This window comes from Bombus pascuorum, chromosome 14 (genome assembly GCF_905332965.1).
Source record: "Bombus pascuorum chromosome 14, iyBomPasc1.1, whole genome shotgun sequence".
NCBI lineage: Eukaryota > Metazoa > Arthropoda > Insecta > Hymenoptera > Apidae > Bombus > Bombus pascuorum.
Genome location: NC_083501.1, coordinates 42919 through 187097, shown reverse-complemented (window position 1 = coordinate 187097; position 144179 = coordinate 42919). Strand labels below are relative to the sequence as shown.

Here is a 144179-nt window from a genome sequence, read left to right as displayed (position 1 = left end):
GGAATCGTGAAAACGAGTCAGCTTAGCGACGCAATCTCGATCGCCGAACGATCGTTAATCCGTAAGTGTGGCGCGGCGATTTCGTCATTTTGGCTAACGTAGCTCGAAACAACCGACAACCGTTTAAACGCGGCTCGATCTTTGGCGAAGCCAATGGATAAATCAAACGGTAGAGCATGTGACCCTTCAACCATGTGCGACAAACAAATGCCTGTCTCGTGACAAATACTTCGAGAGAGAAGTTGGTAGCGTTTCCGGCGATCGTTTACCCGTTCGTTATGCGTGTCGAGATTCGCTGATTCCAATCCCTTCGAATTTCATCGTACAGCGTTTCGATGTATGTAGCTGTTCGTCAACGCGAAACAAATTCGTAAACTGTTGTCGCTAAGCAAAGATAGTTCGAAGACCGCGGACGAAAATTACGATAAGCTTGTTTCGCTTAATTTGTTAATTTTAAATAATTGGTAAACGAGAAATAATGTTTCATCCCTGGAATGCTATATATATATATATATGTATACTGGAATATTTCATCGACCCACCGATCTTGTTTACTCTATCGTTACGATACTTTGGTGCCGCAAAATTATCGCAGATGCAAAATTATCGAACCATCTTTCTCGAACGTTTGAATTTTATGACCAGTTTCTGTGCATTTTCGCGGCACAAGATTTCCCACAAATCCATAAAACTTCGCCGTCTATTTATACTTTTAAGCTACGTACTTGAAAGAGTTTTGATGAATTTTTGCAGAATTTTTTACATCTTTAAAATACGCGCAAGTCGTGCGAAATGTAAACGGTATACTAAACGGTACTTTTTTTTTTTATAGCAGGTTTAGCGTTAGTAAGGCGTATGTGAAAACAAGAAGATTTCCTTCGGTCTAAAGATGTAATATCGTAACGACTAAAATTTACTTACTTCCGACGGCTTCCGACGTTAAATATCGAAAACCCGATAATTAAACAGTCAGCTTTGCGCGATATAACATTCGTTTACCGTAAGTATCGCAGTGATATAGTCGTCTCGGAGAGTAAGTTAACGCTCGCGCTAAAAGCTTAAACGTAAAACAAAGAGTCGACTCACTTCCCGAGAACTTAACGGCACACTGAATTAACGAACTCGATCGATCAATTAGCTGCCCTATCGCGTAAGAAAAACCAAAACGATGTGATTTTGTCGTGTTTTTTCCCTTGTGATCTTCGTACCAGAGTGAAATCAACGTATATTCTTTCTTCGACGTTGTATATTATCGACATATCGCTATTTGGACACTATTGGCCGTAAATGATATTAGGACATCCTAAGATGTTTCTTTTATTTTCTAGTCTAGTAACATTGCTACGATCCTACCTATTACGATTAATCTAATGTAAAATATTCGATAAAATAGAATTTGTTAGAGCTGTTGGACGAACGTAGCGAATAGATGCCCCGATATCTATAGCCAGCAGTGTACGTAATTTGCTATTTAAAAGATGATTAAACCGGCTGTGCTACGTTCCACGATACATAATCTGTGATATTTATTTGAAGAATTTAATCCCTTGTTTTCTATGTAATATCGGTATATGTACATATATCACGAGGCACGTTCGGTTCGTACGCACGAATCATGCTTTCGATTTAATAAAGGCAGACTATATTTGTAGATTGGTAGACTGAATTTTCGATTCACTTTTCATCTTTCCTGGATCTTCTGGATTCTTCGAGGATCGTTAAGTACAAATCACCCATAGTATTGTAATATTTTACATCCGGCAACCTGTTACAGTAGGGAATAGACGATGCTCGTTCGAGCGGCCGTTGGTAAAATCGTAACGTAAAACTCCGATTGCACCGTAATTCGTGAGAGAGCACCATCGAAATTGACCGAATCTTCGAACAAAGAGTTGTTACTACGTTGTACGGTATAAAGATAGCAGAAGAGATAATACGAGCGGCAATACCAAAGGTTAGAACGTAACATTAGGTCGCACTAATAACTGAATTATAGGCTGAATTATAGACCGAATTATAGGCTGACGTACAAAAATCTCCATATCCGTTTCTCGTATCGTTGCGCGTATGGAATATTTTCCGCGATCGATACTAGCAACGTCAATTTCTAACATCGCCCTATTCGTTCGCCTATTTCGCCTATCGCTACGTTTAAGAAAATCAAAATTCGACGATCTTGTATTTGTCGAAAAGCAAGGACGATATCGATAAACGACAAGGTTACGAAATACCGCGATTATAACCACATGCAGCGATTTTAACGTCTTTCTCTCGCTAATTTTCAACTCGTTGCTGTTATCGCATAATAAATTACGCCGTTTTCCGTCGTAACCTTGTCTCATTCGGTTTAAAAGCGACGCGAAAAATTCTGTTCGTTCGTACACCACGTTGTTTAGCTTCAACCTGTTATTCGTGTCGGTGATTAGCTAATGTTCCTAATATCGACCCTGTCCTGTATCGCTTTTCTCAGCGCGACGTACGAAAGCTCGATTTTTCTTCTCTATGAAAAATATCTTTCATCTTTTACCTTTCGCTGCGAATACGAACTTGGTCAAACTATGCAAAATAGCAAGCAGCACCAGAATTTTATGGAACCAAAATCGACCAACGTAGAACGATTCGAAAAAAGGAAAAAACGAAAGAAATAAAAGTATCGATTCAACCATTTGCCTTGAAAGAAATTTATTATGCAACAGCATAACGTTTATACGAAAAAAATTCGTTTTAAAGCGTATCCTCTATTTCGTATTTTTATCGGCAAACAGCCACGTGGTTGAAGGGTCAGAACATCGTCAATTCGTTTTACGGTATCGCGTTATCTACCGATCGATCGAGATGTAACACGATCGCGACTTAACGCGGAAACGGTGCAACGTGTAAGGCAAGAAAAAAGAAGACGAAGAAAAACAGAAACGTCAAGTATCGATATTACCAGAAAATTCCTCGCAGAAATCGACGAATCGTCGCTTAAACGTTAATCAAACGAAACCAAGACTCGATGCTTCGTCGTTGTTTTTATCGTCGTTCGGTAAATAACGGTCGGAAACGAAGGAAAAAAGGAAAACAGAAAAGAAAGAAAGAAAAAGAACAGGATGTTCAAGTACGCAAACGACAATAGCGGCCAAGAAGAATTATTTTATTAGTTGGATTCGATTAATTAGATAATTGTTAATCGTAATTGGTAATCGTGCGTGTCAAGGTGAGACGCGGTGAATGACGGTGAACGACGGTGGTGACGATGAAAGTACGAAAGAGCGTGTGACGTTGTTTCATCCTGTTTTCTTATAGCGGCGGATAATGTTATATACGCGTGTGCGTGCGTGTATGCGTATGTGTGTATGTGTGTATGCGTGCGTGAGCGTGAGTGTGTGTATTCGCGCGCGTGTGTATATACACGTATATATAGGAGAAAAATATGTATACAAATATATGTACGTATAAATATATCAGATGGTCGTTTGAAACAGAATGCGCCGAGCTACGAGCGTAGGGCATCGATAATAAAAGATTTTAAGAAAAGTTATCCGTGGGTTTGTTTATTCGTCCATACGCGAATAATAAGAAGAAAACAACGAGCGTTAACGATCTTAATACAGAAACGTTCGAAGCATGTTATAAACGGAAATTAAGACGGTAAAACTTGGAAATCGTAGTTTCCAAGTTCGAAAGCAAAATTTCCACGTCGAACGTACAACGCTTGGGTGGGTATAATTGTGGTTACTCGCGAATGATCTCGATCGAAGTAATACATATTTATGAGGAAGGTAAACAGGTATTGACAGGCTGTTTCCTTTATCCTGAATTGGCGGTGTAAAAAGTTACATGAGGATAAACTAAAAAAAGAAAAAGAAAAAAAAAAGGAAGAAGAAAAAGAAAAATCGGTTAAAAGATCGATGATAGGGGAAACCGAGTATCGTACTCGCTCTTTCTTTACTTCCATTATCTTTCATCGGTATAACGGTATCCAACTGGAAAGAAAATTAAAATATCGTAAAATCAAATCTTCTTTTTTCTACTTGCGCGTGTTATTTTTACGAGCGTACAATTTTAATTAAGGCGTAAACTTCGTATCACGAACGTTGCAATTCGATTCACCGAGCTTGTTCCTTCACGCTGATCCGCTCTTCGACTATTCGAACTTTATTTTCTCGATAAAACCGTTTCACGACGTTCGTCGTCGAGACTCGTTACCGATATAATCGGTGGTAATCGATCGATTTTGCAATTGCAAGTACGCGTTTGAAGAAGATTCGATCGACGCAAACTTTTCGCTTCGTACTTTCTTTTCTCTCTTCTTTTTGCTTCTTTCGATGAGAATCAATTATATTTGGTCAAATTTGATTAAACGGTCGAAAGAGTTATCACGTTCGAAATTTAAGTGTAATTCTTAACGAAGCTTTTATTCGTTAGTTTCAATTTCAAATTTATAAGGCTGCGTAGTTTTCGTTGGTGATAACGTATGAATTTCGACTCGAAAAGTCCGAGTTTCACAAAGTTGCATATGGCCACCGCGATTTCTCAATTTCTACCGAACGTTCTACTTCTCGATACCAAACTATCGCTGCTCGTTTCGTCCGCATCATCTTGGCAAGCTACGAGTTGCGCGCATGTGTTCTATGCGAATAGCTAACGAGACAAATCGATCGTAATTTCAAATTGGAAACTTACTATCAAGCGACACTCAACACGCGTTTAATTATAATTTCAAATAGTTATTGGCATTCATGGCTGCGATTCATGGCTGCTACATACGCGTCCATCGCGTCCTAAATCCTAATCTCTTTTACCCAATTTTCCATTCGTTCGAAAGTATGGATATCATTTACCTGGATACGATCTATCGTAGTACGTAGCTTGCTTACTTTGCTTTCGGTAGTTGGCATCTTTCAAACTTTGTCTCGCTGTCTCCGCTGCTATCTTCAAACTCTCGACTAGAACGGCGCAGGGCGTTCCGGGTTTATCAATTTCCTCGAATTCTGCGACGTGGCCGATCAAGATTTTCAACCGTTTGCTCGAGATCCCTAAGCGCTGCTTCTAGAATACACGGAAACCGTTATTACCCGTTTCAAGCGGTTCAAACTGTCTCGCGTGCAATTCTCGTGGATTCCACCTCGATTCCACGGGAATTTGGGTCGCGTTTCGCCCAAATGTCACGCAGCACCACGCTAGGAACACCTTGTTCGGTCAAGCCAGATATCGACTCGTAGCCTAATAACCAACAGAGCGTGTTCTCGATCGGTTTGTACGCGTCCGCTTGACACATGGCGCTAGTGACAGAAAGCGGCGGAATTTCGCGTCTAGTCAAATTGTCTCCGGAGGCGACCCTCCTTTTGCACGCAAACAACGCATCTGGCATTGTTGCGCGTTGCAACACGTCGCGCCGCTAGTCCATTCTAACGCTGTATGTTAACTCGCTTTACCGTTAGTTCGAATTCCAGGTTACGCAACGATCGAGACGAACGGGCGGACAGACAGACAGAAAGGATGCTCTCGGTTTTAATCGCCTTGAAATGTCTACGCTACTAGCTGATCTACAGCACGACGAAAGTGTATTTAGAAAAAAATTTGGTTTTGCCCAATTTACGTAGCGATGTCAGAAACGACACAAACAGAGAGAGAGAGAGAGAGAGAGGGAGCCTGTACATCTCTGGCGGACATAATATCTCCACTTGGCAAACTCTGATCGCTCGATAAACGTTTAGAACGAAGTAGGCGAAATAGATGCGCGTGTTACACACGATCGACGAAAAAGCGAGCAGTCTCTGGCCGAAAGGTGGAAAAAATTCGTAGGAGAGAAACACGTGGTTGGAAATTCGGGTCGAAAGCTGTTACGAATCGATCTCGAAAGAACTCACGCAGCTCTCCGCGCGGGTTAACCGAATCTCTGTCTCAACGACTAGGTTAACGAGCTCGTAACCCACATACCGCATCCGATGCTGCAGTAAATTAAACCGATTATCGCGATATCGCGTTGAACTATGTTTTAACAAGTCGAACAGTCTGCTATCACCCTGTGGTCGATCGAGACATTGTTTGGACAATTTGTCTTCTTTCCGCTTCGTCCGCAAAGTTCTTTCCACTGAAAGACGATCACCGTCTTCGGCCACGTTACCGCTGACAAATATCTCATCGGCCATGCGAAACAACGATACAGTGTATTTGAAAAATAAGAATAAAGAATAGACGCGAGTTTCGCGAAGAAGCTTCGTTACACAAGCCATATAGGTCAGCGAGGTCACGACCCAAATTGCATTTTCACGTTAGCAAGGAAAATTCGCGCGATTAATTCGCGCAAACGGCCACCACGAGGTCGTGCAATTTCTGTTTAACGAATTACCGAAAATTTCACGATGCAACGAAAAGAATCGCAGCCGCGATACTCACTCGCCCGAAAACCTTTCGAACCGACAACCGACAACCGACAAACGTCAACGATATGTCTTCAACGTGCCTTTCGAAGCTACTTGACGGACGCTCGATGGAAACGTGTAAAACGATTCTTAAGAATCGTCCATTCCGTTTAATCTATTTACGTGTATTCGTTTCACCACTTTTTAATGTCTAACGATATTTCGTCTTCCTCTAACCAACCTTAAAGTTTTCCAACGCTATTTTTAACGATATTTTATTTTATTTTATTTTATTTTCCATTTTTTAAAAGCGTTACGGCTCAACCTTTAAAATTATATAAAATGCCGGAGGCGGTGCAAGCGAGATAATTTCCTTCGACGTTATTAGCTACGTTCGCGAACAATTTGCCTGATTTGGCATGAAACGTTTCTGTCACGGTCGTTCAACTTTTTTGTCAAACCGACTGCTGCGAAAATTATTATTAATCACGATGCTGATAAATCCTAGTTAACGGTTAATCTTTACTTCGACCAATTACTTTCTAGTCTCGGCAACGTTCAAAAACTATTTTTCTTTCTTACAAACCATCGCTAAAACTTGCAACGATTGTCGTCAAACGCTTCGCACTGTAAGATTAACCTTTGCAAAATCCACTATCGATCCAACGTCTATTTGTGTATCGAACGAGATAAATAAATAACCGCGGTAAGAGATAACAGCGTTTCTTTACGTTTGATCATTAGTATTACTAGTTGCTATTACATGCTCGTTGTTTCACGAAACAACGCGACTGCGATTCCTTAAAACTTTTACTTCGTAACCCCGTGGTTGCGACGCTCGGCGTGATTTTCAAAGAGGCAGGCACACGTTCCGGGGAAAAGAAGAGATATTTCTCTGCGTCGCGTTCGCTTGCCGGTGTAAATGGCAGAAAATTCGCGCGAGTGAATTTAGCTTTCGATGCGTTGCTAAAACCGTGAACCCGACGTACGATATTTATCCCGTGCAAGATTAAATAACCTTTCTGAGTCAGCCTTCTCCAGAGAAACGATAAACTAAACTCGAGTTTCGAATTACTAGATTGGCGAGGACAAGCGATTCACGATCGTTTATAAAATAAAAATTATCTACATCCTAGGATGGTACGTTCTTGAAGATCGAAACGACTTTTTGGAAAATTAAACTTTAAAATTAAGCTTGTTCTTCTTCTTTTATCGTACCAATATATCTATTATTATCAGAAATATCTAACTTTGAATATTTTACTTGGTATTTTACGTTATAAGTCGATGCGTTCGCATCGATGCGATGAATTTCTTATGAAATAGATAAGAAATAAAAATTCTACCAATAAATACCAATATAGATATCCTGATATCGATGGTCAACGGTGTACCTTTCATATTGATTTCTTTCATTCGTACAAACAAATCATATTATATTTATATGTACAAGAATCAACGCTCCACCAATCGATGCTAATATTTCTCTTTCTCAACCTTTCCGATCGTCTCTTCGATCGAACAGATTAGATTAAATAGGTCAAATTACGCGCAAATTGAGAAAACTTCGGAAGAGAGAGAGAGAGAGAGAGAGAGAGAGAGAGAGAGAGAGAAACGCTCTTCTCACCTCTATCCTCGCTATCTTATTCCAATTCTCAGAAACTATCTTACTTATCGTCTTTGCAACTACAACGTTCCAACGTTATAACTCTGACGCCTATGTTCGATTTGTCGAACTCGAACTATCACCAACTCGAGAATTCAATGAACTTACAGTACGCTTCGAGTTTCCTTCGCCAATTAGCTTTAAATATTTCATATAAAAAGTATTCGTTTCTATTTCAACCGTCGATCCGTCCATATCCATTGTAATTTTCATTCTCCGAATTGCTAAAAAGAATTATCAAATTATTCAACTTCTCCTGACAGATGATAACGAAACGAATATTTTATTTATATCGGTTTTATTACGCTGTTATTCTCTGTGATTCTCTGTGCTCGAAATACGCTCGATCAAAATATCGGTCGTAGTTACAATATTATACGCGGTGAAGATTGTCGATAAATCGTCGATACAGGTAAACGAGTGGATAAATCAAAATTAGAATCGCCACTTTGAAAGGAACTATTCTTATCGACCGAAGACTAAATGGAATTCTGCGAAGAAGGTTATCAAACTGTAATCACCGACCAAACGTTCTTAGTAATCGATAAAAGCTGATATTATCTAATACGGAAAATTTCACGTTTCTTGCTTGTCGGTAAGTGGTAAATTACCAACGATTATGTAGCCATCGTTGATTATTGACCAAGGATAAGACGTGTCATAGGAGATAACGATAAATGACAATATGATAGTAATAACAATAATAACACAACAACAAAATAACAATGAGAAAAACAGATAGATATAACAGATAGTAAAAGTTAGAAAGCAAGTGATCTTATAATAATCGGTTTTTCTCTCATCTTGGTATTCAAATCAAATTTTCAATTTTGTAATTCAGTTCAAACTAAATTACTTGAAATTCTTGCCTTCAATTTTCTTAGTTTTGCTTAAAAGGATACAAATGATTCTCTATTTCTCCAAACATTCGTCAAGAGTACTTTTTCTTCTTCCAAATCAAATTCTAATCCAATAAACCAGTTTCTTTCAAATTCACCAAATTTAAAGAAAACATATTCCAGTTACACGTTTGAAAAAAAAAAAAAAAAGAAGAGTATTCTATAATTAAATAACTCTGATATGGAGATGATCTGGAGAACCTCCAAGAACGATTCTGATGATCAGACTCGAGAGTTCGTTACAAGGGAACCAACGTGCGGTGGTATTACCTAATACGCGAAATTAGCAAGAAACACCGTCAGAGATCTAATTTCATAATTAGAAAAAACTATTTTTAATATTCGAAAATAGTCCCTATTCTTGCGTTCGGCAAGTGTCGCACAATGTTCGTTTCAACGAACTGCCTGAGAGACTGTGATTTCGATTGACAAAACGACGTGACTGGCAAGTGTCATCCTAACTCTCACGATTATGTTTATATTTCGGGGAAACCTAAGTATTCTAAAAAATATACAACGCTAAAAATTTTCTAAATAACTTCCGACAAATGCGACATCGTACTCTAGCAACGTTATCGTAGACGTTTCGCGTATGTTGGACATTTTTATTTTATAACTCAGCGTTAAAACTTGAAAATTTTGTTTCGCAACTTTCCAACATCGTTTCTACAGAGAATTCGTTTAACAACGAAGCTTCGATGTTTGTTTACTTATTGATTGTCTTTATTTTTTATTAATTATCAGGAAAATACAGAGACACTTACATTATTGAACTCTTGGAGAAGCTGGATCCTCTTGAGACAAACTGACTCTAATACCGTATATTTAAATGAAATTGAGCATCTAAGCAAAAATAAATACGTACGAAAAGAAAGAATACTAAGAAGAAAATTATCACGTCTGTTGAACGATCGACCAGCAAACACTGACTCTAATTTCACGTATGGGATCAATTTCAGTTAGAGAATATCGTAAATTTCAAATGAATTAATTTTATACCACTAAAATGAAACCGTAACTGATCTTAGATCTCAATTTTGAAAGTAGCCAGTATAAGATATCGAAAACTCTAACCTCTAAATACACGATCAAAACAGGAAAAACGGAAGATAGTTGAAAAAGCTACTCAATTCCGAAATATTATGTTCAACGAGTTATTAGATATATAAATAGAATTAATAATAATAATAACGATATTAACAATGTAACCAGTAGCAGTAGTAACAAAATAGTAACGGAAATATTACATAGTCGATACGTCACGCACCTCGGTAACCACTAATCTCTACCGCTACACCGATATAACACATTCTTACTTTTGCGACTCTAACCTACTCCAGCAAATTCGCAGGGTCTTGTAACATTGAAACTATATCGGGAAAAAACCTTTAAATCTATATTATAGAAATCTTATAAATGGACGAGAACAGGAATAAAGGATTTTAATTATTTGAAAAGTTCAATCTGTTCGTGTCAGACTTTGTTCGTGTATCTTTAAAATTTCAAAGGGAACGCGTTTGTAGTGGCGCTGCACTTCCGCAATACCAAAACTACGATTACATAATTCAAATTCAAGTTCGACATGTTATAAATAAATATACTATGAATATTCCAAATTTATTATACACAGCACATAACTGAACAATGTGTACCGATAAATCGAATAGAATGAAAACCATATCACTATCAATCTATGGTTGTAATGTTTATTTGGACATCTATCACAATCGATAAATTACCAGCCTATCCATTACTTTAAGCCATTTTTGGCAGCCATTATTACGTCACGAAGTCCAAGAGGCCAGTTTCCGGTTGTGAATGTAAACGTTGGGCACGCGCGTCGCGTAATATCGCGAAATTTTATAAAAACTATGACAAATTCGGTAATTAATAATCCGTAATTCTATGAAACTCGTGCATCATAATGCATGCTGCACCATGTATTCCACACGATAGCCTTGTGACATGATGATCGTTAAAAATACGAATTTAAACGGATAGGAAGCGATTATGTGACAACCGTTGTTCGACGCCATATGTACGATTAACGTTTTAAACTGGTTACGTGACTTCTACCGAAGATAGAAGGGAAATTTTAGGTAAGTTCGTTTCATATTAAATAAATAAATAAATAAATAAATAAATATATGTATATATATATATATATGTCGTGTTGGCGTTAGGGGCGTGTAATGAGTCTTCGCCGGTGTTGTTCATTGTTGTCGCACAAACGTTTATTACACAGATATAGTTGGTACAAGATCGACAAGCGGCCGCGGTAACTAGACGCTAATGACAATGACCATAGGTTCGATACGGCGAATCCACGGTCCACGGGATAACGAATATATGTACTTACGACTTACTCATCGTGATACAAGGATCGCTTGATTAGCTCTTTGCTAAGACGTAGATTATTCACCGATCGTACAAACACACTAGATATACGGCTAATGAGACTGCAACAAAGGGAATGACTTTCCGTCACGACGACGCTGCAGAGGAAAACTATGACGGGATGTGCCTAAGGGCACGGGATCATCGGATTCGTCAAAGAAAGCCTCCGCACGGAGGGTGAGGGAAATAGACGTTGCTGTTAATCGGTTAATTTCTATGTCGGCGGTTAGAAAAGGATGCTAGCCGCCCTTGAGAGAGGGTTCGTAGCGGGAAGCGTCGTACGCGAGGAAATCAGATCTCCCATATCTTCCCGCGATAGGTGACAGATTTACGGGCTGATAGAATAAAGACTGTTTGTCAATCTGAAGGACTTTAGTTAACTAAGTCCTAAGATTTGTAGCGGCTCCTCAGACTATCCGAGCATAAACTGTGAATGACGCATCGGCATCTGGCGATCATCTTGCCCAAAGAACGCGGTCTGTGTGTGGCGAGCCGCGGGGCTGTTACAATGTTTTATCGTCAAGCGTCGGTACTGCCAATTCTTTAAAGGAAAGATATGTAACTTCGTATCTCTTTAGGCGGAACGTTCATCCCGTGACCGTGGCTACGCTTCGGCGATCGGTTGTCGCCTCGAGCCTAAGCTCATTGTCTCAAGTTTCGAATGACTGTGTTTGGGTTATTTTGTAAATGCTACGGTATGGAGGTTTTCCAAGTAACTCCAACGGGGGGCCCGGTGTCCTTTTATCTCCGACATATATATAGATATATATACACATTAGTAAGTGAGAATTAAGTTAACAGTATTTTAATCTTACATCGTAATATAAAATATCGTTAAAACTTTCCATAGATCTAATTTGGAACTGAATGTTAATTTCATTAAAACTATTCTTAATACTAATTAAAGTTTAAAGATCAAAGTTCCCTCTGGATCACAATCCACTGCATTGTTACAACGAATTAAGATTTCGAATATTTTCGTTGAAACTTGGATTCAGTTCAAACCGAATGTTTCTAGAGAGAGTTAATATTCAAAGTTTGGTAGAACTATGTCGAATTTTAAAGGATCGTCATCAAACGCTGGAGTTTAAAATCGGACCTTACACATTCCGAATGTCTGTTCTTCGCATGTTATTACAGTGTCAAAGCATATTCTATCCTTGACACAGAAACACTTTACATTTCCAATTCGTTACATTAGGTACATACTTAGCATCGATCTTCTATCAAAATGCATTTGCATCTTGAATGATCAGCGACGCTAACTAACTTCAGCCGTGTATCTTACAAAGTCAGCCCTCACATATTAGCCCTTTCAGTAAATAACGATTCGATATTTGAATCGTTTGAAACGAAACGTACCTATAGGAAAGTTTAACAAACTGTATTTATGTTTGTTAAATTTGTACATATCTTTTCATTGTACGTCAACATTGTTCATCTTAGTAACGTTAAGTAACGGTAGATTTTTTTTTAAATGCACAAGTACTAAAGTAGCAGTAAAATACGTACAAAATCTTAACATGTACAAATATGAAAGCCCGGTAAAGGTAAATGTCCAATTAAAAATTATATAAATGCAAGGATTAGTAGCATCTGTATAAAATTTTCAAATATATTGTAACATTAAGAAAGCCAACGAGATCGATAATCCAATCGTAAATCTATGCATTATGTATATGTATATATATATATGAAAAATTAGAACAAAATCAAATAAAAAATGTTAAATGTTAAATTAAACGAACTTTTCGGAATACGTCGATAGATTCATTTGGTGGCAGTTGGTCTCTCGATTCGAGTTGACAAGGTCAACGTTGCAGGCGGGGGTTGACGATGGCATCGATTATGCACCGGTGACCCTGATTCTGCACGAAGCAGCGCTGACTTTGCCAATGACGAGGCTAATCGAGAAGAGGGTTAGGTCCATTGCCAGCGAGTCGGCTCGTTCTCGCGCGGCAACTGCATCAAACTTCTCTCGTATTCGTATTCCAGGGTTGCGGTCGTTCAACGCGCAGTTCCGTACGTTTCCGGTTTATCGACGAGTCCTTGCAGCGAATATCAAGGATTTCGCGTGGGATGGATGTTAATAAGTTTCCGAGGAACGCTGGAATACTGGGAGTGATATTTTTAGATATCTAGAGAGACGGATTTTTCTCACGTTTAAACACGATTCTGGTCAATTTTTTCCCATTAAATGTCATTTCTTTCTGTGATTACATGCTGGATATCCGCAGAACGGGCTTTCGTTTTCTGATATTGTTCAGTTTGAAAAGAGCAGATAGGTTTAATGTTTCCAATAACAAATAATTCAGGAATATGTACACATTGTTGTATCTTGTATTTTCCAGTTCTAGTTCTAGTTCCAGTTCTAGTTCTAATTCTAGTTCTAGTTCTAGTTGGGATTCTCGTAAAGAAACATGATACTTGTAATATACTATGTTTTACGATTCTCGTCATCTTTTTATCGAGATATCGTTAGTTAATCCCTGTTTCGACGTATCTATAGTCGATATATATTTTGCAGTTTTTCATCCTTTATTTTAGAACTTTACTATTATCCGTGTTATCGTGCATCATTTATTATCTAGATTATAACAGAAAAAATAACAGCATCGTTTTAATGACACTCGTTATAGCGCGGTTGACCGGCGTTAAGGGGATTATTACCGGCGAGCACAACATTTAAAATGAAAATTATCGTCGCCTCTGTTTGCACGTGAATCCGAACGCTATTTTAACAGGACTTTGTCTGTTTGTGTGGCGAACCTTTGTTAAGCGTGAAATAGACACTACTGCTACGTGCCTGCTCGGACTGGATGCCACGATGCATCCTCCGTTCTGCTTGCTTCTCTCGTTATCACGCTTAAGGGACGTTCCTGATTCTTCTCCCGATTCTTGCTTAATCCACACTTTTCCTATATTTCGAACAATATCCTCGCTTTTCTTTGAATTTCGAAATATATTCGCTGCTACGAGAACTCGGCATCATTTATGTCGAACGTTGAAAGATAATTTTGACCTGTAAAAAGATTTCTCAATTCTCCTCGATATATAACGTTCGATATTCTCGAAGAAATTCACGCTTATTACCCGGTGAATCGTATAATTATTACCGTATTACCAACGAACTCGATTAACTTATTCCCGAGGTAGAAGATATTCTCTACCAAACTAAACTAAACGAGTTTTATCTGTCAAAACTTCTCAGCTCTTTTACGCAGGCTCTGTATCTATTTCTCATGATAATCTTTTGGCACAACTTTGTTAGCAACAATAGATAGTATCCTCCGTCCACATATATCACGGGATTTGCGGTGCATATTCATAAGAATAATTCGATATTTCGTTAGAAAACATTATCGATCATTTTGAGTCACGCACAAGCATATTTCTCTCGGCTAACGTCGATTCGGTGGATCACCGACATTGTTCGTTTCCACAAATCGATTTATCAAATATCATATTACTAGATTTTAACGTATCAGAGTTTCGATTTATAGATCGAAACGATAAAATAACGCACTATATCATAGGCACGCACGATACATATTTTCAGCTTTGATTACAACAAAATTACGTATTGCGGAAGAAATTGTACGAAAGCGTTACTCGTGGTCGTATAAGTGAAATTTCATGAAACGCTATTTTCTCTATAATTCTATATTCGGCAAACTGGCCAATCTTCATCGCCGAGGGGAAATTGGTGTACGCTATTTTCAAAACGAAATTAACCTTTGTATTTTAATTATTTTCGAGACAATTTTGGAAATTATCGTTCTAATACAAACATTCTGTTGTTAAGCTATACTTTCTTGGCTATAGTAAATATCTAAATCATGTTACACGTACATACACGTGTATCTATTTTTATATATATTTATATCTCTTTTACTTCTTATTTCCATTAAAAATATCGCATCGATGTCTTTGGTCGAACGACCGGAGGTCTCATCTTTTCATATCATGTTTCGTGTTGTTTCATTGCACGTGCGAGTCGCGAAGATTCTGCGGGCCAACGGGATTTCTACTGGCGGAACGAAAGAAGATCGCGGTAAAAGTTTGATGAGTTTGCAACGAAGCTAACTCATTGTTAGCCCGAGGCGGTGGAAAAATAAGCGACAAACGTAGCACACGATTTTCACCCGACGACAACTCGTTGAACCGACAGCGAAACTTTCTCATGAAACTGAACGCTCGTGAAACCGTAGATTGGTGTAGGTGATATCTCGTGATAATATCGTGCAAGTTACCTTCCGACCATAGAAAATAAGAAAACTGGAAAATGCTGGAGATCAATTCTTCGCACGCTGAAGATTCTGGAATAAATTCTACATATATTTTAGTCGATATTTGCTTTGCTACCTATATTTCGTATGTAAACGACCGATCTTTCCTACCTTTCTCGTATATTATTGTAGTATCGTGGACAAAAGGCCTAAGAGATATCGGCTAAATCATAAACATTGTCGCGAGATAGCCGAGGTGCCGACGGGCCCATCGATGTGTCGTCGGTCCTCTAATCGAATAGTTTCGTAGAAAAGGCCTACGTGAGTACCTGGCCACCAGCGTTTGCGGAACACGTGCCATTGCGTGGTGGGCCTAAGAAAAGACAAAGGGATGCTAGAACAGTGAGTGTCACTGGAGAACTCAGATAGTTGCGTTGTCGCAATAGTGTAGTCCGCGTGAGAGAGAGAGAGAGAGAGAGAGAGAGAGAGAGAGAGAGAGAGAGAGAGAGAGAGAGCGTTGGATCGTTGGTGACGAAAGTTGCCACTATTTTTTAGTCGTTACTTATTCTTCCTATTCTTGAATCATTCAATTTTTATCTTTAAAACTTGATATTTCAGTATTAATAACACTAAATCCTCACACTGATGCAAGTTGAATTCAAATGCTTTCAATAACAGATAATAATCGAACGAAGAAGAGATATCGTTATATAAATATTCCTATATCACTATAAGAAAAATATATAATTATAATAATACAAGAGATAATAGGTAGTATATTTAGTAACGTGAATTATTAAAATTTCCAAGGATCGACCACGCAGGTTAATTTTCTTTACTAATAAAGTGTAAATCAAAAGTTACTAGACTTGGAAAAATATATCAAGTTGAAGTTAACATTTAACTAAAATTCACCTTTTCGACTCGATGAAATCGAATTGACTAACAACCAGTCAATTGATATATATATATATATATATATATATATGCATATATTAGATACGATTTGTACGACATCCAGCTATTCGCGCTTGTAATACACTTTTTTTTTTTAAATAAAAGTATGTTCTCTACGTGTTTTATCGTCAAGAAATGTCGTTAACAAATTCAGTTTGAAGTAAACGTGTAAAGTTATTCCAAAAGTGTAGAAAATATTTTTGCTTATTAAAACAAAGATGAGATCGGGGATATAAAAAATCTATATTACAATCATTTGTCATAAATGACACTATAAAATGTTAGTATCATTTGTATTATAATTATAATTTTTGTTTGATTATGTAGAGATTATGTCGAGTTTAGGTATGTGAAATAGATGTAAAATGTGCGAGGAAATCAGACAAATGGATAAAAACTTACGCAGCCTCGTTTTCTCCTTTATATTTCGCGCGAGTTGGCCAGTTTCAGTAGTACAAGTCCGCGATTAGTCGGATCAGCCGGTTTTCCAGGGAAAGAAGCGAGACGTAAAAGAACGAAACAGGTAGTTTTAATCCCTGTACGCGTTCGTCGGGCACTAAAGTTCGCAGAATGAAAAGCACCGGGGCGATTTCAAATCGATTTAGAGCATCGAAAACGCGTGGGATCAGGCAGTTTGGAAAAATTGCCGGTAGATCGCGGTCAGTCCCTATCGATCCCTGTTCGGGACCGCTTTATATAGAATTTTATAAATTAACCAAAAATGGAGAATAAAAGTTGAAGGTGCATTAAATACGCTCGAACGTTTATCTTCCTTAAAACGAGGCCTTGAACGAAAGAGTTTTATTCTATGTTTTCGATTTATCTTCGCGCGTAGGATGATCTTTCGCTAATCGTTATCAATCGAATGTCTCCGTAAGCCATTGTACAAACGAACACCGTTCAAAAACGCCTCTCCTCTCGTGAATCTCCTCTTGGACGGCATCCAGTTAAACTCGATCGCCGAATAAAAATCATCTCGCTCGCTTTTGCCAATTAACCTTGCACTTGCCAGCGCCACGCTTATCGCCGCCAAGAGGGTGCCAGAATCTCTCTACCACGGCCTCCGGCCGCCGCCCCTCTTTTCCACCAACGGAACGACTTGGTGCATCGCACCTGAAACCTGAAACTCGTGGGAGGGGGCGGGTGGGTTGTTTTCGACGTCGGTGGCGCCTTCCACGGCCACTGCTCGAAGCGATCGGTGTCTTCCCGAAGCGGACAGTGCGCCCTGACCCGTTGAAACAAGCGGTTGGCCTCGCGATACTATTCGCGATCGCGTTTCTACACAGTGTGCTCGAAACGATGAATGAAAATGTACCGTCGTCCCTGATCTTAGTGCCGCAAGGGATGAACTTCAACGCGACCTGTTCACACACCCGATGACCTCGTGTTTACGCGTGAGTTTCAAATCCGAAGTCGTCGGTTTCACGTTTACGTTCTATATCGTTCGTAGAGATACATCGTGGTGCACGGGCAAACAGTACCAACAAACGGTTCTAAAGGGCTAGTTTTCTACTCGGGTATTCGTTCTTCGTCGTTCTAATCGAAGAGGATGACCGTGCGGCTGGCCGATGTCGAAGCGAACGACGAACGTCGGCGGGAAGGTCAGTTTCCGGTCGAAACGCGGTAAAAGTGTTTGGGGGATGTTCATCCGGGGCAAGGTGGCTTTCGAGGAGTGTTTTTATCGGTGTTTGGATCCCGGTATCGTTTCCGTGGCGTTGAAAAGCTAACGACTTTGACGTGGACGTTCCCCCACAGAGATAACACGGTGTTCATCGTCGAGAGGGTGGTGAGTTTTCGAGGTTGCTTCGAGTCTTAAGCGATGTTCGTAAGAGGCTTTGGGGTTATGATTTTTATTCGTTATCGGCTAGTCTTTGGGTTCTTCGCGAGATAAAGACACAAGGGTCGGTTCGAGCATTATTCAGCGTAAATATTTTCTTGCCGAGATCGACAATGTATTTATTATACAGGGATTGTTTCAACAATTATTTGTTGGGAAAGCGTCGGAATGATTATTTTTATTTGGGTCGGTATTGTAACGGAAATATTCTCTTCCAAACGTAACTAACGCGTTCCTCGCGAAGGGGATGGATTTCAGAAGTTGCTCCATAAATTATTCTTCTCCTTCTTCTTTCTTTTTTTCCTTTTTTTCTTTTTCAGAGGTTGCAGAGGTTAGTGGATCGCTCGTTCTAACGTGAATATTTTTCTACACAGGTGAATACACCGATTTAAAAATTAATGGAGAAAGTAACGGTAGTCCTAACTGTGTAAAAGTGTGTCTTAAAGATCAATTTACCAATCGCTTTTAGGAACAAACTTTCGAAATTGTCGACAAATTACAATCGATAATTAATTTAATTTATCATCTTTCCGACATTTATCGATGATAAATGCTTAAACGCGAACGTTGGTACTCTGGCATCTAATACTAGCATCGAAGGATTTACCGGTCGTGTACTTCAGGGTTTATCGTGTTTTAATCCTTCCAGGCTACTTAAGGTTGGTGCCGTATCCTTGCTAGATAAGGAATGAACTAATTTCCCGGCTACTTTTTCTTCCGTCTTCTTCAAATACAAGATGTCTCTTATACAATATTCAAGTCGAGAATATATAAAGTTCGAAAAATAAAATACATTGGTTAGTTTCTCGAATTATTCCAATTTGTGCAGTATGTCTCGCCGTTCGACAGCTAGATTCTCTGTCAGTGTATTTTACAGGCATAATAAGTAAAAATGTTATATAATCATAGGTTGTCCGAAATTGTATTTATTAAACGGTTATAATTAAAATAGGAAATAGGAAATAGGAAATAGGAAATAGGAAATAGGAAATAGGAAATGGGTATAAAAAGGACGATGTGTACTTTGACCTGCAATATTATTACTATTTTATTTAAGCCGTTCAACTTTTATCGGTGGATAGCTTTATAAAAGAGTATTAACACGTGTGGTTAAATAACGCGAGGATTTGAGTGGATCATCGAGATATAATAAAATGAAAACCTTCGATTTATTATATTAAAAAATTTAATTGACAAATTTTAGGAATAAAGTCATAGGACGATAAGTTCAATTTCGTATCGCTGTTGGTTTTGTATTGATAGGAACGGTGAATATTTTCAAACGCGTTATTAATGATTATGCAGATTGTAATTATTAAAACTATTGTCACCTTGCAAGCATAGTAATCGCAAGTCTATTATCGCATATCTTTGAATTTCGATAATTTTAATTAATACATCTAATACTAATCTAATAATATAATATAATATAGTATAATTCTAACGTGCTTCTTCTTCGTAATACATATTCCGCAGGCGATGAATTATGGGATGCTTGTTTCGTAGATTTTTGTTGCCCGATATAAGCAGGACAAAGTTGGTTCAGTTGCTTTGCCACCGATACTCGTCAAACACCATATATCTTTCTTTTCTGAATGCCTTGGTGTCGCAGTCGCATAAAATATGAAAGGATTATAATTTTTAGATGCTCCATCTTCCAGGTACACAAACGGAGGAACGCAAACACTGTCTGAAAATTCTACGTTCAAAGTTTTACGTTCAAAGGAGAAATTTCTTTTTTTTGCACTTGTAAAACACCACGATTTTTCACTCGCGGATTGTCATTTTGAAAAACACGTGAAACACGCGGCGATGATTTTACAGGTTGTCCGATTATTTTATTTCGTCGCGTATCGTGTATTATCTTTGCGTATAAAACACGAAATAAATACTTGCTGGACTTTCGTTCGATATCGCAAACGGAGCAAAAGATTTTCCAGTGTTAAGTTAGTTTTCGCAGTGCTTTGAAACGCGAATAAACCTTGTTTATTCTCCGAATTTTAACGGCGCAGCTGTTAACTTTATACTTTAACTGCTAGTTGGAAATTTGAATCGGCATTGTATCATTCCCTATATCCGTTTCCGGACTTTCCGTATGCGACTTTAGTCTCGTGTCAATGCCGCGTCGATGCTTTCCCAATCTTTTGAAAAATAGTAAATAAAGCGGACGAAAATAATTAAAACGTATGAAAGAGAAAAACACAAAAACAAAAGGGTAATAAAGTAATGAAATTAGCGAAAAACAAAACATGCAAAAATATTTCGGATAAGTTATTTTAATACAAGAAAAATTTGCATACATTTCCATACATATCCGAGTGTACGAGATCCATGTATGACAAAAAAGAAAAGAAAAAAAAAAAGAAACACAATATGTACTTTTATTTTTCTTTTCGTTGCGTTTGACAAATAACGTTAAAGATATACGATATTTCATAGTATATACTTTAATTAATATTAATCCAATATAATTAAGGAATATAAAGATAAGTTTCGATTAATTTTCCATTAATAAATGTTAGGGTGTTAACGATCGTTCATTCAAGAAAAATTTACGATATTTATCGTATGTATCGTGTATCGGTGAAACACGATATTTTCAGCCAGACTCACCTTTCTAATTAACGCCTTTCTAATTAAGATATAAAATAAAATTGATGAAACGTAACAATGCTTTTCAGCATCAAGGAAACACCTAGGTATACGATACTTTGATTAATTCTTTATTGCCGAATATTAAAGTATAAATTATCAGCGATATGAAACGGTGAAACGAACGAATAACGTATAAACGAACATGGTATAAAGCGCTTGAATTTAAGAGAAACTTGCGTTATTTATACGTATAACTGAAACGTGATATTTGCGATTATTTGTCTGTCTAATCGACAAATAGAGTAAAATGAAAAATTTACATGATACGATATCTAATGATACATTTTAATATCAAATTATTACACGGATTTAATCAAAGTACACGGCTATACTTGGATTAAATTTCCAAATTTAATAAACGATAAATCGTTAAATTACTATTTTGCCGAAAACAAATATACTTATTTTTTAGTTTCATTAGTTTAGTCATTTTAGTTAGTTTAGCAAAGGATTAGCTGTTCGATGTTTTTTCTTTTATTCCGCCGAGATACTGTCGAGAATGTGGATAGCTTGAACAGCAATCTATGCACAAAATGACTGTGCTCGCCGTTTTAAGAAGACCTTTCGTTGCTAATGGCTGTCAATAGTTTGTGGCGGGTACAGGTTTCGAGGTTAAGTGTCATTGATCCTCGATTTTTCTTCGTACGTATTTATGCACTACGAACGACAAACACAACTGTCGTCTCGGAAAAACGCGACTCTGCTTCCATGAGACGAAGATGTCTTTAGTTGCTTGGAAGGAATGCACGTGTCAAACGAGTTTATAACGTGAAACAACTTTTTAATAAGTCTCCAAGACTTTCTAGATAAGAGTAAAGACACACAATCGTTTCCAAATTAACGTTTTTTTTACTACTATAGCGAAAGAATAGCGAAAGGATAGCGAAAGAACCTGCGTTTCTTCGACAACTAAATTTCCACGAATCACTCTATAGCTGATTACGTTAATTATCTTACACAGCTAACCGATCCCTTTACAAAGGTAAAAGAAGTACAAGTAACGATAAGTACAGACATATAAGACATAAATGTATCGTAAGTCTTCTGCAGATTACCGAAACCCTTTTAAAGCGTAACTTGCATAAAAATGCTGGGTATAAATGCACGCTATCGTATCAACATTACAGGATGTGCTAATACTACCAAATACTTGTAAGGGATCCGCCGACATTACCGGTATCCGACACACAATGAAAAATTTGACAAACCCGTTGTTCGAAGATTTTACTTACTTTACTTTATTCGTAGGGGCAAACGTGTTTGCGAATGAACGCTAGCCTCACGCTTATCGCATCTACGCGATTAAGTGAAAAGAAAAACACGTTTGTATACGAGCTATCCCAATACTTTCCACAGCCAAACTCTTTCGGTATATACAAACGTTTGTTCGAAACTTTGTTCTAATAACTCTAAAATAACTAAACGACTAAAGTATTTCTTTACAACGTACATCTTTATACCTACAGAAATTTTTATGAAGAATCGAGAATCGATCGTGTCGATTACTTTGGTAGTTGTAGCGATACGAAGTTTGAAAAAAAATTGGAACGAAGAGAAAATGATGCTTTAATCTCCATGATGGTCCAATTTTAAATCACTAGACATTTATCAAAGTGCTGCAATTAATATGCGCGATGAATAGGGATGAGATGAATTTCAATTTCAATCAAGTCAATTCCAATACAGAGGTTACATTGCACGGAAACTCGATTACTATTTAGTAGAGACGGTAATATTCGTTTCTGTATTTACAAAACATTCGGATTATGAATTCTCGTTCTGCTATCAAATCCCCTAACGAGCGTCCGCAACCTTCGAAAATCCTATATTTATGTGTTTTAACATTTGAAAGTAAGATCATAGATGTTCGACTAGATCGATCCATCGAAATAACAATCCAATCCGTTTCCACACTTTATTATTCATTCCGTTCGTTTATACACTTTTATTTGGTGTACCTTTTATTCGTAATAGTACTGGAAGATTTGTGGCATCCTTTCCGCAATTGTATAACGAACACGCGCGATTTGCGAAATTTCAAATTATTTCGTCATTCTCTTTTACGACCCGATATACGTAACGTGCATAGCACTACGTAACGTACGCAGCAGATTAAAATCAGTTGCCGCATCGGTCCAATATCTACGTTACGTCTTCGCGCGCATACATCCGCTTCGCGTAACAAATTATTCAGTTTGTCGAGTATGTATTTCGTTGATCGTTCTTGATGGCTCGATGCCTCGTATGGCTCGATCGTACGTACGGCGGGGAACAAAAGAAAATTCACAAAATAAAAACTGTTGCGTCATATGCGTCATATTATATATTTGATAAGAGCAACGAATAAATACACGTTGGCCACCGTATGTTTGAATTATACGCGAATGTAACGTAACCGTAACGTAAATAACTCTTCTTTCCATTGTGGCATCAGTTGCAGAACACCTTACACGTACAACAGACTTTTCTTGCTTGCGTCTATACGGTGGAACACGTCATGCGGTGGAAAAGCCAGTGTACACGTTGTACGTAGAAACGTTCTACTTTCCTTTTTCGCAAGATTCGAAGTTGTACGGTTGTAATTGTACGAAAAGGAAAATGGAAAAGAACTAGAACGTTTATCTTGGATTAAAACGGAACGGAGTGAAATGCTGTTTCGTCCCGCGTCGTTTTCACTCGCAGAAGTAAATTGCCTTGGGCTCGAATGCTTTAAAATTGAAATTGAATTTTCGCTAGGTCGACGTTAATTAACATCCTGTTCATTTCGTCTAATCAGCAGCCATCCTATTTTTCGCGCAAGAAAGAGAAAAAAAAAAAATGGATTTGGAGTAAATTGTGTCGTTTGCTATATACGTCGTATGCCCGTTGAATCCGGAAGAAGCATACGACGACTATGTTCCGTTTTCGCAGTTTACTCTATTTTTTTCATTTTTCCCTGTCTTTCCAAGAAAAGCGGATCACCTGTACTTTTTAATTTCATGCTTTTCTCTCGTTTTTCCTCTTGTTTCGTCATCAGTTCGTTTCGGTTTCAGTCGTTTTAGACGTTCTTCTTCTTGCTCAAAATATTATACTAAGAGAATTAGAATATCTTGTTCTTATTCGACTGCCGCGAATTATCCAGTATTTCGTAGTTTTCTAATTACGATAACGACTTATATGTGCGCGAAGAAATTTTTCATCTCAAGTTTCTCAAGAAATTATCGGAATTTACGAATATATCGGAAATTCGATAAAATTGCAGTCGAAGCACCCTTATCTGCCCATACTTTCCAGTTTATTGTGATTATTACTTTAATTACTATATTTAACTTGGCTAACTATATCTAACTATATCTATCTAACTAGTTGTTAATTACGCTAGCCAGTGAAACTCGAGGAATTTAAGAATTAATTCTATTATGCGATGAAAGCGCCATAGATGCGTATCGCATCAAGAGTAGTCTGTGGAAATTTGTCGAACATCGTACGAGAATGATCTAGTAATTCTAATTGTACGTTCCATCCTCTATCCCGAAACTTGGCCTGTATCTACATATCCATTTAACCCATTAATTTTACTCATCTCCATATCCCATCTATCAGCAGCAATCGCGCTTTATCTGAAAATCAATTCATCACATTCTACGTACCGTGCTATACCGTGTACCGTACCATCATCCAGCTTTACGAGTCAATCGAGCAGGAGGTGATAGCGGATGATGAAAGAAACTCTAGATTGTTTTAATTAGAAAACTTTGCAAACAAGTTTCGAGCGCCTCGCAACGAACAAATTGGATTACATTGTGACTATTTTTGAATAACGTACTGCGATTTCTCTCTAGACTTGGAGGAATATTAGGGACAGGTATAAAGTAATATCAGAATTTATTTCCTTTGCGAGAGCAAAATTCCACGATTATTATACAAGGCAAATCTTTTTTCAGAGTTGTCCTAAAACGTCGATCGTATAAAAAATTGCTTATTGATAAGAAGGAATAGAATTCGCATTGTTTCAGTCCCGTTTTAATCGTTTTAATTTAAATAAAACTTCTAAATAAAACTTTCCTTGTTTCGATGATCACAAATCTATCTAGGTGGATGTGCTTTCGAGATTTCAAGATGAAATTATCGTCGAATGCATTTTTTTAATTCTCTGCAAAAAGAGAAGAGATATTCAGAGATATTTTGACTTTAATCCTATGATACTTATCGTACGAAAGGCAAGACAAATATAACGCAGTGGTTTTTATAATTTCCTTGTTGTTCATTTTGTATCATTTAAACGCTAAGCATTTTCAGATACAAGCAGCGCTTAATTCTTTCGCTTAGACGGTTAAAAAAGCTGCGTCGAAAATGGCGTACGAAACACCGTACAGTGGCATTTAAAGGAACAAAGGTCGCCTTGAGATATCGGTAACTCCTCTACTTACTGTTTCGCTTCAAACACTTCTTCCCATAATGCATGGTTTACTTACATAAGGAGCTACTTGCATCGAATTATTATCCATTGAAACAAAATGTGCAAATTCTGCGAAGAAAAATAATTCAATATGTATGTTATTGGAAGACGGTAATGGCAATCTCTCTATCGGATAACCTATAATTTGTCTATACAAATTACGGTAAAAATTATTTCTAGATACGTATAACATTTCGAAATACCGTCGATATCGTTCAGATCGCGAATTTAGTTTTTCTTCAGAGTATTCGTTCGTGTAAAGACGAACGTCGATTAATTCGCGTGGTCGTTGGGAAAAATAATTAATCGAACCTCGAAACGACTAAACCGACGATCACAAGCTCGAGAAGAACTCGGATCCTCTAATATGTCGGTCGATGCTTCGAGTGAAATCGCTCCTAGTAGAACGTAGGTAAGCAGGAGGTAAAACGCGTAAAGGTCGCGAATCTAGACGAGGGTTCTGGCATTGTCCATCGTGGAACGTGGCCATCGGTGAAATCGGTGAAATCGGTGAAATCGGGCAAATTGTTCCACGATCTAACCCTTCCATATCGCGAATAACTTTTATCGATCGGCACACATTTCGTCTCGTTTCTTTTCTCGTGCCCTCGTGCCCTCGTGTCCTCGTGTCCACGTGTCGTGTGAGCGACACGTTCCGTTCAGTTTCCACGCTTCATCTCTGTTCGTTTCGACCCCTCTCGACCCGCCAGACAGTGATCCTACGGTCGCGGGATTGGATTTTCCACGATTTATAACCGCATCGATTAAAAGTTTGACCGAGTTTGAGTCGACGAGCGGGCTTTTAAACGTTGTCGAAGACCGTTGGAATCTTTTACATGCTGTTTCACGCGTATCGCGCGTAGATACAGATCGTACAGATCGTGTATACATCGGTCTCTCGATCTATGTAGTTTTCGATACACGGATCCACCTGTATCAAAATATGCAGCTATCGATATGTTTGTATTCTACATATGTCGTGTGATCATTAACGCGTAACAAACGATAATCGAATATTTAAATGCATTTGCGCCAGTAATTTGCTTGGCTGGGTGATCGAACTAGTACCGATATTGTATACTCGAGTTTTACTTCTTATGTATCCTTATAGTACAATGACCACTCGGTAAGTAATTGAAATTAATATTTACATTTTTGCGCGAACAAGCCGCGTTTAACGAAACTTGGTCGCGATACACCTATTTCCGCTACCCATCCAACGTGTCCGATCGTCGCACGACGAAAGAATTTCTCTCGACGTCGAAAACTTTTCGTACAACGTAATTCTTCGGCGTTAACTGTTGCTTGTCGCGACGTTGATCCGGTTGCCGGCTTAACACGAGCCTATGGATGGTCCGTGGCCATGTCGCTTGTAATTAAAGGGCAGCAGCCCGGAATTCGCCTCTCTCTTTCGTTATATCCGCTGACACGCGAAACGAAGCGCCTCCTCGTCCCATAGCGACGAGGAAGAGTATTTCATCGCCACGCCGGGCGTCACGTAATTCCGACGGCCCTCTTGTAATCTTCTTCGCAAATAGCTCCATCTTGGCGCAATCGCTTTTTAACTAGAAGCTACGGCTCGACCAGGCATCAAACCGACTTTTCCTCGGCTATAGCCGAGTCTCGAATCTCCGTTTCGCAGCAAGGTTCTCGAGATAGGGCGATTTCTCATCGATGCAATCTGTAACCGCGAGTCCACGAACAGCGAACTTGTCGTTTACACGGAGTTGCCAGCTGTTGCACCGTGCAACTCGGGATTCATACCTCGGATTGCTTTCTTAAAGACCGGTACGTCTTTGTTTCGACGTAAATAGGACGATTCGTCTTACCATACACGGCGTTAGGATCGTTAGAAATTAAACGTCAGAACGACAAAGATTTTCCTTGGCAGCGGGTCAACGTTCATCCATTCGGGAATATCTTGATTCTTCTGGAAACTGTATACTGTCTAAGGGTTCGGATACCGTCGGTACTGTCTAAGGTACACGTGGTAACATATTTTGACGTTTACGCGCATTTACTTTGTTCTATCAAATTAAAGGTTTCATCGAATTATCGTGTTTTGAAATTAGATTTTTTGAATTTAGTTACTTTTCTGATATTTTCCATAGATAAAACGTAAAAACATACGTCGATTAAATCGGTTTATAGAAATTGAATGTGAATCGTTTCTATTATGACTTTTCATGTTGGATTTACGTTAAAAGCGTCATTTTTTTTTTTTTTTTTTTTTTTTATAAAAATGTAAAAGTCCGCGGAACAAATTTTCACGCTTTAGTTTCATAGAGTCAAGGTAACCGATCGATATTGTTACTCGTTTCCAATTTTGCGTCTGTTTTCTTCGTTCGATACAACGAGAAAATAAGTAGGTTTTCTTTTTTTTTTTATTTAGAAAAGTCATCAAATAAAACGTGATTCATTTGCTGTTGGACAATTTCGACCAAATTGAATAATATTTCCTGCTTTCCTTCCATCTAGATAAAATTCTGTGAAATTCCCTTCTCCAGGTATTACTTTGTCAAATTAATTTATCAAAAATTGAAAATACTGAAATATCACTCGCTTCTTCCAGTTTATAAAATCAATTAACGTTATTAATAAAATAGAGAAGAACGTGAAATATTTATATACAATATATGATGTATAAGAAAGTAGCTTTTCTACAAATTCACCGTAAACGTATACCCTCTTTGTTAATTCGAATAAATGTCGATTAATAAAACAAGTATTTGTTTCTTAGATTTTGATTTCGAGAAGGCCAACAACGATCGAAAGAAAATAACAGTGGAACCTTTGCGACTGGAAATTTTATTTCGTCTGAAACGTTAATACGAGAATATGAAATTTAGTAGCGGAGGAGATGTTTGCGATTAGAACTGTGAAGCCAGTTCACGTACGATTCGTGTATGTGCTTTTAACGGTAGTATTTTTAGCGAAAGTAGTATTCCACTAAGAAATTAAGAGAACCAAGTCGAGAAGGTTTCGAACGAAAGAAGAAGTTGTTAAGGATATTAGGACATTTAGATAATTTTACATGGGCAATCTGTGCAAAGAAATAAGAATAACTTTGTAAGATTTCTTATTTTTTAAATAATTTTCTTTATATCCATCGAATATCGTTAATGGTAATTAAGAAATGTTTGAAACATGGCGTTACTTGTAGCCTGAAACCTCGTATAACCTATTCAAAATTTTATCCGAAACTTTTCATCGTTCTATTGTAATTTATCGATTGTATATCTCTGAATTGCAGGAACTAGGCTGCGAATCAGAAGCAAGCGGCATTAGGATAAAACCTTGTTCCAGCCAGCTTGGTCGTTTAACTCGACAAGTTGTCACGACCCGTGTAACGCGAATTCTAATGTTGTACAGTGGACCGCGTGTGATGGTCGTGAAATTAAACGTCGAACTCGACGAGAAAATGACGCTTCGTTGAGGAAACGTAGACGTTCGAACGAAAATCTTGCAACGAAGAACGCTGGGAAACACTTTGGTCAACGATGGACTGGTTTCAACGATCGTGGTCGATCGGCACGAGTACACAGCCATTGAGGAGGATCCTCTGTCGTACTGGTAATCGTATAAAAACACCTGCTGCCCAAAGAAGATCTCACCCGAGGGCCCAGAAGGTACGTCTACTATCCATCGACGAGTATCCCGAATAACGAAATCGATATCGACGCTCTTAAACGCTCTATGGTAAAACGAGTGTTGTACGCTTAACCAACGGGAGAGAAAGAAAGCCGACAAAATTCACGTACCGTTGATCGATTCGCCGGAAGCGCAGAATATTTCTATACTTCTATACTGTCTATGTATCCATCGGCTTCGGATCGAAGTAGAAAAAGGCAGGGGCAGTTAATCGACGGTAGCAGAAGCAAAAGCAAAAGCAAAAGCAGCCGTACAGCTCGACGGAATACACGGTATCTATCTCTGTTCCAAGTTGACAGATTACAGGCTATTGCAACAGGGTAAGGCTAAATTCGGATAAGAGGCGAGCATGATCCGCGTGGGCAGGCGGCATTCTCCACGGCCATGACCGAGTGAAGTAGCCGGGGATCGTCAGACACGTGGTCCACCATGTTGAACGTAATGGCAGCGGTGACGACAAGTTTACCTAGCCGAGTAGATCCGACACCGACATCTTCCAGCAATACCAGCGCTGCATCGAGCACCGCGCCGAATAACGTGACGTCGGTTCCTGTGGAGAATCCAACGGTTGAAAATCTACCCGAGAACGTGAACGTGTTCGTAGTTGTGATCAAGGGTATCATTATGGGCAGCATCATCACGACGGCAGTGCTAGGTAACGCTTTGGTGATCGCCAGCGTGAGAAGGCACAGAAGATTGCGCGTGGTAACAAACTGTTACGTGGTGAGCTTGGCAGCGGCTGACCTCTTGGTGGCCATGTGCGCGATGACGTTTAACGCCTCGGCTGAATTGTCCGGAGGCAAATGGTTGTTCGGTCGGTTCATGTGCGACGTGTGGAACTCGTTGGACGTTTACTTCTCCACGGCCTCGATACTTCACCTGTGCTGCATCAGCGTCGATAGATATTACGCTATTGTCAGCCCGCTCGAGTATACGGTGATCATGAGACAAGGGACGGTCGGATGTATGCTGGGTAGTGCATGGATTTTACCGGCTTTGATCAGCTTCATACCGATATTCATGGGTTGGTACACCACGCAGGAACATTTGGATTATATGGTGAAAAATCCGCAGGTAAGCTCGATATTCTCAACGATTCCTCGATTATTCCATTACTATCCTATGAACATCGTTCTTTCGGATTCTCATATTTTTCTATCCTTTTTCATATATTTCAATATGATTGATATATTTCGTTTCTTCACGCATATATCTATTTCTTTGCTCGAGAAGAAATATCTCCCAACTCTTCTTCCTCCATTCGAATAGCGAAATATTCATTAAAAAAAAGAAAGAAAGAAAAAAAAAAAATCAGATTATCCGACTAGGAAATTTTTCGTGTTTTCCAAACTCTCGAATAATCGTTAGACGCAACAAACTTATATAACACGCAATAAACTTGATAAGTTTGCGAAACATCGACAACGACAGTTCTGTATAAGGATAATACGCGAAATTAATACATTTTGTACGACAATCGTTCATTCGCATAACGCAAGATGAATCTTTCGGTTAACAACTAGATTCCGTAACCTGTCTAATAAGCGTTCTAACCTCCATACGAAATTGTGAATACCGACTATAATTCCTCGGGGATAAGAGGATTTGCGCAAGAGGCTTTTCCCCAATTTGCATACGCATATGTTACGGTCAAATCGACCAATCACGTCCTTGACGTGGTCCACGTAACTTGCACTATTGTTTCCTTGATTGGCTAATTTGGTTATGTATAGCGGTCGATGCATCATGGGAACACCGTCGTGAACGCCCATTGTAAATTCAGAAGTTGCGGCGATTCGATGCCAGAATATTGAATTTACACCACGAGGGATCAATCGTCGTTTGCTCTCAGCTCGTTTATTCGTCGCTTTGCCAACAAGTTTACGAATTGTACATATATTCTTCGATCGGTCGCAGGTTATCCAAAACGATGCCTCCTTTCTAGATCGTCAGCAGCTATATCTAACGGAATTTCTAACATTGGATTAGAATCTAAGATCACAGTCGGAACGATCGATGTACGATTGTCAGTCGTGATTAACAAATAAATCGCAGATTTTCCTGCATTTACGAAAAGTCTGTAGGTGGAAGAAATGCACAGAACTAGAAATATCTTACGTAACAATCGATCAATTCAATGTCTTACGTTCAATGTGTGGGTGCGTGTCGTTGAAAAAAGGAATCGCTCCATTTTTAAACTCTTGTATGGCTGAATGTCTCGTTTGTTATCTTTCATTTTCTCGAGGCGTAACCGTTTTCTTACGCGATCGTTATAAATGGAAATCTCTACTCGCTATTATTCAAACGATCGTATCGCGTTCGAGGTAGAGATTATTCGGGCAAAGTAACGCTTCGCGGATGGAAATTGCATTATAAAAATAGAATCGTTCGTTAATCTGATGCAACGATTCCCGTATTCGTGATAAAAATGTCGAGTGTCCATGCCTGTTTCGCTGGCTGGCTGGCTGGCTGGCTGGCTGGCTGGCTGGACAAATCCAATTTAAGAGTATCTTCAGCCGGCTGTAATAAAAATAAACCACCGTGATATCGAGGAGTCGATGCTCCATTTGCAGTTGTAGTATAATTGGACGGGAGAATTCCTACCGCCAGTATTAAATTGCAGTTTCCGGTTTCGTGGAGCGCTAAACTTTTCAATGCTACGCACTCTCAAACATTTCTGATTACATGACAGAATCGATACGTATACCGGATTCGTTGTTATCGTTATCGTCTTTAAACAGTAATATCTCCAAAGTTCTTTAGAAAATTATTAAAATCTCGATTCGATCAGAGAGAATCGCGCATGATCGCTCGATAACTCTATGCACGATTATTTAAGGAAGCGAATAGTTGGAAATTTGTAATCAAAATTAATTCAGGAATTCGAAGGTCAGTGTGCATGGAGAATCACGGAATCGGAGTTTAGTTTCAGATAGTTATTTAACTATTCGATTGATTATTTAACAAATAAATAAATATTTACGAATGAAATTGTATCGTGCGATTATATATCCTTTAATTATGCATCCCTCAGTTTCCTTCCTGCATATAAACATCTCTATTAGCGGAAACTGCTAATAATGTTAAAATTGTGCGAGCAAAATGAAACCATCGAGTCGTTGTGCGAAAAATCAAATTTTTAAATAATTAAAATTCATTTTTCAATCAGTTGCAATTATTCCGAGCGGCAACGATTCATAATCCCGAGTAACAACGTTATTTAATAACGTTAACGCAAATACGATCCATCTCGTTAATCGTCTACTCAAAGATTAAAATAGCGTATTTTCTTTAATTAACGCTAACTCGAAGCGCGATTAGTCGGAGATTGGCTTCGTTGTTACACGACTTTAATACAACTTAAGAATAATACGATACATTGTTTCAAAATGAAGTTTACGTAAGCGCGGGGAAAGGTTTCATCTCGTTATACCGCAGGTTTTAGCATAAATTCTGTCATGCACGACGGAAACTGCCATCGTCAGGCAAAATTGAATCGAAAATGTCGCTTCGGCTCTTGCTAAAGATCAAAACTAAGCGATCGAATAGTCTTCTTCCACCATTATGTTTCGTGCGTTGCGATACATTTTTCAGCCGATCCAAGATCCAGCTTACTTTCAAATAGGCAAATTTTACGTTTCTTTGCTTCTCTGATACACGTCGCACGTCATAGCGTAAATTGCAAACATTCGTTTACGCGTATGTATAAAACGCGCGCTATGACTCGCACAGAAGTGTTTTACCGATCTTTTGTTAGCTGTTAAATCATGTTTCAAAGTATTAAGAAAACACAGAAACGTTTGTTGAAATATTGCGAAACGCGGAATCGAATTGGTTTCAAAATGTACGATTCAAACTGTATCTTGTTCGTTTGAATTTCGCGAAAGCCAAATGTTCTCCTTGTTTCGGGCTAATTTGGTCAAGCTAATGCGTACGAAGAAAAATGTTGCACTTTGGGAGTAGACGTCGCCTTGAGAATAGTTGTCGTGCCGGTTAAGAGAAAGATAAATTGCAGCTCTTTGAATAAAATAATACGCGACAACCAGCTGTCTCCCATAAAGACGAACGAGAAGTTGAAACGCTAAACGATACTGGTATTAAAAGAATAGAAAACAATTGTTTCAGTGAGAAAGTGACTATAACGAAAATACAACGATACTTTTGTCGAAAAACATAGAAATTCTACGCTAAATATAATTTTCTACGACTGGTTATATTATATAAGCCTGTAAGACTGTTGCAAGATAGAACTACGATTGTCAGTGGCAGCTGCTGTTCTCGTTCAACTGCCGTTCAGCAAGCTGAAAACATGTCGCATCAATCGATAAATTTAACTAATCTAATACATTTTTTTACAACAAACTGTCAGAAAATTATTCATCCCTCGTTTCTATCGGAAAATCTTCGCCCCTAGCACTTACATCGTTTAAGTTTCACTCTATCTCCTCGAGTTCTAACTAACTTCAGGATATTGGTAAGCCGGGTAACGAGTTCACTCGTCTTTCCTAGATAACGAGTTAATATGCCACCGTGTAATTTATCCTGTTCGTCAATCCCGTCATCCCACGGGTGCTGCAACCTGGAAGCTGTAGCTTGTAGGCTCTAGCGTTGATTACATAGGCGACATAGGCGACATAGGCGAAAGCCTCGGGAATCATAAACGTTCTGACTCCAGGGAATAGTCACTGCCGAGAACACGCGAATCGTTGCAGCTTTTCCGTATAAAGTCCACCTATGCATAAAACTGTGACGGCATACGTCGTTTCGCTTAAAACAAACCACGATATTTCCGTCGTTCGGTTAGCAAGTTTAACCGGATTCGCAATCTTACCAGTTTCGCTTGTTTCGATTAAAAAATCAACTATCATATCGCACCTCTGTATTTCATCTTTTATATGTTTGTTCCGAATCTATGTGGAATCGTTCGATGACGTGTAATATTCGTTAAGAAACGTAGCTTCTCTGTATCGAAATCATCGATTGATCTTTTTCGTGCGATCGTTAACGTATAAAGCGAGCAACTTGGTTACTTTTACAACAAAAAGACCTAATAAACGATAAAAGAGCGCTTAAGCCGAACCAGCGAGAAATGGAACGAGAGCCAGGAGTATTCTTCGCGCTGATTTATCGCGTAAACGGTTATCGAGCAACCTGTTCGTAAATTACGTTCATTTATGATAATCATATTTTATCGGGAAAAGTGCATATAACGAATAATCGATTTTGTTAGAAGAGTAGTATCACTTTCCGCTTCGCTCCTTACAAAATCGAGCTTTCGTTCGTTGTATTATCGAAAGACGCGATTAAAGTTCGCTCGTCCTCGTCGAGCCTCGGATAACCTAATTCGTGGTCAGCTCTCCACCTTGAAACGATCGTTTGTCAGGCGTGGCCAGGGCAAAATCGCTTATCGATCAGGGTAAAATCGCAAGGGATCGTAGAGCGGGCGATACAGCGTATCCGTGTCGTCGTTGCAGGTCTGCTCGTTCGTGGTGAACCGGCCGTACGCTGTGATCAGCTCGTGCGTCTCCTTTTGGATCCCTGGCTTGGTGATGATAGTGATGTACTGTAAGATCTACAAGGAGGCGGTCAGACAGAGAAAGGCGCTCAGCAGGACGTCCAGCAACATCGTGCTGAACAGCGTGCATCATCACAGGTCCTCGACAAGACAACACCATCATCAGCAGATGCTGCTTCAAGCGGCGGCCGAAACCGGTGAGTTTGCACTATTACACGTATAACGTTTTAGCGTAGGTAACGTTAGTTCCGCTTCCGCTTCCGCTTCCTCTTCCCGTTTCCATGGCTAAAATCGAAACATCTGCCTGTTATCTCAGAGAAATCATTCGCTTCGTATGGTTTCTTCGGTTCTTTCATTTTCACCATTCACGTTTCCCTAGAAAATAGTACGAAATATATAACAGGTTTCTTTGGGCATAGTCTGCGTTAAAACGTTTTAAACGAACCGATCCTTCGTAACGATTAGAAAAATTAAACCACGATATCGAATCCATTATATGCGGTTCGTACGACGATCGTCTAAAGCGATTAATCGAAAGAATAAATAATTCAATAGTATAATAACTTGAAAATGGATTTAAGAAAGGCGAGGTCCAAACATTTTCGCAAAAATTATGGCATAACGTTGCGGTGGTGTGTGCGTGAACGAGTTTCTCAAAGAGCGTGGTTTCCATTTGCCGAACAACGCTGACGTGACACGACATAAAATGAGACGGGGATCGGGGAAGGCGCGGTTAGCCGGAAACTGGATTTTCTTTCTTCGACGTTCGCCATTTCTGGCACGAGCCGCAATAACTCTGCGCGCGGCATTACAGCTTAAAACCAGATAAGAGGATTTCGTCCGTTGCTTCCTTTCGTCCGTTCTTGCAAAGTTTTGCAATGGCGATGCAAAGACACGGTCGGGAAGAATCGCCAGCAATGCATCGAATATCGACATAGCTGTGACATAGATAAAAATTGGAGAAGCGACATGGAGATAGAATGAGTGTCCCCCTTGTACACTCGTCTAACGAGGTAGAGTAAATAAAGTAGAAGGCTCGATCGTAGAGTAACTACGCGAGTGTAATTGTACGCGTCGAAACACTGGCGGCTGTGAGCGGATTGTCGGAGGAAAAGAGTGGCAGATCGGACAGACAGATTGCAAAGTGCGTGACTATCGAGGTACTTTGTCATCTCGGACATAATAAAGGTCAGACCACGACCCTTGAACTTCGTAAGACGGTAGACGCCCGTACGCTATGGCTGACCGTGCGTATGCGATTTTGTCGTGTCCGTCGGATGGATCGCGATCTTCGTTTTACGTCGGATCTAAGACAACAGCTCTTGAGGATGATCGTTCGAACGTTTCGGTGGTGCGCGGCGGCCAAAGCACGATTCTTGCTTCTCGTAAGGCGGAAGAGAACAGCTATCGACCAGTGATTCTTCGCATCTGCCCCGCGGTTGATCGCTCAACACGGGGCTGAAGGTTAAGAGTAAAGTTTGCTTCTCTTATCGAATAATTTATGACTCTGTTGGCCGTTGGAGAGTTTGTCGGGCCTAGACACCCCTCTTGGGGCCCGCTCGGCGGCAATGTCGTAAATCCTTGTCCGTTTCGACCCGTTACAGGTCTCGAACGACAACACGGATCAACGAACGGCGCGAGCGTCGTGCATGGCTGATTAGACAAGGACAGAAGGGCCTCTAAGCAGCCTTCTCTCACTATTTCCATGCCGTATCCACTTACACGCTAACACGTGACTACGAGAGTGGCCTACTCCATCTTTGTACGTGTCAAGTTGCTTATTTTCAATTCTTCCTTATTTTATCACACTATCGAAGAACGAACAACGTTCGTATCATTTTTCGTATCATTAATCGTTTGTCATTTATCGAGGAAAAGAAAAGCAAATAACGATATCCGCCGCACTACGAACGGCCCGAAATTGGCGGCAATCGACTGGAAAGAACGCAGAAATCCAGCGTCTTTGGTCTTCTTCGTTTCAACTTGTAACGCGCAAATTGTTACGAAGCAGGATCGATCGAAAGCAGAGATATGCCACTTTTGGGGTGAGCGCGAGCTCTCGAGGTCGATGAAAAACACCTAAACGTTGAAGTTTGCAATCGCATTTTGATCGACTGGCATTGTGGTTTATACAATTAAGGTCGTCGATTGAAAGCGGTCGAAACGGTTGAATGGGATTAAATGGGATTTTGCGGTCTCCTAATAAAATCGTGGTTTTCCGCTATTTTCGTTTATACGCTGGACGATGACAATCGGCTTCGTACGGCTTCCGGCTATTATAGACGAATGGAAAGACCGGTCGATTTCGAGGATCCTATAGAAATGAGATATTTAAACGCGGTAAAGACATTCTTGAAATTTCGTATCTAGTTGAGAAAGAGTCTGTGGGAAAGCGGAAGGTGCAAAGACGCGCACATTGCACGTAATTAATATCTACGCAAGAATATATAAAATATCCATAGTATAATTGCCGTTGTAATATCTGGTACGTAAAACAATGTTCCACTTAGATTCGAATTTTAATCATCGTCAGAAAAATATAAATTTGCACAAATTTACTTGTACTCGACACTGAAATAAAATTCAGTTTAATTAGAATTCGGTAAAATTAAATTCGTAGGTTATAAGATTCGGTATCGTAGAGAAAACGTCTCGACTATATACAAATTTACGTAAATAATCGACGATGATAATAATAATACGGTGCACATTCCTACAATAAGCACCGTAAGTCCTCTGGAACAAAATTGCGCGAATCGTATTCGCGCACGATGAAACGGGTGTTTTGTTTCTGGCTGACAATGAGTCGAAAAGCGCTGTAAACGCGGCCGATGAGGCATGTGTGTTATTCACTGGTCCAAACATGGCTGTTGTTGGTGGGTGTCGAAAGGTCGGTCACTCGAAAAAAGCATTAGCGTAAACTGAAGCGCGCGGTCGTCGCAAACGAGTCTGTAAAAAGTCACCGTCGAAAAGTTGGTTTATTTCTAAAACAGTTTTATTTTTTGTTTCTACCGAAAAATTCTGATCGACGTCGACGAATCGTTCTTACATATATACATGTATACATATATGGTGTATCAGTTGTTACGACGACGAATTCATCGATCTGCAGATGATCCCTTGGCGTTAGCACTTTGCCGCTTGTTTTTCCAGCAGTTTGTTTTTATTGCGTTTTACGCGTGAAAGGTTTTGTCGCTATTCATCGCGTTTATATTTACGTGATCTCTTTCAAAGTGGCGTAAATGCAAGTTTTTATTCATCCTTTTCTTTATTTTAAAAAGATGTCGAAAAGGATCGATCGGTGCATCGGTAGTTGGACAGATTTCTTTTTTCCCCATCAAAAATACGAATAAGTACAGTTTTTTTTGGCCGTAATTTTACTTAATAATAACTTCATAATTTTGTAATATAACGGGTTACAAGGAGAATTGGCGATAATCGAGGAAAACGTTAAATTTCCGTTAGGACGACATTATTTTCCAAATTATTTTATAATCATTTTATAACTATTTAGCAACACGAAAACGGAGAATCATAAGATTCTTATATTTCTTTTACAACTATATGAATTAGAATGTTCTTGTTATTAGGCTAATTTGCATAATACCGAACGAGTGCTTATTAAAAATCTCATACATCTTTAAATTTCTAAAAAGTTCGCGTCTCGGAAAATGTATAATTTCGAATATGTTTTGGTAGTTGGTTGAATAACGGCGTATACGTATTACAACGGGAATGCTTAATGGGCTTGATGGAACGGTTCGGTAAAAGTTCTATCGCGTTATAGTGCAGTTAGAAGCTACTCAAGAATGTTCGCGCTATCGATTACACACAATCGAGAAGTACGAGTTTACAAAGCTCTTGGAAATGACTGCAGATTTCACTGAAACTAACACTTGTCGGGTTACGAGCCGCCAAATGGATAACTCTATAACTGTACGTAGTTGCGGAACGTGTACGCCACGCTGTAAATAAAATTGAATTCGACAAGACCAGACCACAATTGTCATCTAAACCCGAATATCATTCGATGAATCTTCACATCTACTCTAAAATTAACTTTCCTATTACTTTTCAATTCAAGAGATAATCAATGAGATGTTACATGATCTATAAAATTCATTATCTATAAAAAAAAAAAAAAAAAAAAATGCTAAAATTTATGATTATTGAGAGTGCGCAATAAGGGTGTTTAGATATTGGGTGGTCATTCTGCCCGAGAGATAGAGTCTGGTTTAGACAAAGAGTCACGTAACCGACGGCTACTCCAAATCCCCAACAGTCGTAATTACCTACAATTAAACGAATAAATAATCGAAATGAATAAGAAGCGAAACAAACGAATGATAAATTAACAAACATAACAACTATCTTCTCTCTATCTACATTAAAAATGCATTAATATCACGCATAAAACATAAAATACTTAAAACACTAACTAAATTTTGCTTATCGAAAAAAGAAACGCAAAGAAAAGCGTTACCTGTGTGCGTGCGTGTGTGTCTATATATTTATAAATCATCCTTCAAATGAGAATCGGTGCGATCATGATATCATTTTCAACAATTGTTTGAACAAAAAAGAAAAGAAGAAAGAAAGAAAGGAAGAACGAACGAACAAACGTATAATATTTAAAAAATAGCTTTACTTTCCAATTTCGAATCGTTGTTTCTTTCTAGTCGTAAGATGCAAATCGAAAATCGTTAGAAACTACCGATAAACAACATACGGATACAGCATTGGTACGCTGTGAACCACGGTTTACAGAAATAATCGAACGAACGGAGGAAACGTGATCGTGACGCGATTGAAACCAAAAGGGGATGAAGCGGTTGAAAAGCGGTAAATGGACAAACGGTAAAGGAGCCGTGGCCGATTCTGCGTCGCCTTTAATGACCAGTCATTAATAACAGCACAGTACGCGCGGGAAATTTACGAGCGCGTCTGTTCAACTGCAGCTGCAACGAAATTACGGATCCGCTACAAGCCGCCCTCCACCTCCGTTCTTGATGCGCAGAGGACTCGCCGGTCAACTGACCTTGACCCCTAAACGTATCCTGTCATCGTTGGAATTTTGTTCTGGTAAAAGTTAGACGGAGTCACGATCGAGGAGAGGCTAGCTTTTGTCTCGTTGATGTTTCAACAATTTTCGATCTTCACGGTCTATACTTACAACGTTTATCGGATAACATAGTTATGGTTGTTTGCGTTTCCATCGTTTTTTCGATGCCAACAATCACGTTCTATATACAGTTCCGATAGGATTTCTTGCGTCTCGACCAGTGGCCTTGACCTCGCACGATTCCACATCATCGGCAACGTTCGAGCTGAATGGTGGCTAACAGATCGAAAACGAAGGGGTGGGTAGCCGTGGAAGGTCAGGGTGACAGTTACCGACGGGGTATTTTTATTCTTGGAACGTTGCGAATGCAGTTTTATCGCCGAGAGACAAGTTGTTTTTGGTTACGTAAACAAGGAAATTTCCGGACTGCATGACGAAGGAAAAGTGGCTCGTTATATTCTTGTCACGAGAGCTGCAATTACCCTCCCAATGTTAACTCTGAAGAGCATGTAAAGATTAACGCCACTACTTTCTGTACCTTCGGATCGTTATTTGTTCCGTTTTGCTTTTCTTACGAAAAATGTTTCGCAACTTCCATGAAATGGAATTCAATGGAAGAGAAGCGTCGAGTTGCATAAAAATTTTCGAAATAAACAAGATGGACGATACCAGAGTTGCACGACAAGAAACGAAACCAATTGGCAAATGTTCTTTTATTTCGGCATTATTATTCATTCCCTTTTACTTCTGCTTTGAAATACGCTCGTAAAATTATCGTAAGCCGCTTATTACTTAACCTCCTTTTAACAATTTCTTCTTTATTAATACTTGAGAATGAATAGCACTGTCACTGGTTTTTATTCATTTCAATATATCTATTGCGACCTTGTTTATAATATTATAAATATTAATTTAATAAACATTTCTATAATATGATATTTATATACAACAGTAGTGCCTATGTTTATCTCTCGATCAAAGGACGAAAGAGAGGGAAAGAAGGTTTTGCAATTTCCTTAAAATTGACATAAATTACATACATCGGTTCCGTCAACCCCGATAATCGACCAAAACCTCGGAGAGAAACTTGTGGTCTTTGACGCAAAATTAAAATGACGCGTCTAAACGACACGAATGAATTAAAACATGTATATATTTATAGACGGACAGATATCATCAAGATAAAGGAGGGCCATAGGATCCGTCGTTTATAGCAGAAAAACGAAAAGACGGACGAAAAGATTCAACTTCAAAGCATCGAAATTTTAGGTAGTTTTTTTTTCGCTTGTCCTCGACGTTGAAGCTACGACAAAGAAAATGGTCAGCTTCCGCGATAATTAGCAAAGCCCTGGACGACAGACGTAGATAAATTAAGGTTGGGTCGCCTTAGGAGAATGGCATCGCTGGATTGTTCGTACGTTTTAACAACGAGTCGAATGGTTATACGCGATTCGTCCGGCGAAATCTCATGCGTGGATATCGTTCGTCCGCGAATCATTTTTCAACGTGTTCTCCGGCCTTCCATCCATTTGGCTAATAACGGAAAATTTGATGGGACGTGTTATTTTACATATTTAATATTATGTTATTCGTGATAGACTAGCAGCGTCCGTTTGTTTCCTCTTTTAATCTGTTATCTTTGGCTTTTGTATGACCAAAATTAACGATTTATTTCGTTGTACATATATTATTAAGAATTATCAGTTGTAACATTATAAAATACTGAAATACGACAGTTGCGTAAAAGTTACTCGTAACGAAATAAAACTGGAAATACGTCATGATCGTTATTCTCATTCTCCGAGCTGTGCAATCTCAAGAGTTGACATTTACGTCAAGCAACGTTGCTTTTATGACGTAAATACAAAATGGAACGATGTTAACTTGACGTTTAAATAAGATTTAAATCAGCTTTAATATCATTGTTGTTAATCCAATCTCTTGAAAGTTTATCTGAAATTATTCGTTAGGAACATTAATTTCGTATTAGTAAAATTATAGAAGACGATTAACAACGCCCGAATGGTTATATCTCTACGACTGAAAGATTACCAAACATCGGTGTACAGGATTGTAAGCAAGCGCAGTCGCTATCGTTCCAACGATTCCATCTTAAAGCGTTCGTTCTGTTACGTAACGTTACAGCGTTACAATCAGCGTAATAAGCATAATTTCCATGTTACGTTCTCGTTATAATTTTCTTTTTAAAGAATATTTCGTAGCAACGCTGTCTTTCAGTTGCACGAGTCGACATCGACGCGGTGAACACGGTTCAAGATACTATCGATGTAATTAGCAACATCGAACACACGTATTATTACAAAACAGCGTGCGGATACAACACCGTTATTTTCATAATTACACGACTAAATGATTACTCGTGCACGTGTTGTCGCAAAAAAACTGAGACATATTATAAAAAGCACGTAAAAAGGCCGCGGAGCATACCGTCGGGGCAAAGGTCACGGTTTGCCGTGGCTAATTCGTGCTCACGCAAACCCTTTGGCTGGCAGCGTATCTACGAACCCAAGGCTCTGTCTTACCAGTGATGGATGTTACGAGGGCCCCGACTGGTAGCGACGATGTTACGTCGCGCTACTGTTCCACCAATGACTGGTCTCCCAATCCTGGCCCCTTGTTCTTCCGCTTGCACCAGTGCAGACAGTGGATTAACACGTTGACCGTCTTGAGTGGTCATCGGTGACAACGTTAGCAAACATTTTTTTGAAATCATTCGATCTCGTATTACACCTCCGTAATGGACCCTTTACACCGCAAATTTACACCGTGGTCACGGCGTATTCTAGAAAATGTACAGATACGTCGACGCACTTTTTTATACAAATTTGAAAGTTTAGCGAAAAGTGGAATTTATAGATACGAAGGTCGATAACGCTAGACTATCTGTAGATCCTCGAACAAGCTAATTGAAGAGAACCTGAAGAAAAATAAGATAAATTTCGTGGACTAACGAACGTTTCGACAACGCGAATAACTTGTACATAGTCGGAGAAGAAACGCGCGAATGCGTTATAATGTATCAATTTATCGCAGAGCAACATATACGTGTAAAAGTCGCGTAGCGTTCTACGTGTTAATAGCGCTAAATGTTGGCTAAATTGCCCGGCGAGTTAAATTGATTTTGTCAAGAGCCGCTGGATGCTGGCCTAGGTCTCCCCAGGGTGATGTTGGCGTACCAGCAACGTTCCTATCCGTTCTTGCACCGTACAGGATAAACGGTACGATCTTGAAAAGTGGTCCCGTTCTACATGTGAAGGATGAAGATGTTGCAGCCGGATGATTCGCGTATAATAGCTGCGCTGGTCATGACCGCATGACCGAGTTACTTCGCGCCAGGTATAGGCGTGTTAATCAAGTATGAGAAGAACGTTTCAGAACGTTGAAACTTAACCGCGAATTATGAACGGGACAAGGAATTTGATAATTTGATAAAGAAAAAAGAAGATTGTCGATATCGTTCGTTTCTTGTTTCGATACGATACGAAAAATTGCGAGGAGCATGAACAAGCTACCGCTTGTATATATATATTTGCATATCGCCTTTATCTCTTATTTCTCTGAATAATATATGAATATATGCGTATTATTATCTTTTATTATTATAATTATTACGATCGAATATACAGACGCTCGATCTCGTTAATGTTAATAAAAAATGTCGAATTCTAGCCGTTTATCGTTTTTGTTGATTTTTCTGTTTAGTGCCGCGAGACTAATTGAGTCGGGAATAAAAGTGGCGGACCAGGATTGACAAATGTCGCCTTGTCATTACAAAAATTTGACCGGCCAAATGTCAAAGTACGGATACCGAAAATCTAACGAAAAGGAGAAAAAAGGCTGGAAATCTGAAAAATAAATTGAATAAATAAACGAAAGATATTGCAACAACGTGGAAGACGAATATCGGAAGATATATATTAAAAATTACATTTTTTAAAGCAAACTGTAAATCCAACTGCGAATCCACTGTCAGCTTCGTTAAAAAGTAGTCGACGCCATCCTCGCACTGCCTGGTTCCTGAAAACGATTTTACGTCGTCGACCACTTGAACTTTCTCACCGCGACAACCATCAACCTTTCGAAATCGAATCGAACTTGGAGATCAAGACTTTTCGATCCGATCAACACCAGGTTTCTTACTTTGCCCCCGTTCGCCTCTATCCTCCACGGTTGCGTAAGCAGAGAGGGTGACATAGGCCGACAGGAGGAGCTCTCGATATTTACAGCGGACTGTTTTCAAATATGTATATCGCTTTCTACTCGAATTGACAAGTGGGACGATCGATATTCGGCGCTGGTGCCGCGGAAGCCCCCCCCCCCGTCGCACCGATGCCAGGTTCCTGCAATCGCCAAGCTTTTACAAGTAGCTCGCGAGCCTACGGAAATCAGACCGGCTCGAATCAAACATCCGCATTGACTTACGAAAGTATTCGAATACTTTTCACAGGGAACTTGTCACGAATATATCGCGTACGTCGCACGAAAGTTGTTGAAATTTCGTTAACGTTGTAATCGAAAGAGTGGCTAGCGAAAACGCTCGATCACCTGGAAAAACTTTTCACGATAACTTCAAAGCCTTAGGTGATGCACGCGAAGCAGAGAAAATAAAGATTCCAATATTATGTTCTTTATTTAGAATCTTTTGCGATTTGCTTGAAAAATATGACCAAATTTATAAACGATGAAATACTTGGACGTGTACAAGTTCCTTAAACAAAAATTACTGTTAAATCAAGCGAAACACGAATACGTGTAAACGCAGAACGTAAAACGCAAAGAAAAGCAAAGAAACGCAAAGAAACAAAAAAAAAAAAGACGCAAAAAAAAGAAAAGAACAGAGAAAAGAACAGAACTCGAGCGTATCAGAGAATTTGTGTTGGTGCGTGTTGCTCGATTCTTGGATATCGAAAGGTTAGAACTTGCGCGATCGAAAAATGTTTAAATAACTGAAAACCGTCAGAAATTATGTTTAGCGGAGTCGATTTACCGATTTTAATAAGCGGACGTTTCACCGCAAACCAGATGCGTACTTGATTTCGGAGTCGTTTTGGTCGCAAAATCGCTCGATACTTTCGATATTTCCACTCTTTGAATCGATAATATCGATTGCATGCAAACAGCGATGGAATATAATCAGCGCTACTACGATCAGCTGAAATTCCGAACTTATGAATTTTTCAACAAGTAGAGTCACGTGAGAGGATCGCACGACTTGCCGCGGATATGTTCAGCTACGGCATTCTGAAAAATTGATGGATATAAATTGTGACGGTATTTGAAAACCTATATATCGAGAACGATGAGTTATTTACGCGAATTAAAAGCGTTGCTCAAGAGAATAGACGAAGGAAAGGAGGAAGGGGTAGCAAGAGGGGGAAGGGAAATAGGAAGAAACAGAACAGACTAACTAAAGAGGGGTTAAGGAAATATCTGACGGAAATATTGGTCGCAAATGTTCGTCACCTATTCGATCGAATCGATTGCAATTGTTATCGATATTTGCTTCTACAAAGTGACTTTATCTACGGATAAGCGAAACTTTGCAAGTTAATTTTCCACTGTTATTTTAATTGAAAAAGATATTTTAGATCGGGACGTTCATCCGCAACGTTCCGGAATCCGGCCAAGCGAAGTAAATACTTTCATCCTTGGCTTTTTTCACTGTGCAGCGATCATCCATCGGGTGGTGCACTCTCGAGATTAATCCGCACCTTACGCGCTTCAGCTTGGTATAGATTCTCGTTGATACGTGAGTTTTCTTAACGAATATTTCACGTTACATTTCCATCGGTTTTATCGTTGCCTGCTTTTCATTTTGCTAAAATATAGCCTGTAATCAAATATCGACGAAGGAAAGACGGTAGAACCGATTATCAAACGCGAAATACCATATTCATTATTCGTCGAATAATCGTCAATGAAAATGACATTTGCGCGAAACTCTTACATTTCTTTTCACTTTCGATTTTTATTTCGCTCGTGACTCGATGTTCCGATAATTGGAACTCTAATACGATAGAAAATAACTCGATTCTATGAGAGTCGCAATACAACGAATTCATCATTTATTAGTAGATTCAATCTCGAAGGAAATCGGATGGCCAGATGGTCCGAAAAGAGTCGAAAATAAGTAGCAATGCTGCGCAACACGGTTCACAAGCTATAGGAAAAGCTTAAAATCGCTCTCGTTCCTTTTATCGGCTATCTAGAACGTTTCTTCGTGCTGCAATGTCATTATTGTTATCGTCGGAACGTCGGCCGAGTAGCCGTCCAGTTTTCCGAGACAATCGAACCGGACATTGGTAAATGAATTATTAACAAAGCGTTCCGTAAGTGGATTAAACGTTGTTCCACGAGACGCTTTAATCAGATTAAAATCTTAAAAGCACGGGCAAACGTTTTTAAGCGAAACCGGGGGAAAAGTAGCTAGCGGTTTATCGGTTCAGCGTGACAATCTCTATCGAACACGATGTACAGAAGATCCGTTCTTGTTTGCCCACGGTTTTTACGAAACATTTTCGACCGATTTACGCGAAAACTGAGAAAACGGAATTCCACGGTCTCGCTTATCGCTCCCTGTTCTATCTCTTCGATGTGAAATTATTTAAACCAGCGTCAAAGAATTCATTTAATATCATGTAACGTTGTACATAACTGATATACATAAATGATAAGTAAAAAGTCGTATTCCAAATGAAAGAAACAAAGTTGTTTGCGAATAAATCCAATTTGTTCGACAAATATTTGATGATTCGTAAACCCAAAGAACTGGAGAATTCGAAAGCGCAAAAATTAAATAATGCAAAATGAACGAACAAATGAAACAAATAAATGCGATATCGAGTCTCTGTGGATTAATTTCGGAATTACAGAAGCTGCAATTGCGAATAACTAAATGTAGTTGTGCGAGATGAACCGATCTATAGAGTACGTGATTACTATATCCAAGCCAATCGTCAGCACCTTATTATTCGTTGGCAGAATAAATGATCCAATAACTAGTGGGAAGATGGTTGGATTATATTCTCTTTTAACCTTAAAAATTCTCTGGTAGATCAGCATCGGCACTACCGGTGAAGACAAAGAGGAAAACGAGAAGGATGGGCGTGGGGAGGAGACGAGAGGTCTCGGTCGCGGCCGTTTTCGACCTTATTAGAGCGAATACGTACACACGACTTTGGACCTTGCCACCACTTTTCCCATCGACATCGAGATTCCTATCTTAATCGTCGTTTTTACGAGCATGCAACGTCGGTCGCGAGCTCGACCTTAAGCTCTCGTTAACTTGGCGGCGTACTCGCACGAACGAGGATCGGGGCTCTTGAATTGCGGATAATTCGAAGCGGAAATAACGCGTACGTGGATCGAAGCTACTTTTCCATCGAGAAAACGTGTTGCCCGAATCGAATCGAATCGAATCGAATCGAATCGAACGAAAGAAACGGAGAAACTTTCATTCACAGCGTGAATCGAATAGCGTTTCTTGTCGAATCATCACGCTAGAAACGAAACAAATGAAATATATCAGGCAGAAGTTCAAATTCTTCCGAATCAAGTTGATAATCATTTACAATTGGTAACGTTATCCAACAATTTCATCGTCTTCTTCATCATCGAATCATCGAATACACTTTTTTATCTGCTAAAAGAACAAGGTACACTGGGTTCGCCAATCGAAGCAAATTCGATCGAATCGAACGTTGTTTAACGACGTTGAACGACTGTGTTTAAGCACAGTGCGGTTAGGTTGAGTGGTGTACGTTCGAAGTCGGCATTTGCAAACTTTTTTACGAACGTTCCTATGCACGTTTCCATACGTTGGATCGGTTTAACTCGACCTCCAGACTCCTTGGCGCTATCGTGCCTCGATACAAGCTTCATAAATAATCAACTTCTACACACGAGTCTATACCGCCATGACACTGTGTCAGAATTTTCAGCAACCATTTCGGTTTCAAAAACACAAGGATCATAACGTTACCGAATTTTCATTTATTCTAATTCAAGGAAGAATTTAGCAACCATCGAAGTGTCGAATTCGTAATTTTCGAATTTTCAAACCTCCCAGTCTTTCGACTTTCATATCGTTGCTGAATTTCTGAATACTGGAATTTTGGAATTTTCGTGTTTCCGAAATCGTAATCCCAGCACTCTGGTTTTCTGCACTTTTACTTGAATATTCAAAGTTTTAGACTGTGCAGCTCCTGAAAACTTCCCCTTGTATACATCTGCTGCTATCCTCGGGGTCTTTCAAATATTTCGCTTGTATGCTTCGAAACGTTTGTAAGATAGCGTTTTGGAGAAACTGCACGAGTTAGCGGTAGAAAAATTCAAGGTCGCTTCATTGAAGAGAATAGCGTTGTTCCATCGGTTCGACCTCGTAGGTTATGTAACTCGGATGAAAGAAAAAGTCTGCTTACGTGTCGCGACGCTGAGCGTTCTTAAAGGCGATCCGCATTAGCGACGTTTTCCGTATTAGCGAGCCACGCGATCGTTCGATCGATCGGATCGACTGGCGGTGGTGGACAAGGCCGGCTCCGTATCTCTTTCAAGTATCGTTTCGACCGAAATCGAAGGAACAACGTGTTCCCGTCGCGGCTGTTGTTTTCCATTTCGTGGAATTATCATCGCGTTGCATCGATTTTGCAATTGGAAAACCAAACGACGTTAACGCGACCCGTTTAACGTTCAATAACATCGAACAAGTCACAGTTATTAATCTTTTCGTGCTTGATGCTATGTGGCAATAACACCACGATTATTTCATCTAATCACTTACGAAGAAATCGGTTAATCGGTTAATCGGATGATTAACATTGTCACTGCGTCTTTTTCGAGTATGACAAATTATATTCGATATATTTATTTCGCTCTGCCCGTCACCGCTAAGATTTTCAACTTTACAAAACATCGATCTATCCGATATATAACAATATAACGATAAGAAAGAAACGTTTCCTAGAATAAGAAAAGAATTAAATGCCGAAGGAACGAAAGACACGTAAAAATGGATGTAGTTGTCTTTTCGAATAGGCAGCTGCAATAGTCGAATAGGAAAATAATCGTAATTGTTGAGCATTTACCGCGTAGGGCAAGTAACAATTTTCGTATGGATAGATTCGATGGCTGTAGATATTATACATTTGATTTATGGGAACAGCGACACTCGTCAAGCAACTAGTTGTTGTACCGTAGATGTATTCTACATTGATTCAATGGCTTCCAATATAGGAAAAACAATAGCCATTCTACTAGTTTCCTGTACAATTTCACGTATAAATAGATTTCCATAGGATTAACGACTATGAACAGGTTATACTTACTCTACACGAATAAGAATAGCTATTGTTTCCTATATAGGATGAATAGCGACGACGTACATGTATAACTGTCGTTGTTAACCATTCGGCTACTTTAGTCTATTTCAGCCATTTCACTGGCAATAGTACATGAATTTTGCCAAAATATACGAGTTCATCGTAAACTAATAATTGCAAGCTTACTACCTATTTCTATTTCATTAATTAATAACTAACTGCTAATTAATAAACTATACAATTGAGTTACCCGACTCGGTTTACTTTAACGCATCCTAGTTTAAACCAGAACCGATTTACAATCGTTTCGTCGAACAACTTGGTCAAGAAGCGGAATCGTTTATTGCAACGAGCGATCCAACAAGAGGATAGACCATCGTTATTCCTTTCTGAAAGGATAATCGTTTTCTTTGTTTTGAATGTCATCGGTATCCCATCTTGCGGGAATTTCAGTCTGCTCCGTTACGCTTCTACGCTCATCTGTGATTCCAACACACGCAAAACCATCGAAACTGTGCTTGTAATCAATCGTTTTATCGTTTCAAAAGGGATGCTGGTCGTGCTGGAAAAAGAGAGGATCGGCTTCCCGGTGAACATCGATCCTCCGCGAACGAATGAAAATTTCATAGCGAAATGAATTTCATTTGCGAGCTGATCGGAAAATTCGATTCTTTCGATCGGAAATTGGACTGCTCTTCGACTATGTGTTCCTTATTGGAATCGGTTCTTTTCAAATAGCAAGATGGCAAACTCGAAGGAAACTTTCTCAATAGGGAGTTGTTCACCACCAGTGTCCGTCCAACGGGGTAACTCGGTTTGTTTGTGACTTTTTCGAGGACAGTTGCTCGGAATACGAAAGAACCGATCGGGACGACGCTTGATTTCGCAAATGTTCGCTGCTTTGCGAGGAATGACGTCTTCCAACGACGCGCATCTCTGTGCCAGGCTTGTCCACCGAGACGGTCCATTCTGATTATTCGACGATTCTATTCAACGAAGGATAAACAAGTTCAAGTAGTAGGAGTTTAAAACGCGTTCGAAATATAAAAAGTTTCGTATATTTGGCAATAGAGAGGTGGGAATTAAAAGGAGAATAAGAGGTACGAATTGAAAGATAAGCAAGCCTTTCCCACCACTTTTTCCCACCGTCTGTGTTGTATTTTCCACGCCTGAAAATATCAAACGAACGATACGATGCCGTGTAAGCGATAAAAATCGCAGGTCTATTATACATCGTCTTCAAGCCTTGTCGCGTCACGGGCGATATTTTTTCTCCGCGGCTATTTCGCAGACCCTGAAAGGAAATCGAGAGCTCGGGTGTTCGTAGGTCACCGTTCAAAGGCAACCCTGAACAAGAGAGACGCGAACGTCGAGGGCAACGCAGATAATATCGCGTCGGCGATCGATCGTTGGAACGCGAAAGTCATATACGCGGTGACTAGAACGTAGAACGAGCGAGAAATATGAAGATAGGGCACTCTAGAAGATTATTCCGTGATAACATACGTCTTTCTAATCGCTACGAGCTTCGAGATTTACGACATGCCGGCCCGGCGGGCCGCGCCGCCAGCAGTCACGTTCCGCCGTAAGATCAATTGTGTCGTTGAATTCCAGCGAAATCTACGTTGAAAAACATTCCGCAAGTTTTCGGCTCGTTTTCGATCCCGGACTGATCGCTTGAAATTCAGTATCCATGATTAATAAAAGAATCGTATCTTTCGTATCTTTCGTGTAATTAATACAAAAGAGACGTTTCCTTCTTTCTTTTTCTCCAAACGAGTATCATCCTATAATGGAATTTGTTAAAAATTCAAACAATATTCAGATATAACGTCCGAGATAAAGGAACGAGATAATAAAGTGATATTTATGTTGTTCATATGTAGAAAAAATGTTCATATCTGGTAAGATGTCGCGCATATAAACGAGAAAGTTTTGTAGCAGTTTCGAATAATAGCGTTATTCTATTATATTATATCGTATTATATTATCACATCGTATCGTATATAATATACATTTAATATATAATACTAATTAATACGCGATCTTACGAGACCTAAAATTTGACAATAAAAGTTTCGCATTATTTATTGGTTCAAACTTTTTGCGGTTTTCCATTTTTCTATTCGATTTGTGCGAGGATATCCGTCAATTTCAGGAGAAAGGCGTGGAGCCGCGAATTTCACGACGCAAAACGATTAACTCGTAGCATGTCGCTAGTATTTTCCGCGTGGCGGGTGTCAGGATGCGGAAAAATTGAGTGCTTTCGCTGTCGACAGGTGGTCAGACAGACAGTTTCGTGCGACGCGGGCAACCGCCATGTGTAACGCAAGGTGGCCAGCGTCCTGGAGAAACGTCGTTTTTTGCCGTTTCCTACAAAACGGAGAACCAGAGATCGTAACATTTGCGAATGTTGGTTTGGTCGTATTAATAAAGAAATCGAGACATTTATTTTTTCTAATTACGATAACAGATTGTGAAAGATTCTCCGACAAAATGTAATTTACGCAGTAAAAGTTACAAAAGAAAATTGAAATAAAAGGTGCAAAGGTTGCAAGCTGAACATCAAACTGAGTAGCAGATGGATGAAAATCTCCAAATATGTATTCCTCTTCGATCAGAAATACAAATATGAATAGAAGAGAATTCAATAATATTAATACAGATATTTGTACGATATCGGGGTTGTATTAAAATTAGATTTGTCGATTTTTATAAAAGTCTCGAAAGCATTCGACGATGAAACGTACAATTAAATAAAGTGGCCTGCTATCGTACACGTATCGAACAAATAAATCGCGGTGAAACTTGCTGAACAATTTCATCAAATAGCAACGGTTAATCGCGCAGAAATTTGGCGATGCAAAGCTCCGTACACAATTATGGTGGAACCGTTCGCACCGTACGGCCGATGGCAATTCAATTAATTTAAAAGGCCGTCATTGTCACAAGGTGGCTTTGAAAGCGACCACGTCGTTTCCGACCACAACGTAATGCCGGTTTTATTAAATGTCTACCTGCTTCGGGGCATTTTGTTTAATTGGGAATTACGTAATTGGGACGGGAGACTCGTCGATCGATTATTATTTGTAGGCACGATCGATGATCCTAATTGGAACGATTAAACAAACTGGCTGTACCGTTCGATTCTTCGCCTTCCTTCTGGCCGGTTTCTACTTAATTTTTTGTTTTATCGTCACTCACTCTCTCGTTATTATTCTCTCGGTATATTTCAAATTCTGTTACTTAAGATACAACGGTGGCATAGCATCGTAAATAAGAACCACCGATCTCCGAAAAATTGAGCAATTATTTTGATACATTTTAAAAATAAATTAAAAACAACAACCCTTTGCACGCAAACATATTGCGTGAAAACACGTAATATTTAGCGGTATTCTAATCTGTACAGACGTATTTTAACTGCATCTCGATCAATAAATTCCTCGACAACCAAGTATTCTGCATTTTCTTTTCTCACCGCCCATTTTTTCCTTTTCGATCGGAGGAACGAGATTCGAACAGGTCGATGCTCGAAAGGAAAAAATTCGAATGGGCTGGCTGGTGGCCCTCCACCATTCCTATTGCATGCAACTGGCGTACGCGAGGCTCGTAGCGTCGCGGACCGTGAAAAGCATTGTTCCGGCGAAAGTGGTGCGAGAAGTTGGAGGAAACGGAGCGTATCGTGACAAATCAAATTGATTCTTCGACCGTCGGTGCCGCATTCTGTTGGATGTAATTGGCCTCGAAATCTATTTTCCAACATTCGTATTTAATCCATCTGCGTGACAACACGGAACTGCACGCGTCGCTGTAAAAGATGCAAAAAGAAGCGCAAGATTCAGATTTTGCCCGCGGATCGTCGAAACGCTACCTTCCTTTCTCTTTTTCGTTTACTCCCTTTATTATTATTGCACGTAAGCATGCTACTTGGATTAACTCGATGGCAGCATCGGTGTTTCAGAGTTTGTTGTTGCTTTCGGCGTTATGAAAAACCGCTTTCTCGTACGAACGAGTTGTTATCGGCAGGTTTATTCTTTATTTTTGCAGTTACGCCTGAAAGAAGAGACGCCTTTTTTAAAGTGGAAATGCTTGGCTCTACGGGTCATTTTTATTATTCCATTAGTAAATTGGTGTGTATTATTTTTGTTAATTACGCGGCTTTCTTACTAATCTATGGTTTAGTTGGCCCATGTAAATGGAAATGTCTAAATAGAAAGCGCACTATACGAATTAAATAATCGTTTTAGACGGCTAATTACATTTGAATATCGGTCAGTTACACTGAAAATGATTGAGAAAAGATCGAACACAGGGATATAAACGAAAGGGTTGCGATACGGAAATCTTAAACCTTAATTAATTATTTTGTCTACACCTGGATATACGAAATCTCGAAATCTCGAAATCTCGACGAAATACAAACAGAAGTGATAATCGATACAGGGTGCGCGATATCTTTTCATTTTAAAACCTGCTTTCGTGTGTCGCGCGTACGGAAGCCACGTGATAGACTATTTTTCAGACGGACGAATCAATCAGTTTCATTGTTTTTACGGCAAATAGCCTGTCAACGTTGGACGCGGTTAATAATGGATTTCCAATTTTTCGACTAGGTAGGTTGAACCAGCTTCTGCTGCCAGCCAGCCGTCTCACCCGTCTCACCCGTCTCACCCGTCGTTTCTCCTCTTCATCGAGCTCGCCGATGTTACGGAAACGATTGAAAATCAAAATATCGCTGACCGCGAGCATCCGCGGCCCGCGGTCAATCTTGTTGATTAATCATTCGGGACAGACCGAGCGTTTTCGTCGTCATCGTCGAATCGCCGAGAATGCTTACTTCTTTCCTATTGTCTTTCTCCCTCTGGTTAGCGAAACTTGATCGACCGACTAAAACCGATCAACTCGATTCCGTTGTTTTCCTCGCTTCTTCTTCTTCTTCTTCCTTTTCTTTTTCGCACTTCCATATCCTCTTTTCGATATTTTTCTTCGAATTTTTAAAATCAACTAACAAATTTTAAACTCAAAGACTACTGTGTTTGAATGATATCCGTCGATGTATAATATTCACGGCGAATCATACGTATAAAGCTGAAAAGAAAAAGAGGATTAAACGAGTTGGTAAAATTGTTGACGCGTAGGGGTAACGGTTTATGCAAAATATTTTTGCGGTTAAAGCGAAGGAAATGCGTCCTATCTAAATAGAAATTTGTTTAACAGGCAACAGAAATGAAACGAGACCAGGAGAAAAAGTAAAAACAAGCGGAACATGGTTTCGAAGAACTTTTATCGCACGACGAGTAAAACAGTCTATATAACTGATTCAGAGATGCATCCTCGATGGTGACATTTTTAACGACCAAGTAGGTCGAGTCAGGTTCAGCGTTAAAGCAAATATCAATTCACAAAGTTAGATAACCGTTTAAACGACTTTCCTTGTCCCCTTTGACGAGTATAGACGTGTAATAATCGTATTTTTATTGTACGTTTACTGCTTTCAACTGCATTTAAGACGATGGTCATAAATTGCCTTTACTGTAACGCGTTATTTTTACTAGCAATTTGTCGTTTTATGGTAGCGAATTATTATCTTGCATTCGCTGATTTACCAACGGCGTAATCTATCGACAGCCAGCCCGTTTTCTTTTTCCTCTTAGAACTTCTCTATTAGCCGTGGTTGTTCAAAAGAAATTTGACAAAGTGCCTGTTGCACAATTTTTCTCCATCAGATTTTCACATGGAATATCATAGAGGCAAGAGAAGCCTGCAACTAAATTTCTCGAATGTTTTAGCATTTTCTCCAGCCGTTGAAATTACACGTTAACTTCAAAGCTAGTTAAACGTTCGAAAGAGAGAATCAAGACATTTTACGAGCAATAGAATTACCTTTGCAGGTTATTTTCTCAAAATTATGATACGAGAAATTAATAGAAAGCATCGAAAAGAGAGGAAACGTTGGCGATGGAGGGGAACGTTTTTTCACGATTTCACGTTGCAACGCGCATCGATGGAACAGAGGAGTCGGTTCCATTGCTAGTGGAGATGTTACGTCGCGGATTCGAAACACGAAACGCATACAGCGGCGTTCGGTTATCGAAAGAAAAGCGTCGATACGAATTTCGGTCGCGTACAGCCGATGGAGGCGTTTCGCTTTACAGCGCGTGACCTAACTTAAATGTATCGACAGCGGCGACAATACGGAACACAGGGCGCATCGATAAACGTCGTTTAAATCGAGCACACTGATTTTCCTTTGTCTTGGACCATGCTCGTTCTTTCAACAGCTGCACGCGCGTCTCGCTCGATGCCCGGTTCCCACGATAATCTCGATACTCTATCGCGTGTTACGTTCAAATCCGCTATGATCGAGGATGAGTCGAAATTTTCAATAGAACCGACCAGCGTGGCCATGGCCACGTTAGATTTTAATTGTGCAAAAACGACGCGGATCTCGCTTCTTCGTAAATACTCGCTCACTATATGATTTTGAAAATATAACAAAAGTATAAATCTTTCGATGAAAATCCAATACTCTTGAATATGAAAATATCGAGACGGAAGCTCTGTACGATTTCGGGATCGAACACACCATGTCTAAATTATACCCGATTATAGATGCTTAGCTGGAAAAAGGACGTTTCATACGCATCGATCTAATATTACGCGTGGAAACGTTTAGTGTAACGCAAATTCGTACCAATAAATTATCAAACGCGAAATGAAAATGCCGATGGGCGAACAAATACGTGGAACAGTGTTGTCCCGTGCCGATAAAGCGGTACGTTTCTATTCGCCAATCCGATTAACCCTTCGTATTTCGTTCCATCTGGATATCTTTTTCCTCTCCTCCTCTTCTTTCTACTTTCCCTCGCGGCGTAATGGCAACTGGGTCACGGGCCGAAAATATCGATGTTCCATAATCTCGTCGGTGAAAAGGCTTCGCGTTAGCGAGCCTCTGTGCACACGACCGAAAGCTCTCTCCGCGACTTTTGCTGAAACTCGACCGTCCTTGACTGAATCGAGCCGCCTGGTGTTCGTCGTTTCGCGTTCACGGCCAAAGATCGCCGACTCTCGAGTGCATCTCGCTGCTCGAAAATATTCGCCCCTCCAACTCATCGGCCCCATCGTCCCCTTTTCCCTCGCTAGATATCGCAATGGCTCGCGAAAATATTTCGACGCTCTTGCAAACTTTTTACTTTTATATCAGCTACGGGAAATACTTTGAAATCTCGTTAGAGACACGACTATCGCCACTACGTTGGTAAAGTTCGACACGGATCTGAAATGATATATACGAGTTACAGCACGTTCGACGTTTGTCGCAAACGTACACCTGCAATCAGCAAAAGTGTACGTCAGCATACGTTTTCTACGGAGGAGGTGTACACGTGTCGGCATCGTGCGGCGACCATCTATTTTCAAAATTATCGTCTCGCCGATAGCCGCAACTGTAAACGCGGCTTTAGACCCGATACGAGATAGGCGGTTCTAAGAATCGGCGCGCCGACAAGGGCCCGACGCTCTCTGCTGTCGTTGTCCGCCGCCGAGGAACGCGTACACGGGACCCACGACTCGACAACTCTTTCTCACGGAGCTACGGAACGTGCAGACTGACAAATTTTCCCACCAACCTCGGAATCTTGGACGACATCAAGATGGCCAAATATCGTTATACGTATTATCTAACACGTAGTTGTTTTACAGCGTCGATAGCAGTACTTAACATACGGTATATCGAGTAGCGCTTAGTTGCTTATCATCGCTAAAGTATTTCAACGCTCGTAGAAACATTTTATAGAGACCATATGCTTGTTACGCGTGTGTCTTTTCTTCTAATCGGACTCGACTATCGCGATTATATTGGTGAAAATTCAAACGGATTTGAAAACATATATAAAAGTTACTTTATATTTATTGGAAGCACATACGCTTCGTTTAAGGCGAACAAAATATTTCGACAATCAACGATTCGCTATATAGACAAGTCACGATATATACTGTGTATTAATATTCATACTGTATGTTAATTTTTCAACAAGCGAGGTTACCAACCAAACGTCAATAACCGATTTTCATGAAATTTATAGAGGTTATGGTTTTCGAAAAAATATTTTTTCCATATTTTACTCTATCGTAAGTCTATCGTCGATCGTTCGTATTTAGAACGAAGACCGTTCGTAGTGCCTTTTAATAGGAAATTTACATACGTAAACGGTTTTCTCGAATGTCCATTTATTTAAAAACTATAATAAAAATTAATGTATCTAGTAGTCTATATTTAAAAACAGATTCTTAATTCTGCCATAGTTTCCTATCCATAGTATCCATCAACGGGTAACATACAAACGTTTCTGCGCGTTGGAACGCGTATTAAACCCCGTAAACGTCCGTAATCTCAACGTTCGTGTAATCGCGGCGTAATTCCGTGAACTGCTCGCGTTCTTGGTTGAACGAAAAATTCATGGTACGAAGAGAAATGCCGGAAAAATGTCTAATTGGCTTTCTTTTCACCTTTTTTCCCCGTATCGTAGAAAATAAAAAATTCAGACTAGATTTGTTCACATGTCCGCTACAGTTAGACGAATTCTCGTGTTTATTTAGAGTGGCGCGAAGGTTGTTGAGATTTTGTAACGGCGGATGGTCGATAAAAGATCTAGATGAGAACAGGTGAATGGGATAATTAGCGAGACAATGGAATTCATTGCAATTTTAGAATGTACGCGAGAACTGTAGTAGTCCGAGGGATAATTGGCGCATTTGGTGTGCCGTGCTAATGGGGATAAGCATTGTGAACGCGTAAGAAAATAGACGCGAGAACAGAAGCGAAACAGAATCGAGTAATAGGATTTCGCGATTTTGTCTTTTTAATTTATTTACATTGATTTACATACTTTGACAAAATTCTCATACTGGTACTACGAATCGATCAAAACTGCCGAAACTGTTTTTCTCGCCAAAATAATACATTTCAACGAGGAGGACCGAATGAAAGATAGAGAAACGACGAAACGAAGCGAATCGATAGTAAAACCTAAAAAGCAGGAAATTAAGAAACCGGGTTGACGATGATGATGACGATGAAGAAGAAAAAGGTGTCTAAACGTAAATGCGAGGTAGCAGAAAAAAGCCCATGAAATTAAGAAAATCCATGTAAAGAAAATAACTGGAGAAGATAAACGTGGGAAAAACCTTATAGCAATGTATTTGTTTTCGGTTAAAACAAGCGTTCGTTCCAGTATAGAAAGCTTCTCAAACAAAACTGTCTCCGTTTCATCGCGTCGTAGTTTCGCATTAAAACTGAGATACAGACAGGTCGATCGAAATGCGCGAAGAAATCGAAAAAGCAATCGTGCGCAGAATATCGCGCGTTTATCCCGCAAATCTGCACCACCATATGAGACGTATCTCACGAATAAAACTAATAAAACAATTTCACAAGTATATCAGTAGCTTTATAAATGCTTCAGTTATTTTAATATCGTACGAGATTTAACAATTATTTTCATATTTAATTCATTCAGAGTGTATTCCTCTGTTTCAATGTCAGTTCTTTCTCTATATAAGATAATTGTGCTTTAAAAGTGCAACGTTTAGTAATATGATTTTCTGAAACTACTATGTTTATGAATATAGATTGGATATAAAATAATAAATTAGATAAAATATCGCTAAAAGGACAAGAATAGGTACCAACCGTCAAACTCTCGTATATATTACTCGTATGGTCAAGAAAAATTAATCGTGACGACGATGATGACGATAAAATAAATACGTACGTAAAGTTGGCCTATCGAGAAAGCAGCGGTGAAACAAAAATGAAAGTAATTGGAGTCAAGTGGAAGATGATCGTGTAGGAGTTGCAAGACACTTGTTACGAAACTGTTGGTGAAAAGTTAGCGAAAATAAAAGCTATACCAACACAGTCGTGCATAGCCACTTGTTTTTTCCCCGAGCGAATCCCTCGATATTATATATGGAATCCTTGACCTCCTCTTTCACGTTTCTCCTCTCTCCCACGCACAACCTTGAGGAAAAACATCTGAAAGAAGAACAAGTTACAATAACGCCCAGCGATCAATCCTAGTCTAAATCTGCCTAACACCTTATCATTTCTCGTTTGCATCCATTAAAACGTTTAAATCGGTCGATACCGATTACAGAGTTATTCACCTAATATTATAAGAACAAAGTACACTGTTTAATAATAATTTGCGATTATCTCAAACATTTACGGAAAAATGGCTCTTTAACGCCGTTCGAAATATCGACAGAGTCTACTGTTTCGAGAGAGATCACGTTTACGTCAATTTACGATATCATTTCACTCGACGATTATTTCAGAAACATTGCAACTGTAATTTACAATATGGCATGCAATCGGTGTAAAATTTATTACGCGGCTATCAACGGCTATTAACGACGATATAACGTTACAAATAAAGAAAGAAACTCGATTATACATTTATCGCATACATATGTTTATGCCTCTTTAAAGTCACGTCGTTTATGATAGATTATCGGTTACAATTTACTAATATTTCATCAAAATTTGATTTACTCCGATCCGAAAAAATTTCAGAAGACCGGAAAACCGTTAGGGAAATAAAATTTCCCACCGTCTCTTTCCATCGTTTTCCTTTTCGTTCGAACATCGAGCGATCAAAGGTAGCGATCGAACGAATGAATTCAAGTATGTATGTTCGCCAGTTATACGCCGAAGAGTCATTGCCAAAATTGTTTGAGGCGAACCGTGAAACGCCGCTAGGATCGATCCTCGACGCGGCTTTGGCCCCTTCTTCAGAGAGATCTTATCCAAGTCCGGAAAGAGCTTCGCCCTCGACGTAGCTAAGCTGCAAAGAGGGTAGAAATCTTGGAGTATGCGAATGGCCAGATAGCATTTTGAATGGAATCGGGACCACCCGTTTCTATGTCCGATATCGTCGAACAGCGGTTACTGGAATGGCCAGAATACAAGGCGAGGATGTTCATGCAGGCTCGAAAACCGATTGTAAAACGCTCGTAAAGACCGTAACATCCTCGTCGGTTTACGGGGCTCGTTCCTCCATCGCGCCAAACGTGATTGGAATATAGAATTTCTGATTTTTTATTCAAATTTTTTGCTTATTTTACATGTAATACGGGTGAAAGTACGACTCTGTTTTATGCGTTATACACGTGGCTTATACGATGTTTCACCATCCCATGGAAACATTTCGATGGAAACCACTGGAAAAGACGATAGTCTTTGGCCATGATTCGTAGCAAATGCTTGTTTATACCGTGGAAATTTTGCTGTTCGACGATGAGAATTTGTGCAGGTTCGAAAATGAAACCGGCCTATGTTTCCTGCTACCTGCACGCGTTTTTCCTCTTACAGCCTTTCGAATTCGTTTACTCGCAGCCGCGCGACGAAAACCTCGTGTTTCACTCGTATTTGTCCGACGTTGTCGATTAATCAACGACGGGGACGTTTCATCGATTCTTTCGTGGTCAGATACCGAGTGGTAGTTGTTTTCCATCGAATGGAAACGAAGGTGAAAGATTATGTGGAACGTGGAAGGGATTTACTTCAGTTTTTATTTACGCGGAGGGGAGTTTGCATCGTGTATTTTATAGTAAAAGATAAGTCCATACTGCATATTACGTATTATTTATTTCGTTTTTCCTTTTTCGTATTAATAATAGAAAAGTCTACGTAAGACCGTCGAATATGAAATATCAAGTATTATAAGGAGAGAGAGAGAAAGAGAAAAAAAATACCATCGTCTCTGAATTTTCTTTTGCACGTTAAGCCACATATCGGTGAAACGTAGTACGATTTATTCACTTTCGTCTTTACCAAGATAAAAGAAGTATAAAATATCACACTAATTACATACACTTAATAGTCTATCATATATACATACATATATATATAAAGTCATGAAAGCGATACGCGTAATTATACACGATATCTTGTAAGCCCTTCTCCTTCTCCTATATAAGCATCGATAACATCGTCTCGCTATCATATGCTTCCTACCATGAGAACAAAAATGACAAGTTTTCCAACTTTTGATGTAACGCTGTCCCAACGCGTTTACAAGTAAAATCTTAATTTTTGAAACTTCTTCGAGATGTATATCGATAAGCGAGTTTTTAGCTTTTTCGGCGAGTCGAGTTTGACGAAAGAGATAGATATAGGAAAGTCGATAGGTTTGTAGACTTTCGTGGTTCACTGTACTATGCATATATGTATATATACAGTAACTGTATATATAGCAAAGTAGGGCGAATTTGCAGAGAAGCAATTTCACTATGGATTTTTATGGGGTTTTTTTTTTATCTCTTTTGTTGTACCGTAAAAAGAGCAGAAAAAGTAATTGAAAAGAGCGGGGTTAGATCTTAACGATCTTGGAAGGAAATTGTATACGCGTAGAATGAAATGCGTCAAGGAAGAACATTTTTACGATCTATAGCTGAATTCCGCGAGGTTTCTCTCCGGCAGAATTTTCTAACAATTTCACGTAACAATGATAATAATACACAAACATAACGATAATAATCATCGGTTTCAAGCCCTTAAATATCAGGATTAATTACTACTATCATCGGAGACGTATTACACAGTTTCGATTAATTTAAAACCAGTTTTTAGTTTTATCGGAAGCAGAAATTCTTAGCAGCCAGGATGTATCGATAATTAGTACTTGGATAATTAGTACTGGAAGATACGTTTGCTTGTTTCTAGAATTATTGACTATATTATAATATTCTAACGATAATACTGGCGAAAGGTCGATACATAGCAGATTTAAAACTACGTAAATCGTACATTAACAATTTTCGAATCCTTCTGTATCTAACACGCTACATATTCATGCAATACATATTCGTATAGTTAATATATACGCACACATATACATATTCATACAAGCTTGAAAACGATGGCGATCAAAATGCAAACGTTCTACATGCTACTCCGTCATACTTGCGTCTTCTATTTAAATGTTCTACGTTTGCTTCGTTCTGATCTTCGAACTAATTTTATACGCGTTAATTCGATCAAACGAAACGAAGGGAAAATGGAGGAACTACCGTTCTTCGATACGTTCGATCGATTCGCTTTTCGACCTGTTCACTACCGGCAGAAAAATTGGGAAATGGCAAAGGGACTCGAATCCATTTGCATGACGTCGTGAACGCCCACCGTTTGACCTCGAGCGTTGCCATCTTTTGGAATAACGAGCAGCTTTTGGCTGGCGGATTATGACGGGTCACGCGTGCATTCCAAACGGTAATAGACAGCCAGGCGCGTAATTGTAAGACCGCCCTTTCGTAGGGTGTCTCTTTTCAGGGCCAATCCGAAAACAACTGCCGGCCTTGATCATCTTCTGCTACAGACGCTTCTAAATCACGATGCACTCTTCGTTCTTCGTACAATCCTATCTTTATGCTCGACTACGGCAATTATTATTTGCGTAATCTGTGTTACGTTATCACGTTATCACGTTATTTGGCCACAGATTCCAGATACAATGGCTCGTGAAACTATTTTAATATTTATACAAATTTTTTACCAATATATTATACACGGCAAATAAAACATTTTCTGAAACTTTGTTAGCCTTCTAACGAGATTTGAAACTAATCGGAAAATGTAATAATATTTATTGCGAGTATACGCCTAACAGAGATTACGAAAGCGTTTGAGCAGTTAATTACCGACAAGCCATTAAGCGAATGTATCCTTAACGCCAAGTTACGTGAGTGATAATATACGTCAGATCATTTCAAATTTAGCCTATTTAATCTTACTTTTCGTTTAATCTTATTCTACTAATTCTACCGATTCTTCTTCTTTGCGGTAAATAACTTGTAATTTGTCTACATATTTTCAGACTGGTTCTAAATTTTATACTAATATAATCGCGATAGTCGTGTCTCGTCGCGGTGACAATGAAATTTCCACGCTGTTGGCAACGGAAACTATCGAGAGTATAGAGGCGACGACGTACGCGACGATATCATTGTCACGCGGGGGTGTACGCGTTGCACAATCTTCGCAACAACTATTTGAACGTTGGCGCGTTAATCGTTCGGCCGCGACGAGTGCTCGCTGTATGACCCAATTTCCAACACGGGTTCGACTCGACCTAGAGTTCTCCGTCGGCGATCCTCCTGCACTCTGCATTGCCGTTGGATTCTGGAGCTCTGACGGCTCTGGCGGCTCTGGCACGGCCACGGAGATCGTGCACTTTGGACCGATGCCAATGGCCCTATTACACAATCCGCTTGCTCCCCGCCCCCAGCGTGTAGAGTTCTAGGTTTTCCGCTGAACTTGATCCATCTCCTTGTTTTCCTCCATTGCCTTCGCCCTCACCCTCTCGCCGCACCTGTCATCTGAAATCCCATTGCAATCACGCTTCCCCAGTACCTTCCAGGTCTTTTATCTCGACTATAATTGGCGAATGAATTACTCGTTACGCTTTTCTTATCGTTTTTCTAAACGTATATTTATATACAGGCTGTTCCAAGGTTCAGCAGCCAAACTTTCCGGGTATATTATATGGTGTATTCTATGGGTACAATTAAACAAAAAGATGTTACATAAACGTTAGGGAGTTCAACGATAGCATGCTAAACAGTCATAAGAGAGCAGAAAAATAAGAGAAAGTACGAAGGGGGAGAACGTCCGTTAACCGCTGACAATTTTTAGACAAATTCCGTAAAGTTTTCCAAATTTGAACAGACATTCTTTTAGGAACAAATATCCATTTCATCGAATATATCTAAAATATTTCCGTCAATTATTCCGATAATAATAAAAAATATTTTTAGCACTGCGTGGATATTATCGTAACTGTGTGTTATACAGATGTTGCTTCAATAATTCGATAATTCGATGATTCAAGGAACACAACATTCTAATTGTACCAAATCTTTAGTCTTGAAGTATTTTAGCTTAGAAAATCGTTTAGAAAAAACCGTCGCTACCGTGACAATTTACTTCGCTTAATGAATTCTAGATAATTAATCCTAAATACTCTAACTAATTCTAATAAACCGCAAGTAATATCTTGTACTTGTCACGATCGATATTTCTTTCAACCATGAGAGAATATCGCGGCAACGAAGAATCGGCGAATCAACGAATCAACGAATCAACGAATCAACGAAGAAAAAACCGACTAAAAACGATGAAATTCGGCGACTCGACAACACGTTTCAACGAATTAACCGTGTACATTAACAAAATCTCATTCACCGTGTAGCAAAAACACTGGCGATATTGATTTTATTCGTTGGACGAGCGCCAAGATATTTTCATTTTCGTCTGCATTTGCCCTCAACCGTCTGGCACGGACGTTGTAATCCAAATAACGAGTGGAAAGCTTCCCGAGGAAGGTGTATTTACACGCGTGTCTAGCATTTCGAGAGATCCGTCGGAAGGAATATTCTTAATAAATAAAAATTTCTTAGCCGGGAGTCTGTCCTGGCCAGGAGAGCTAGAAGAGAAAACCAATATGTACAGCGAAAGGAGAAAATGGAAAAGTTTCCGAAGAAAGAGGAAATTGCCTGCAGACTTTGTCGTCCCTTTCGTGTTCTTAGAGAGGCTGGTTCTTGTACTCTCGCCGCGAGTACACGTGTGCAAAATTCTCTGGTTGAACGTGAATCGATGCGCTTGATCAAAGAGTGGATTTGCGTTTGAGTATCTTCTTCTTTTTCGTCGGACTGGAGTTATCGAGTATAGGGTTGGAACAAAGGACCGATAATACGGAGCGAGAAAATCAGTTTTTCTCTCTTTGCTTCTCACATAATTTTCCATATGAACGCCAGTGTGATTTTTCCATGATTTTTCTTTCGCCTGACTCTGGTGTCGGAACGTTGACAATTAAAACGAACGAACAACAATTGAGAACGAAGAAACGTGTTATATCGAACATTCGTATTCCAAATTGGAAATCCGATGACCAAAGTGTCAATGTGATCAAAGTACGTAACAAGAGTCGAAGATTACTTGGGTTACTTCTCTCTTGGGTTTCTCGTCTACTAGTTTGTGATAGTAATGTTATTCCAACTCGAGTATGTCTTCTTCCTGGTTACTTTGGTGTTAGTCCAGTGGTCCGGCTAAAAGCGAAGAAAGGATAACAGATTATGGAGAATATCGTTGTCATTCATTCTCGAATATCTCTTCCGTTTGTTTGTTTCGAAGTTGCAGAGTCGACGATTAAAGCGAGAATTCTCTCTTTCGTATCGTAAACTAACTTTATATCTTTCTCGACCGAGTTAGAAAATCGACGACAGAAGCGAAAGAATAATAATAGATTTGAAACGCGAAACGATCGATTGCTTTTCTTTCGTTTCATTGGTCTTTGCTTCAAATGGAAACACGCGTATAGTAGCAAAAAGTGGAGTGGTACTGCGACAAGAGGTCAACGAATTGGCTACTTCTTTAGTCACTCTACCTATACTGCCCAATTTTCTTTTTTTCTTTTATTTTTTATTTCTTTGTAACGTTAATACCATTCCAACGAGAACATTCTTTCTCTTTAAATATTCTGATATTACAAAGCGAAGAAATGGTAAAGAGATTGGACAAATCATTCTTTTTTCGCTTTTTATTTCTCTGTGTAGTATTAGTATTATCGTAATTCCAGTATTTCTTCCTTTCGGTTGATCTAGAGTTGGAAAGCAAATGGTCGAATCCGAGCAGCGATAACGAGGAACGTCGCTCTGATGAAAATATATATGGCGGTCGATGATCGCGAAAAAGCGTTTTTTCTGTAATTTTCAGAAACCTCGAAGAGCAAAGAATGTTTCGGGCATATTAATCCTTTATACCGGCTGAAAAAGCAAAAATATCACGTAAAATTATCGGCATTCTACGATAAATCTAAAAATCGGACGAATCTGATAATTAGTTGAGAAAGTTACGATCGAATAATATAACTTTGTTTCTTTTTCTTTTCAACTTTATTTCAGTTGTTAATCGATTAGAACTTTAAAAGCTGAAAATTTCATGCTAAATTCTTTATCAGGTTATATCGATAGACACACAATTTTTAACTAAAATCGATCGGTCAATTGTGCAGTTGTATTTCTCGATTAATTTTTCCTATCTAATCTCGATTAATTTCACAGCTTAACACGGATTAATGAAAGTCCGTGACGCTTCGTATCACGTAATTTAAATGATCTCTGATAGGTATTATTGCGCTAAAGCTAAAGAAGCAAAAGGACACGTTTCACGATTAAACATTTTGCCCGAAAAGCGGATGAGTAGTAGTAGTAGTAGTAGTAGTAGTGGCGCGTGAAAATTGTAAATTGGCAAAAATATAATGATACAAGTCTTGAAAATTACCACGATTTACCAGCGAGCCAATGAATGAGAAATGAATCCTGAAAGCGAAACATCATGAGAAAGGCGTTCTTTTATTCGCTAGAAAGTACCGTAGTGGACCGAAAGGACCGAAGAAAATCATTCGAAGAAACCACCGCTTTGTTGGAAAGTCGTTGGTTGGTTGGTTGGATGACAAACGGCGTCAGTGCGAAATTGGAAACCGCGACTCACTGGCAGTGCTCGCAAATTTCCAGCGATTATTTATTGTTATTACCGCGGTTTCGTCCGCGTACAGCTGCCAAGCGTGCTCGAGACCGTGAAGTTCCCGATGAAACGAACGACTTTAGCCTTGAACCCCACGGGATTTTCAAACGAAATTCTGCTCGAAGCGCCGTCTACATTGGTGAAATTACGACTGTGTAATCGAGGAAGAAACGGAATTAGTTTGCAAGAAGATATTGTATTTGCGTTTGTCGACGCAAATTGCGCGAGTGTTTGAACTTTGGAACGAACAGCCGTTGAAACTAGTATTGTCGGTTCATGACCAGATTGCAAGTAGCTACGCTTTCCTTCTAAAAGCTACTACTGCTATAATTTGTAACCTTGACCTATTTACTCTTTCGTATCCTCACTTTCATCATGTAAAGTGATATCTAATGGAAGCATTATTAGCGATTGAAGCAAATTAAAATACATTCGGAGGATTATATTAATACGTGAATGATGCAGCGAATATAGTTTAGTCAGGCAACAAGTTTTAACAGAATATCAATCTTCTCTTCTTTTTCTTTTCTCTTTTTCTTCTTCTTTTTTTCTTTTCTTTTTCAATATGGCGATTCTTCAGCGAATTAACAAACGAAATTAATAAAAACCAAGTTCACTGTTCACGCTATTTCGAAATTTTCAACTCCGATAAATAGATGCGATCGAATTTTTTGGTTAACGTTAAAGATATTGCTTCACTAAGGAGAGAACAAAAATCTCACGAATTAATAATTTTACTTGTTATTTGTTAACTATAACTTTCAGTGTGAAATTTCGTCATTGGATGTGTTTCGCGCGTGTTTCAATGTATATAGATGCGTACGGGCTATGTAACTTACGTAGATGTTGAAGATGATACCTTCTAAAGTGAGAGTGAAAAGTAAGAGGTGAGAAGTAACAGGACCAAAGAAAGTACCGTACTGCGTGCGATACAGATCAGAAGGCGGTGTGGTTATGGTTTGGAGGGATGAGTGTTTATAAGAAATATTATAAACCAAGTCCGTTCTATGATCTCCCGAGGGCTGGAATTCCGACATCTATCAATCTATCTATCTACCTCTACCTATTTCTTCTATACGAACAAAATATGTTACATATAAAGAAAGACTTGAGGTAAAAGATTTATAATCTAACGATAGAACCTAGAAACGTAAAAGTTAATGTGAAGGGTACTCTATAAATATGAACTTGATATTCAAATTGCTATATTCGTATAGGAAGCTATAATAATATAATAATTTGAAACACAAACGAAATTTCCCGAATAAAAAACACAAATAACGTGAGCTGTGTTGTATTACGATTGTTTCTATCGGTAGCAAGTCATATACGTATATCGTTGATCGCGCAATTGTAGTAATACCGCAGTTGCATCGATACCGGGATGAATAACGTCCAATTAGCAATGAGTCAAACGATTACCTTCTCATATCCAATAATAACCATATCGAATTATCAGTTACTCGAACGAACAAGTTTACCAGAAATGCGAAACACGAATATACGGAACAATGGCGCGGAGTTAACATCCGGTGCCTTCGCGTCGCGATTCGCTTAGTATCTGTAATTACGTGACGCGACTACACTAATGCGTTGCCTGGATACTCCGTCTAACGGTGACGTATCTATAATGCAATCCTATTAATATACCTACAATCGAATTATGACCATGCGCTAAGTGCGTTGCTCGCTGATACGGCCGCCGTGTCTCGTCCTAAATATCGGCAAGGTCGCTGTTTAATAAACCGGTGTCCCGATCGCGCGACTTTCATCCGTCTACGCCCTTTGACGAACTCTCCAGATTTCGCCATCTTCTGCCACGTAAAGGAACACAGATCATGCATCTCAGCTGTATCAGGCAGATTAGGAAAACTCAGAGTTTCCCACAAACACGTAACGAGCGGACACCCTGATACCTATGCCCGGATGTGTATACGTTACTATAGTCCTGCTGTTAATTTAAAAACGAAAACCTAATCATTACCGCGACTTGCCTACTATTTGCAAACGATTACAATAACGAAATATAATGTTACGCCGATAGCTAAGTAAAACAAAGCAGCATTCTGTTTAACTGAAATCCCAATTTAAAATTAACCGCTACGAATCCCCTTGAATCTTTATATTTCGATTTTGTTCATTCGAAACGAAAAATCATGCATATAGATAACGATTTTCACGTTAGAAAATTAAGCGGAGAAGATAAGCGAAAGAAGAGAGCAGGACTAATTTAAGGTCCCTGCACCTACATCCGTACATAAGTATCACATCACGCAACGTTCATTGTACTTGATTCCATTTCCAAACAACATGTAATCCTAATCGGGCAGAAGACTCGCGCAACGATCAACACCCCAATTAAAAATCTATCATGCCCTAACGGAAGAATTCAAAGTCGGTACGATCACGTTTCCCACGCTCCATTCCCCGTCGCCAAAGAGACAGCTCAACGTCTCGATATCGTTGCAGTGAAAACAGGCTCGTTACTGCGGCATTCTGCCTCGACGAAGCAAAGATTGGCATCGTCATCGCGCGGACAAATTCTTCGTTCAACGCGAGATGGATTCAAAGGGAGATGGAAATCGAAAAGGCGTGATAAAGCGGCTAAGAATAGGACGCGTTATATATTACGCAGTGGCGCAGAGTTTACACGCGTTACGTGGTAAGAGAGCTGCACGAGTAGTTTTCCTGGTTTTCTTTCATCCCTGCGCGCTGGATCAGCAACTCTTCTACTTTGGTTTCATCGTGATTTCCTCTCCACGAAAAATATTCCGAGGAAGTAAACGTTTCGGCAAAACCTATTCTATGTTATTTATATTAAGGATCGTTTAAATAGCAGCTGTTGAAACGAACATTTATGTTTTGTTAACGCCTAATCTGGAAATCGTTATTTATTAAATGTACAACAGCGTTCTTTTACGCGTAAAAAGACGTTTCATTCATGAATTCGATTAAACCTGATCCGGAGTATATTCTTGTTTATCCGTATAATACGTTATTTCAACGTACCGCATATAAAGGATTGCAATGGTTAAAAGAATATTATGTTTCGATTTCGTGTACAATTATCAGAGATTAAAGCTCTTTGAGATAATTATTGCTCTAACAATGATAAGGATAAGCTGTTGCAGTAATTAAACTACAAAGGTATCGTATAATTGGAACGTTCGTCGAAAATGAATTTGAAAATAATTATCGAATCGTTCGAATTGTCTCTTTCCGCAAACATCAACGTCAATTTTTTTTTTTTTACGCTATTCTTCGTTTAACCTACTTTAACTGTCTCTTTCCTATCACCATTTCCGTTAATAATTATCTAGCCTATCATCGTCTTTCTGTTTGTGTACTTTTCTTCTACTAAATATTCCGGTTTCATGCCTTTAATTTAACTATAATAACTTTGTCAAACTCTTTCCACCTTTCTATTCCAATATTATTCTCGTTGCAACAATCCGTTGGCATAAAATTAGCAAAAAATTGGCAAAAAATTTGCAAAAAATTGGCATAAAATTGGCAAAAAATTGGCAAAAAATTAGCAAAAAATTGCTTGAGAAATTATTATAAATAAGGTAAGCAATAATAATACAATGGATGATATTGTGGTAATTATAAACGGTAAAATATCACTAAATAAATTAAAGTACAAACTCCGATGATCTACTTATGAATTTATGTTTATCCAGTCTGTTCTCACATGTCTCTTTCCACAGTCGTTTTCACAAATTACAGGAAATTTTCCTCGAGATCGTTACAGACTCTTTACCCTTGTTGTTAGAAATATACGAGTTGCAGGGACCAAGTTACATTTTTATCAGCCACACGAAAGAACCATTAGAACGTCAACTACGTAGTTCTTTTTTCAGTTGCGTTGTTTTCGGATTAAAAGAAAGCAATTTAAAGTTGAAACGCTGCATACAATATGCAATAGCCGGGGTGCGCCTTTACCGTACTTTTCTTCCTCTTCCGCGAGAATTCCTCCGCGAAACGATCGCGGCTGCAGAATGGACAAAGAGACATTTTTATGTCTCAAAGCTGCAGATATACGCTTACTGTTAACGATCGGTCGCTTTTTAAAACACGCTGAAAATTCCACGATTTCCTCAGGCAGCTTCTCCGGCTAAACTTCCCCGTCTAACAGCTCATCGTTTCCCTCAGGTTTTCTTTGTTCGCTCCGGATATTTAGATTTCTTTAGCTGAACTCATTTATATCACGCTTTTTTTTGGAAATAGACTAGAAATTGGCATTCACAGTCGATCAGGCTTCGACTAACCAACGAAGGATAGGTGACTATCTGCAAGGGTAGCCAACGCACGTATAAGTAAGATAACAAAACCATCGAATAAAATACGCCTACAAGCCTATCTTTTATTTCTAGACGATCTTGAAAATCGATACTCATCGTAGATCTTTTTACGAATGGTGTATAAAAGCATCGTTGCAAAAGGCTGTCTGAACAAAAGAATTAACGAGAATTCGAGAGAATCCCGGTCCCTTTCGAGATATGTGCACGTGCACGCCGATCGATGGAAATGAGTCAGCCGAGCTCTTTCCTACATAGGTAAATAGGTTAGTGGCATTGAGCGTGCGCCTTTAAGGCTGCTTTGCTCTTCCTTACGAGCCGCTTAGTGAATCGATAGCGGGAGAAAGCGGAACGTCTCCTCTAACGAAAACGATGAATCCGTACGCGTGCACAACTGCAACGGGCCATCCCCCTTCGTTCTTTTCAACAACCGTCGTTGCCAACTTCTTACCATTCGGTAATGAACTCGTTTGAAGTATATTAATGCAACCTATCATCGACTCTGTTGCTCGGCACGTCCATCATCCACATTTAACTATATACGGTTATGGAAATGATAGCATTCACGAGCACAGCCGTGTATCGACGATGAAAATAACGTTAAGTTTGTGGTTATTAGGCGGAGCGCGCGTTTTAGCGTACTAGGAGTTGCCGCTAGAAATAACGAAATATCGAAAGGAATAGCGAAAAGTAAGATAATAACTCCATTCGAAAACCGTCGAAACCGTCGAAAAAAGGACTTTGAAACGACCGTCTGCTTAACCTAACGTAATTATACTTTACTTAATAAAATATTATTAATAACTTATATTATAATTTCACTTATTTTACTTACGTTATGTTTATTTTTACTTTCACATTAATATACACATTAATATAATATTTTCAAATAATATATACAAAATATACAAAGTATATTAATGCAACCTATGCATAGGAAAAAACGGTGGATTTTTTACTACAAAACTATAGACGTAAACATAATTTCCTTCCTTTTTAATGGAATAACAAATAAGTGTAATAGATATATCCCGAATACAAGGAATATCGGCTTCATTGGTATTATCGGTAATATCGTAGATGCTTTCTGCAAGTTTATTCGATTGCGTTCATCTTGTTAGAAAGCTACTTGTCCACAGCGTAATTTATCATAAATGAAATAATTTATCATACTTGCAACGATACTCGATCTAATTTATCAATGAGAGGCGACCCCAGTTTAACCAAGCTTCGACCCATTTATTTGTCTCATTCAGACACACCTACAACGCTTTCTTTAATTCTTTAACTTAGGTACGATTCGATCGACGAGCACGCACTTCCGCTCTCCATCTCTAACTCGACAACTTATACTTAACAACTTGCCGTAGATTAGATACATAAATATAATACGATATAACACATTGTACGATCGTACTTTTCTAGATTTCCATTACTATGGAGACAGTAAATCACCGATGAAAACCACTAATACCATCGAGTACGTTTAAACGACGAGTTTCACTTTTCCTTCTTTCTTTCTCTCTTACGACTATTTCCTTTTCAAATAAAAATCGAGACACGCAGCAGCTTTTACTTAATTAATCAGCATAGTCTTTTAGCAAGATCGAAACGGTTTCCCTATATGATTTCAATAATCATTTCCATACCGTTTCAACACAATTCGAGGATTGTTCTCCGTGCCAGTTCCATTTCTATATCCATTACCTATATCTGTTCAAATTGTTTCATTGATAATCTTAAAGTTAATTTTTATTACGATATCGGTACTGTATGTATGTATGTATATTTTACGGCACAATGAACGGTTAGTTGTTGTAACGTTAACGTCAGTAATGTCGTTAATAACGTAATATTATGGAACGTGATTGGTATTCGCTTCCAAGATAAGAAATGTGAATGAACGCGATCGATTCAGATAGAAACGATATCGATAGAATGCTCGTATAAACGACAAAAGCGATATATTTAACAAACAGGGGACACAACGATCAGATATATAAAAGTATTCGCTTCGAAATTCAAAGATTTTCTCTTAAATTGTTTTACATTCGGTTATTAATAATATTGAATAACATTGAATATCAGAAATAACGTTTGTTAAGAATTTTAGGTGTTTATTAATAATAATGTGAAATTTATAGAAATTTATAAAAATTTAGTAGTGAAATCGAATGATCGACATTAATTACACGTATCACGGTATCGGTAAAATCACTTTATACGAAAAGCATAGATGTCCCTTTCACTCGTACTCCTGAAAATTAATTACGATAAAAATTACGCTGCAAAATATTCCGTTCGAAAGATGTTCCAATTCTATAAAAACAATTACGTGGAAACGCGTAGCAAAGGTAGTTTAACATGTGCAAACAGCGTAAAGCAATGAAACGTACAAGTAGTAGGAGCTAGCTTTACCGGAATAGAATTGTAGCAATTTGACAGGTCGACGAAGGAATTTCAGGTGAAAAATAGAGAATTTCGGGGGAACAAAAGGGGATGAGATGGTTAAACGAATCAGCTGGCGCGGAACACGAAGGGAATCGAAAGCGGTGTGCACAGCCTTGCGAGTTTATAATTAGAAATTCTCGACACGATTGCAAATCGTGCACGGTTACAATCTATTCCAGCCCAGGGTGTATCATCGGCTGAGCGGAAGTTGGCTGAAATTAGCCAAACGGCACGATAAATTACGTAACGTCGCGCCTATTATTAGACGGCTTCGACGTTTAATTAAAGGTTTAAAGGGGGGCCGCGTTCTTGCGCGTTAATGAATTTAACCGGTGAAAATCAATTACTAAGTAAGTAGTAGATACTTTAACGAGTTACGAAACTTTTCGCTAAGTGGCTATTTAAGTTTCGTAACCGTGCCGGCGATACCACTACCATACGATTTTTCATTCTACGTCGTGGAAATCTTTATCGATCTTTGTTTCTTCCATTTCTTCGAACGTACCCCGTTCCCCTTCTTTCGCCAGCCATTTCATTCGTAGCTTGATCTACAGTCACTCACGAAAGTATTCCAACACTTGTAAAGATCTTTTACGAATATATCATCGGTTTTATAGGTTGTGCGAAACACGTTGAAATTAGAGAAGCGTCAACCCATTCACCCTCTGTGTTCATTCCATTGGCCAATCTAATTAAAGAACAACTTGAGCTTTGTTCGGAACCTGCCAACTATAACGTTTACGTTATAACAGCGATCACATTGATGAAAAATCTTTAATCTTGGAATTCCATTAGCACAGTCCCGATCGATACCGTCCATATCAGCCTTTACGTACTGTCCATTACCATCGTACAAGATCAGATCTCATATTCACGTAATTTTCGTTTAATTCGCGTAAAAAGTAAACCTAGCTTCCAAATATAATTGCCAAGAGCAATCTTTTCAAATACTTTTAAATAATTCTCATATATATAATAATTATCGTATCAATAATTATGTAAAAGTTAACTATGTATAAATAGCTTATTTGTAAGCGGATTTGTCGAACCATCTTTCCGCCAGCTTCCTACATCCGTCATTATCATCGACTGTCACGGGTAGTAGATCCTTGCACGGCGCCTCGCTAACGCAGTCCTTTCGTTACCCTCTTGCATCTTGCGGATAGACGTTACGATAGAAATCGAGCGAAACTAGGCGAGCAATTCGTTCCGTTGATTAGGCGAATAATGCCTTTGTCGCTGCTGTTAATCGGGAAAGATTATTGCCCGAGCTGGACCTAATGAGCGTAATCCTCGCGACGTATTATCCCTGGATGTTGATTCTGTCGCTTATCGATTGGTTTCTAATTACGTGTTTCGGTGATTCGGTCAATCCTGATCTAATTGGACAGAGGGAAGCTGCGCGATCGAACGATGCATCGCCAGTTTCAATTTCGAATCACCGTCTACGATGCACGATCGTTACGGTTATAAGGCGATACGTACGTAAGTAATTCGAGACGATACGTACAGAGTGTTGGGCACAACGTGCTTTAGGTTAGCTCTATTTTACGTACGAGAATGTAATTTCTTTTACCGAGTTCTCTATTCTAATTCTGGAATAAGGAGAAGTAGACGATCGACAGAAAGTTGTTTTACATTCGAAGATAAGTTTGTTCTGTCGCTGTATATCTTTTCGAAACGAGTCCTCAAACGAGAAGCGTTATTCTCCCCTTATTATCGCACTCTCTTCTTTCGCTAATCGGTCGACCACGTTATGCACGACATCCTATATAAATATAACTCGAAGCGATATTCCCCTTATAACACGGTTTCCACATAGCACTACTCGATAAACTCGGCTAATCCTCGTATAACACGAATCTTTCCATCATTGGTGTTTTCGTTTTGATCGAAACAGCGAATTCTCCTTGTATACGTAATAATGCGAAATCTTCGCGGTCCACAGAATCGATTCTCTTGATTTTCGTTATTTCTAAATTTTGCTTAACACGGTTTCGACGCAACACGGAACGAATTGCCTCTGTTACGCAAGACTCGATTGTACTTTGTTCCATGCTTGGATGAACGATAACCAAATCACTAAAAACCACAAAAACTATTAAAAATTTATTTAAACCGTCGTTAAAACCACATAAAATTACACCTATAAAGGTAAGACGAAAATAACCGAGAATGGAATTTTCTTGATCGCGTGATAATTGCTTTCCGCCTATCTCGCCTCCCCTTCTTCTATCTATTCTCTCGGTTCGTCCAACTCTACTGCTTACGAGAATTTAACCGCTGGGTCCCGAATTTGGTTGGATTAAACCGAGCGTTACCGCAACATTCGTTATTCGGATTTAAGTTTTACTCGTGAAAGCAGAAACGAAACTATAACCGGCAGCTTTCGACGGTCATCCCAAGTATTATGGATTCGGCAGGATTCGTAAGATCCGGTGTCATCGATCGTCTATCCGTCGTTAACCCTGACCGGTCCACGGTCCACAGCCAGTCGAAAACGGAATCATGCGTCGAGCGCGATTCCACGCAGCTTACCGTGCGTTGCAACCCGAAGTCACGTCCATCAACGCGGAAGGCATATTAACGCGATTTATCGGATCACCGTTATCCAGTGATATCGCAGCCACAAGCCCGCTAATACCCAATTGCCCTGTCAAAGTTGCGATAACCCGCCGCGACTACCGACTCTACTCCGTAAAGATACGAATCGACCCTGCACCGTTAAAAAGGGTTATCGATCGTTCGATCGCAATGTCTCCGGCTTTTCGTATACCTTCACCTTTCACCTTATTTACCATATAGAACTTATAGTTTCATATAGAACTTATTTCGGACATGTCGTTGCAGAAATGACAATTTGGAGATCGTTATTCCGCCCGGCACGCGCAACACAACCACGCGAGGTCTTGATCGCTAAAGATTACAGCACCAGCGCGAACAATGCTACTTTTCGTTTGGAACTTTGCGAAGCTCTAACGTTTCGCGTTCTAAACTTTCATCGTGTTTATTAGATAGTATATACTCCGTATAAAAGTGTGCTCTTTTTAGTCGCGTTCTCGATGGTACGTTGCGCTTTGTTCAGACGTTTCGCCAATGTTGTGTTTACTAAAATATTCAAACTTTCTGTCAATTAAGCCAAGTGGTTTTTCTTAAATACATTCGTTGGTAGCAAACAAGTTTCATTTATGTACCGTTCTCTACGAACATTGTCGCAATCTTAACATACTTGTTGGAAACTGAATTTCGATTTGACTTTGCGTAACTCTATCGCCTGAAGACGATTCGTTCATACGGCTTAGATCGATCAATCGGCATTTCGATCGATGGTCGTTTCAGCCTTGGTTTTAGCCTCCGTTGGCTAGGATAGTTTTAGAGATGTTCGTGTTCGGCGGAAAGTAAGAAGTAAACGTCGTGATTGCGAAATAGAGTACAGTTTGGTTTTACAGAAAATTTAACAAGCGTCCTTTTAAACGGAATGTTTTCGCATTTATACACTTTGGTTCTACAGATTTCTCTGGCTAAAGTTGAACGATTCATTTTCGAATATTAACAAAGTAAATTGGGAAGGAAAATTATTATTTCACGAGTTATAGTTATTTCTATAAATACGTTTACAGAAATCAATTTGATATAGAAACATGAAAATACAAAAGCATCTTATTTAAGGATTATTAATCGTAGAATATATCTGGACAAATCGATTTTTATTCCTCCCGATGAATACCAGATGCTCTAAAATCGTAGACATTGCCTTTTATTATTATTACGTTGCATTACGCGGAAGGCATTAACAAAAGCTTTTCATAACCAACATTACGTTGATCTACGTGGCTGAAGCGTCGTACAAGATTTTCACATTCTCTATGAAAGGGTTACATTGTTAACAAGAATACGGCTGGCGATACGAAGAAAAGTCTAGATTGTGGCTGCTGTTCTACTTTCGAAATTTGTCGTTTATACGTGACTGTTTATCTTGGTCCATTGTTACGAGGCTTATTCACGAGGCTTATTCACGATCCCGTCGTTATTGCGTGGCTGGATGACAGAAATTCACGGATGTCCGTTCGTGAGAAATACGCGACGAAGCTCTCTAACGAGAAGTACAATGGACGCGTGCAATAAATTTTTTCGATAGTCCGCGTCTACGAGTGTCTCCACGTGGTAACGTTGTACATCTATAATGTACATATATAATGTACGTCGCGTCTGCTGCAAGCGCGTTTATGATATTTTGTGGAAACTGCATTTTCACGAAGCTGTCACGGTATGGGAACCGCTACGTTCCTCCTTCTTCCTCTTCCGATATCGCTATCGTTATCGTCATTTTAATTAAGTAATTTAATTAAGTAAGAGAACCGGAGGAATTTCTCGAAATCTTTGCGATTCTTACCACTTTCGAGATTTTGAAAGTTCGATTAGAGCTCGTTGAAGAACGAAGCTCTTTAGAGTTGTACAAATTCTTAGATTTTAAAGAACTTTTGAATTTTTGGCGAACTCATCGGTCAAGTTTTCCAAATTTCAAAACTTTTTAGAAATCATCTATGAAAGAACGCTTCTTCCCTTTCATTCCGCTGATCTTTATCAGAATTTTAAGATTTTTCAAGTAATTTTGTTTCTTCTTGCAACGATCGTCTAATTAATTAATCCGTAATCGATACCCGTTTTCAACCCCTGAAACTTACATTTTATTAAAAGAATCGAAGAAATCGATGAAAACGAATATTTTGCGAAATACTAAGTAAGAATGAGAGTACCGAATCGAACGATGAAATCTGAGTTCATGTCCGAATTAGCAACGAACCAGCGATACGAACAACGAAGATTCCACCTTCGAAACGAACCGAGATACTTAAATTAATGTAACCTGGTGTTTAAAAATAGCTTGGAGAAAATCGATATTTCATGCATATCGCAAACCTCGTGCAATACTACATTTCATACGTCCGTAACGAACGTTTTATCACGTACGTATCAATTCTGGTTCCGCTTTAAACGAATCTCGATGAAACCTCCTTCGATCGATTCGTTTAATTCTCTTTCTATTCTCAAAAAGACTATTCCACAACATCCGGTTCGTTTGATCTGCACAGAGGTAGAGTCTTGTTCCACTTACAATCGTAAACCATTCGAATCGATCGTTCTTATTGTCAGCGTTATCGTGGCCATTAATCAAGGATGCCTCCGCGAATCTTGTCGCATTCATTGTTCCTGTGAGAGCGACATCGTTATCTCATGGTCGCGCCCTGGTCGCGCCCTGGTCGCGAATCATGCTCCACTTTCGCGCTTTTGTCTAGGAGAAATCGTTAAACGCGGATGTATCGTGTTCGTGCGACGAATCTCTCGTCACTATTTCTCTCTCTCTCTCTCTCTCTCTCTCTCTCTCTCTCTACGTTGATTGTTTACCTCGTTATCCTCGGCCGGACGACGAAAGACTCTTCTTCTTTCTCCGAGAGTTACGTAGATTTTTCCCTGATCTATTTGCAGATTCGCAGAATCAAGTTCTTGAAAAAGTAATAGGAACAAAGTTGATCGTGCGTGTGCGTGTTTAAAAGATTTCATTCGCTTCCGAAAATTTGGCAAACGGATGTAGAAATGTTTACGAAGGAAAGAAATATTTGGCCACCGTAGATTTCGCAAAATTGCAATTACGCTCAACTTCTGTCTCTTAAATCTTATTTCTATCTCTCGAGTCACTTAATCGTGCTTTGGATCCATATATAATCGTATTAAACACCGGACCAGTCTATAATATTATCGTCATTATTTATATAATTTATCGTCGTATTATTTTCTTAAATCTTTTCGTCTCCAGCGCAACGTTTGTCTTAACGAAACCGAGAAGGAAACGAAAACTACAGAGTCGCTTGTTCCAATTTCATTCTGCAATTTATACTCGAACGAAACGAAAAAACGAAAGAACGAAAAGAGGGATAAAGAGAGTTGCTCTGTCGTGAGAAGGTTGTTACCTTCGAAGGAAAGCATCGTCGCCAACAATGGCTGCAATTAAAAACTTCCTTCTCTGAACTTCGTAGCAGTCTTTACGTGTGGTCTGTTACGCAATCGGGTTATACTACTTGGGAAAAAGTTTCCGCTCGTGCAAGCAGCGCATCTCCAAGACTTTTCCTTCCGGCTGATCCCGCCGAGAGTTACGACACTTCCGATGCATTCGACGATCCCAAGGCAACTTGTACTACTCGAGCCAACTTCCGCTCGCTAGGAGAGCGTTCGCAACTTTCTTCTGCCGGCTGATTCCAGCCCGGTGAGTTACAACTTTGCACTGTCCGCTCCGCTCCTCTATCGAATTTCCACGTTTAAGTAACGTTTCTTTTCTCTTTGGTACATGGGAAACGTTTTTGCATCCGCAACTTTGCTGCAAACTGAACATTCCTTCTGGTGGTTACGAGTGCCATCGAGTTACACCACTCGATCAAAGTTCTCTTTATTGTCGCAGAGTTATTCGAAGGCCACCGGTGAAAAATATCTAATCACGTTTCTTGTCTCGTATAGAAGAGCAAGTTTAAGATACGATATGAAAAGCACAGAAGGAAAATGTACATTCTCGTCGATCTTTTGATTATAATTAAACAGCAAGATCGTAACGTGGCAAAATTGAAAAGCTAAACAACCGGTTAGGTGCTAATAAGATGGTTAGCTGTAAATAGAAAGACAATTTTGATATCGTGGCATCGATCGACAACTCGCTGAATTTTCACGCTGCTTTCCTGCAAAGAATAGGAAATTTCACTCATCGTTCCTCTGCTTTGTAGTCTTCGCACGTCGTCGACCAATCCCATATCAGAATTTGTCTTTTTATCCTACGTTGACGTCGGTTATGCGTCACTCAGCGGACGTAGCGTTTGTAAGTATGCAGCGCGTACATTGCAAATGATTACAGCTGCAGACATTAGTTTCGTCGATTAACCATTATATTCGTCGAATTGGCAAAGACTGCCCGTTTCTGATAATACGTTAACGAAACTTTTTTTATCGTCTCGATCGAGAGACACAGCAGCTTGGACTCGGTGTCCGACCTAATATCCAGTTACGTTCGTTGAACAAAGTTCTGTTCGCGGCTAATACATTTAGAAGACGCTGCTGATCGATCCAACTGTGATTTACTACTTGGATACAGTCTATCCGAAGTCTTTTCCACACTGGTAACCAATCTAGAAAGCTTTTCCATCGAATATTGCGAAATCGTCGATACCGTGTCCGCCAAGATACAGGGTTATACTACTTGAACGCTGTTTTATTCAAAACAGTAATACATTTTTAAATTGCTTGTATCTATCTCTGTCTGTGGGTCTCTGTCAGAATTTCCAACTATGCCGTAGTTTTTAAACACGAGATCAAAGAGAATCTAACATGTAAATGAATACACATACGCTATACAGTTTATTTAAATTCTTAAATATTTTCCTTCCATTCGTTGCGCGAACATTTAAAAGTATCAAGCGATATTTTACATATCGAAGGGAAGAATGAAATCGTATTAGTGGAGAATTGAAAAAATGACACGAAAATTCGAGAAATCCTGCAAAATGCATAAAGCTTGTTTTATTGCTTTCGAATTCGATCGATTCCGCCAACAAAGTCTTTGGAATAGCCAGAGACGCAATTATCTTTCATCTCTCGACAGAAGATAGATCCCTCGTTGTAACGAATTCGTAAGAAGCTCGAACAAGCATCTCCTAATTAAAATTATTTAACGTTTAACCTGATTGGTCTCGAAGTAGCGTCGAAATTCAAAATAATCTTCCATTATTACCTTTAATTTTATCCGTTTATGTTTGAAAATTATTTCGTTAAAAGGAAACCGTATTACAGTTTATAATATTTAAATTTACATCATATTTTTTAAATCGAATAATAAACATCTAAATTACACATCTTTTTCGCACAGCTATTCATAATTATTTTTCAAATAACACAAAACGGTAGTTCTGCAGTCGGCGAGAAAAATAAAGCGGCGAATGCGCGATGTTCGCAATCGTTTTAGTGGAATTTAATTGTTCGATTTCGTTGTTAAATGGTTATGTGGTGATACGCATCATAGAGGAAATTTTACGTTTCGCTAGTAGTCCCTTCTGAAAGAAAGACGAATTTCTCGTATAGATATCTCCAGATAAAGTATAGACGTGTATCCTATAGCTAGACGCGGCCACAAGAACCCGACCGTAGCAGCAAGAGTGATACCCGATGACTGTATGCGAATAGACATTCTTCTCTACGAACCTTGACCCTGTCACAAAACTCATCAAGCATAAAATAGAGGACAATTCTCCAACAATTCTCGGCGCAACTTCAACTTCGACTAAACTACTTCGTGCGAAGATATTATTATTATTATTATTATTATAACGGGTTAAAACAAGGCTAATTAAATTAAATCGATGTCGACACGAAACAACAACGACCAACGTGTGCCACGTTCTCGTGGAACGAAAGGGTGCAATACCCGGACAAATGGCTAACCAAGCAGACTAACTACCGTCTCTCAATTCCGTCGAAATGATGCCAGTGACGGGACAATTTGTTCGACAAGTGTCGCTGCGACCGACAGCCGTGAAATAGGCCGATAGATTGCCTCTTCTTTTTAACCTTTCCTCCCTTTATTTCGTTTTCTTACAGCGAAATACGACGGATACTGTGTAAATGAAAACCGTGCCAGCGTAGTTTTACAATATAATTACGAGACACGGTATATATTTTCTGCGTAATCGATCGAAAATCGGGTCTCCTCGACGATGAATTATCTCGTCTGCTGTACAGGACTCGACTCGTGTATATGTAACAGATAGGACAGGCTACTTTGCCGAACTTGAAGATAGCGCGACCGAGAGAGAGAGAGAGAGAGAAAGAGGTCCGGGAGTCGGCTTAACAGAAGGAAACATGTCGGCTAGAATATGTTTGATTTTATTATATGTTATTTGATATCGACGTATTTCTAAAAAGAAACATTTAACCGACAAAAATTTTGGAATAAATCTAATTGGGTCTTTAATTGGATCAATTCCAAGGAAACGACAGGCCATTATTCGTGTTTATGTAGAGGAAGCGGAACGATGCTAATACAAGGTACATATAATTTTTGTATTTTTGTATTATATATAAATACGATCTTTTTTCTTTTTGCTTGTTTCTTTTTCCTTAATAAAGGCGAAAGTGAATAAGCTATTGCGCTACATTTTAAATATGTCAATTTTACACGCAATATGCTGTATCCTAATCTGCTGAAAAGATTCGCGAAGCTAACGATTTTACCATAATATGTTACATTTAACGCGTATATGTAGACTTTTGTGACCGACTGCATGCGAAGATGACCACGAAGGAAGTTAACTGCTCCGTTATCCGTGCAACCTATGTAACCGATTAATTTGAATAACCAAAATTCTGTTTATAAGTCTATTAATTGGAATCGCTACAGCGAAAGGCTAAAAACAGAAGCAGAAATTTCTAAAGGAACGAGAGCTTAAAAGAAGTTTATAACAGCGTTGATAGATGAATATCGTTGACAAACCATTGCGTGGCAGTTGGAAAAAGAGGAACTCGGAGAAAGAGAGCGGTATCGCACGAGATAGATAGATAGATAGATAGATAGATAGATAGATAGAGAGAGAGAGAGAGAGAGAGAGAGTGGGAGAGGGAGAGAGAGAGAGGGGAGAGAGAGAGAGAGAGAGAGAGAGAGAGAGAGCAAGACTGAGACGTCGCGAACGCGAGGGGGAGAGGCCCGGCGCCGCGGCACGTCGCGACGCTCAGTCTACCGGCGTCGTCCGTGCAACATGAACGCTTCGAGCTGCTACTTTGCCGGTTAAAATCGCGTGGAACCTCGATCTCTCACGGTCTCGCCGTCGACGCGCGTCCTTACCAAATACAGCTGAATATTTTGTGCGTTATTTTGTGAATATTTTGTGAAATGCGGTTGTGCCGAGAACACAAGTTGGTTCGTTCCGATACAACGAAGAATCGTGTATTTTCAGTTTGCCGTTCGTTGTGGCGTTTTGACACAATCTCAAAACGATCTGCCCCTTCACTGGTAATTTGAGGCGTGAATTTTTGGTGAACAGTTGTGCTCAAGATACACGCTATTTTTATACGTATAGGGAGATTTAATAAACGTTGAGTTTTACTTTTCTCTATATCGAGCGAAATAATTATAATCACCTAAAAATCCGGAGTCTTGAAAATATTTTTAGAAAGCCCAACAATTTCCTGTTCTTTGGCACGTTGCTCGGAATAATTGCGAACGATTTTTAAGAATGAATCAACTTGGCTTTCTTGGCTCGTGCTAGGCATCGTCGTCTATAAAAGTACAACAATTTTATTGAGATGAGAACAAGATGAGCCGAAAAGAGTCGCGCGAATCTTCTTAGAAAGATTTAATCGATCAATTTCTATCGATAAAATGGGATCATCGAAAACGTTTCGGCGCGGAATCCTGCGATCAAAATGAACATACCATGTCTGTTGTGGTTGGAGTTTTCTAGTGTTAAACTCGATATATCTAAATTGCCAGTACAGCGAGGATTGTAACATTTATGGTTTTAAAAACTGGGACAATGGATTTTTAATTATCGTATTTTGATTCGTCGTAATTCGAAGATGGAATTTTATCCCAAGTGGAAGAAAACCCACCCCCCCTTTCGAGGGGAGAATTTTTCACGAAGAAATCAAGTTATCGAAGTAACGAAGAATTTATGAAAAGTGAACGAAGCGGTAAAAGCTCTGGCAATATTTTCACCGACGCGGATTTCACGTTGCTTCTAGCCTGTTTACTTTTTTTTCAACGACATCGATTCGTGTCGAAACACTTTGCTTCGAAAATTCGTGTGGGCGTTTCATTGTCGGATAAATATCCAAAATCGCTCGAAACGCGATCTCGTTACGTTACTCGTTATTTCTGAATTCTCGTGAATCAACAACATCATATATTTGTCAACGACTATTTCTGCAACCTGTTCCTTTATTTAAGATATCTTTTCCACGTTGCTATATCGCGCAACTTTAGTTTACATCATCGATTCACACGTGTGTAAGTCGATCACAGGAGGTGACATCTACCCCGTTTTTATTTTAGTTTACAAGATTCTCTCTCTCTCTCTCTCTCCCCCTCTTTCATAAAATTATGGATAAAATCGCGGATCGTTAATAATTTCTCATTCATCGAATAGATAATATTTACGGCATATTTCTAAATTAAACATAATGAACGAGCTTTTAAAACTTTTCTTTTTTATTCATTAGAAATACGAATCACGATCCTTTCTCTCTCGTTCACATTTACTCCGTAAGAGAAAGAAGGAAAGGGAAGAGATACGTACTCTTCTTCTATCACCTATATATGAATAGCGCGACATTTTAAAATTGCATCGTCACTTTTATTAAAATTCTACTATTCATTAGTCAGTCGAAAGTAAGGACGTGTTTGTTTTTCCAAAATCATTATATACAAACAGAAGAGAACTCGTTCGTTATCTGTTTGTAAAATTAGAAGCACGTTTTCTGAAATATAAATAAACCATTCCGTAATACTCGAACGACTTTTTCCTCTCATTGTCTAAATTTACTATCGTGGCCAATGGAAAAAAAGACAAGATTCTGAATTTTTAATTTTTTACTACTACCGAAGCAACAATTTCTTACTACTATTTACTAGCAACAAGTTTATTATGCATAAATTTCAAATACTTATTTTCATAAATATTTTACAAAATGCAAGACATTTTAATTTTCGATGCTTCATTGAACGCCAGTGCCACTTTTTTCAGAAATCTATCACTAGATATAAATTAACGTTGCTGTTCGTACGTGTGCAAGTATTTTGCTCGACTTTTATCAACACGAATGCTACTACAATAATATTACACATGCTATTAATATACATGAATTAGCGGTATAACAACGATACCGATGATAACGATCATAAGAAAGACTTGGCATCATCTTACGCCGTACGAAATTTAAATAGTTTACTTCAAACTTCAGATCTATGATATATGAAAATTAAATACACTGTTCGTGCAAGTGTTAGCCAGTTTCAAATATTATTGCTAGAATTAACTGATAGTAGTCTGTATCTATACTATATCTATCTTGCATCATCTTAAACAGTGTCGAGTAATAATCGGATGAGTCGAGGATAACGAATTTCTTAAATAAGAAAATTCTTCCATAACGTTTGACACTTACAAATGTCAACTTTTTAAATCGCATATTTACATTTTTGAAGGAAATGTTATCGTGTCGCCGTATTCTAGGACAATTTTAATAAAAGATAATGTCGGAGTTTCCTATTTGGAGGCCATGGGTCAGAAACACGATAAACACGACACGTTTACCGTCTTTTACACATAAGAGAATAATGGTCAAATTCAATATGTTATCAACAAATTCCATGCATAAACGTTATCCTTACGTTCCAACAGTCAATCGATATACGTTATTAACATTTACGTATTTATTAGTCGGATCGAGCAAAAAGTGTTAGAATTACGGGGGCCGATGTTAATTAAGTTAAGCTAAGATAACTGTTAAATTGACATTATTCGCAGCTTACAAAACGTTATACATTGCCTTCTTCAACCGTTTCGTATTAACATACTTCTTCTTTGCCACCAAGCGACGTAAAAGTCGGCAAATCAAGAAAAACGTTATATCTTGGTTTCATTGCCATCTTCGTTTGCAATTTCGTATCTATATTACATTCTATTAAACAAATGTCCACGTATCTTACAACGATAATGTATACGGCATACTAGTTTTTCATTCAGGAGAAATGGACGTGTTCAAAATTCTAATGTAAAAAAACATTATCGATGAAAAATATACAAGAATTTATCAGGATATGTTTTACCGTTGCTGAAATAGAAACAAAAAATAGATTTTGATGCGACTCGGCAGTTTCAGTTTTACTACGTTTACTACGTTTACTACGAGAGAAACATAAACGTTTCGTAGCAGTTTGTAGCATTTCGTAACATTTTCGTAGAATTTCGTAGCATTTCGTAGTATTTCGTAGTATTTCGTAGCATTTCGTAGCATTTCGTAGCATTTCGTAGCATTTCGTAGCATTTCGTAGCATTTCGTAGCATTTCGTAGCATTTGATAGCATTTCGTGCGTTTCATTCGAGAGACGAGTTCATTTCACGCGTTACGTGAAAGTCGAGGCGTGTGCAAACACGGAAGTTGTGACGCGTTATATCCGGGAATCCAGGCAGACAGAACGTTATAAGGAAGAACAGAGGACGACCGAACGCAATATTCCGTGGCGTGAAAAGGACGTGTATCGTATCTTTTATCTATGTAAGATTGCAAACTCCTCATCACGCGAGTTTCATACAAACTATGAAACTGTTACTGCTACTGTTTCACCGAGATACCAAGTAATTTATTTAAATGTACCCTTTAGAATTTTCTATTCAGTGCGAAGAGGAATATTTTCAGATAAACCCACGTTATGTAACATAATATTACGACGTGAACAGGAATATAATGTCTTATTACTAAAACAGTATGTACCGAGAATATTTTATTTTCCACAAAGAGAATGTAAACAGAGACGAGGTTTTTCCTTGAAACGTTTAAAAACCTTTTTTACTTGCAGTTTTCGTTGTAATAAATAGTAGGTAATCGCGTTACAAGAGTATCTTTTATTGCGTCAACATTCATTGATCGTAAACACAATAAAGAGAAATATTATTATTGACAGAAGAATTTATGAAACAAGTAGAAACGTTCTTTTTATGTAGCATAAACAGACAGTCAAGAACTACCCGTTACGTATAAAAAATGAAATTTCATCAAAAGCGGGTATACAATTTCTTGTGCGAATAGCCGTCGATAAACGTGTACACTACGCACGTTTGTGCATCCCCAACACAACATACTGTATTCACATGCCAACGAACGTCTTTCTTCCATACGAGTTACACGAGCTCGGTTTCCCAGTTAAACATACATCATGCTTCGCGATTACGCAAACCGTTCTTCATTTTTCCACAAGTTCGTCGTTTGATCGTGAACAAGGACGTGTGCATACGATTGCGAAAGTACGTAATTCATTGTCAGAACGACAGGGACTGGCACGCGTACGTAAGAGGCTTTATCGAGAAAATAGATCCGTGTCGGTCGATGGTTAACCTCTTTATTGGTGAACCGACTGGCGTTCGTTCCGCGAGTGCGTTTCATTACGAACGCTCGCACCGGAATCGCCTTGGAAATCGTTGCTGTAATTCGAGCCTTCCGGATACAAGTCGTGTTATTAGAAATTATAGCCCGACATCATATATACGTATATACATATACATATATATATAGTTTGGCGACATTGTTAGCCAATTTCTTCAGAATGAAATATAATGTACCGCTATCGAAACGCGTTTGACGATCGCTAGATGATACGTATCTGTACAAGGTGATTCACGTTATTGCTAGACAACGTGTACAAACGTTCTCACATAAATACATGTATCCGATAAGTATTAGAAAATGACTTTTTCTCGTTTCGATCGATTCACACTACGTTGTAATCATCCATTACACCTTCCTGAATATTGTTCATTGCACGGTACAATTGTTCTTTGTTTAATTTACTTATATGGTATAGATACCAAAATAGTTCGGTACAGTAACGAGCGTTCAAGCGAACTACGAATGCGACGTTAACGTATTTCGTATGAAGAACGGGAAATCTTCATCTTCTGTGAACGTCAACGACAGGAAACGAGAAATCTCGTTTTCAAGTACACGCCACATTTCCATACTCATAGTTGCTTACGATAATTAATCGAACAAACGTTAGTTGGACTCCGATAAATCTTCTAATAAGAAAAGAGAAGGAAGAAACAAAGTGCGTGGATACACTTGCGAAAAGAATTGTGTCACGCAACGATAAATCTTTTTCAAATATTTGTGGCTTAACACGCTACCGTAAACGCTACGTAGACGCTACGTAGACGCTACGTAAACGCTATGTAAACACGTAGCACATAGGTAGTATGTATGTATGTATGTACGTATGTATGTAGAAATTTCTTCTTGCAGCTGTTCTATGCAGTTGTTCTATGCAGTTGTTCTATGCTATTGACGCTTTGCTCGTTGTTCCATGATTTCAGAATCACTCTGTACACGTACTGCTTTCGCCTCGTAGATCATCGATAATTCACCGATCATACGTATCGAAGACAACTTGGAAAATATTGGCGTACAAAGGGGAGCCCCAGATCCTAGTAATAAGTAAATTACGATCGTAATATAACGTAAAATTCTACTAAAATCCATGATTCGCGTTCGAAATTGCTGGTTCGTTCAACCGCTTGGAAATTGCCGGTTTGGTTCGAACGTTGACGACCGACTGTGAGAAACGCCAGCGCTTTATAGGTCTTTAAGATGGGTGTTCTTGTTAAGGACAAAGGGCCTCTCGATGGGACAACGTGTTTGGGTCAACGAGCAGTTTGTGCTTGCGTTTGGGGGCTTCCGGACATTGGGCAGGCTAATTTCAACGATAACGCTGCAAGCGAAATGAAAAGCTCGTTCTCATAGTACTTCGCGTAATAACGACAACGAACCTCGCTCTTGCTGATTTTTCAGCGTTCAGCGTTTTTCCCCCCTACGTTCTTCTTATTTTATTTTGAATTAATTTGCGCATGATTTTTCCACCAACTAAACAATTCGACCGACTAATTTCCAATTCTTAGTAATTAATTTACTCAGAAGTAAAAAAATCACACCTCACGTTTACACGACTCGGCTGAAAAATCAATTAGTCATCATTCTAAGAAGACGTGAGTTCACTCTTCGGAAGAATGCACGTTGTTACGATTACGTAAATGTTTCTACGTCTGCAACTTAAGTATTATCATTTCGTTGAATATTCAAATTGTACGAATCGTTTGTTGTTATTCAGCTTTCAAGCATACCTGCTCATTCAAATCAGTTACATTCTCCTTTTAAATGACTCGCGAGAGATTATTTTGACCGCGATGAAATAAAAATTCTTATAACAAACGCCAAATGCTAAACTAAACAACAAACTCATAGATTTCTTTCGTTCACCTATGTATAGAGAGGAGAAGCAGCGTAGCAGCACTAATATATTTTTCTTAATATGTATCTCGTAAGCCAACAGTTTGCCGCGCTTTCGAAATCGTAATCCTCGAGGCACGTAAACTTTCGATCACAAGGTATTTCGATTTTCGCACGTCACCCTGCTCCTTGTCCCAATAGCTTTCCTTCGTCCGTTATCGTAGAAAGTAATGCCGAGGACAGCACTCGTGCGGATAAAAACAACACGAGAAAGAACAAAATAAATATAATATGATGAATAAAGTTAACGCGATATCATACGTTCCAAAAACATTATACTTGTATGGATAAAGCTTAGCGTGGAAAATCACGAAGAAACACAAAGATGTCGATGAAAATCGATGAAACAGACGCGGAAATACGCGGGTTTTGCGGCGGTTGCACGTCGCGTCGTATTCTACGGTTATCCGGCCCGATTCAGCCTTATCGCCGATTCAGCCGAGCGATTTGCATACGCAAACGTCCGTCGGTATCCGATCGCGGCCACCGTGTCGTCTCTATGAATATTGCAGTATGTAGATCCAGCCCTCTTGAACTTGCTCTACCGGCGGGGTATTATTTTCTCTTTCTGCCAAGTCACCGTGCCTTTCTCACCCGAAGGTCGTTCTTTCAATCCCTCGAACGCGTTATTCGTTCCCACGTCGCGAAGCGAATGCACGATCGACGGTCCGTCCAATTTTTCTCCCCTCGAAGCAACTTAATGGAAATTTCACGAAACTTTTCACCTGCACGATAAGTGATTTTTAAGAAGAGGCCGCCGTCGAACGCGTTTTGTTGCTTTGCGTTGTAGGTTTGCCAAGCTGAACAACCAAGGGAGGAAGTTATTATTTCGATGTACGTAAATTTACGTGGCCCGAACAAAACCACAAAACGAACAATTCTGAACGTTAACGTTTCAACAGGATCGTACGGAGTTTCAGAAATAATCTTGCAATAAATTTTCTTTCGTTATTTCATAAGCGTTTGTGGTTCGAGTTGCGTTCGATATTCTCTCGTCGCAATAACCAATAAGCCTACCTTTTGTCGAGAAGGCCAATCTTATGTCGTATTCCTATTAAATCGAGTTTCGATAGAAGAAGAGTAAACCTTCTGCAGTAAAAGTAAACGGAGTGTAATTTCGCATTCGGTACGGGATAAGAAGAATCGAAGATGATTGACAATAGAGATTTTCATTGAAACGTTTGTCTCGTGTTTTTGTAAAGAAATCGCGATGCATTGAAATTACCACCAGCTTTGTAAAAAGCAAATACACGTTTATAGCGTAATTAGTCGATATTTTGCTAACGCAATTCATTTCACATCTTTACAGTGAAAATGATTTTTACAGTTCTTCCTGAAATCGAAAATTTCACCTTGATCGGAATAATTTTCCTACTTTCGTCTTCCTTCTTTCGTCTTCCTTCTTTCGTACCGGTAAAAATAGTAAAAGAGGAAAGAGTTGGGGATCGGTAAAGATAGGACGTGCATATTGGAAATTGGAAGCAAGTTTTATTGGTTTTTGGGCTGATGGGAAATTTATCGGACAAGCGGAAGATAATGGCGGAAAGCGAGACGTTGAGAAACGTCTAACTAAACTAAACGCCGTAAAAGGGCTAAGAGTAAAATAGACAACAACAAACAAAGATGATAATACAATGGCTGGCGAAAGTATTCGCTGCATTATATGTATATTATTATTACTATATCGAAGCGAAGAAATTGAAATGACGGATCAGTCTATTCTGCAAGTGGTGTTTGCGAATCATTTGGTCGACATTTGCTCGTCTGATCGCTCGATATTTGGCTTCCGATAGGATGACACGTTCCACCAGGAAATTATCCGTCTGCACTGAATTAGTCGCTCGCGTATTTCACTCTGACCGAAGACACGCCGATACAAGTTTTGCTTCTGTATTTAGATTATCGTTCGACCACTCGTTTCGTTATTAATCATTCTGCGAATTCCTACAACGTCGCATAAGAATTCATACGTATATCGTGTTTATTTGCGGCTCGATACTTGAAATATCTTTGCTGTCTATCGCGTAGTCGTTCTTTCTTTCATGTATTTAAAAAGCGTCACGAAATTTCTGAAGAAAACATGCCGATTCATATTTTCCAACTTCTTTTATAACTTACCGTTCCCCTCAACCGAATTCTACCGTTATCACTTTTCCGAAAACATGATAAGCGTATCTACGTTCGTATTTTATACGAAGATGTAATGTTTTCATTATTTCCAATCTAAATCAGATTGGTTAATTAAGCGTTCAATTATTGTTTACTTCGAGTACGGGATTGCCGACCGTCGTTAGATAAGAATAGAATTTTCTCTGCAATTTATCTCCATATAATTAAAACAGATATATTGAAATTGCTGCTACATATCCTACATATCCTACATCATGCCTGATGATAAAAGTTTTCTTCATATTCACAAGCTTCGTCAAGCATCGACTCGAGTTTCATTGATTGATGAGAACAGGCGAAAATTGATTTATTAACGTCGAATGACAGCAACTATTCGCTCAGTTCGTTCGTTCCATCTTCATCGTTTATATCCAATGTTCCGCGTTTCACAGTGAATTTTTGACTTTCATCCTGCCTAGATCGTCGCGCTTCAATATCGTCAAACGTAATTCTCCTACGGTTCCTACAGAAAGACTTTTAAATCACTAAAACTAAAAGATAAAGCTAAAAGACACGATCTACGAAATTCATTACGGTAATGGTAACGGAACAGGTCGGTATCGCGACGATCAAAAAATTTTGGCCACGCGTTTCCACCGTATCCGGAATTTGTTTGCCCCCTACTTTCTTCGTTTTCCGCCCCTTTCCCCTTTTAAGTTAAGTTAGCCTTATCCAAGCTGCGTGATCGTCGTCGAAGCGAACCAACATTTTACGGCTCTTCTCCCGGCTCACCGAGTTCTAGAACAAGCGATTCGGCGAATGTGGATTGTTCGCTTGAACTTTGTTCGACCATCCTTTCGCGCCACTCGTCCTCCGTGCCAGTTGCAATCTCATCGGTCTCGTTCCCCCGGTTTCGATCGTGTTTCAAACTGATTGCCGACTCAAGTCCTAAGTCGATAAATTGCCGATCAACTTATCGCCGATTAATCGAGTAGATCGAGTAAATCGGTAGTAGAAACCTAGTTAGGTTTCGCTATTTTCCGCTGACCAACAGCAGACGTGTGGTGGTTATGCGATTTGGTTTTCAAAACTATACGTTCAGTACAAGTAGTTGGTTTTATGATGATAGTTGATATATTTTTGGCATAAACGTACGATGAAAATGTACGTTCGATAAATGTACGATGAAAATAACTTGAATTCACGATCATTGTGAACCTATTATTGAGAATCGAGGAATTATTCTTTGCCACTGACAATTCCGTGAACAACAGTAACCATCCGGTCTAAAATTAATTTATCGGAACAATTCACTCTTCACGGTAATGTAACGGAATTGCAGTATCGCTATGCAGCTATCAAGAGTGCTAGATACGGAGAGGTGTACAGAATGCACGCAATGTACGTTATACAGGAGCGTGAAAAATGTCTGAAATGTCCGCAGTAAAATGCTTGTTGTAATATTCAAAGCGTGAAAATCAAATTTCTCGAGGGGTTCTGTCTCTCTAGCTGTAGTCATAGAAATATGCATAAAAACATCGGTAAAATAATTGATTAACGAGGATAATATCACTTCCGTTTTCAATTCTAATTAGCATACGATATATTTAAAGCGATAATCAATATCGATGGAACGCTATTAAAGAAAGAGCTTCGAAAGATTCTGCCAAATGATTACGCCTTATATAACGGAATAAGGTTAACAAATTCTCAGGCAACATTGCAATGTCCCGTTTTCGTGAAAACGGAGGGCCGTTTCTTTGAAAACAGAACAAATCATCGTACAATGGAATTCAAAAGATGTATAGAAATTTTCAAGCGTAGTATAACGCGCGCCGCGTGATCCTAGCCTTGTCGCGCATCTGTCCGCATCGAGGAAAGTGTGTCTTACGCAAACCGATGTCCCTGAGACGATGTTAATCCCTATTTATACCTATAGCGGCTACCAAAGGTATTGTCACGCTTACTGGCTTTGTTACAACGTTCGCGTACTGATTAATTAAATCCAATTTAATTTTCTATCATTCGTTCATGTATAGTATCATTTATATATAGTAGCACGTTTATATAACTACAGAAATTTGATACTACCGAAAATGAACTATAAAACTTGACAAAAATCTACAATCTACAATTTCAATACATATATAACACAATGAATGTTTGTTTTCTAATTCGTTTCAACGTTACTCCGTAACGCTACTCAACATCGATTGTCATTAGCGACATTGAAAATTTCACTCTAAAACATAGTAGTAGTAAAATATACTGGAACAGAGAGGGGGAGAGAGCGATTCATTGCATACATATATTTATCCCTATCAGTTCTCCACTATTATTCCGATTTATCGCATACATTTGTCATCTTGCTTTCGGTCTTGTCCTCGCAAGGTGCGTTAAAGATATTCGGTAATGTAGACTCGCGACCACGTTGAACGGATCGTTAGTGATTTCAAGCAGCGATCTCAATCGAATTACGCTCATCAGCCGCTGCTCACGGAACTCCCGAGGATCGTTCAACTTTATGTCCAAGCTTAAGGGGGAAGCGATCGATCTTCGATGAACGTCAAAGGAATTCCTTCGAACGCACCAAGTCCACCTTTGACTTTCCACTAGATTATTTGATCGTATTAGCATCAATTACATCGGTCAATTCGTTCTATTAACATAACATATATATATATATATATATATATAATATAGAAATAAATAAATCTTCCTTCTTATATTTCGCATCTTTTGCTCAGCTCACGCGCGATATTGCTCCTTTTACCTTCATTCTACATATTTATTGTGTAGCTTTTTTAAGCTCAGCTGTGTAGCTTTTACTTTACTTTTTCTTTGCTCTATTCTTTTTCCGTATTTATTTCACTCTGTTCAGTGTTTTCGTTCCACGATACTTATATTGCTTTCCCTATATTTCGTATATCTTGTTCCGTTTAGATCGTGTAATATTTTTCTCTCATACCTATTCTTCCTCTATTATTTTCCCATACTATATATGCGTACATATATCACTTTTGTTTTACCTTTTTATTTTATTTTCAAATCCAATTTCTCCCGTCTGTCTATTTTCACTCATTATTTCAACTTCATTCTTACATTAAAAGTACAGTTGTTCAAGTTTTCCTTCAGTACTCCACATTTAACCTTCTTTTACTTTATTTCAAATATTTGAAATCCCATATTTGTTCACTTTTTCACTTTATCTCCATTTTCCATCACTGATTTTTATCCCAAGTAGAGACTGAAAATCAAAGATCATAAATGCATGTTCACGCCTGAGCGTTTGAACCTACACAGTAGAATAGATAGAATAGGTAGAATAGGTAGAATAGGTAGAATAGGTAAAATAGGTAGAATAGATAGAATAGGTAGAATAGGTGGAGTAGGTAGAACAGGTAGAAAATATCTCACGAACATGTATCGTATATCCTTCATAGCTTACTAAGATGCGAAAGGATCGTAGCAAGGATATGGAATTTATACTGTACTCTGTTCCAATCGCTCTCCATCTGCTCGACAAAATCTTATCATTCTGCAATATACAATATTCCGAAAATTTAGCCAGTGACGAACTACAAGTAAATGCATTAAGCAACAAAGACTCCGTATTTCATCGTAATTTAACCGGGGAGTTAACCCGTCTTTCTCGGTTAATAGGTTCAAAGAGAAGCGGAAAACGAGATAGGAACGTTGAACCTTGGGTGGTGGCGGCAGCCGGTGGCCTTTAAATTATAGCCGCGATCATGAATATAGACCGAGCTGATTCCACGAAAGTGAGGGAGGAATCGTTGATGGGGTACATCTTAACGTAACGACCGGTTGCTTGATGAAACGTTAATAACAACTACATAGATTCCAAGTAACGGGCGCCTCGTTTCTCTGTCTCGTTGAGCGAGCTAAATAAAAAGCGTACGCTTGAAAAGCAGATGTAAATGTAGCAGTAGTTGAAAGCGTTGCATAGCTTTTAATTATCTGAAAGACAACGAACGTTCAGCCGTTTAATTTTCTACTTTCTTAATTTTCCTCGTCCGGCTTTCCTTTCTTCTTGTTACTTTCAAGTTCAAATATTACTTAGTTACACGAATTACAAAAATGTCGATACGGTCGTTTGACCAATGCTGCCGAATCGGTAACGACACGAAGCAGCGACTCCTTCCACGTATCTTCATCGAAAAGTCAACTCCACGCTAATTTCCTTCGTTCATTCGTCTATTCTGCTATTCGCGGAATCTGCACACGAATACGTTTACCATTTTGTTTTGGTGTTGCACGTCGTCGTAAAGAAAGTATGAATTACGTTCCCATCAGATTCTCGTGTCTCGATTCAGAAGAGGTGAAATAACATTTTTTCACTTTCCTATGTCAGCATTTACTTTTGACCATCTGCTAAAAAGAACGCAACGAGATCCAACAAAATAGAACACAACTAACAGGCTAATACGATCGTTACATTATATACATTATATACAATTCAATTCAATTCTTAAAATTATACGAAACGCTAACCTTAGATTTGAAATTTTCACAATGGGTGAGATGCCATGATATTCGCTTCTCGACAGCAATCGTGTTTGCATTTTACATTTGCACTTTGCAATTGAACTTTGCGACAACCTTTCGTAGACATTGCTGTCTCCGATCATACCGAGCGATGTTTCGGTTTCGATGTTGGCTGATCAAACTGATGACTCACTCAACTCGCAAGTTCTAACAGGATGCTCGACTATCCGCTAGATCTAACCGGAAATCGTTTCATTTGATTGGCCAATCGGATTAAAAAATCCGAGAGGATGGGTTGTCAAATCGAGTTGATGTCACGCCCGTTGTTCCTATTCGAGTTTTTTGAACGTTATTAGTCGTTGTGCTGTTAGTTCTCGTACTATTACACGAACAAACGATCGAGTCGGCGATCGCTGCGAGTAATTACGGCGTTGATTAGAAATTACCATCTTTAAAAAAGCTGCACTTAAGGTAAACAAGAAACTTTTAACGAATTTTGAAAAAATTTTGCTCACCTGTCAAATCGGATAATGTAAAACGTCACTAGCGTGTACAGAGTAACTAGCAATAATATTCAAAATCCGTAATATTCCTATAACGATTATCGCAATTGCCAGGAGAACAAATAAAATTCATAACGGACTACGAGAGACATTTATACTCGTCCAGTGCAGTCGGCAAAAGGATGTCATTAGCACATTTATTAAAGTAATGGCAATTGCAATTAAATTAGCGCGCTCAAAGCAACAGTGTTGATAAAACCTTTTGTCTCTTTCCAGGAAATGGCTAGAATTAGAACAGGTTAACGGGACCAAACTAAGCAAACAGAAAGAGGCGAAAGAATTTTTATGTTCTTTAGAGTTATCATGTAAATTGATTTCGTCTGCTTTATTACCAGCATCCGAACGATCCGTATCTGCTTATAATAATATTATTATATTGCTATCAGTTCACGTTCTTAATATAATGCTACGCTGTATCGTATCTCTCTTCATATTGCCGTGCTACGTACGGTATGATATCACGCTGATAACGTCATACTATTATTATCGTGTCAATTATCTCGTATTTTATATTATTACATAAAGCACGTAAAGTACGTAATTATTTTGTACAGAATTTATTTCAACGTAAGTAACTATGCCGTATACATATATAATGTTTATGTATCTTTCTTCACCATCACGTATAAACTAATTGCTATAAGTACGTACTTTCCGGTATCAGCAAAATAGTAATACGTTCGTCGTTAAAAGTATTCTAGCCTATTTGCCTATCCCCCGTCTGAAACAGATCGCTATATACAGATATATATATATATATATATATAGATATATATGTATAGAAGTGATACTGATCAGACGAAGAGAAAAATTAGTCATTTCCGAAACGTTCTATCGAGTTCTACTGAACATTTCGTAAAATTCGCAATGTATCGAAACGATTATCTTTATAGTAATCCCTATCGTATATAATTGGATAGCGAAGTTGTAAATAAAAAATATTATCGAGGAAGAAAATTAATTCCGCGACAATAATATTAAGTCAAACCATTCGTTTCCATATCTATTAGAAGCCCCGTTTAAACGAATTCTTCTTACCGATTGCAAAGGAAGGAAATTGGTTTGTTTGTTAATGTATAATAAATAGTACAAACAACACGAAACCAACAAAAGTTAACTTTGATTAATTCGACGTAGACTAATCGGATTACAGGCGTAGATCATAGATAGCATGATCATAGCACGATCGTAGCGAGTGCAGTGAAGATTCAAGGTCTAGATCGCTTGACAGCATAGCAGATACCACGTGAGAAATGCGCGTTCGAAAATGGAGATGCGAAGCTTCAATGGGCGTAATTAATGGTACACGAAATGCCGTAGTTCCGGCGGAAATGTGAATAGGCACACGGGCGACGTGGATATCGGGGGGACTGGCTCGATTTCCTGCGTAACATGCATGTTCGATGGAGGTTTATCGACGACCGAGGAACGATGGCCGTTTTCTATCATCTTTACCCTGGAAATTGACGATTCTTTGAAAGCATCAGCGAAAATTTGGTGTAATGGGAGTGGTTACCGTGAGTAACGAGAAGGTATTCGAACGGTCTATATATATATATATATATATATTTTATATATATATATATATATATATATATATATATATATATATATATATATATATATAAATTATATGGATTGCGATTCGTTGAAAGTGGCTCACCAAAGCTTATATTGTGCGCATTATCCGAAACTTCTCGACACTTCGTTAGCATTGCAACGAGTTAAAAAGTTACAAGGTACTTATTTTTCCTATTATTCAATTTTTCTGTTGTTTTGGCAACGGTTATACGACTCGATGAAATTTACTTCTTTATCCTCTACAGTTAAAGACGGTTATACGACGAACAATTGTCTTGCGTGACGTCGGAAATAGGGAAGATTTGAGCACTCGCTCGTTCTTAACTACGTTACATCAGCAAGCTTACTAGGCTTTGTCTTCACACTGTACTTGTTGACATTCTTGTAACCGCGATGAATTCGAAGGAAGCAGATTATAACGTTCGTTGCGTGTGATCGTCGTGAGAAATTTGATCATCCCGATTGAAACTTTTAAGATGAGACGATAAAAGACGATAAAAGACGACGGAATCTATAGCGTAGCGAATTTTGTATTAGTAAATTTTACTGACAGGTATATCAGGCTACGAGAGGACGAATACGAAAAACTCGTTTGTGATACTTTTGTTAGTACATGACCGATTAAATTAAAAAGATTTTATTAGTAATCAGCATTGACTAACCGATTTAACTATTGCCAGTAAAAGTAACACCCAGTGGTTTTCGATCCAGGATTGTCCGACTCTTCCATTAGAACCCGGCCTTACATTTCTCTTATTACTCCTCCCTTATCGATACGATTAGCTGGTTGCATCTGCCTCCAGCCGACAGGTTCTAAATGTCCGATTTTGCGTTTGACACCTGGCAACCTGGGATTATGAAGTTCGCTCGGAGAATACAATTCTAGGTCGGGGCGAATGATTTTGCAAGCCAGATTCTGCCTTTTCCCTAGTATGGCAGGTGGTTTCAGGCAATGCTGTTTCGGATGAACTACGTCAGACCCGCCGGATGACGAGAAGCCGGATTGTTTGCGAATAGAACGTTTGTATGGTTAGACTTACGGTAAACGGAGCGAGCGATAAGTTGCGAAACTCGGCGAGTTCATTTGGGACAGAAGCGGAAGTTAGATCGTTCGGGGCATAGATCGCAGTGGAGAAATTTCAGCTGCTACTGCATTCCAATTATTACTCATTGTCGATTCCTCTCATCCTTATTCTTTCGTATATTTTCCACGAAAATGTTAGCCAAATTCTTCTTCTACAATTTGAATGCTATAAAAAGCGTTTCTATATGTAGTAGTAACTGACTACGGGTTGCTGGCATCAGTAGTTGAAGTTGAAAAGAATAAGTTGATTTTGAAAAAGGTAAGCCCATCGTAATCGATATTCATTAATTATCCATTAATTCGTTATTAAAATATTTCTGTCGTCTCTCAATTTCTCCGATAACATATGGATACAACACCGGACGTTGTTAAGCTAATAACGATAGTACGAAAAGTACTCTGTTACCCGAAATTTCCATCTCGCAAAACTGTCAAACTAATCGTTATCGCGTTATTACCTCCCCCCCCACACACACACACAGACAGATACACACATATACACATATACACATATACATATACAAACATGAAATATCAAATATTCATGGAAGAGACCGAAGAGAACGCTGCTTCCTCCGCGTAATTCCACTTCAGACGAGTATATACATCATTGGAGGCCAGGTCGTTGGCTGTTTGCGTTTTGCTTCGAATACCCGGAGAGAAAGACGTTTTTCGGCCAAGCTAAATATGCGTACAACTTGTCTCGCCCGGTGCTCCAATCACCGTTGTTTGCTTTAACGTTAAAAGCGTACCCTGTCGCTCTGAACAGGAGGAACCTTTTATGCGAAAAGTTTGCAAGCGCGTATCCTCCTATCGTACATCCGGCCATCTTTCTTCTCTTTTCTTCGCGTGCAATTATCTTCCAACATAGGTACGTAGACGTTCATATTGCCCAAAGCACGGAATTCACGTTCTTAGAAGTTTGGTTGTAGAAATTAAGACAAGTGTTTCCCTTCGTCGCGACTGAATAGTTCTAACAACGTTGCGCACGAGTATCGAGCAAAGTATCTGACAAAACGAACGCATGTCGTATATTAGTTGATCCACGAGTGCAAAAATTGGCATTGTCCTTGTCTTTTCTTTCCATTAATTACGAACTGTTTGAATATTGAAAGACAAAGGTATCTAGAGTTTTGTTCAACTACTATTGCTGTTAAGAATATTAAAATTGTATTATTTTTTTTAAATATCAATATACAACATTGACATCGATCCGATTGGAATTGTGATTTGTGTATATATATATATCATTAATACGCGCGGCAAATGTGCAGAATATTTCATGGAGCGGTCATAACTTTGAAACGATTAAACATAGAAGAATCTTTTTTTTTTCAACGGAGTGCAACTACTATATTTAATACGAAATTCGTACTAATTTTGAATATTAAACATAAAATATCTATTTACATTAATTTCTAGATTAATTTTTTAGGCTAAAGAATCTGTAGTCTAATAGACTGCTTAGAGAGAAAAAAGACTTGAACTGCTCCATGTAAAACAGAAAAGTGGTTTACGATTTATCGTTTCTTTTTTTTTTTTTTTTTTAACTTTGCGTCGTTTCAAAGGGATAATCCGTTCCAATTAGTTAAGATATTCGTTATGCTAAGTAGATAGTCGTAGAAAGAGCGCAAGCGAATTTAAAAGATCGTTTAAGAGATCATTTTGCATAAAAGAACATCGTATAAACAGAGAGATTCTATTCCTATTCTGTATTCGTGTAGTTAGCGCGTAGCTTCAAGTTTTATCGGGGTTGTATCGAGGTCTTCACAGATACGTATACTTTTCTTTCTTTTAATTAATTATACATTAATTATTAAAACGAAATATCTATTATACGAGTTGGATATTTGAAATTAAAGTAGAAAGAAACGATAGATGTCGTATATTTTCCGCCATATTAATTTCTGTAAAATCCTAATCTCGTAACTTTATTACGTGATAGTAACATTTGTTAAGTGTTATTACGTCTGTCGGAAAATTCTTGCCATTTCTCATGTTCGTAGACTTTATACGTACGCGTGTATACGTTACCATGTGTTTCCTTCGTTAACTTGAGATTTAATAACCGCTATTATATACGACCATGCTTCATCGTCCCGGCGATTTAAACTGTTACGACTATGCCAGCATTAAGAATAGAATCCATGTTTGCATGACGCTTTTTACTCGGAATTACCTTGCAAACGATCTCTTAACTTTTCCATTCGTTCAGAGACGCTCGCTACGCGCGATCGGCTAAAAGTTCGGAATCATATATTTCGTGGAATCTAAGAGTCTAACCCTTGATCCGTGTGATCAAATAACGGAGGATCTAAAGAGAACGATTCAGAAAATAGAGATTTATCGTGTTTCCGGTATCAAACAGGAAATATTTTCTAATCCATAAATATTAATAATTGTTTTAGATTTTAAACTTGTTGTTGATGTTTGTTCCAATTGACGAACAATTGATTCGTGGCTTCTTTCGGGTTTCGACGGTGTTTTTAACAGTATATAACAGTACAGTTTCAGATTTGCCCTGAAAAAGTGAACTTGCAACGGAATGTTTGCAACGTACTATTACAGACACGATTGTAACTCGAAGAACCATAAATACACGTATATCATTAATAATTGTGTTACACGTAGTGCTATTTAAAACGCGTGTGAAATTTTTAGTGCGATATTTGACAGATTATTCCAGTTACTTTCACGTTACGCTCTCAAAGAGTTAAAAGTGCCAGCTTATAATTCTGCCACCTGGGAAAAGACATCTTTGTTCGATGATACAATGGCAAGCGAAACTGATTTTCGAAACTCCGTGGATATAAAAAGAGTTATGATTGACATCGATCGATAACATTGATTTTGATTTCAAGAGAATGATTCCAAATTTTTGATTTTGTCTCATATAGAATAAACAAAGCTTGAACAAAACAGTCTATACCCGTGGTTCTTTGATCCGTCATTGAGACTAATAAAAATCTCTTATTCAGTTCACTCAAAGAGATACCGCAGAGTCCTAAAACAACATCTCAAAGGCCAGAGAACAGAGACACCAGAGAGGCATCAGCTGGAACAAACTCTATCCACAAACTTGCCCGATCAGATCAGCGAACCTAAAATCTCCGTAAGCATCCGTGAAAGCTCACGGATAGCCTTAATTTAGGCTTTTCACTCGAGAGCACGATGCACGTCGATACTCGGGTCCGTCGATACCTCTTCCGCCAACTGTCTTTCACCTTGGAAAGCTCGAAGGCCGCGCTCGTGTTCGAACACTTGGAACAGACTGTACCTGAACGGTTTGCAGGCGTGTAGCATGCTCATAGGCAGCGAGCGCTGGAATGGAAGTCGGTGAGCCAGCGGACGAGGACGTGGACCGATCGATAGGCAGGCTCAGCACGACTTGCGGCATCAGCCGCCTTTCACAATCGCTCAACTCGAGCGTTCGCGACACCTTCGAAGCGACCACTGCTTCTGCAGACACTTACCAGCTATCAAACGTCATCTGGACGGCGATCAAGGGCGTAGCGATTGTCAGCATTATCGTCACCGCTCTGGTAGGGAACGCGCTGGTGATCGCCAGCGTTAGAAGGCATCGCAAGCTCCGAGTGCCAACCAATCGATACGTGGTCAGCCTGGCAGCGGCCGACTTCCTCGTCGCGGTCTGCGCCATGTCTTTCAACGCATCTGTCGAGTTGACTGGTCGATGGATGTTCGGAAGGATCATGTGCGATGTGTGGAGCTCGTTGGACGTTTATTTCTCCACTGCCTCTATCCTTCATCTATGTTGCATCAGCGTGGATAGATATTATGCTATAGTCAGGCCGCTCGAGTATCCTGCCATCATGAGGAGGCTCACAGTGACTTGTATGCTGGGCAGTGCCTGGCTGCTGCCTGCTTTGATCAGTTTCATCCCTATATTTATGGGATGGTACACTACCGAAGAACATTTGGAAGAGTTGAGGAAGAATCCTCAGGTAGAGATATTGGATAGTTTTTTCGGCATCTTTATTTCGATTTTCGAAAAATGTAATCCTTTTATCCGGTAGCGAAGGTTGGATAAAGACAAATTTTCCGTAATTGTCTAGAAAGCTGTCGCCATCTTGAATTTCGATGACTTTTTTAATACGCGCTGTTGGGGACACGATCGTGAACAACTTTCCCCCAATCTTTATGCAATCGCTGCTATTGAATAGCGCTAACGCACAATTTCCGTACATAGTATTACTATAATGCTGTACATGGTATCCTCGCGTAACAGGTCGGTACGATAGTGCGACCCGATAGCCTAATGATTTTCATCCTGCGCGTTCATCTTAAATAGCGCGTATATCGAGTTTACGTGTATGTTCGAAGTACTACGTTTAGGTATTATCGAAGTTTTGAAATCGTACGCTATAAAATTCGTTCCTCGCTTGATTCGAAATATGACAGTTTCGGTCAGTAAGATACTATCGTACTATAATGGCTAATTATACGACAGTCAACAACGGTGGAATACGGTATCGATACTCATCCACGAACATACTACCGATTTCTTACCATCACCCGTACTAGTAACTCTGTAACAACTGTACTAGAGATCAGAGATTGTTTATTACTTTTCCTCTCCTTTCCTTTCCTTTCCTTTCCTTTCCTTTCCTTCCTTTATTTTTTCGAGGAATGGAAACGCATTTATACCCACCAAGATGATATTGAGCAGTGTGAGTTCATAATGTGTGCGTAACATTCACTAAACACATTACTTCTTTGCTTTATCGTTACTTTGGAAGAAAAGAGGATGGCTTAGGCAGCCTAGAACAGTTTACACAGTCCTAAATGCATTCTGTATACATAACGATCTCTGTATAACGGAGAGCTGAAAAGATGATCAGGCAAAGGAATGGGGGCTGATTGCTTATTTCTGATAGACCTAACGCAATCATAAGTGACGGACAGAGAAGAAGGTAAGACAAAGCAAAGGAATATGGGTCTGATTGGTTATTTCTGAGAAACCCGATAAAATCAAGCGGATAAGCACGCATATTGGCCGAAATTGTTACATATACGCATAAGATCGTATAGTAACGATGGTTGACGGCGAGAGAAGACGTCATCTCGCTAATTATCCTTCCAGCTCAGCTCCGCACGATAGAAGCGATTGTTTGTTTTGAAGCGACCTTCTATTTTCATTCTTATCTTCCCATCGTATAAAAATAAACGCCGTAGAACGACCACAGTATTATGAGAATTTGAAGGAACTGAACCAGGATTCCTTAAATATTGGATGATTCTTTGGGAATGTGTATTGTTTTCCTACAATCAGAGTTGGGGAACTCGATTGCCACTCTAAAAGAGTGGAATTCTATTACCTGGTGGTGAAGGTCGGGGGAAAAAAAAGATTTTTCTTCTCAGAAATGGGATTGTTTCTTACGAATCTGTATTGTTTCTTATGTATCTGTAGGATTGGTTAGACAGGGAAGGAAATTAATTATAATACCGAAGATTAATGACGATGAAACGTCAAGAAAGAGTCGTTCGTCGAAGCTTGTTAATTTTTACGGTGGATTATTTTACGTGATTTTTACCGTTTTGTTAATTCCATGCTACATGATCGCGGTTCTCTGTTTCATCTTATCTTTCGCTGTTTCTCCTTCAAGTAAGTTGCACCACTTACGTTCCGAAATATTTTCAAGATGGAAAGCGGTTTTGTCGCCTTTGTCGATATAATATTTTTCCGTTCGTTTGTATTCTACGATTTCCTTCCTCGATTTATTCTTTCCGTTCTCAATGTTTAATCTTAACTTTTAACGTTCGTCAACGTGATAAGTTGTCTTACCAGATTTCTATATTCTTGCCTTTGCCCGTCATAATATCTCATCTCCAACTTGTACGTTAAATATCTTCTCGCGTCTATAAATTCTCTTGTTCTCCCCATTTTTATCCCTCTTAACTTTACTCAGAACCTCTCAGCTCTCCGTTCTTAAATCAATTCCGTCCAACGTCTATTTTCGATTTCATCGTTCTCGGTACTGTCAACTTCCTGTTCCTTTACTTTCAATTTCATTACTTCAATAATGAATTTTCCTACGTCTAACCGCGCCTCTCTCTTATCTTTAATTACTTCCTTACCATTAATTCCTTCCTTTTCATTTTCAATCTTCTTATTCCCCCCTTAATCTTATTTATACTGTGATTTCTCCCAATGTTACAAGTATTTCTTTTTTCTCAACGCCGACTTGCTACCTTCTGTCAACTTCCGTTTTATCGTTTCTCGTGTAATTAATTTTCGTTTCCTTCTCATGATATTCCATGAAAGGTAGAGAGAAAAGGAAAACGAAAAGAACACAGAATACAGAATTCTATTTAAACATTCAATAGTAGTTAGTTAGTATCTATATCAAAGATCCAATTCTTTAAACGAATATCTAAGTAATAACTATACAAAATATTCTGCATCTCCTAAAGTAGATTTTATACAATTTCTTTAACAGAGTATAGTTATCACAGCTATTTTTGTACAACCATTCCAGTTCTTTTCACAGTACATTGTATTAAAATTCCTCTTTTAACACATTTCGCGTCGGTCATATAACAATAGTTCCTTTTCATGTTATCGTTCAACCGCTGCGCTGCTCGCATAAAAGTATATGTACAATCTCTTTTTTCATATTTAATACTTGGAAAGTTACAGCGATTCTTTTACCGGCTACAATTTTTAATTGGAGTAGAAGAATTTCATAGAGAACGACGCGAAATCTTTTACCAACACGTATTTGCGTTTACTAGCACGAAATGATTAAATGTGTTTAAAAGAAGTCGTACGTTATTTACTTTTCCAGCGCGTATTTAGAAGAAGAAGAAAAAAAAAAAAAAAAAAAGACAAAAAAGATAGCATGGTTTATACATCATTTTCCAATAATCGAAACTGCGGTTAATAAGTTTCTGATTAATCGAGGTTTTACCGCAAAATACCGTCGAGGAAAGGAGCTGAATGGCAGGTCGAAATATATTGCTCCGATAATACAGCAGGTACAATGAACCGTTCGCACAATGGACGTTCCGTTAATCGAAATTCTCCCAGTGTTCTCGACTTTCATATTTCTCTGTCCTTCGAACAGTAGCTCTTCCATAGTCTATGTGCTTACAGCGGTTTCTACAGACTTTATCGATTAAAATAGCGTTGCATCGTTCGGTTTCAGTTTCTTTTCGTACTATTTTTCGTACTGTTTTTCGTACTGTTTTTGATGAAATATCGTTGCTACTAAAATTGAAAGAAATTCTTGAATGATTTAATAATACGAATTAACACATCTGAAGTTCGTTGATCGTTCAAAATAGAGCTAACTTCTAAGCTGATCGTCACTAAAATTTGTTTAAATACTTTTCCGAGCCATTTCTGCTCTTTCGAAGCCAGGACACAGAAAGATATATACGGATCAACTTGAAACATCGGAACGATGAAATTACGTGACCGATTCGTCTCGCTATTAAAAAGAAAGCTGTTTTAAGATCAGAGAAAAATAAGTAGAGAAAAGAATTCGATCAGACTCTGCTTCTTTCAAAGAGATGCCAATTTTTCTCGAATACGTTCCAAATAGAGAGAAACTTGTTAGAAAATCCACTACGAGTTACTCAAGTAAATTTATTTTAAAAATATCGTTCATTTAAGATTATACATTTTCATAATTACTTATTACAAATTAAATTCTATAGAATAGGACTAAAGGATATTCTGGTTTAGACGCAATTAATATTAACCGCGAATATATCTAAACGTGCGGACAAAATATATTTCCATCCAATTAGTCAAAGATTCGACTTCACCACCAGAAACGAAATAAAAGATTGCATTAAAGAATCTGTCACTTTTAAAGTCCTCATACAAATTCCAAGCAAACTAGTTTACTTATTTCTTTAAAAAACACGCAGATATAAAAATATTCTTTGCCTACTACAATCAGACCTATCCTTGAGCTCCTACGTGACAGACTCCATCCTGCGATTCTGCGATCCTGCGATCCGGCGACCCGCGATGAAAATAACAATAACGTCCAACCTTCGATTAAGTGCTTCGTAAGATACAACGCGAATTCTTAAAAAGGAAAAAAAAAAAAAAGAAAGAAAAAAAGAAAAGGAAAAGAAAAAGAGAAAAACGTAATACAAAGTAAACCACGAATTCCTCGCAATTCCCTTTATTAAAAGAAAGATTGACACTTTGTGCGTGTGTCGATGAATCAGGTGTGCAAGTTCGAGGTGAATCGACCGTACGCGGTGATTAGTTCCTCGGTTTCCTTCTGGATCCCCGGTCTCGTGATGATCGTGATGTACTGCAAGATCTACAAGGAGGCTGTTCGTCAAAGGGAGGCGCTCAGCCGTGCCTCTAGCAATACCGTCCTAAACAGCGTTCACTTGCATCGGGCCTCCACCTCGAGACATCATTCCAGGGCATCCCATCAGTTGTTGCTGCATCCGAGCGACGCCAGTGACTTTGGCAGACCTGTGTCTTATAGAACCGCCGCGGAGTTGAACGTGGAGAACGGTGAGTGAACACGCGGCTAGTGAAACATCAGAGTTTCCCCTCTGCATATAAGTACTACGTCTTTGAATACGGACGGTATGTTTGACAGGTTTAAGGACAGCCTCGGTTTAAGGACTGCACCGAGCTTACGGTACGGACGAAACATGTTATTAGTGTTGCAATCAGCACGAGTGCTGAAAATTTGCTAATTTAGAATATAAGTACGACAGGGCTTGCATTATCCGAACTAATTGCTCAGAGAAAAGTCCGATTACTGAATTTTTCGGATAATAGAACGAGTAAAATTGCGACTACGTTTCATACGAAAAAGTGATATAGATCGCCTACGGCTCTACGTTATATTATATATTAATACGTTATATTATATTATAATATACTATTAATAAGTAAGTATTAGGACATTTCTGTGCATCATACCGTCTGTACTACATACGGTCGTTCCTATTGCTAATTGTTGCGAATGCTATCGATTCGTTATTACTCGTCGTTGTTTTCGCTGCTGTTAAATCTCCTTTTCATTCGTTCAATAATTCATCATATCAGTCGCATGTTGAATCGAAAACTATAATCTGATCGATGAATACACAGAGGGTATGATATAATTAACTATGTACATTTAAAATATTCGCTTCCTTTTACCGTTCGATGTTGTTCGATTGTTGTTTATAATCGAACGTCCGAATAGGTTCTATATACTGTATCAGTTTCAAGTTTAAGCCTTGGCATCTGCTGTACGACGGCGATGGACTAACGGACTGACTAATGTAATGGACCACCAAGTAATGAATTGAAACATTCGTCACTGAGTATACAGTGTGAAATAACTTTAATATAAATAACACATGATTCTTCGAATGGCACATGATAAATTGATATAAATAATAAATAAATGTATATTTCTTCTAGCATATTGCGATACATTCTAGACATTCTAGATAGATTCCTTCGTAAATAAATAATGAACAATTATTAAACATACCGATTTTCTTCTAAATTAAACTAAACTAAGTTGATATTATAAAAAGACGAAATTAGTATAAGTAATGAATAAATTTGTCGAATTTGTTCTTGCGATTCAACAGCTATTTCCAAAAACTTAAAATACATACATAAATGTAAATAAATAATGAACGTACGAACATTTATTTCGTCTTAATATACGATCACAGGAAGATAAAATCGGTATAGATAATAAATAAACTGAAATTTCATCGCTCGATTTTTGTCGCTAATTCCGATCGTTCTTACAGAAATATGCGAAGAAGTACTAAACATGTACGAGTTCGTTCGTTATTAAGACGACACGATTATTATAGAAATAGCATACTACTAGAAATATTACATGGATTTAGGTTTTTACACAGGAATAAATAATATACAAATAATAAGAGTTTCTCTCGCATTTTTTCGTACGTTTTCGAAAACTCGATCATTCTTCCCAGAACCTTGCTAATAAAAGCAGCTTATTCTAGCTTTAGCTGCCAAAACAGTGTCAAGTCACACTACCAGCGTCAACGATAGCCGATCGTCTATTTGCACTGCCGGTGTCTTTCCTTATTTTTATTCAATAAGCTATCTTTCTTTTCCTACTTCTGGCGAAACCCAATATTCTTGTCGCCTTGCACGCAGGATCCTGAATTCCTGTTATTTATCGAGGATCGTGAATAACGCCAACGTTCTTCACCCCCTATCTTGTCATCATTGCTGATCGTACGAAACAAAATCGTAAATCTGTAGTTTCGGCGTTCAACACGTCGTACATCGTAACGTGAGGTTGCCATTCTGTCCGTTTCTCAATTGTTTGTTAACGTAGCTAGAAGGTAGATACGATAGACATCAAAGGACTTGCTTGCTGGAGAGAGAGAGAGAGAGAGAGAGAGAGAGAGAGAGAGAGAGAGAGAGAGAGAGAGAGAGAGAGAGAGAGAGAGAGAGAGAGAGAGAGAGAGAGACTGTCAGCAGACACGCGTGTAAACCATGGTTCCTCGAGTCTCAGCGCGTTTTACTTTTCAGGGATATCGTCGTGCTACAAACACCTCGAGGAAATAGGATTCAAGAATAGATTATTTTTTCACTTAGTAATTATCCGTTCTAACGAATGCTCAACTTTCGACATTTTACATCCTTCCGCATATTATATACCACGTTCTGTGCATTTGTATATCTTTAAATTTCTCATAAATAATACATACACGTCTACGTAATAAACATCTACCGATAACCCATGAAATTACAGTGACCGTTGCCAAAGTGAAATCACTGTAACAACAAAAACCCTTTTGCTGACGATTGAATTCGAGCGTTTCCTTTCGTTTCCCTTCGAATCTGCAATTTCACTCTTGACGGAACGAAGATGGTATGCACGCGGACGGGCAAACGTTGGGTCGCTTTTAATATCGAATGGAAATCGCAGTCAAAGCGAAGGGGAACGAGAATAATCGTGGAACGCGTCGCTGAAAAAGCGTGGGGCCGCAACTTTCGCCGCGATTTACCACTCGTGCCGTAATAATACATTCCAGCGGTACCAATTATGTATTGCTCGATCAGAAACGACGTACGATTGATGTCGAAATTACCCGGGACTGATACCACGTGTAATTTTTCCATCCTTCCATATCCCTTTTTTCCGCTGCTTCGTCGATGGTTATGCCACTTCGTTTGGAATAAAAACCGGAATCGGATCGGGTCTTGTTCCAGGCATATTGCTACCATTTATACGGGGCGTGCTGTTCATCTACGATAAGCTATAGCCATGGAACGGTAGAGGACAGAAAATTAAGCAAAACTGAATTAAAAATTAAAAATTAAAACTGGTTTCGGATGTATGATCCAGTGCGATACGCGTTACGTGGAGCAGCCTGCATCGTCAGCGTATTCTTATCGTTAATTTAAAATAAAGTCGTTAAAAATAAAATTATTACTTGGAAGCTATTTTTCGGTGTAAAATTTGTAAAAATTCGATACATACATACATACATACGAAAATGTATTAACCTATTTATGTGGAAAATTAGTCTGAAAGATGTTTGAAATTGTAAAATTCGTCAAACGTCGATGTCAGTTATCTCTCGAAACTGTAATCGTTACTACAATCACTCTGCGATATATACTGAGATTAAAATATCTTCTAAACTAACGATTTCGAAACCGTTCGATTTTCACGCAAACCAATTTTTTATACAGTGGCTACACAATAGTTTGTCAATAATATGCATGCTCTGTTCATAATTCTGTATCCACGTATGCCTTCTTCCGTACCTGCATATACGTATATCAGAATATGAGAATTTTCATTCATTTCTTACATATTTTAAGCTGCTTGACACGTTTTATTACTTTATATTGAAATACTAGAATTTTCATTTATTTCTCCATTTCTGTTTCTTTTTCTATCACAAGCCATTTCCAAATTTTCCGATATATATTTCTCAAAATAGGAGAAATTTCATCTTAAGATCTGCTGTCCGCTTTTACTTATCGCTATTATTATTAATTATAAGACGATCAAAATAAGAACAAACGACTTGTTTATCGACCCTCGAATCGAGTACATTACCGTTTTAAGTCATTTGCACAGACGTGTATGTGATCGACTTAATACGCCGTGTCGCGACGTTTCGTGGACGTAATTGGACGGGCAGACGAGTAAAAACGTTTTCTCGGTACCGACACCGACCGTATTCAAGGAGAAACTCGAGCCCGATGGGAACCAAGTCGATTCGCAAGGTGCCAATCATTGTAATGGAAATAAATATCCCCTTCAGCTTGTATGTACAGCAGTTGGATAGTTTTTTGACGAGCTGTTGCAGTTTCCACGACAGTATCTGGCAGGCGAGAAATTTTGTCTCGGCCGTCGCGTCGATGTGCTTACGTCTAAATTTATTTCGCCTAAATTAACGCCGCTGGCAGATTCGCCGCTCGTAATAAACGCACCATTTGTTATCCTTGCCGAAAACGTCGATTCGAGCGCAACAAACGCCGACAAAAAAAAAAAAAAAAAAAAAAAAAAGAACGACAGAAGGCGATTTAGTTGCGGTATGCCAACATATTTTCGCTGATTTATCAGCGTTTGCGTTTCTAACGACAGGGGAAGAATGGGAATTACGGTACACGATATTAAAGAATACAATAAAAATGCTTCCTATCATTTCGATATTATTTATCATTTAATAACTGCTTGTGTGAAACTCACTGCGCTTTTCACCTATTGATATCGAATCCATTTTCAATTACAACGATTTTTCAAAATATTAAAAATAATTGTAACTGTAAATATATAATTGACAAGTAATTATATTTTAGTAATGCAGGGTAATAAAAAGAATTTTAGCTAATGAAACAAATGTAGATTGCGAACACATGGCGCGATGTTCAAAGAATGATCGCGACACAACACACTGTCAAACAGGAATAAAAGTATTCTTAAAAATACTCTTTTCCTCTAAATGAAATAGCCCGTAAACAGAGTAGAAAAAATGGCGACTAAAGGATCGTTCTTAAACGTCAGAGTAGCCACTATCATCTGCCCATTATCCGATAAATGCGACTGTTTGTCCCTTGCTCGCCGTCCCATGCTAGATTACGTTACAGTTTCAGCCACCGTACGCGACAACGGCAACCTGTTCTGCCATCGCTACTGCGATATTTTACGCGGCCGGGGGTCTCATTATCTCGGCAATATTTAAACCGGCGATGTCGTTCTCGCCGCGCGATAAATCGAAAACACTGCACGTTATATAAATACAGCGACGTAGACTGGTGACAGCGAAGCATGAATCTTCCACGAATGATCGTCACGATGGACAACAGCCAGACGGAAATGTTGCCAAGACTTTGCGCGATCTCGCAGTTACTATTGTCTTTTACACTTTGGATCTCACGGTTTATAAAGCGGTGGAGCTACTTAACGGTACTTACAGTGAAATATACTCGCATAATTGTGTAAAAATATTTTTCACTCTCATTTTCAACGTCGAACGTACAGTGAACGTACAATCGTTTAGCAGAGGATTTATGTTATTATTGTTATTATTATTAAGTATTTAAGAGTTCCTCTCTGTATTCTGTCCCTTTCTAGACAAAGCCAAGCCGCGTAGTGTTGCTCGTCTCGAAGAAAAACTGCGTTTAATACGATTATTATTAATATATATCTAAGGGGAATTTAAACAAAAATCAAAACATTAAATTCATACAAATCTGCGGATTAAATTTACAAAATTCTAAACTTTTTAAATGCCGAACAGATAGTTGGACATTACCGATGTCTATTTACGTAAGGCAGGTGGGGCTAATTTTTGCCAACAAATTGCACATACATACGTGGTTCAACCATAAGTTACCATGGATATTTTAACGATACCGAAGGTCGTGTTTACTTGGTCGTTTGATCGTACGCGTATCGTACACAGCGCATCACAGGACTCTTTATGGACCACGATAAACATCGTATCACTCAAAACCGAAATTGTTATTTGTTTAGATATTATTTCCTGCGGACATTTATGTCGCGCTTGCACGTAAACTTGTTGTTCTCTGGTATGCTCTTGCTCACTGGAATTTATACCGAGCGTATAGTAGACATCAGGATTATTGACATTACTCGGATTAAGTACTATGTATATCAAATTTAGGCACATTTTTCGTCGCAATTACCGTCGTGTTTGCTGGCAATTGGTAATCTACTCGTGCAATTCTACAGCCTTCGCGTTTCAATGATCCCGACGAACCCTGCCACCGGATCCACGATCCGTATTTCCAGGATAGTAGCAATCAGTATGTCTGAAGTTATACTACGTTATACGTATACATGCACTCACTATAGAAAGCATCGGCACATTATTGTATTTACTATATCAAGTCTCGTGTAATCGTTTCTAGCACCGTTGTTTCGCTGTATGATTGCACAAATTTATACTACGAAAATGAAACGTAGAACCTGATTAAAAGACGTTTTACTGAAAAAATTGTATTTATCGAATAACCTAACCACCTAGCTGATCTACCGTACAATTTTCTACCTTGTAAATTTAATATCTGTTCTTCGCGTAGATACTTCGATTCTAATCAAGAATAATATCCTTCCGAATCTATTAAAACTGTAAAAGTAATTCGATGACTTTTAACGACTGACGATGAACTGGATAGAAAGAGGGATTAAGAACTCAGGTTGAAGAACTCGATACTTTCGCTTGTATAACGATGATCGATAGAATTCAAGTTACGCTATTACAGCTACTGGCACGACTGACCAAAGCATCGATAATGACCTAAATACAGCAGAGGCGCGCTGAATAATTGAAATCCGAGCAAAAGTAAGTTTTACGCCGCTGCGGAACTATGTAGGTGGTACTTGATGCTGCGCGTTCCGTAACGAGAACTTTCTTTTTCTGTTGTACCGATCGATACTGCAAACTTTGTTGCATAAGACGTAATTGTTAATATAATTGCTCTCTACCATACATATTTCCCTGTTTCCTGTTGAAGGTTTGAGGAATCGAATATAGGAGAAACATACGCGTACATTTTTCTCTCGTATTTAGATGACACTGATTAATTCACAAGAATAGTTCAACACATTGGCTTTAACGTCGCGAGTATTGTAATAAAAGAGAGATACGATTTATACATGTTTAACTCGTCTGTTGCGAAATTGGACTTGTGCCATTTTCAAGAACAGTAGAAAAACAAGGGAAAAGAGAACAGCAGCTCGGCTGTTTGTCGTTGTCAACTGTTAGATATTAATAATGATTACTTTATAGATATAGTTAGATACTAATAACGTTATTGGAACAAACTTTCCTTCAAAAATATTCAATGACACGCGCGAGACGTCGTTTGATACAAAAGGAACAAAAAACAAATGTACGTTCAAAAAGTACACGATAATCGTAAATCGGTACAAGTTGTTTTACTTTCTAAATACCTCTATACATGCTGAAGTTTGAACGAAATGATACACAAATGGCAGATTTCGTTCGATTTATTCGCGCACCGTTGTTTCATCATGTATCTCGTCTTCTTTGTGAACTAGGAGAATTTCTTTCGATATAAACGTTCGTTCGACGCCCATAAATAACGAGATAACGAGATCGCCATAACGTGGATCATCCCTCATTTCTCAAAGATACATTTCTCATCGATCATACCGAAGAAACGAAAACCGAAAATCCCAACATTTTACATCGAAAATATATGTACATATATACGTATATGGGATATAAACCCCCCGGACTATAACCATAAACACGAGCACGAGCACTTTGTACGAGTGGTTCCAATATTGAAAGACCTTATTCTTAGTTTGCACGATATCGAACAATATCGTACAACACTTTATGTTAATTAGATCCAAGTATATTAAATTTCGTATCATTTGCAATTAGCAGTACTGTTATATGGCTACTAACTACTAAGAGCTTGTTTCTGTGAAAACGATGATGTATAGAATTTGATTAAATATCAGCGTTTCATCGAAGCATAAGGATGCGTGTTAATACTTTTTCTAGACACTTTATTAACAAAACTTACTCGCTTAATTATGTCAGATAATTAATCAACATAGCCTTAACGCATAGTATCAAAACAAGCCGAGAATCCTGGTCAAACAGCGTCGACGTGATTCGTGAATCCTTCCCGCAGGAATCGGCGCGCTTCTTTTCACGTAAACGTCGCAGATTTTTATGAGCCGGGAAGCCTATTTAGAAACTGACCCAGAAAGCGGGCGCACAAAGGCGACTAGTCGTACATACGCGAGACCTTCGTGAATCTTCCCAGATGGAAACGGAGAGAAAAAACAGACATAGTCGTGAAAGAGAGGAACGAAGAAAGCCGCAGAGAAATCCTTGACGGTTCGGTGAACGTTGTGCGATACACGGACGGCACGTTTGCGAAAATACGCTGCGAACCTTTCAATTCTTCGTACGCTGCATCTTACAAGTATGTATTTGGGCGCAGTGGCCAATTTCCAGCAATAGCACACGAATGTTAGCAGAACATACAGGTATTCCTTCTATATATATATAAAAAAAAAAAAAAAAAAAAAAAAAAAAAAAAAAAAAAAAAAAAAAAAAAAAAGTAACAAGTTGGCTAATTACCGTGGTATTGGTAAATAATCGACAGAAAATTATGCTGTATGCGAGAATAAGAAATGTTGGAAACGAGTATAAAATAACGTAATATAACTTTCTTTATTCATTCGCATCGATGACGATTAACGTAGCCCGGCACATCGCAGTTCGAAGAACCATTTTTATGGTTCGATTGCCTCGCGTAGAAACAATATAAAGCCGTACTGCACCGACCCATTCCCGGGATGAACTTCGAAGCACACCCGTTTTACTCCTTCGTTGTCGTTCCAGTGTCGCTCACACCGTCGTCGGCGAGAGCTCCGACACCGCAAGAAAAATATTTCCTTTCCCGCCTTCCTTTGTTTTCTCACCACCGATTGATTCTCCGATCTCTGCTCTTTTATTCCATCTGTTCTTTTGGTTTAGAAACGAGGTTTTTAGGTTTCAAGTTTTAATTTGTGCCGAGCAAATGGTGGACAAATTGGGGATAATTACTACAATTTTTGGGGATGTAGCGAAAATGAGTCGGGGATTATGACATTCGGGAATATTTGGATTGAATATCTGAGATCGATGTGGAAATTCAGCTTGGTAGTTATTGCAGGAAATCGAGCAATTTGTCGACTTTTATCAACACGTTTATAAACGTTGAAAAGATTTCAATGCGTAATTTCTCGTGGAACTTTCTATTTGCACCATTCTTTTCCATCTTGCTGAAAGAAACTGTAGAATTATTTATAAAAAATTTAAAAATGTAATATTCCGTATAATATTTAGGGAGCAAAATGTATCTCTTGTTAGAACCTGTTTCTTTATTCGTAGCCAGGAAAAAAGAAAAAGATGAAAAAGAAGAACAGCAAAAAGAGAAAAAATAGAAGCATGGCGAGATTCTTGCTTATTTTCCATTAATTACGAATATTTTTCTCACAAATAAGCAAAAAGACACAACAAATAAGAAAAAGAAAATGAATAAATTTATTTCAAATAAATATCCTATTACTTTTGAAAGGTATCACAGAGATTTATAGGCATAGACAACGAGCAATTAATTAAACAAATATTATCGCTACATGGTAGCTCATTATAAATACAAATAATATATATCACTCGCAGATATTTTGCGTTTTCATATATGCTTTAGTTACATATTATATCATTAGCCTATAATATACATCGCTAAACTAATAGCATTAAAGTAATACTTAATACAAAAAGTTAACAAGCCTTATACAAATGAATATGCCAAGTCATCATAGAATTTCCAAACTTTTAGCCAAATATTTCTAAGAACGATTCCTACCATTCGATTTTAGAACACAAACACAAATATAATAGTGACATCAACGTTTCAAGATTCACGCCTGCTATTCCCTCAAAAAGGGTATCATATTCGAAAAACGTACGATCCAATTACTAGCTACCCACCAATCCACGAACGACAAGTCACTGCCATAAAACAACCACAGAAAACTGTACCTAATCCGTTTCAATTCTCGTTATACAAGTAATACGACCATCAACTGAAATCTACCCTCGAAACAAGCCTGCTCATTTTCAACCTTCGTCCGTAAGCAGAAAACGACGGTTGCTCGAATAATTAAAACATTTTCTCTCCATATGTAACACCGTGACAAAGAAGTCGGAAACGACGAAGACGAAGAATTGCCGGTTCTCTCGGTTTGAAACACGACGTCTAACAGAGCGAAAGATGATTCTGAAGAACCAGCTGCGAACGGCAAAAGGATGGGTGGAGGGGGGAGAGAAATGGCATGAACGGGAGGAACACGAGAAAGAAGAACAGGGGTTGCACGGGGTTGCACGGGGATGTGCGGCAGTGGCAGGGATTTGATCTCTCGCAGGCTGCGGTATAGGGTAGGTCAGTGAACGCGGTTCCAGCAGGCAGCTCCAACGGGAACACCCCGGGACACCCTCGCCCTCCTCGCTCGCTCGCTCACTCGCTCGATATCTGGAAACGACGCCAGCAAGCTCCACAGAAAAGGGGCCGAGGGAGGGGGGGACGCTAGAAGCCATGGATAGAAATAGGCTTGAAATTGAAACGCTACGAATCGTTTCTACGACGTCGCGTACAATTAGAATGTGTTAATTAGAAGTTTAAAGATGAAGAATGGACAAAGAATGGACGAAGAATGGACGAAAAACGGACGAGTGGAAACGGTTAGGATTTGGTTTGCATTAGCATCGGAGTAGTTTAAATATGTGTGAAAATTTTGCGAGAGCGCCAAGTACCGGTGTTCTTTAAGCTAATTAACTCGCTTTAATGTACATGCATTGAAGCGATTATTTAGATTATTGGATTTTCTTTCGTCCGCTTTGTAACTTTTTAATGTTGTTGAAATTTCACGTTTACTCCTTGGGAATCGTTTACTTTCTCTTTTCCTTTATTCAATTTCTTCTTCTTCTCTTCTTTTTCTTTTTTTCTTTTCTAGCAAACACAGCGATCAGGGATTAGAGAAGACTCGATAGGCTCTGAAAACGTATTTTCTTCAGAATTGGCGAGGGTTCTTCTTAATCTTACGACGGGATATTATCCATCTCCTCGAATTCTAACAAAAATAGAAACAAAATAGACGATAAATCACGAGTAGAATAAATTATTTTCATAATATCATTGTAATATTTGTTCTGTGGCGCAGAAATTTTTATTATGGTATTTAGCGAATTTCCTTTCGCTATTTTTATAGTATATTACGGTATTGTACGATATTCTTTTTTTTATTACCGATGCACTGAGATGATGAAAAGCATCGATATCTCGATGTAAATGTCTTCTACCTTGCGTTGCCTCGTGAATGCTGTGCAAATCATTTTTCGTCGAAGCTTTGTCATCAACGTTATTTGGTATTCGATATTTGTAGCATTCAAAATTTCAAAAATTAGTATTGGCTTGTAAATCTATGCAATAAAGCGTCGTCGGAAATGTGACCTCGCGTGAACGAGACCTATTCACGATAGCAACAGAATAAATCTCTGAAATCTTTCAAAGGCAGACACATCGCATTTTACTAGAAATATGAAGGCCATCGTGATAAAGGAACGCATCTAGAAATGGAGAAATAACGGCGGTCGCCGCTTTTGATCCTACCGGATCATTTATGAATTGGGAGTTGAGCGAAGAAATTGTAGGCGAGATAAGATCTTCTTTTGAAGAACACGTACGCTGATTCCATCGACGAATCCTGACGTAAAGAACATCGGTGAAAGGACGAGCAGCAGGCTATCTATGAACGATAGGCTGAATACAGAATAGGCTTTCGTGAAAAAATTAGGCCAGCCGACGAACGCATGGGATAGAAAATTTTATAGAAACAGAGCTGGATGAAGTGACGACGAAGGTACAAGATCTGCTCCATCTAGCTAGATTGAATTTACATAAAGAATAAGAGATCCTACGAAGAAGCTTCGTTTCCGACTGTAGATTTGCCGTGCAGATTGAATAGTCTGTTAGTCAGGATTTCGATGAATTTGAGAATTGGGTCGTTACAGGGTATGCTGCGAGAAAAGATGTTTAAATGTTTTACCAACAGACGACGGACGACATTACGTTGAAAAGGTACGACTTCGAGGTCGAGCCAACGGACGTTTTTATTATGTAATCTCTTGATTGTTGCCATATTATATGCAGTCCGTTATTCAGAATGTTTCAGTAGGGTAAACTAGTATCAAAACTAAAGGGTGTTACGAGGGTTAGGTTATTAAGCGAGGGTAGTGAATTAAATGTTTCTTTGTTAAAACAGACATTTCTAGTCCAAGTAACGATTCCTTTATTCATTTTCTGTCTATTTAATCTGTAAATCATATCATAATCTGCAAATCATAATCTTTACAACGAATCAAATGCTTCATCAGCTAATCACGAACGTCGTCGATTGTTAATCGATGACAATTTAAGACATACGGTTATTCATAGTTGTGCGTGGTAGCGAAACAAACGATAGGTAATTCAGCAAGCAGTTCCAGCTGTCGGAATCGTAATTCACCGTCGTATTCCACACACACACGTCCATCGCGGCCCATACCCCGATGCGGACTATAATACGATATGATAGACGACACCATGGAAAATGTTCGAACAAAACGACTGCGATTTCCATTTACATCGACGCTTCTATCGACTGAATATTCAGCGTAGCTTTACACGACGTGATAAATATCGTAACGATAAAAACGACACTCGCTGTTACAACCAAGTTACAGCGTGTCTCTACGATCTTGGATGGCAACAGATATTTCTTTTATATTTAAATCTTGAGTGCCTATCGTGGAGTTAATTGTCAAGAGAGCAGCCGAAATTTAAAATTAAAACTGATAATGGTCGTAACGTTCTTCCTCGTAATACCAATAACGATCAATTAAGAAAACGGCGAACGATTTCTCACGACCGACTTTACATTTTCTCTCGATAGTCACAGCAGACAGTGTCGGATTTTTCTTCCGGTCGAGGATCGACAGGAGATAGACGGTTTCCGTCTGGAGCGTCGACGTGACCGGTAAGGATAGATCGCTCGATTTCTCCCACACCACCTCTGAATCGCGTCGTGTCTTTAATAACAAAAGCGGTGAGAAAGAATGACATTAATTCTCAGCGTCTAATGCAATTTGTTATGCGACAAACTCTGCCGAAGGAAAGGATTGGGTTTCAAACTCTTCTTCTTCTTCTTCTTCTTCGCTGCTAGCCAATCTTTCCTTGGCCCTTCGTCGTCGAGAAGATTGATTCGATATACGACTCTGTAAAAAGTATCTACCCGGTTTTACTTTTCTTTAAAGGAAGACGAAGGGGAAACAGGAGCCGAAGAAGAGGAGGAGAAGGGGTAAAGACCAGGATGAGAATAAAAGTGGAAGACGAATCTCATTAAGTTCGCGACTGAAAGCTCTGAAACAGAATCACCAGAGACTTTATTAGCTCAGATTTTACGAATCGACATTGTCGATGTACGTTAATGCGATATTCTTTTCTTTTTCTTTCTTCATGAACACTCATGGGGATTCGCAGGTTTGAATTCCTTGGTGAAGCTGAGTAGCGAATTTTGAGAAAGAAAAAGATCTTTTTCGCAAAGTCTTAGCCAACATGAGAGATAAAAGGAATTTCTAAAAGGTACTTATTACTTCTTGATAATTCGTGGTTGGGTTTATTTAGACTTGTATTTCTTCAAGACGTTCGTCTTGGTCTACGATGACTGTGTTTATCTAGTAAATTGGTTGTGAATCAAGCAACACAATATTATAAATTCTGAAAGTAGAAAGGCGGACAAAAGAAAGTTCAAAGAATAATAAGTATAATTACTTACATAAGTGAAATTGCAATCTTCCACCGCAAATCCAATCAACTATCAATATAAATAGAACGTAACTCGCACGAGCGTTCGTTCTTCGCATGAATTTAATCGGTAGAGTTCCTAAAACGCAGGACGTGCCCGTTGAAAGTCGTCCTAAAGTGTCGCCTACCTCTAAGAACCTCTTACTGCTTAATCGACTCGCAACAGACACGAAGCTCCTGCAGCTTTCGAGGCTCATTCGATCTTGAATAACATTTCGACAATGGCGGCGGACACATTAGATATGTATTGAATTCGATGACCGTCGTTGTGTATTGTGTTTGCCCTCACCTAACTACTCGAACAATGAGAATCTTGATGGTAATATCAACTAGTTACACGTTTCGAATATACGACGTGTTGAGAAAGTGGAAAATGAGTAAGTATTCCACTTACTTGCACTTCTTTTCGACTGTACGCTTATACGATGGATATCATTCTTTAAATTAGTGTACCACATTTCTAATAATAAGAGACCGGTAAGAAATCTTCTGGTTCTGGCTCTCTCTCTCTCTCTCTCTCTCTCTCTCTCTATCTATCTATCTATCTATCTATCTATCCATCTATCCATTTATCTACCTACCCATCTATCCATCTATCTATCTATCTATCTAATCTAAAACCGTACTTTTGAATACATGTATAATGCTATAACTTGTAATATTTCTAATACAAATAATTAATATCACAACGATGGAAGAATTTTCTACCGTTATACCGCGCATATGTATGTTTGGTTGTTAGTGTTGTTAGTACGTATGGATTTCGCACGAACGCAAGATTGTATGATTTTATTCGCGTTCTCCAGTTTTCCGTAAAAATCCTTTTGTTTAATAGCTTACTAATTTACTAATAGTACTAATAGTTTTTCCACACGAATAATAGGTTCATAACTTTTTACAAGTCGATGTATGTCTCGAAAAATGTCCATTCTCGCAACATATTCGCAGAGATTCAAATTGAAAGTGACGCGAAATTTACGACAGTCTACGGTCAGAGATGGTTGCCATGTTTGAACGAATGATTTAATTTTCCACCGTTTGAGTGTCAAATAACAATGACACTTTTTAGATCTTAGGGGATTTTTAGGGTCGCCGAAGCTGAAAACGAGGATCGTTTTCCAGAGAAATAAGGCGTACAAAATTTCGATCCACCTGTTGACGTGTAACGATCTCCTGGCTTTTGACGATGCATCTTTTAAAAATCGACCTTCTTAAGCTACTGGCATGTTCGTTACTCTGCATGCATTTGAATCGTGGATATCGGATTAGGTTTTGGTTATTTTTTATTTTCCGTTCGCGACGCCGTAAGGTGGTGGCCAGTTAGATGACGATCTTTTACAGAAAGCGCTAGGCGGTAAACGGCGTAATTGACATTTGGACCAACCTCGATAGACCAGTGATATTCATTTTTAATCGAGTTATAACTAACAGACATTTCTTACAGCCTGACGTGTATGCATTTGCGCCACAAGATTTTCATCGGATGGATCGGCAGAACATCCAAGCTTGTCCAATAGTCGCTTATGCCATACATACTATACGCTATGGACAAAAGATAGGAGTGTTCGGCTTGGGTAAAGTCATTATATTGGGCCGTTGCGACGCTTCTTAAGCTGCTTGACAATCAATACTGACGCATACGCTGCTACCGGCGCAAAATTATTATTAAGGCTGTGTTATATATGTAGGAAGAAAGTGTTCGAAACGTTGATTTCTATAACGTATTTCAAAATTATAGAAATCAAATGGTAGGTGACAGTACCTCTAACTAATTTGTCGGATTTCTTCTCAGTTATGTTCATAAAAATATATAGAAGTGCGACAAAATCCGCAATCCAGTAACAATTATAATTATATTGAAAAAATGTATATAATATAGGTGTACACAAGTAAATAAGTCGGAACTGCATTAATCCTCGACCCAACGGAAATTGCAAAATAACAATTACATCGCAACTAGCAATTACGTTACACCACGATTACTTTGCAAAAGTAACAAGATAAATGGCCCACGATCGATATTTGTAATTAAAACAATTTACGAATGCTTGTGCGATTCACTACAGTCAGACAAAAGCGACGTGGTAATCCTCGTTCAACTAGAACCGCATATTGTCCGAAAGTGGGACAATGTCGTTTCCTTAAAGTCACGTGCGTCGTGTATCCGTCGTGTCTTCACTCTGCAACTCTCCATGCGTAATTTCGCAGAGGCATACGCGCCTCCACTCGCCAATTACACCACGTTACCAGCACGATTACGAGGACAACCGGACCGAATGGTTTTTGCACCGGTCCACAATGGTTACAATCACCTGACATCTTGCAACACACTCGAGATACGTGGTAATTGAATCAAGGATGGAAGCCATTTAGGTTCTCATGTAAATTCGGAGGATTATTTTTTCTTTATTTTTCTCTTTCTTTCTTTTCTTGTTCGTTTGGAGAATTTTGAGGTTGCGGTGGCTCGTCGGGTTTTGCTTCTTGAAGAATGGTGAATGTATTCTATCAGGTTGTGTAGTAAGTAGACTACGGATATATTTGTACAAATTCCTAGTTCTACTAATATATTCATTGTACTATTTTATTCTTGTTATATTCTTGTCGTGTATTAGAAGCTTAGGTAATAATAAAGTTACAAATATAAGTAAGGAAGTAATAACGTTACAAAAAAAAAAAAAAAAAAAAAAAAAAAGTATACGAGGAGATATATACGAGTAGAAGTATTAAATAACGATCTTTCTTTGATACAGCGTTGATTTTCACTATCCTTTCGAGTCTTATTCCCATCTTTGCTACTGCTAATAGCGACTAATATCGCACTGTCCTAACCGAAGGTATGCTGTTTAGGGTTCGAGGCAAATTGCTCTAATTCTCGTTGCACTTTGTATCAAGTGGCGTTAATTCTAAGCTACGAAGTAAACGAATATACGATACGACTGACGTGCTAGATTAAAGAAAAAAACAAATCTCAAGTAATTATTGCTTATTATACGATTTTCTTCTATAAAATTGCAAGAAACAACTGCAGAAACGTGTTGGTTTTCAATTAATTTCACCGTATCACTATACATTGTTCTCAATACATTGTTCGCACAGTAAGGAAAGGTATAAAAAGTTTTAACGTAGCCATAGCCTCCGACATAAGAGGTTACGGTTACTGTTAGAAATAAGCGAGAATCTGGATAGGTACCTTCAAGTTTTAGCGCATATCGTGTTCTTGAAATACAACCACAATAAAAGTTTCTTGTGTTGTTCGTGACACAATAATATCCAGCACGCAACCAATCGTTGCTTTTTTAGCAGTTAGCGAGGAAAGAAGAAGGAGACAACAAATTCTGTACCACCCGAGCTCAGCCAATGAAATTCGAAGTGCAAGAACAACAGTAGAAGCTGACGATCTGCCTAACAATTCTCAGTCGCTAGTGGCTTTAACGAAGCGACATCCATCGGTCGTCTCTCATTACCAATTCCAACTAACTACATCTTATCTCCATTAAAATGTTTAACATTGAAAACTATTTGCTCGATCTGCGAGAACTTGCGCGTTTCTCCGAGATTGCAGCGTTGACGCTCGTTCAAACAAACACCGATGAAACGACCGAAAACGTCATAAATTTTCATCGTTGGCAAGTTTAAGGCAGGCGGTCGAGCGTTCGTTTTCACAGAGGCACGCGATTCCTGTGTCATCGTAGTGAAGTTTTCAAGATGCTAGGAAATGCTTGGAAATGCTGATTAAAAGAGGGCTACTATTGGTTAAAGAATAATCATCAGGAATTATTAGGAAAACTGTTATTTAAATCTTTAGTGGCTTTCTGAAATTCACGCTGATGTACAGTCAGTCCCGGGATCTATATATCTATATACACCGCTTAAATATAGAATATTATAGTAAAAGTGATGGCTCTACGGATTTTCTTGACACATAATGGCACATACTGTTCGACGATGCTAGCAGAGATCGAATTGTATCGCTTGCATGTATTGCTCCTATCGTTTGAATAGTATCGATATACAACTGTAAATGATTTAGCGACAAAATGCGTTTTCAGTAACTTTCATAATACGAAAAATTCGATAGGTATATATATATATATATATATATATATATATATATATATATATATATATAAAAGGTTTCCATGATTCACTGTAGTATGAATACACATATATATGAAAGAATCAAACTGTATAAAATATAATTGATTATTCCATAATAGACTAGTTAATGGAATAATTCGTACAAATATGACACACACGCGCACACACGTACAGATATATTGTACTTATGAGGGGACTATCGATTAATTATTATTAATTATCGATGATTGATTAATATTTTTGTTACAAATGTTGCCATTTTAAATATCGCGCAAGATTTATTTCAGTCATAGTCAAGTGTTTAGATATAAATATCCGTATAAGCAAGAAGTATATCAAATTTCTCGATAACGTTTTAAATGTTTAAATTCCAACTATTTAAAAAGTCATAAATATATGAGTAATGTATTTTATATTTTATTGGGCGAGTATAATATCTATATCTCGAAATCAAAGGAGATCTACATCCTTGGTGTTATATTTTTAAAGACGATAGTCACACATTTGCTAGATTTGTCAAATAATATCTTTCAAACGCAGTTCTTCTCGAAATTCTGTATCCATCAAAATCTACCGCGTATAAAATCGATCCTGTCTGCTCACGACCAGAGTTACGAGCCAAGAATCTCCATATTTAACCCTGTTACTCGATGTTCCACTATTCGAATCCGAAGATTCTACATTTTTCGAACCGTATGAATTCGTCGGCGTGCTTGATAGACCGACAAGTAATTGCGTGTGTACACTTAAATCGGCCGCGCCGCTGCACGGGATTGAAGCTTCCTGCATCCTAATAGACGGGCGGCGCATCGATCGTACGAAAGCGAAGAAGCCGGTGAGCATCGATCAACCAATCTAAATCTGGCTGACCGGATTCGAGCATGCGAACCCGTCGGCTTTCGGCTTTCGGCTTTCGGGTTTCGGCTTTCGGCTTTTGGACGCGACCGTTTTCTCATTCTGCAGCTGTGCATTATCTAAACACTGCTTGGACATCACTCCGTCGAAACTGATTCGCTATCTTTCGTAAAAAGAAGAGATATCAACGACGCAAATACCAACAGTGGTTGCAAAAAGTTTCTGTATACCACCGCATTTATCATTGTATTTGTCTGCTAATTGTGCAATTAGATCGAACTATATTAACCCTTCAACCGCGTTATAATTAACAATCGCACAAACAAACAGTAGTTTCGTTGCTTCGATATGCCAGCGTACTGATTCGATCGACGCCCACGAAACACCTTCTCGAGTACGTATCAACGCAACTCTCTATCAGTAATATTTCTCTGTTTTTCTCGATCAAAGTGGGATATTAGATACCAACGTTGCAGTAAACGCGAGTGATTTTATCATCCTAAATTGTTAAAGATGCGATATTTATTTTATTGTTCGTTCGAAATACTATGTATTCGGTATGAAATATTATTCATTTATTTCAATTCATTTGGAAAATGTTTCGTATATCTTAGAAACAATATTTTCGAATGTAATTAAGATCAAAATCAACGCAAGAAAACGTTCACATTCACTAACGTTTTCTCAGATATCCAACCGAAATAAAATAAAATTCGATTCATTCTACTATTCGTTCAGTTTAGACCTCTTTGAAATTATTAGGAAACCGATTTCTAGTTTTTATAAATTATTCAAAATTAAATGTCAATCCCATCCTTTTCATTAAGAATGCAACTGCCGAACTCTTCTTTTATTCAAAACGTGACTACAGAACATATTCGAATTCGTTCGACGATTCCAACATATTTTTTCTTACTGCCCAAACAGACGATCGAGATGTTAGTGCTAGAATTCAGATTAATTCTCAATGAGGTTCGTCAACGTGCGCAACGCACAATCGCGCGCCGTTCTTGCGATATTAAATAATACCATGGACGTGAGGTCGTTCCGATAGAACAATGAACGATAATACAAAGATCTAGTTAAAAGTTGAAAACGATCGAGCGTGGAAGGACTTGAATACTGTGCGAAGGAAATCGATGGTTGTGCGGTGAAAATTTCTTCCGACAATAGAGTGTTTCCGTTTGTTCGATTGAACAAATATTTTCCCAGACCAAGGTAAAAATGAAAAACAGTAAGAGACTCGTATAATCTGTTTTAGAAATTGAAACGTCGTTAGAAAATTAAAATCATTCTCTGTTTTTAAACAAAATAATGAACAGAAAACATTTAAATGAAGAAAAAGAAGGGAAATCGTTGTTATCCTGCAATAAAATATCGCGAAACAAACGAATAATGCACAATGATGGGAATATTGTGTTGAAATATGGAAACGCGATGGAATATTTCACCGCCATATAAAAAATTAAAACGGTTCGTTGTATTAAATTATAATTAACGAGCGCTTTATGATCCCGGTGAATTTTTGAACAAAAATTTGTTCGGCAAATTTTCACTCCATTCATTTCATTGTTATAAAATTCTCTATCAACCGTGATATTTATAAATGTGCCGGCTTTCATGCTTTAATTATATCACAATCGTGCATTAATCGTGCATAACTGAACAATTCATTATTATTCATATTTTGATACTCAAATCGTCAACCTTTAAGTATTATAACTCCGTTAATAGATAATTTTCGTTGGAGAGTAAAATATTCGTTCTAAGTCTGTAGTACGTCTACGATCTGACATCTAAAATTTAAAAGTCATCGACATATTTATCCGGTTTCACAACTATTGTAGAAGCTAACGTGTCTTTGAAACAGTACTATGCCTTCTTATCAATCAAAATTACCAGTCTTTCATACATGTATAACACCGAGTCTTTTCTCGCACATTTTCTTTCTTTCTTTGAAACTCTTCAAAACGCACTACAATTTTTCTGATTAATCTGACGCTAGAGACAATTTTGTCAGTTCTATTATCTTATTCAGCCGTCAGTCCGGAATTTTTCAATAAATTTCCTGTTCTTTTCGCGAACATCTCGGAATCTGAGCGAGTTCACCCCTTACATGTATAGGAAGAAGATTATTCGAAATAAGTGATATTGACTTGTACGACATACTCAAAAGTCATCGAAATCAGAGACTAGTCAGCTTTTCCATAGTTTCGCCTAATCATAAAACTAAACATCATTGTAACGTTAATAATTTTCTACTTTAGCTATGAAAAGTTGTCGCTTACCGTACTCTCTTTAACTTTAACCGTACCCTTTAACTTCAGTCGCGAAACTAAACGGTATTACGTTATTCGATACGTTAAGAACTATATATTAATATAAATTTATATTTTTTCAGGTACTTCGATACGACAGCAAACGAAGAGCTGGAGAGCCGAGCATAAAGCTGCGAGGACGCTTGGAATAATAATGGGAGCGTTCCTCCTTTGCTGGCTGCCATTTTTCCTTTGGTAGGTAGACACTACGTTACGATCCAAGCAATCCAAATTAACCAAATTGTAAGATACTTGCCACACTTTCCCTTAAAAGAAATGTATCTTATTGGCCGGCAATATTCCGGTCATTTAGCTTGTCTGAATCGATAAGTCTAAAGATTCTAAATTAATAATGTGAATATTATGATTGTGAATTAGAGTGGAAAAAGTATAGAAAATTGAAAATATCGCGACATTTCAAGGTTTGGAAGTCGAATTATCTCGATCTTTTTGTTTTTATTAGCTTTGCTTTTTGTGGCATGCGTGTTGAAGTCATGTATGGAAAATTTCGAATCAATCGGTCAACTGGGACTTTGATCTCGTGTTTGACGTCGTGTCAACCATCTCAGAAAACACGGCTCTGTAAACCTCTCTGATTCTTCTAACTTTACGAATGCGAAACTATCCTTTTCCACTCGTAGTTTGAAAGAAGGTAATGCCAAAAGAATCGTTTCTTTTCTTCCTTTTTGGAAGGTTTAGATTAGAAAATTTCTTTAACGCTTGAGTATATACCACATATTTATATGTGTACTTTATATGTTATTACGTTTATATGAATTTTTCTTGCGCCATCGATAAAACGAACTTTTTTCCAATTCATTCATTGTATGTGATACATATAGGTAGCGGCTACATTTCCTTTCACATATCCTCGTTTTTCAACGAAGCCATTCTTCATTAGGTTTTACACTTCATTCTCGTATTATATATCAAGTTTTCATAGTTAGATGAAAGTGCTATTACACGATGAGAAATTTACTATATTTGAATTTAATTAATTAGTATTTAAATGCTGTATTGGATATTGGAAAATCTACAATCACTTTTTATATTTACATATTTATATGAATGTGCTTCCTTGTGCTACCACCAAGTAAAATCAAGGTTTTTACCAAACCTTCGTACTACCCTCTTTCATTCTTTATTCTGTATATTACAATACGTACTACACTACTTACTATAGATATTCTTTTCATATAAAACACTTGGATAGTTTTCTACTTGCGTCGCCTCTCGCATCTATCTACTCATAAATCCACATCAACGGACCAAGACCAGACGAAGAGTCTAGAGTCAAGACTAGAGAGAAACTCCGATTCGTATCGGTCGCGTATAAGCACGGACGAGATTCGCTAGAAGCTAGAAGCTTCTGTTCAGCAGGATTTTGTTCCGACGGCCAAGTTTCATCACAGTCGGTGAATACTCACGAAAGCTGAGCCAGCCGCATCTTTTATTAATGCAAAGCCGATCTGTGTGCATCTCGAGTCGAGTTTACCGAGAGTTTACTCCTCTTTTCGCATGGAATCTAACTGGTTTCCTGACTAAGCGAGGCGGCCACGGTGTTCCATAGGAAATGGCACTAGCTTCTTACCGCTGGGAATAATACGGCGACCAGCAGTCGCAGGATATTTCAGATTTAATGAAAATCGTCCGTGTCAAACCGCACTTCGAACGTTGCAAGCACAGCTTTACGATACCACTATTGAATACATTGCGCGAAACCTTGATTTATCACTTAAATTAATCGAGTTAACTGTCCCTGATAAAGATCTCGCTTTTATTGGCGTGGAAATTTCAAGTTGGCGAAAGTTTCGGAATCTTCGATTCCAAAGCGAGAGTTCAGGCCAATAGTAGTTTTCGTTAAGAACTACCACGTGCTTAGATTTAGATTGTACGAAAATTTCCTGTACTAATGAAGTTTATAGCGATATTTGTCTTGGCGGAGAACATCCTTCTGAGATGAGGGAAGTTTAAAAATTCAAAGATTTCGAAGCTTTCTTCGGGGAAATTAGGCACTTTAGATTATCATTATTATTATTATTATCAAATTCTTCGCTCAAAGTTTAAATAAAAAGCCAGAACCTAATAAAAGTTATCCATTGAACATTTGATACGGCGTAACTGTTAATATTGATATACATACGTCGAAAAGTGAATTTCCATACTATTCTATAAATTTCCATCCCTTTAGCAAATCTGCAACCTTCAAGTTGCTGATCTGCCACTCACCATTTGCTTCTTTCTACTTTCCTTCGTGTCCCATTTTGTATTTCTCTCTCGCAAGGTAATCTAATACTTTATAGAAAGACATCCAACCGACGTATAAATATTCTTATTTTCCAGGTATCTAACGACCACTCTATGTGGCGAGGCTTGCTACTGTCCAGACACGGTGGTATCCGTCCTCTTCTGGATAGGTTACTTCAACAGCGCCCTGAACCCGCTTATTTACGCGTACTTCAACCGCGACTTCCGCGAGGCCTTCAAGGACACGCTGATGAGCGCCCTGCCGTGCTGTGCGAGCTGCTGGAAAACCCCGTCGGAGTTCGTTTAGCGAAAGAAACCCCCGTGAACAGTCGCGTCGAGCAAGCTGTGTTTTGCGATCCACAAAAGAAATCGGTATCGATTCATTCGCCGAGCGATCGTTCAACTTGCCGTGCTAGGAAACGTCACAATAATGGACCTCGTTGTCTGTCGATAATGTCACCAATCCAATCTACTGACTTGATTAATTCGAGAGTGATCGAAGGAATAACGAAAGACGACGGTACTACGATAAAGAATAATATATATAACATTACTTGAAATTCATAAAGATATCGCTTTTGGTATATGAAGTGAAAAGACTATCTGACTGGAAACTTTTGTACATCTATTAAAAAAAAAAAAAAAAAAAAATGAAAAAAAAAAAATGAAAAAAATAGTTAATAAATGGTTCGATAAATGATTCCATGAATCATATTGTGTGGATTATTTTGTATAATTATTAAAGAAGATGAGAAAACGATCAAGGGATGATTCTGCGGTGCAATTTATAAAATATAATAAATAATTCGTAAAACATAAAGCTTAAACTCTGATTAAAAAGTACGTCTATTATGAGGAATATTCCTCCGAATATCATCAACAAGAAACAATAGCTTGCACAACGGTTATCTTAATAAATAAATTTGTTACTTTTATAGTTTTACCTTTCTTTTATTGTTAGTAGACTCAAAGGACAGTAACCTCGGAGTATGACGAAAAATGAAATTCTGATAATTTCTCTTACGAATTCGTGCACGTGTACATCGATTAATTAGGAGATGAAGAACGTTAGTTTAGATTTTTAGTTTATTAAATTATCATATAAGTTTAATTAGAATAAGAAACAAAATTTAAAGAGAAAGAAATGTCAGATTAAATAATTTCCCATTGTGTGTATAATTTTTTGTGTTCTGTGATTTTTTACCACGGAAGAATAAATTTAATTATAGGAAAAAAAAAAAAAAAAAAAAAAGAAAGAAAACAACGAAAATAGCGTTTCCTTTTCGCGAAAAACAAGATATTAACCAAAAGTTCATTACCGGCGAAGTTAATGATCGATCGATTTATTTCTTTAATTGGCCCGTCGAGACAGAGAACTTGATTCACATCTTAATTAAAGGCAAGCGGTCTCCTGCAAAAATAGAAGTTTTGATTAGTACCCCCGTTTCTTTCATTCGTTTGATTTATCATTTGCAAACTTGAGTAAGTAGAATTCGTAAGATAAATTCGTGTTACACGAATAAATGGGAGACTGTGTCTTTAGTTTTCTATTAATTACCTGGAAAATATATGTTAAGAAAATGGTCTGTTTTTTGTTATCTCTTCAAAACCCGTCAGTTTTATCTTACGTGTTCCTTTCACTCTGTTAGGAAGCGTATTTCATGAAAAACGAAGGTACGAACTTGATACATTCGCAATGATCGCAAAGTACAAAAGTTTCAGTAATTTCAAGCAGGTGGATGAAAGTGGATTGTTGATTCTATGAAATCGACAAATTTAGAAATTGGAGAGTTTACTTAACTTAATTTTATGAATAAAACATTTTTCTTATTTCCATTTGATTAAAAGAAGGTCTTGTAATAAAATCTGTTAACTTGCACGCATTGTTGGGATATATAATAGCCATCGATGGAATAATGGGAACGTCCGTGTGATAAAACCAGCTCATATTCATCGAGCCTAAGCGAGATTCGTGGCATGCGTTGTCTTTGCCGATAAAATCGATCACGCTCGAACGGCCGTCACGCTTGCACGATTTATCAGCACGTTAATTAATCGTCGTCAGAAATCTGCGGCCGAGTCACGCGAATTTTGTCAAATTCTAAAACATTCAACGCGGAGAACGAATTTCACGCCATTTTAGACTGATCTTCAGGCAACTCTAATCTCGAATCAAGCCCATTTTAGAAACTTCTTGCTCGTGGATCGCAATTAGTGGACCGTTGCGGTCACTTTCCTCGAATCGCTAAACTTTGCGCGTCTAATATCGCGTAGAAATTGCGAATTGCCGAATCCACAAGATGGAGTTGGGATTAAATCTATTTGAACGGTTTGATTTCGATTTTAACACTTCGGCGTAGTAAACGATACAATATGATATAGACGCGTAATTGTAAATGACGTACATATTTTACATGTTATGTACATGCTGCATCAACCGTTGATGGAAGATGGTCCTATTTTTTGAATCTAAACTCTATTATTTTTATATTTTCCCTTGCTTTCAGTCCCCGAATAATACATGCGTGATACATATCTTGCGCTCTTCTTATTCATTTCCATTTTAGCTATTTCTGAGAGGTGTAGGCTTTTGTTGTTTATCATTCGTATTTATCTTAACGAAGTGAAAAAATAAAGGCAGTGTTACAGCGACTTTTTTCATTGGAATTGTATACAATTAGAGGGTCATTTAAATTTGACAAAAGGTCTAGTATACAGGATAGAAATAATAAATGCAGTCGGTTCACTTACTAGATAACCCTAGTTTATTTGTTATATAGAAACAATGAAAATAATGGTCGCACATGAGTTACGTTACGTTAAGAATGATAAATGCGCAGTTACATGTACAAGACGAGACAAGATATTTGCATATTTTTTTCACAATTTTGCGAAAGCGGTGTATATATGTAGATTGATTGAGAGTTCAGAGTAATTACTTTCTAGTAAGGGAATTGACAGTCGTTAGCCTCAGAAGAAAATAGATTTCCAGAACTTTTTCTTTTTTTTTTTTTTTTGTATTTGTAAGAGAGAATATGGTTGATTGATGAAGTTTCACTTCCCAGGATAAATGAACGAGGATCGAACATCCTTAAAAATGTAATGGAATTACGAAACTTTTCTTCGTCTACAAACATACTCTTACCGATACTATCGCATCTCGTTTTCTGTTCCATACTTTCCGACTGCCAATGCCGAGTAAAGAAATTATCTAAAAAAATATCGAGTACAAGAATTGAATAGACGCTGAAATAAAAATTAAGAAAACTTGTCAAAGAATATTAAAAATTCCGTGCTATTGTTCGAAAAATAATATGGAAAAGAACTAAAATCACAATTGAAAAGAATATTACCGTTTAGTTTCGTTTGAAATAATAATTCACAAATATCTTATTTGATATGATTTATTTGATTTCACCATTTTCTACCATCTTCCAAACAATCAACATACTCTGCCTTAAAATTCCGTTGCAATTAATTTTCTTCCGCGGTAAGTGCGAGGTCGATATACCTAAGGAGCAGAAGTTGCTCCTGCATGACGAAGTCGATACATACATACGTACATGTCGGGCTGCCTTTGGACGGGCGTCGCGGCGGTCGCTTAACACCGATTTCGGACGAGCTGTTTGTGGCAAATTGCCGCAGCGGCGACTGCTTGGAAGAACGTAATCTATCCTTTCTTCGTTAGGCGGAACAACTTTGTATCTCTGTTCTTCCAACGCCGCCGCTGCTGCAATTTGTCGCAAATCGTTCGTCTGAAAACGAGCTTTTTGGCCCGGTGTAGACGAACGACTTTTGTCCGAGCGATATCGCTGTGATCATGTCTTCCTTTCTTTCACGCAGTTAAGAACAACGAAGGCAGACATATCGTCGGAGCGATATCGCACGGACAGCAGCCGTTCGTCTACACCGGGCCTTAGATCTCCATGCTCGATCTCCTATCGCTGTAACGCTTGTTTCTACTTCGTTTCTACGATCCCTGTTAACGTTTCTACCGTGCGTTATTCTCGCGATACAGACCTTGTATATTGTGCCTTCCCTTTTAACTCATTCTTTCCCGGTGGCCAACTCGATAGATGTATCGACATTGTTATTTTTTAATATTTCCGATTAATTTAACGATTTCAACATTAAATAGTACATTTCGTAACTGGAGTTGTTAAATATCTGCGAAGATGAGGCTAAAAGCCGAATTCCGTCTCTTGGGTTCGATGACACTCGACAAAGTCGATTCGAAGGATTTGGCGTGCAACCGGAAGCTCGTAAACGAATTGGCTGGTCAGTCGAACGAAAGACTGAGACTCGACGCGAGCATTAATAATAAGCGGAAACGGGGGGAGAACGACAAATGAATTCTTCTATGTCTTTCGTCGGCACGTAACGAAATTGCAAATTTCGACAGAGGTTCACGTGCCGGAAACGCGTCGCCCTGTAAACGTTCTAAGACTTTAGATAGATGGGGCTCGTTAAATCGGGATCTTGCGCGCTTTTCGTTCGCCAGTCGTACTTTATGACATCTGCTTGCTGCAATGGCACATTCTACGAATTTTTGTTTTATTTTTAGACACGACTACAGTACAGCTACCTTTTAGATCAAGGGCAAATGTATTATGTGAAAATGTTTTCAATGTTTAACAATAATTTTAGGTGGTTCAAGTTTTTCCCTGAAGCGGGACTTGAGCCAGGATGCAGATATTTCTCGGATACTTAATAACACGAGAAACAAAGCGACATTCTCATCGATATTGTCAAAAGATAACAATCTGAAGAAAAATCGGCGACTCGTTTTGCTTCCAATATGAGATAATTATTACATTTATAATACATTATGTACATTGTAATACAATCATCGTTGTGTTTCGAAACTTTCTTCTTCCAAAATGCAGTTCTTAAGAAATGATAAAGCAACTTGTAAGATATAATTATAATACTTTCTCCAATAATTTAGAAGTTACGTAGAAATTCTGTAAGTGTAATAAATATACATTAGGTTCTTTAATGTTGTTGAAAATATATTTCAACGATCAGATTATGTTTAAAAAAATCATGCTGTTTATATATACAAATGTATGTATGTATGTATGTTCATTGAATAAATGACTGGCTTGGAATTAGCTCGCAAGATGTTTGAAGTCGCGTTTAATTTGTAAATAACATGTCAAACGTAAACGAAACGTAGCTTAAAAACAAACAGTGCTACCTAGCTGTAATTAGAGAAGAACAAATGCTGTATTACCTGTAACGCGATATTTATTAAAAATGAGATTGTTGCGAGGAAAGAGCGTTGAGCTGCGTTTAATAAAAACTGAAAATAGACAAGGTGAACGTTCATCCGTTGAGTCTGAAGTATGTACATAGTTTTTAACCAATATAACGTAGACCACGCCAAGTCTACATCGTAGAACAAATTGTATAGGCAGAGTTCATTAATACCGGATCTTGATATAGCTTATAAATCGATTAAAATCGACATGATATTATATTAAGATTATTGCTGTTATTAAATTATACTTATTTATATACATATAGAATTTACGTTTCTCCTTAGAAAGTTATCGTTTGAAGAAATGGCAAAACTGACCGGTACTCGATATGATTATAAGAAAAGATGCTAAATTCCTTCATCTATTTTCCATCTTCGTATTAGTCGATTCAAAAATCAATCCTACATCTTTTATTTTAAAGATTACAAAATTCGTTCCCATTATAAATGGAAATTTATGCATCTAAAATACACTTATGTTCGCTTACTTTAAACATAATGCTTATCAAGATAAAGATCCTACAATAAAATCATAGTTATAATTCCCTGGATTGCAAACGATTAATAAATGTAAACCTTGTTTTGTAAACGTAACGTCCATATTTTCTCTTATTATAAATAGTTACATAGTATGTATGTATACTTACGGGCAATGTACATCGGACTAAAATTCCCAAATTCAATTAACCGTAAGATTTTGCAATCTTCGCAATTTCTTTCTTGATGATAAGCCTTTCATTAAGAGCTTGTATTTACGTCTATTTGATGCTCCTTCAAGATCCGGTAGTAAAAAAGCTCGGCCAATACAAGCTTACGAAATTTTCTGAAGCGATAAAAAGAATAAAAAAGAGACGTACGTATCGCAAGCAAAAACAAAGAAACTACAAGTGCACAATGGAGAGTTGAATCTTACTGAACATTCTCTCCATCTATCTACGTACGGTATGTGGTGCCAAGTTTCCCCTTGGTTCCACGCACCACGTTGCGTCGCGCTCGTCATTTTATTCCCGCGGAAAGTAGCGAGTCGAGTTTTCCTTCTGGAACAAGAAAAAGAAGAGGAAAAGAAGTAAAAAAGGAAGAAAACCGGTAAAAAACGTCGCGACCGCTTCATTCTTCATTCATATGGCCTATTGTACGCGTCTAGACTGTATAAATGTACTATAGCAATAATTAATCGAGTACTGTACATACATTGACGAAGAAGAATTTTTTTCGTGGATGCAAGAATGCGTGTCGTAAGCGTGCGTGACGTGTGATCGTCGTTTTTGTAAGTTGTAAGTCGTGAATGATCACGGCCAGAGCGTGCCGTTCGCAGCATTAACGTGTATTTTACGTGTTGCTTATGTGTACACAATTCACTCCCCTTTAATCCATACGCTCAGCGCTCCCAAATGCGATTCGTTAATTATGATTGTTACTATTATTATTATTATTATTATTATTGTTGTTGTTGTTGTTATTATTATTATTATTATTGTTATTATTATCACTATTATCATTATTACTACTGCTATGGTATGATTTGCATCGTTCAGCAGCCGAGCAGATCGAGTAGGTTCCCGATGGATGGATTAACTCGCGAAAATAATAAAAGTAATTTTTTAGCGGTCGAAAAACAGTCGAGAGGGTAACCGGGCCGTTTTTCCGTTTTTCCAATGTCAGTGACAGCTGTCCGAATGAGTTTAGCAAACTATGGCCAATTTTGTTCGCGTAAAACTAGTGCATGCGTGATTAATCGATAGTAGGTAGTAGTTCGTAGTTTGGACGAACGATACGATGCAGGGTCATAATTTGAGAAATATCGCAACACGCTTTCTCGTACGTAACTCTCGGACTTTTAATTTTCTTCTCTTATTGGACATCGATCGATGTAAGAAAGTTTATTTAATCGTTAATTAATTTGATTTACGATATCTATTGCATTAACTTCTTTACTGTGTTTGATAGGGATAACTTATTACTTTGAGAACATTAACTCTGTCATATAATAACCTTTGTTATTGTGTTTCACAGAAAGTTTATTATCTTTGAAATCGAATATTTCGAATATTTGGGAATCCTAAACGATACGGTTTCGTCTGTTCTACTGTTTCAAATCCTAACCGTGTGTTAAACCTAAAAAGAAAAAAACAAACAAAAAAGACACTATTTTGAGTTTTTAGATATTAAACATGACAAAATCGTGTATCATTTTAATTTATCAGTAACATATATCTACATGTAGCGTACAATAACATATTTATATTACCATATAGAGAAATGTAATCGCAAATAATAATACGCAAAAAAGTTCAATCATATTTCCTTCCTTTTGTTTCACAAACATGCCTACGCGTCTAAAGAGGGATAAAAGTCGCCGGCTTTGTTCGCTCGAACGCTGTCACTGACCCACGTATACGTCACCGGCAGTCTCCTCGATTCGCTCGAATTTCCGATTAATTCTATTCGTTACATTCGAATTGTCCGACGATAATGACAATCGCCTAAAACGTTGCGTCTGTCGATTCGACGTCGATATGTCGACAGAGAACCGTGATATTGGAAAGGGAATTATATTTCGAGCAATTAGGCAGCGCTGATGGCATTGTTACACGTGACAATACAAACTGCTGTGCTAGATTTTTCGATAACATCCGGACGGACATCTCGACAAATACTTATAATTTTGACTTCTTATCGATTCTGCTACATCAATATCGCCTTTCACGATTGAACCAATATTATTTATGAAATTTTATAGGTTATAATTTACAAGCTATCGATATTAATTTAATAAAATACATTTAATAAAATACTCGCTCGTCAATAAATTAGAGGAAGCGCGGAAACGGTATGAATACCTAAGTAAAGTGATCGAAAGTGATTTATAAGATATTGTAATTTAGTTAAAAGAAAGTGAGAAAAATAACATCAAACAGGAAATTTATTACTTTGAAAAAGAAGTTTAATCGATCGAGAGATTATGTTATATAAAATCGTTTTATCTTTTTGTGCAGGCCATAGTAATCTTTAAGCGATATTAAATTTCCGATGGAAACCGTAATTTATGAAATTATAAACCGAGTTTGCAAGATTACAAAAATTTTCACGGAGAGAATTTTATTTTCCAATATAGATCCAACTTCATCATCCGAAGTAGAGTTCTTAACAAATCCGCTTTTAGAGATTTCAAGAATTTCAAAGCTGCTATAAATTTACACTTTCTACAAGTATATACTTTGCGGTTCAGTTCTTAGCTTCAAAGAAGCCATTCCCGTCAGTCTCTGTTTTTCATCTTGTTACGAATTAGTAGCTACACCTGTCAATCTTAAATACATTTCTCTTTGCATTCTATCTGAAAATTTTCAAAGAAAATATTATCCTAATCAAATTTGATGAAATTGCTACTACTAAATACGATTTTTAGGCAATAATTTACTGTACTTATTACATGATAAATATAATTACAAGTAAATTGTAAATAAATTTTTAAAGATATTAAATTTAATGTTTCTTAAGCAATCTCCATTTTTTTTTTTTTTTTAACATAAATAGGCATTATCTTCATTAATAAACACAATGGAAATCGTTAGTTTAAAATTTATTAAGCAGTCACATCGGCGCAAACAGATAAACTTTAAAATAAAATTTTTTTGAGAGAACTTCCAGATAACGGATAGTTGGTACAAGAATCGAGCGAATTCGAGGAATTTGGAATGGAATTTAGCTTACTGACAGCCAAGAATCAAATGACAAGCATGTAAAGTGTCGCTTTCGATGCATCAACCTGATCTTTATTTCTCTATGTAGGATACACGGAGTTACATTGGCCGTCACGTTCATAGATGTTTTTGTTTTTTATCGGGCTCCCGTTCGTAGCGACACGGTTTTAGAGAGGAAACACCTCCCACTCTGTGTAATCGTTATCAAACAGTATGCAGAGTTAACGTCGCAAACTGTAGCTTTCATGTAAAACGAATCGAGAGGAAGAAGGAAAGGGGTGTGATCTTGTAATTGAGCGACACACGAACATTCTGAGAAGTTAAATCGATCGATTTAATTTTGCATCAAGTGTTCAATTTCATTAGCCAGGTACGCAGTGAATATTCAACATTTCGAAGAACAAAGGACTTTCTTTCATGAATTTACTCACTACGGGTAGATAATCACGAACTTTAAAGAAAATTTCGAAAAATAATGTTTACAATTATTACGTCATTTTTCTCCACATTTCAGTTTATCGAGTTGATCAATGTGATTTTCGAGCGTCTCGTATGACGAAGAAGTAAGGCATCCAAATGCTTCGATCGTTCTCGATCTGCATACTCGTATGTCATATATTTTTTTTTCTCTTTCTCTCTCGCGCGCGCACAAAACACACACATACACACATACATATGCGCCCTCACTCAGTCACTCACTCACGGTGTCCAACTCCACAGTGCGTGTTAGAAATTTGTTTCCCTTTGAAATGTCACAACAACCACTTGGTTCATCTTAACTTGTTTGTTTATGACCGCATTATTGTATTTACTTTACTATTGTAATGTCTATTAATTTTAATACTTCATAGATTTCAAACTAAAACGGGGAGCTATAATATACTATAATCTCCAACAAAATTTCAATCGTAGAGGGTTAATTTTAAATCAGATTAATCATAGTTTTAATAAATTATACTCGTATCGATTACTTAATTTTTGTATAGCTGCCTGATAATCTTCGGAATATCGACTGATATTAATATGTTTTTGAAAAGTATTTATATACATATAGCGTCAGCATCGATTATGTTAAAGCAATGTAAGAGAAATGTGACAGAATGTCTTTAGTAAAGTAAAGTAAAGCTTGGTACTTGTTTCGTAAAAAGGATAGAAAGAAGAAGAACACGTACAAATTAACAAGAAGTAATTTCAGAGAATAAGAGTTTTGGTGTTTCAAAGAGTTGGGAAAGAGTTTATCTTGCCAAATTATTGGACATTTAACTCGAAAAAAATACATCCACCGAGAAAGAAGTTTGAATGGGAAAATGTGAGCAAAAATACCGTGGAATTTCGCTAATGCAACACGAATAAAGATCGATGGTATCGAACTAATGGAACTTTAACAAGTTTCCTACATAGAAATTGTTCGTATTATCAAGGCATATAACATTATCGCGCAGATGAAAAGGAAAGTGAAGGGAAAAAATATCTGCCAATTATCGTTCAATAATGATGAAAATCTGTTCGTGAAACGAGTAATACAATTTTTTCACGGCGATGTATATATATGTTCCAAATATTAGGACAACGGCCTTGGACAGCCAAGATTCTTAAGAACTCTATTCTACAATCAGAAGACGTTAAACGTACAATAGAATTTTGATTATCCAAACTAACTGTTCGAATAATCAAGTAATTTTGTTTGTATACGAAATAAGATAATTTATTTTGAACCATTTTATAAAATTTCATACTAAAGAGAAACAAAAAATTTTGAATAGAAATATAACAAAAAATACTTTAATTTCTATTCTTTCTTAGAGGTATTATCCCTAAAATTTTTTGTTCATTGATGTTCCGATAATCAAATTCTGTTTTATCTACCATATATAGATACATGCTTGTAAGAAATATAACTTTTATTTTACGAGAAAGAAACAGAAGAAAAGATATTTGTATTTATATGTACTGTGGAATTACTACTTGTGTTTCGTTTACGTATTCCGAGACGATTAATGTTAAGGGAAATGTGAAATACGATGTGACGCTGTTTCGTGTGATGCCGTGCGAGGAACATTCGTTCGGAACGGGGTTCAATGTTTCGTAAATAGCAAGCGAACCTACTATTCGACGAAAGTATTAAGAGAAATAAAAGAAAATTGTGCTAATGTGCGGCACACGAGTTATCAAAGAACTTTCTTTCTTTCTCGTTCTCTCGTTTGTCGAGTTCCCAGCAACCCTGACAAGATAAACGAGTAACAACGACGACCTATATTCTCTCGTTCTTTCAAACAGCTTTCCATCTGACATCGTTCAATGAGACACCGCTGAACGTAGTGTAAACTCGATGAAAAGCTTTCAAGATTTTCATAAATTTTCATGGCTGGCAGAAATACCGATTGCGCAACAATCGCCGAGTAAGATGAAAAGATCGAGGTCAACTGACAACAACTGACATCAAACATCGTACCAAGGATATTAATAAAGCTTTGAAGATAGTTAAAAGGGACTTCCTCCTCTCAGTTTCCTACGAAAGGAAATACATATTTGTGATCTTTCATTGAGTTATGTGTTTTTCAAGTTTTCTACGTGATTCTTAAATGCACAATTGTTTAATAATACTGCAACGATACAATATTACTAGATTAAGATATAACATATAAGGTATGATGCTCTATCTACCACATATGTATATTTGAATGCATTTATACTAGAACTAATTTATACTAAAATCTTTTATCGAAATGAATCAGTCTTTCTGCTTAGATTCTAAATCGTCCTTCTTATAAGAATTTATTTTTATGAGAAGAATTTACTTAGTTATCTCAACACATTGGCATCGGATTATTTGTAAGCCAGTCGGATCGATACCAGGACCGGGGAAACTTGGCGGAATTTTGCTAAATTATGTTACATAGAAGAAAAACTGCTACATCTCAACTTTTTATTTATAAAATAAAAAATTCGACATTTTAGTCAAATTTCGCCATATTTTATGACATTCTAGTATCATATCTTACCGCACGTACGTATGATAACTATTAAATACTGCAATTTCATTTGGTAACACGAATAATAACGTTTCCTTACGATTATACGTGCTTTTACGCACGTGCGCTTTCACGATTCACAGCAATAACGATTCTATCGTTGCGTCGCGAAGAAAGAAAACGACGTACGAGAAACAGATGAAAGAGATCTAAAAAAAATCCTATTTTTTCACTACAGGATATTATTCTGCGCAAAAATTACGGAAGATTACCAGAACACTGAAAAGCTTATTTCTTCTCGTACAAATCCATCAATGTGTCCAATTTTTGTTCCAAATATCTTCAACACAAAGCGGAATATAAAACATTCCAGGAAATGTTATTCACGCTACGTCGACAAACTGACAACTTGTTGGAGTTTTCTATTGTTGCGCGCAAGAACTGTTTTCCGGGCGCAAATAACAGGGCGAACAATTCGTTGTTGATTTCCACGCAAAAAAAGCAAACTGGTAAATATAAAAGAGTAAATAAAGAACAGAAGAAACGACGAGGTTAGAACAGTCTCTATCGTCGTATCATTGTGTATCAAGAGCTTGATAAATACGTCGAGGCCCGCTGTTATTTCAATCAAGAAACAGAAAACCGATATGTTGGTCGTGTTAGAAAAGCCAACTGCTTCCTACTTCAGCGATTGCTAAATTCTGTTTTATTCGTAGCTTGTTAACGCGACAGATCGATGAGGTGAATTAATATCAAGACGGTAGAATGTCAGGACAACATCAGATGAAACAGAGGCCGTTCGTACAATGGGAGGAGAATGGGAAAAAATTGATTGATCGATAGTTGACAGACCTTGACCACTGCTTTCGCCATCATTTCCACTAGATTCACCAGTCCCTCTTTCGATCCTCCTCTATATATCGTACACAATTATGTACAATATTTTCTATCTAATAAGAAGTAGTTAATCAAATCAGTTACGTGACTCGAAAAGAAGTCACATCTAACCTAAAAAAAGTTCCATTCTTCTACACTTTTAGACGTGTTCGCGATACCAAAGAGTATGTTCGTAGGGCCAGAGGCGGCGAAGGAGTAAATAAGGCAGCAGCAGCAGCAGCAGCCCTGTGCGTTGGTGAATCGAAGCGGAAACAGAGGCGGAGAAGTTTCGCTGAATCGAGACACGGCTTTGCTTGTACATTCGGAATAGTCGAAGAATAATATTCAGATCAACTCGAAACCGATTGTTACTAAAGCATTATCGCGATGGTTTATTTACAAGTCTCTCGAGACGGGCTCTCTTTTAAGATAGAGACATCCAAGTTTAAAGCGGAATAAATTGTTACCCCGGCCATGAAAAATTTATCTGCTGCTTGACATTCAAGCTATACCTATTTAAATTTTGTATCTTCGTTATACGACAATGAAATAATTCACTTTGGCATAGTTTTACTATTGTTACCTCCATTTTCAGGATTATATTCATCGAAAGGTCATATTTTTGTAACGAAGAAAGGGAAAAGTTCGATACGCGACGTTTATGTATTACCGAAACATGG

The 144179-nt window shown here is 38.3% G+C and overlaps 1 protein-coding gene across 5 annotated transcripts; it reads left to right on the top strand.

The window, feature by feature from the left end:
* The first annotated feature begins 29411 nt into the window (after positions 1 to 29411).
* On the top strand, positions 29412 to 141827 carry LOC132914321 (octopamine receptor beta-3R-like). 5 transcript variants are annotated; one of them, XM_060973354.1, is made up of 5 exons: positions 29412 to 30153; positions 34554 to 34791; positions 53045 to 53127; positions 128524 to 128635; positions 130784 to 130923. In XM_060973354.1, exons 1-4 carry the CDS (start codon positions 29509 to 29511, stop codon positions 128590 to 128592), a joined length of 1035 nt encoding a protein of 344 aa, XP_060829337.1. In that variant the 5' UTR covers positions 29412 to 29508; the 3' UTR covers positions 128593 to 128635; positions 130784 to 130923. The 5 variants fall into 5 exon arrangements, with proteins under 5 accessions (XP_060829337.1, XP_060829336.1, XP_060829333.1 ...); XM_060973350.1 differs by lacking the exons at positions 29412 to 30153; positions 34554 to 34791; positions 53045 to 53127 and adding exons at positions 83078 to 84055; positions 102244 to 103227; positions 107471 to 107771 and having other exon boundaries at positions 130784 to 141827; XM_060973352.1 differs by lacking the exons at positions 29412 to 30153; positions 34554 to 34791; positions 53045 to 53127 and adding exons at positions 83078 to 84055; positions 101774 to 103227; positions 107471 to 107771 and having other exon boundaries at positions 130784 to 141827.
* Positions 141828 to 144179: the final 2352 nt, after the last annotated feature.

What these genes read in the sequence shown, in the direction of transcription:
- LOC132914321 (XM_060973350.1), top strand. Translation starts at nt 102,592, where the DNA reads ATGGAAGTCGGTGAGCCAGCGGACGAGGACGTGGACCGATCGATAGGC. An exon ending in AGTTGAGGAAGAATCCTCAG is followed by an intron (nt 103,228 to 107,470) that starts GTAGAGATATTG and finishes TCGATGAATCAG; the next exon opens with GTGTGCAAGTTCGAGGTGAA. An exon ending in GGAGTTGAACGTGGAGAACG is followed by an intron (nt 107,772 to 128,523) that starts GTGAGTGAACAC and finishes ATATTTTTTCAG; the next exon opens with GTACTTCGATACGACAGCAA.